Source organism: Leptodactylus fuscus, chromosome 4 (assembly GCF_031893055.1).
Source record: "Leptodactylus fuscus isolate aLepFus1 chromosome 4, aLepFus1.hap2, whole genome shotgun sequence".
Lineage (NCBI taxonomy): Eukaryota > Metazoa > Chordata > Amphibia > Anura > Leptodactylidae > Leptodactylus > Leptodactylus fuscus.
The window spans coordinates 164729608-164843267 of NC_134268.1; the positions used below are offsets into that span (position 1 = coordinate 164729608).

Here is a 113660-nt window from a genome sequence, read left to right on the forward strand (position 1 = left end):
CTGTGCGTAACCCCTGTATGGCGGGATGTACTTTGTCATGCTTTGATAGACATTAGTGCGCTTCCTTAGGACGAGCACTCTGACAGCTGCCATACACACTTGTCAGATCTTCAGTAACCACAATGATTTGCATGGAAATTTTTTAAATATTCATGATATTGGCGACTCCGAGCTGTACATACTGGTTGCTATAGCTAATTCCCATTGATTTTAGGGTATTCTGAGTTGCTTGTCTTAAATTGAAGGATCTTTTTTCCAGCACATTACTGGTCCTTTATCAGCTGCCTGTTCCGCATTCATTTAAGGGGAAGTACAGTGAAGGAAATAGTCAGTGGGCAAACTTACAAAATCAGCAAGGGATCAAAGACATGAACAGGTTTTATAATTTTAAGAGTAGATTAATTTTAACAGTGTAATTTTCTGGATTTTATTTTTGATTCTAATTATATCTTTAATTGTATAAATGTTATAAATTTACACTTTGCGTAGAGAAATAAGTATTTGATCCCTCTGGCAAACAAGTCTTAATAATTAGTGGCAAAAACCCTTGTTGGCGCGCACAGTAGTCACATTTATTTGTAGTTGATGAGGTTTGCCCACATGTCAGGAGGAATTTTGGTCCACTTCTCTTTGCAGATCATCTCTAAACTATTAAGATTTTGAGGCTGTCACTTGGCAACTCGGAGCTTCAGCTCCCTTTAAGTTTTCTATGGGATTAAGGTCTGGAGACTGGCTAGGCCACTCCATGACCTTACTGTGCTTCTTTTTGAGCCTCTCCTTTGTTGTCTTGGCCGTATGTTTTGGGTCATTGTCATGGTGGAAGACTCAGCCACGACCCATTTTTAATGCTCTGGCGGAGGGAAGGAAGTTGTCACTCAGGATTTTACGGTACATGGCTCCACCCGTTCTCCCATTGATGTGGCGAAGTAGTCCTGTGCCCTTAGCAGAGAAACACCCCTAGAACATAATGTTTCCACCTCCATGCTTGTCAGTGGGGACGGTGTTCTTTGGGTCATAGGCAGCATTTCTCTTCCTCCAAACATGGTGAGTTGAGTTAATGCCAAACAGCTAAATTGTCTCATCTGTATGATTCTGAGAGTGATTGGCAGAAGCTGTTGTGGTCAGATGAGACAAAAATTGAGCTCTTTGGCATTAAAGCAACTCTCCGTGTTTGGAGGAAGATAAATTCTGCCTATGACCCAAAGAACACCATCCTCACTGCCAAGCATGGAGGTGGAAACATAATGTTTTGGGGTTGTTTCTCTGCTAGGTGCACAGAACTACTTCACAGCATCAATAGGAGAATGGATGAAGCCATGTACCGTAAAATCCTGAGTGACAACCTCCTTCCCTCCCCCAGAACATTAAAAATGGGTTGTAGCTGGGTCTTCCAGCAGGACAATGACCCAAAACATACAGCCAAGACAACAAAGGAGAGGCTCAAAAAGAAGCACAGTAAGGTCATGGAGTGGCCTAGCCAGTCTCCAGACCTTAATCCCATAGAAAACTTATGGAGGGAGCTGAAGCTCCGAGTTGCCAAGCGACGGCCTAAAAATCTTAATGATTTAGAGATGATCTGCAGAGAGGAGTCGACCAAAATTCCTCCTGACATGTGCGCAAACCTCATCATCATCTACAAAAAAATGTCTGCTGTGCGTGCCAACAAGGGTTTTACCACCAAGTATTAAGTCTTGTTTGCCAGAGGGATCAAATACTTATTTCTCTATGTAAAATGTAAATACATTTATAAAATTTATACATTGATTTTATTTTTGATATTTTATCTCTGGGTTAAAATTAACCTACTCTTAAAGTTATAGACTGTTCATGTCCTTGTCAGTGGGCAAACTTACAATATCAGCGAGGGATCAAATACTTATTTCCATCACGGTTTCTGTTTTGAGAACTATTGCTTTTAGTATATTGTGAATTGCGTTCTCTGAATTTGAATGACTGAAAAGGTTTTAAACTAGAATGAAGAATCATTGAAGGTACAGTGATCCCTTGACTTTCACGGGGGATACGTTCCAAGGCCGCCCGTGAAAGTCAAATTTCTGCGTAGTGGAGATGCGGTGTTTAATCTCATGTTAGGGGATGTCCTGCAATACTGTTCATATCCAAAATAGTCTACGTACAGTACAGTATATGAGATGATATGGGTACTCACCATTGAAGAAGATACACAAAACTTTTCTGATATTGTTGAGCGGCCGTGGGAAAACCCGTGGTGTTCAAAAAAAAAACCAAAAAAAACAACGGACTAGCCTTCCATTAATATTCATATTAAAACCCGTGGTATAGCCCTTCCACGAAGGTCGGACCTGCGAACGTCAAGGGACCACTGTACTTTGTTTTGTTTTTTTTTGTTTTTTTTTAATAAAATGCTTTTGGCGTCTGTCAGTATATGGATCACATTGGCAGCATTTGACCTGTAGTTTGTGCTCGTGTATTTTGATAAGCACTGATACTTCTCCTTTAATGATGTGCATTGTGTTCTGGTAAGCTACATAAGGAAATGATGTTGCCATAATTTTATTGCTTTGTTTTTAAACTTGGTGTGTTTATTTGTTTTGGTTTTTTTTTTTTCAATTGTGAAATGTATTTTTTGATTTGTTTTACTCTGTGGGTGTTTATAAAGTACAAACCAGGATCCCAGTAAGGGACGTTACAAAAATGACGACTCTAAGCAATCCACACTGCTTTGTGGTCTTTCATCTGCTGCACCTTGATAAGGTTAAGAACTTTTCTTGAATGTTTTTCATTGTTTTGGGTCTGCCACTCGGGGATGATGGTTTTTGGATGACAGTGTATGCCAGTAATACATTGCAAAGCGATACCCTACGGGCACCACTGCATCACGAGTGGCCGGCTCACAATCAAGCTGTTTGCACAGAACTCCCACACTGTATGTAGGAAGAGCATGACTGAATGTGTGACTCTGTTCCAAAGGGCAAAGGTTAAACAATGTTCCGATGGAAATTCCTGAATGTACTGTCCGCAATGGTCCATAGAGAAGGCTGTCTGATGTAGCAAAGGGATAAAATATCAGCTACAGGGCACCTTTAAATGGTCACCATCTCTGTGGACCTTAAATTGTTCCTATGCAGTTTACTTTTGTTTGCTTAAATAAATGTTTTATGTTCAAAAGTCCTCTGTCTGTGTATTTATTTTACTAATTTGATGCAAAATAAACACTTTGTAATGTTTCTGAAATTTAAATGTATCTTTAAACATTACATACAAAGACTAAAAAAAGTGCACAAGAAAGCTATCCAATATTTACTCTCCATTCAGGTCAATAGAGAAGAAATGGCAGATACTGGAATGTTGAACTTAAGACTCTATTCACACTACCATTATTAATGTCCACTGCTGTCATCCGTCACTGTAACAGAGTAACTGCACAGGCTGAGCCCCCCCCCCCAAAAAAAAAAAAAAAAAAAAAAATCTGTGTTCTGTCCCACTGACTCGTATGTAAACATGACTGTAGACAGCGTCCCTCACATTTGTTTACTTTAGTAATGGAAGAAAAATTCCTGTATACAAGTCATGTTGGTTTGTTTTGTTTTTTTTTTAACAAACTGATGCTAGGTTCACACTATTATTCGTATCTCTATCATTTGGGTCCTAATGGGGACCTGAATGGACTGAGCCTGAAAAAAAAAAAAAAAAACACTGTTGCCTGCAGACCCCTTAGACTATAATGTCTAAAGTTCTCTGTGCAGTCTTCTCCGTCGATTTTAGGCAGAATCTGCAGCAGTCTCTCCTACAGGGGCAACTGGCATTAAGTAACAGCAGTGTGAACCTAGGCTAATCCTCTACCTGCGGCACACCTACACATTACATACCAACAAACACCACAAAATAGACATGTTTAGCTCCATAAACACTTGAACTATTGAAAGCTCACTTCAGTTACCTACAATTATGTGATGGGTAAAATTGAAGAATAAAGGTATTACTGTCTGCTGATGCCACTATAGGGCTGTCTAGGAGATATCAGAGGTTCGTAGGGCTTTTTATGATGGTTGCCTATCACAAAATGGTTTTTCCAAACTTTGGGCTAGCTTATTTAAAATTATAGTAAATTATCTGTCTGCTTTATAGTTCTTATTTGGGTGGAAATGGTCAGAAATAGGAAAAAAAACTAAAAACCACCCAGTGCTGCTGCTGTATGTAGAATCATGCTGTGATATTACACTCACTGCATAAATACCGGGGTGCAGGGATCAATCCTTTAGCGGTTTATTAACATGTGGTCATGAAGGGGGTTAAGGAAAACACTAAACTTTAATGGGTACAAATATTAATGCTCCTGATCAATACAAGAAGATCAGCGTGTTGGATAGGACTGTAGAGAACTACTCCGGCTTTACCAAAACCTAGTACTCATGAATTTACAAAGTTGCAGCTCTACAGAAACTGCCCCTGTTATAATGTGAATCTGCTCTTAATATAACCTCAAAACCAAGGCCCAGACAGTGCACAGAAAACAAGCTTTCTATGATCCGCTCCCTCAGAATGCACCATGTATTAGTGAGCAGGCATCTCCTTGCCATCGGCATTCTTCTTAGCTTTCAATGTGGGCCTCTATTTCTGGGAAACCTATGAGCCCTGGAGTTGTTTTTGTTCTCTCTTGTGCACAGACACACAAAGCACTGCCTGCAGGAGGTGGAAAAGCAAGGAGTAATATTAACATATTTGCATGTGAATGCCCGGCGTTCCTGAGAGGGGATGAAGAGTGAAGCAGAGAACATAACCATTCCTTCTCAGGAGCTGGGACCACACAATTGCACGCTATAGCTGAAGATGGATCTAGCTGCAGGAAAACAGGCAGAATAAATGAGCGGAGCGCCCAGTTCTCTGCAACAGGAAGGACTTAATGCATTTAACAGATTGTTGTAGCCAGAGCCGACATCAAAAGAACCTTCACCTGAGAGGATCTACCACCGGGGGTGATTGATGGACGCTGAGGGCCACGAGTCATTCATCTATGCTATGGCCTGAAAAGATTTCCTCAATACACCTCACAAATGAAACGATCTAAATAAATCCATATGCACTGGGATCACTGCTACGAATAAGTTACTAGTACTAATACATGGTATTTATAGGAACAAATATGATGGGGTGCTGGGAAGCCCAAAGTAGAAAAACAAACAAGAAAAAAAATTATTTCTGAATGACACTCATGTATGACATTGTACAGTAGTGAGAAAATTGCAAATTTGTGATTTGCAATATAGAAACTTTGTGGCCTAGATCGTGTTGCAGAATATTGTGTTATAAACCTGGCTATGCACTTCAAATAGCTGTTAGCCGAGCGACTGGTATTTCTCCCATCCTTAGCCATTCTTGCTCATATACTAGTGCATAAGAATATCAAAGTGTTTTTTTTTTTTTAGTAATTGAATTGAAAAAGTGAACCCCATATAATATATTGAGTCATTACAATCAGAGAGAACTTTTCCAAGTGTTTCATTCTGTTAATATTGATAATTATGGCTTACAGCCAAGGAAAGCCCAAACGTCATTAGCTCAGAAAATTAGAATATTATATAAGACCAATGGTAAAAAAAAATATTTAATACAGAAATATTGGCCAAATGAAGAGTGTGTCCAGTAAATGCCCTCAATACTTGGTGGAGGCTTCTTTTGTATGAATGACAGCATCAATGCGGCAATGTGGCATGGAGGCAATCAGCCTGGGGCACTGCAGAGGTGTTATAGAAGCCCAGGTTGTATGATAGCAGCCTTCAGCTTGTCAGCATTGTTGGGTCTGGGGTCTCTCCTCTTCCTCTTGACTATAGAGAATCTATGGGGTTAAGGTCAGGTGAGTTTGCTGGCCAATCAAGCACAGTGATACTAGGCCTTCGTACTTTTGGCAGTGTGGACAGGGGCCAAGTCCTGTTGAGAAATGAAAATTGTATCTCCAAAAAGCTTGTGGGCAGAGGGAAGCATGAAGTGCTCTAGAATTTCCTGGTAGACGGTTACGCTGACTTTGGTCTTGATAAAACCCAGTAGACCTACACCAGCAGATGACATCACTGATGTGGAAACTTCACACTAGACCTCAAGCTGCTTGGATTGTGTACAGCGGCCTCTCCGCTCTTCCTCCAGACTCTAGGACCTTCCAAATGAAATGCACAATTTACTTTCATCTGAAAACACCTCTGGCCACTGAGCAACAGTCCATAACAATCCAGTATGCATGTGCATAGATTTATTCACACTATACTTGAATACTATTAATCAGGTTGTCCAGAATAAACAAAATATTAACCCCTAAACTAAACTCCCCCCCCCCCCACCTAACTTCTAATTTACGTCCATTAAAAAAATAAATATATATATATATATGTATGTATGTATATATATATATATATTTACCCATATAATAGGTATAGTGGGTGTACGTCTTAACCCATTACTAGCACTATCACATCTGTATTAAAAGAAAAAAAAAATCTGCCCAGAAAACCCCTTTAACTGATGAATATACATGGGAAGCCAGTCTAGATTGACTTTTAAATTTCTAAAAGTCTTTGTTTCCAATAAAACGAATAGAGGAGGAACTTCACATTAAAAAAAATAAATAAATAATAAAATAATAATTTTGTAGTATTATTATATAGAACTTGAAAGCATATTTTAGTTAGATTTAATTAATTTTAGACAGATACAGAAGCAAAGTAATTGTAGTAGCAGAGAAGCCCTGCACTGTCCTGTGACTGGTGCCCATTGTGTTACACATACTGTCACTTACGTAAATGTATTTTATTGAGATTTTAAGTGATAACCAACACAAACTAGCAGATAATTGGGAATTGAAAGGAAAATGATACACGTTTTTTAAAATTATCAAACAAAAATCTGAAAAGTTTGACCTGCAAAAGTATTCAGCCCCCCTTCCGCCCCGTACTCTGATACCCCTAAATAAAATCCAGTGCAATCAATTGCCTTCAGAAGTCACTTAAAGGGGTTTTCCCATCCCCTTGTTTCAGCAGCTTTGCCTGCTGACTTTTCTTCTTCTCATGTCCTGTATTCTTCCCTTACCCCTCCCCCCAGCTTGCTGAATGACACTATTAAGTATCACAATACTTATTATGATTACTAGAAATCTACCGTATTTTTCAGACCATAAGGCACACCCGATTTCTGAGAAAATCATTGGATTTTATGTGCGCCTTATAATCCAAAATATACAGTAATATAAGTGCAGATGAATATTATGCACATTGGTCTAAAGAAGGACTCCGTGCTATCTGTGTGTTTACATAGAGAGATAACAGACATGCAAAGATGCACAATCAGCAAACTGCAATTAGCAGGGCTGTAGATCATGGTGAGAGCAGTGAGTGATGTCATCTGTCATATCTTATCTCACAGGACTATGGAAACGCTGTGTAAACAATTTGAGGGATAATTTCACATAGCAGGAAAACAATGCGGCATTGCTAAAGCAATATATTTAGAAAAACGTTTCAATTTACATAAGCTAGCAGTATAGATCGGATTCTTGATATTGGAATACTCCTTTAATTAGTTAATTAGAGTCCAGTCTAGTTTAGTCTCAGTATAAATACACCTGTTCTATGTTCTAAGTGGTTTGTTAGAGAACACTAGTGAATAAACAGCATCATAAAGACCAAGGAACTCACCAGACAGGTCAGAGATAAAATCGTCGAGAAGTTTTAAGCAGGGTTAGGTGTTAAAAACATATTCCAAGCTTCGAGCATCCCAAAGAGCACTGTTCAATTCATCATCCAAATATGGAAAAATATTCAAGAACTGCAAAACTACCAAGACACGACTCTAACCAAACATAAAATATACCTAAAATGGATAAACTTAAAATATTTTTTGAATTTATTTTTTTGTTTATTAACCCTTAAAGCATTTCACAGGACTTAAAACAACTTGGAGGTGAAATGTAGACATTTTTTCAATAATATCCTAAAATTTACACATTCATAAGGGATTAATGGAGAAAATGTATACGAAAACTTGTTATACAATTTCATCCAAGTACAGCAATACCCCTCATGTGGTTGTAAACTACTGCTTATGGCACATGAGAGCGCACCAAAGGAAAGTAGCCAAAGTGTTTCACAAGGGATTAAAAGAGAAAGTGAAATTTAGAACTCAATTTCTCCTGAGTGCGCAAATACCCCAGATGTAGCTAAAAACTGCTGTTTAGGCAAACACCAAGGCCAGCAGTGCGAATAGTGGCTTAGAGAGCAAAACAGGTTTCAGATGCCCGGATACATTTTTTCAGATGCTCCAAGATGATTGGGCAAAAAAATATTCTGAAGGGATAAAGTGATTTAAAAAAAAAAAAAAAAAAAAAAACCACAAAAGGTTTGTTTCAAATTTTTCTTATAACACAAAGAACAGGCAAACAAGGCATCAACAATAAAGGGTGTAGATGGAGGAGGGAAGGTCAGGGGACAGAGGCGAGGCTAGGTAGAACAAGAAACGGCAGGTAAGGAGTAGGGAGAAACATAGGGGGAAAAGAGAAACAATAGCTCCGTCACAGAAGACTCAGGTACTTCATTCAAGAATGAACACAATGGTAAACATACCTAATGGCATGTCGGAATGGAAGAAAGAGAGGTAAGAAGTGGAGGGCGCAAAAAGGAGAAATCAAGAGGACAGGGAAGGCAGACTGAAATTCAGTGGACTAGTAGAAATGGTTCCACAGAAGCCACGTTTGCTGATGGGCTCTTTCGTCATGTGAGCAAATTTTCCATGTTGCGTATGCTTAAGACCTTCTGAAGCCAAGACCGTAGAGAAGGGTGCTGTGGAAGATGCAATACAATCAAATGTAGGAAAGAAGGTGGCGTCGGGGATTTCCACAATCTAGGGATAACATATCTCTCCACTACTAACAGCGTTCTTTACATCGTCTTCACAGTATCTATGGGGATATGTTTACGGTGGCCAATATCTACACCCCTCAACAATGGTCAAGTACCTTTTCTCCTCTACACTTTCACAATGCTACAGTCCTTTGTATGGGGTCGCATCCTCCTCTGTCGATACTTTACCCTTGCCTAAAACCCCCTCATAGACACCTCATCTGACAATAAGGCTCTTAATAAACTATGTAAACTCTTACACTCCAACTCCATGCTAATCTGCGATGCCTGGCACTTTCTACACCCAAATATGAAGGATTACTTTTTTGACTCACATGCCTCCCACTCCAGATTGAACTACATTTTCATTCTCCACACTTTATTGTCACAATTAACCATAGCAACTTTAGGTATACTATTCCTCTCTGACTATGCTTCCATCTCTTGCACCCTCATACTCCACCCTCTAACTCACTATGTCATGGAAACTTACTGTGTAAGCTCTTGTGTGATGCTCAATGATTGATGAGTCTTAAACTACCCGTTACCAACTTTGTACGTGATCATCTACATGATAAGTCCTCCCCACCCATGCAGTAGCGGGCACTGAAATGCGTCTCCCAAGGGGTCCTGATAAAACATGAAGCTAGACTCAAATGTGAGGCAAGCACGAAATTTCAATCTCTCTTTCAAACCCTCCAATGGCTTTGACGAGGACCTAAAGAGAGGCTCATGACAACACTCTGAAGGCCTTCTCTGCTATTCACTACGCACAAAGCTCATAAACACCCATGAGGATACTCTCCTTCAACATGGAGCAGGCCTTCAATAGGGTGGTTTGGGGTTTCCTTGAAGGCAACTTACGACAGGTAAGCTTAGGCTCTACTATATTCTCATGCATTAAAGCGTTATATAGCGCCCCGCAAACACAAATACAGGTTAATGGCATCCACTCACCCCCTTTGACCATTAACAACAGCACCCGCCAAGGCTGCCCCCTCTCCCCAGTCCTCTATGCTCTCATCTCTATCTAACACAACCCAGACATACAAGATCTACGAGCTGTACACTTGCTTTCTAAAATCCCGGCGTTCACAGACGACATTCTTCTTTTTATCATTCAACCTCTCACAACATCCTTCCATCCTATGTGAAATTAACAATTATAGTTTTTTCAGTAATTATATCAACCTCTCAAAAAACAAGGTGCTTCTCTGCCAGTCCACTCACTCCGTTCTGCCTTCCCCTTCACGTGGTCCACCAGGCTCATTAAATAAATTGGGTGTCCACCTTCCTAGCTCCCTTTCCGCTACCTACACTCTAAGCCTCCTCCCACTACTGAGTATTGTAGCCAAATATTTATGGTCAAAGACTACAGCTCAAACTGATCTTCTGTTATAAGGTTTCAGTGCTGGGCCCTCTGTTATATAGTGGTGTACCCCAGGGTTCAGTGCTGGGTCCTCTGTTATATAGTGGTATACCCCAGGGTTCAGTGCTGTGTCCTCTGTTATATAGTGGTATACCCCAGGGTTCAGTGCTGGGTCCTCTGTTATATAGTGGTATACCCCAGGGTTCAGTGCTAGGTCCTCTGTTATATAGTGGTGTACCCCAGGGTTCAGTGCTAGGTCCTCTGTTATATAGTGGTGTGCCCCAGTGTTCAGTGCTGGGTCCTCTGTTATATAGTGGTATACCCTAGGGTTCAGTGCTAGGTCCTCTGTTATATAGTGGTGTGCCCCAGTGTTCAGTGCTGAGTCCTCTGATATACATTGGTGTACCCAGTGTTCAGTGCTGGGTCCTCTGTTATATAGTGGTGTACCCCAGGGTTCAGTGCTGGGTCCTCTGTTATACAGTGGTGTACCCAGTGTTCAGTGCTGGGTCTTCTGTTATATAGTGGTATACCCCAGGGTTCAGTGCTGGGTCCTCTGTTATATAGTGGTGTACCCCAGGGTTCAGTGCTGGGTCCTCTGTTATATAGTGGTGTACCCAGTGTTCAGTGCTGGGTCCTCTGTTATATAGTGGTGTACCCCAGTGTTCAGTGCTGGGTCTTCTGTTATATAGTGGTATACCCCAGGGTTCAGTGCTTATTTATTAATGATATAGAAGATGGGATTAATAGCAATGTCTCTATTTTTGAATATGACACCAAGCTATGTAGTACAGTGCAGTCTATGGAGGATGTACGTAGGTTACAAGCAGACTTGGACAGACAGTGTTCCAGCATCCATGTGGCACAAGATTCAATGCATAGAATCAATAAAAAATACCCATCAAGCATGCACGTCTTATCCCTCACTGCTTTTTTATGTAAGCTACTGGCATCATATTGTCCAGATAGATACTCATATGATGTCCTGATCCTGCCGTCTTGACCTTCTTCAGAGTGAACCAAATTGCGCAAAGTTCTTTGTAGTTTGAGGATAAACCTGCAATCTCCAGATCCCACTGAACCTGTAGGAAGTGGAAGCCGACATTAGTCCCCAAACTCCAAGGGTTTACATCAGTTGTAATGATGAGCAGACCCACGGTTCCCCTTAAGAGATATTCTGTCTGTGTGTCTACAATAGGAGGGAGATCTTGGCCATAGTGGTTAGCACTAGAGATGAGCGAACAGTGTTCTATCGAACTCATGTTCGATCGGATATTAGGCTGTTCGGCATGTTCGAATCGAATCGAACACCGCGTGGTAAAGTGCGCCATTACTCGATTCCCCTCCCACCTTCCCTGGCGCCTTTTTTGCTCCAATAACAGCGCTGGGTAGGTGGGACAGGAACTACGACACCGGTGACGTTGAAAAAAGTAGGCAAAACCCATTGGCTGCCGAAAACATGTGACCTCTAATTTAAAAGAACAGCGACGCCCAGCTTCGCGTCATTCTGAGCTTGCAATTCACCGAGGACGGAGGTTTCCGTCCAACTAGCTAGGGCTTAGATTCTGGGTAGGCAGGGACAGGCTAGGATAGGAAGGAGAAGACAACCAACAGCTCTTGTAAGAGCTAAATTCCAGGGAGAAGCTTGTCAGTGTAACGTGGCACTGACGGGCTCAATCGCCGCAACCCAGCTTTCCCAGGATCCTGAATGGAATACACTGTCAGTGTATTCCCGTATACCCGATATATACCCCGATACCCGTTCCAACGGTGTGCCCCCCCACCTTCACCCCAGAAATACCCTGCAAGTCCCCTAGCAATAGAATTGGGGCTATATACACCCACAATTTTTACTACTGGTATACAGTGCCATTGTCTGACTGGGAATTCAAAGAATATATTGGGAATACAAATACCCTCATTTCTTGCTACTGCCATATAGTGCCAGTTTCTGACTGGTAATTCAAAGAATATATTGGGGTTACGTGCACCCACAATTTTTACTACTGGTATACAGTGCCATTGTCTGACTGGGAATTCAAAGAATATATTGGGAATACAAATACCCTCATTTCTTGCTACTGCCATATAGTGCCAGTGTCTGACTGGGAATTCAAAGAATATATTGGGGTTACGTGCACCCACAATTTTTACTACTGGTATACAGTGCCATTGTCTGACTGGGAATTCAAAGAGTATATTGGGAATACAAATACCCTCATTTCTTGCTACTGCCATATAGTGCCAGTTTCTGACTGGGAATTCAAAGAATATATTGGGGTTACGTGCACCCACAATTTTTACTACTGGTATACAGTGCCATTGTCTGACTGGGAATTCAAAGAGTATATTGGGAATACAAATACCCTCATTTCTTGCTACTGCCATATAGTGCCAGTTTCTGACTGGGAATTCAAAGAATATATTGGGGTTACGTGCACCCACAATTTTTACTACTGGTATACAGTGCCATTGTCTGACTGGGAATTCAAAGAGTATATTGGGAATACAAATACCCTCATTTCTTGCTACTGCCATATAGTGCCAGTTTCTGACTGGGAATTCAAAGAATATATTGGGGTTACGTGCACCCACAATTTTTACTACTGGTATACAGTGCCATTGTCTGACTGGGAATTCAAAGAATATATTGGGGTTATAAATACCCTCATTTCTTGCTACTGCCATATAGTGCCAGTTTCTGACTGGTAATTCAAAGAATATATTGGGGTTACGTGCACCCACAATTTTTACTACTGGTATACAGTGCCATTGTCTGACTGGGAATTCAAAGAGTATATTGGGAATACAAATACCCTCATTTCTTGCTACTGCCATATAGTGCCAGTTTCTGACTGGGAATTCAAAGACTATATTGGGGTTACGTGCACCCACAATTTTTACTACTGGTATACAGTGCCATTGTCTGACTGGGAATTCAAAGAGTATATTGGGAATACAAATACCCTCATTTCTTGCTACTGCCATATAGTGCCAGTTTCTGACTGGGAATTCAAAGAATATATTGGGGTTACGTGCACCCACAATTTTTACTACTGGTATACAGTGCCATTGTCTGACTGGGAATTCAAAGAATATATTGGGGTTATAAATACCCTCATTTCTTGCTACTGCCATATAGTGCCAGTTTCTGACTGGTAATTCAAAGAATATATTGGGGTTACGTGCACCCACAATTTTTACTACTGGTATACAGTGCCATTGTCTGACTGGGAATTCAAAGAGTATATTGGGAATACAAATACCCTCATTTCTTGCTACTGCCATATAGTGCCAGTTTCTGACTGGGAATTCAAAGAATATATTGGGGTTACGTGCACCCACAATTTTTACTACTGGTATACAGTGCCATTGTCTGACTGGGAATTCAAAGAATATATTGGGGTTATAAATACCCTCATTTCTTGCTACTGCCATATAGTGCCAGTTTCTGACTGGGAATTCAAAGAATATATTGGGGTTACGTGCACCCACAATTTTTACTACTGGTATACAGTGCCATTGTCTGACTGGGAATTCAAAGAGTATATTGGGAATACAAATACCCTCATTTCTTGCTACTGCCATATAGTGCCAGTTTCTGACTGGGAATTCAAAGAATATATTGGGGTTACGTGCACCCACAATTTTTACTACTGGTATACAGTGCCATTGTCTGACTGGGAATTCAAAGAATATATTGGGGTTATAAATACCCTCATTTCTTGCTACTGCCATATAGTGCCAGTTTCTGACTGGGAATTCAAAGAATATATTGGGGTTACGTGCACCCACAATTTTTACTACTGGTATACAGTGCCATTGTCTGACTGGGAATTCAAAGAGTATATTGGGAATACAAATACCCTCATTTCTTGCTACTGCCATATAGTGCCAGTTTCTGACTGGGAATTCAAAGAATATATTGGGGTTACGTGCACCCACAATTTTTACTACTGGTATACAGTGCCATTGTCTGACTGGGAATTCAAAGAATATATTGGGGTTATAAATACCCTCATTTCTTGCTACTGCCATATAGTGCCAGTTTCTGACTGGTAATTCAAAGAATATATTGGGGTTACGTGCACCCACAATTTTTACTACTGGTATACAGTGCCATTGTCTGACTGGGAATTCAAAGAATATATTGGGGTTATAAATACCCTCATTTCTTGCTACTGCCATATAGTGCCAGTTTCTGACTGGTAATTCAAAGAATATATTGGGGTTACGTGCACCCACAATTTTTACTACTGGTATACAGTGCCATTGTCTGACTGGGAATTCAAAGAATATATTGGGGTTATAAATACCCTCATTTCTTGCTACTGCCATATAGTGCCAGTTTCTGACTGGTAATTCAAAGAATATATTGGGGTTACGTGCACCCACAATTTTTACTACTGGTATACAGTGCCATTGTCTGACTGGGAATTCAAAGAATATATTGGGAATACAAATACCCTCATTTCTTGCTACTGCCATATAGTGCCAGTGTCTGACTGGGAATTCAAAGAATATATTGGGGTTACGTGCACCCACAATTTTTACTACTGGTATACAGTGCCATTGTCTGACTGGGAATTCAAAGAGTATATTGGGAATACAAATACCCTCATTTCTTGCTACTGCCATATAGTGCCAGTTTCTGACTGGGAATTCAAAGAATATATTGGGGTTACGTGCACCCACAATTTTTACTACTGGTATACAGTGCCATTGTCTGACTGGGAATTCAAAGAATATATTGGGGTTATAAATACCCTCATTTCTTGCTACTGCCATATAGTGCCAGTTTCTGACTGGTAATTCAAAGAATATATTGGGGTTACGTGCACCCACAATTTTTACTACTGGTATACAGTGCCATTGTCTGACTGGGAATTCAAAGAGTATATTGGGAATACAAATACCCTCATTTCTTGCTACTGCCATATAGTGCCAGTTTCTGACTGGGAATTCAAAGAATATATTGGGGTTACGTGCACCCACAATTTTTACTACTGGTATACAGTGCCATTGTCTGACTGGGAATTCAAAGAGTATATTGGGAATACAAATACCCTCATTTCTTGCTACTGCCATATAGTGCCAGTTTCTGACTGGGAATTCAAAGAATATATTGGGGTTACGTGCACCCACAATTTTTACTACTGGTATACAGTGCCAATTTCTAACTAGGAATTCAAAATGCGCAAGGCTCCCGGAAAGGGACGTGGACGAGGCCGTGGGCGAGGTCGGGGGAATGGTTCTGGGGAGCAAGGTAGCAGTGAAGCCACAGGGCGTCCCGTGCCTACTCCTGTGGGGCAGCAAGCATTGCGCCACTCCACAGTGCCAGGGTTGCTTGCCACATTAACTAAACTGCAGGGTACAAACCTTAGTAGGCCCGAGAACCAGGAACAGGTCTTGCAATGGCTGTCAGAGAACGCTTACAGCACATTGTCCAGCAGCCAGTCAGACTCTGCCTCCTCTCCTCCTATTACCCAACAGTCTTGTCTTCCTTCCTCCCAAAATTCCGAAGCTTTACAGAACAATATCCCAAACTGTCCCTGCTCCCCAGAGCTGTTCTCCGCTCCTTTCATTGTCCCTCAACCTGCCTCTCCACGTCACGATTCCACGAACCTAACAGAGGAGCATCTGTATCCAGATGCTCAAACACTAGAGTCTCCTCCATCTCCGTTCGATTTGGTGGTGGATGACCAGCAACCCACCCTCATCGACGATGATGTGACGCAGTTGCCGTCAGGGCATCCAGTTGACCGGCGCATTGTGCGGGAGGAGGAGATGAGACAGGAGTTGGAAGAGGAAGTGGTGGATGATGAGGACACTGACCCGACCTGGACAGGGGGGATGTCAAGCGGGGAAAGTAGTGTGGATGTTGAGGCAGGTGCAGCACCAAAAAGGGTAGCTAGAGGCAGAGGCAGAGGTCAGCAGCTTAGGCGAAGCCAGGCCACACCCGGAATCTCCCAAGATGTTCCAGTTCGTACCCAGCCCCGAAAAACTCCCACCTCGAGGGCACGTTTCTCGAAGGTGTGGAGTTTTTTCAAGGAATGCGCCGAGGACAGATATAGTGTTGTCTGCACAATTTGCCTCTCGAAATTGATTAGGGGCTCTGAGAAGAGCAACCTGTCCACCACTTCAATGCGCCGTCATTTGGAATCCAAGCACTGGAATCAGTGGCAGGCAGCAACGGCAGGACAAAGGCCGACTGCCGTTCACGCCACTGCCACTGCCTCTGCCTCTGCCACTGCCACTGCTGACTGTGCTGGCGATGCACTCCAGAGGACGAGCCAGGACACCACTTCATCTGCCTCCGCCACTTTGTTGACTTCTACCTCATCCTCCCCTGGTCCTGTCTTATCTCCTTCTCCTGCACCATCAAAGGCACCATCAGGCGTTTCTTTACAACAACCCACCATCTCTCAGACATTGGAGCGGCGGCAGAAATACACTGCTAACCACCCACACGCGCAAGCCTTGAACGCCAACATCGCTAAACTGCTGGCCCAGGAGATGTTGGCGTTCCGGCTTGTTGAAACTCCCGCCTTCCTGGACCTGATGGCAACTGCGGCACCTCGCTATGCCGTCCCTAGCCGTCACTACTTCTCCCGGTGTGCCGTCCCCGCCTTGCACCAGCACGTGTCACTCAACATCAGGCGGGCCCTTAGTTCCGCGCTTTGCACAAAGGTCCACTTGACCACCGACGCGTGGACAAGTGCATGCGGACAGGGACGCTACATTTCACTGACGGCACACTGGGTGAATGTAGTTGAGGCTGGGACTGCTTCCCAAACTGGCCCGGTGTACCTCGTCTCCCCGCCTAACATTCCTGGCAGGGACACGAGAAGAACACCCCCCTCCTCCTCCTCCTCTACCGCCTCCTCCTCCGCCACCGCCTCCTCCTCCGCCTCCTCCTCCGCTGTTAGATTGACCCCAGCTACGAGTTGGAAACGTTGCAGCACTGGCGTTGGTAGACGTCAGCAGGCTGTGCTGAAGCTGATCAGCTTGGGGGACAGACAGCACACTGCCTCCGAGGTGAGGGATGCCCTCCTCGATGAGACGGCAATATGGTTTGAGCCGCTGCACCTGGGCCCAGGCATGGTCGTTTGTGATAACGGCCGGAACCTGGTAGCAGCTCTGGAGCTTGCCGGACTCCAACATGTTCCATGCCTGGCCCACGTCTTCAACCTAGTGGTGCAACGTTTCCTAAAGAGCTACCCCAATGTTCCAGAGCTACTGGTGAAAGTGCGGCGCATGTGCGCCCACTTTCGCAAGTCGACAGTAGCCGCTGCTAGCTTAAAATCTCTCCAGCAACGCCTGCATGTGCCACAACACCGGCTTTTGTGCGACGTCCCCACACGCTGGAACTCAACGTTTCAGATGTTGAATAGAGTGGTTGAGCAGCAGAGACCTTTGATGGAATACCAGCTACAAAACCCTAGGGTGCCACAAAGTCAGCTGCCTCAGTTTCACATCCATGAGTGGCCATGGATGAGAGACCTTTGTGACATCCTACGGGTCTTTGAGGAGTCCACAAGGAGGGTGAGCTCTGAGGATGCGATGGTGAGCCTTACAATCCCGCTCTTGTGTGTTCTGAGAGAATCCCTGATTGACATCAGGGATAACTCAGATCACACAGAGGAGTTAGGGATAGCATCCGATCCGTCACAGCTGGAGAGTAGGTCCACACATCTGTCCGCTTCACTGCGTTTAATGGAGGAGGAGGAGGAGGAAGAAGAGTTGTCCGATGATGTGATGGTGATACAGGAGGCTTCCGGGCAACTTCGAATCGTCCCATTGTTGCAGCGCGGATGGGTAGACATGGAGGATGAGGAGGAAATGGAGATTGAACTTTCCGGTGGGGCCAGAGGAGTCATGCCAACTAACACTGTGGCAGACATGGCTGAGTTCATGTTGGGGTGCTTTACAACCGACAAGCGTATTGTCAAAATCATGGAGGACAACCAGTACTGGATCTTTGCTATCCTTGACCCCCGGTATAAAAACAACATCTCGTCTTTTATTCCGGTAGAGGGGAGGGCCAATCGCATCAATGCTTGCCACAGGCAATTGGTGCAGAATATGATGGAGATGTTTCCAGCATGTGACGTTGGCGGCAGGGAGGGCAGTTCCTCCAGTAGGCAACCAAGTTCTCACCGGTCCACACAAACGAGGGGCACACTGTCTAAGGTCTGGGACACCTTGATGGCACCCCCTCGCCAAAGTGCCGCCACGGAGGGTCCTAGTGTCACCAGGCGTGAGAAGTATAGGCGCATGTTGCGGGAATACCTTTCCGACCACAGCCCTGTCCTCTCCGACCCCTCTGCGCCCTACACGTATTGGGTGTCGAAGTTGGACCTGTGGCTTGAACTTGCCCTATATGCCTTGGAGGTGCTGTCCTGTCCTGCCGCCAGCGTCCTATCTGAGAGGGTGTTCAGTGCAGCCGGTGGCATCATCACTGACAAGCGCACCCGTCTGTCAGCTGAGAGTGCCGACCGGCTCACTTTGATAAAAATGAACCACCACTGGGTAGAGCCGTCATTTTTGTGCCCACCTGTGTAAAGCACCCCAACATGAAACTCCATGTCTGTACTCAACCTCTCCAATTCCTCCGCATCCTCATACTCATCCACCATAAGCGTTGCACAATTCTGCTAATACTAGGCTCCCTCCACCCTGATTTCCCCCAACTCTGCTGGTTAGAGGCTCCCTCCACCCTGATTTCCACCAACTCTGCTGGTTAGAGGCTCCCTCCACCATGAATTTGCCCAAACTGGGCTGTTTAGAGGCTCCCTCCACCATGAATTGGTCCAAACTGGGGTGGTTAGAGGCTCCCTCCACCATGAATTGGTCCAAACTGGGGTGGTTAGAGGCTCCCTCCACCATTAATTGGTCCAAACTGGGCTGGTTAGAGGCTCCCTCCACAATTAATTGGTCCAAACTGGGCTAATTAGAGGCTCCCTCCACCATGAATTGGTCCAAACTGGGTTTTTTAGAGGCTCCCTCCACCATTAATTGGTCCAAACTGGGCTGGTTAGAGGCTCCCTCCACAATTAATTGGTCCAAACTGGGCTAATTAGAGGCTCCCTCCACCATGAATTGGTCCAAACTGGGTTTTTTAGAGGCTCCCTCCACCATGAATTTGCCCAAACTGGGCTGTTTAGAGGCTCCCTCCACCATGAATTGGTCCAAACTGGGCTGGTTAGAGGCTCCCTCCACCATGAATTTCCCAAAACTGGGCTGGTTAGAGGCTCCCTCCACCATGAATTTGCCCAAACTGGGCTGTTTAGAGGCTCCCTCCACCATGAATTGGTCCAAACTGGGGTGGTTAGAGGCTCCCTCCACCATGAATTGGTCCAAACTGGGGTGGTTAGAGGCTCCCTCCACCATTAATTGGTCCAAACTGGGCTGGTTAGAGGCTCCCTCCACAATTAATTGGTCCAAACTGGGCTAATTAGAGGCTCCCTCCACCATGAATTGGTCCAAACTGGGTTTTTTAGAGGCTCCCTCCACCATTAATTGGTCCAAACTGGGCTGGTTAGAGGCTCCCTCCACAATTAATTGGTCCAAACTGGGCTAATTAGAGGCTCCCTCCACCATGAATTGGTCCAAACTGGGTTTTTTAGAGGCTCCCTCCACCATGAATTTGCCCAAACTGGGCTGTTTAGAGGCTCCCTCCACCATGAATTGGTCCAAACTGGGCTGGTTAGAGGCTCCCTCCACCATGAATTTCCCAAAACTTGGCTGTTTAGAGGCTCCCTCCACCATTAATTGGTCCAAACTGGGCTGGTTAGAGGCTCCCTCCACCATTAATTGGTCCAAACTGGGCTGGTTAGAGGCTCCCTCCACCATTAATTGGTCCAAACTGGGCTGGTTAGAGGCTCCCTCCACCATGAATTTCCCAAAACTTGGCTGTTTAGAGGCTCCCTCCACCATTAATTGGTCCAAACTGGGCTGGTTAGAGGCTCCCTCCACCATGAATTTGCCCAAACTGGGCTGTTTAGAGGCTCCCTCCACCATGAATTTGCCCAAACTGGGCTGTTTAGAGGCTCCCTCCACCATGAATTGGTCCAAACTGGGCTGGTTAGAGGCTCCCTCCACCATGAATTTCCCAAAACTTGGCTGTTTAGAGGCTCCCTCCACCATTAATTGGTCCAAACTGGGCTGGTTAGAGGCTCCCTCCACAATTAATTGGTCCAAACTGGGCTAATTAGAGGCTCCCTCCACCATGAATTGGTCCAAACTGGGTTTTTTAGAGGCTCCCTCCACCATGAATTTCCCAAAACTTGGCTGTTTAGAGGCTCCCTCCACCATGAATTGGTCCAAACTGGGCTGGTTAGAGGCTCCCTCCACCATGAATTTCCCAAAACTTGGCTGTTTAGAGGCTCCCTCCACCATTAATTGGTCCAAACTGGGCTGGTTAGAGGCTCCCTCCACCATGAATTTGCCCAAACTGGGCTGTTTAGAGGCTCCCTCCACCATGAATTGGTCCAAACTGGGCTGGTTAGAGGCTCCCTCCACCATGAATTTCCCAAAACTTGGCTGTTTAGAGGCTCCCTCCACCATTAATTGGTCCAAACTGGGCTGGTTAGAGGCTCCCTCCACCATGAATTGGTCCAAACTGGGGTGGTTAGAGGCTCCCTCCACCATTAATTGGTCCAAACTGGGCTGGTTAGAGGCTCCCTCCACAATTAATTGGTCCAAACTGGGCTAATTAGAGGCTCCCTCCACCATGAATTGGTCCAAACTGGGGTTTTTAGAGGCTCCCTCCACCATGAATTTGCCCAAACTCTGCTGGTTAGAGGCTCAATCCACCCTGATTTTCAAAACAAATGTTGGTGCCAACCTCAACTTACTACAAGGGCCAAATTCACTGCTGGTGACAAGCTCTCCTCACTGCAAGTGCCAAATACACATGTTTCAAGGTGTTTTCCTACTGTCAGAGAGGTGGTATTGAGTGTGTAAAGTGTGTAGTTGTTAGGCTGTGATGTTGGGGTAATAGAGGGTCTTTGGTGTGTTAGATGCCCCCAGACATGCTTCCCCTGCTGTCCCAGTGTCATTCCAGAGGTGTTGGCATCATTTCCTGGGGTGTCATAGTGGACTTGGTGACCCTCCAGACACGGATTTGGGTTTCCCCCTTAACGAGTATCTGTTCCCCATAGACTATAATGGGGTTCGAAACCCGTTCGAACACACGAACATTGAGCGGCTGTTCGAATCGAATTTCGAACCTCGAACATTTTAGTGTTCGCTCATCTCTAGTTAGCACTGCAGCCTTGCAGCACTGGACTCCTGGGTTCAAGTCCCGCTAGGAATTACATCTGCAAGGAGTTTGTATGTTCTCCCTGTGTTTGCTTGGATTTCCTCCCATACTACAAAGACATACTGATAGGGGGAAGAATATATGGGGCTCACAATCTACATTAAAAAAAAAAAAAAAAAAAAAAAATCTGGCTGATGAGCTCCTATTTGGGGGTAGGTAGGAAGGACTTGAACTGTTGATTCTACTAAAAGTCTGAAAAGTAGACGGTACCTGGAAGATGGCAGATTAGATTTTTTCTGATTGACTTTCCACCTCAAATAGGCCAGTACGGCTAAAAGCTAATCTGCAGTTGACATTCTAACTCCATAGCTGATCTTGTGACCACCAGAAAGTCGTCCAGATGTGACACTAGAAGGATGTCCTTGGTTGTAATAAAGGACGTCATTTGTGCCACTATTTTTGTGAAAGCCCTTGGAACCTGAGAAATCTTGAAAGGAAGGGCCCTGTATTAGAAATGCCTGTGAAGTCCTTCCATGTAAATTAATCCATCCAATAAATTTAACAACTGAATACTAAAAACATCGTGCTATAGAGTCCTTTGTTTCCAGGACACTTGGAGGAGAAGTATGGTTGACACCCAGGTTGTTCACAGACTTTTACAGTGTGACACCAGTTTTAACGTTAAAAGGCTCCTGTAAGGTAAAAACTCTGGCTTTTACTTAGTTACACCTCCTACCCCCCTGCATGCCTGAGTGCCCTTCTCCCCTTTTCCCGCATTTTGCGGAGCTGGAAAATGGCTGGTTTCATCTGTTCTTTGGAAAGAAGAATACTCCAAGAAACGGCCATGAGGTTACTGTCCGGTCACACACTCTTATTTATGCCTGACTGGGTTGGATACCTTAGGAACATTTTCACCCAACATTACTTGTATACACACATACCAATGCAATATTCTGACCAGTGGCGTAACTAGGAATGGCGGGGCCCCCCCCAACCAAGACCGATGTCGAAGACCTCGACCGACCCCCTCCTCCCTCCGCACTCTATTATTTCCCTTAGTAAGCCCTGCACACAGTATTATGTCCATTAGTGTCCCCTGCACACAGTATTATACCCCATAGTGGCCCCCTGCACACAGTATTATCCCCCATAGTGGCCCCCTGCACACAGTATTATCCCCCATAGTGGCCCCCTGCACACAGTATTATCCCCCATAGTGGCCCCTGCACACAGTATTATCCCCCATAGTGGCCCCTGCACACAGTATTATCCCCCATAGTGGCCCCTGCACACAGTATTATCTCCCATAGTGGACACCCATAAACAATTATTATACTCTGGGGTCTTTTCAGACCCCATAGAGTATAATAATTGGAGACCCGGGGGAATAAAAACATAAAAAATTACTGTTTCTTTCCTGTCCCCGGCTCCTACGCTGTCTTCTCCACTGGCATCCTTATGAAATGTCAGACGTCACATGACCCGGGACGCAGGCCGGGTTCATGTGACGTCAGAAAGGAGGCCTGGCAGGATCGTGGAGAGGTAAGTAACACTGTTTGTTATGTTCCCTTACCTCTCCTGATCTGCCGATGATTATACTCGGGGGTCTGCAAAACGACAGTTTTGTGGGGCCCGTGGTGTCACTTACCGATCCCGGCCCAGCCAGGATCCGCAAGTGAATAAGGCCCGTAACGGCCTATTTATTATAATAATAATTAAAAAAAAAGCAGCGGTAGCGGCTGTCACCGGGCCCCCTAATGGCCCGAGCCCTGTGTCAGCTGCCTCCGCTGCCTCTATGGTAGTTACTCCCCTGATACTGACAACTCAAGGATAAACATTATATTCACTAAGGATACACACACGAACAATATAATTCAGAAACAATACACAGCCAAGTAGGTTTCTATCAACACACTCCACTATTTTGTGTATGTTTTTTTTTTTTTTTTAAAATAAGAAGGGGGCTCCTGAAGTAAAGTAGAGCTCTGACAATTCGGATTTGCAATTCCATGGTTCGTTGTTTTACTGAGTCGCTTACAGATCAAGTTGGGAGGAATCTGTCTCTTGGAATGGACTCAAATTCTAGACGCAGATCCTCAGTGATAGCAGAGAGGATCTATGTCCTTGCAGATATCCTTTTCCAGGCATGAAGACAGATGACTCCCCCCTGCTAGACTCCCATGGCATCATTGTGGGTAGTCTTTATTATTTTAGGGGTGCTCTGTATTTTTTTTTTTTTTGGAACCCAGGCCAGGTATTCTGGGCTGAAAGAACAACCTAGGCCTTTACAGCACAAGGAAGCCCCTTAGTCACGTGGATTTTTTTTTTTTTTTTTTAGAACCTTGTCTAACAGGGAATCAAAAAAGGAATTCACCAGAGCAAGGAAAGGCACAAAATTTACCCTTTACCCACATTCCACTTTCCAATGCTTGATCCACGAGACCCTGTGGGCAGAAGTGAACAGGACATCCATCCTAGCTACCAGTTTAGGGGCCTCAACAGAAGCATCAGAGTGGAAGTCAATAGCTTTGGATGGACCACAAAAGGAAGAGAATCTGCTCCCTAGGAGATTTATCCCTAATGTTAGATACTAACTGGGTCAACCAGAACCAAAAACACATTTTGCAGCAATGGCAGGTCTGAACCCCACAATAGAAGCCTTCCAAGATCTCAGAGTAGATCTGACTTACAGTTCAGAGGATCTAGTTCGGAGCCTAGATCATCAAAAAGGAAGCGCATTTTTTGTAAAACATTGTAGCCTCGGTATCATCCAATTTAGGGGCCCTAAACCAGTTGCTTTATGCTTCCTCATCAAAGCAGTGCTTCCTTTTAATGACTCTGCAAACAGAAAATTTCCTATCAGAGTTCCATTCTTTTTTTGACTACTGCTTTGATGTTTTTTTTTCTGAAAGGGAATTCTTTTACACCCAAGACCTCCAAAGTTGGTGTCAGATGTCAGACCAGATTCTCTAGCCTTCTTCATCTGGATACTTTAACAAGGGAGTGTTTTCTGGGGGGGGCAGAAACAATCCTACCCTCGTAATCAAGAAAATCAAAGGAAGTATCAAAATACTCATAACCGCCACTACTAAAAATAAGGAGACAGCGAGTAATGTAGGGCATGTACTCAATGCCAAGAGCGGTGTGCTGCAGCTGTGGGGGGTCCCGAAAGTAACGACAAACTTAAATTCTGCAAAGTGAACAAAAAAAGAGGATTTTTTTTTTTTTGACGGATTTCACCATGCTGATCCTGACCCATCTATCCATGGGGGGCTGGGTTGAAATGCCATTTTCAGGTGACAGATTCAAGCAAAAACAAAACAACTAGCTTTGTAAGCGTAAAAACTTTAATGGCTTTTTTCCTGTGATGAGCTGTACTTTAATTCCATTTTTGGTACGGAGGTGACCAAAACCAACATTTCTAATGTTTCTCGGGGTGAGATAAAGAATGCTTTATGGTACGGGTTGTTACAGACGTAGAGATACCAAATATGTATTGTTAGATATTACATTCTAACGTACTACAGTGAACTATAGTTTTCGACTTAAAAGGGGCAGCCAATGTCCTGCCTCAGTGTGTGCAATGCAGTGGATTTATCTGGCAGGAACCTCTTTAAGGCTCTGTTCCCACGGAGTAATGCGCCGCGCATTCAGACACTTATACATGTGTCAGAGTGTGAGCGCTCAAAACAGATCCCATGCACTTCAACGTGTGCCAGCTCATCCGTGCTACACATTGAAATCAATGGGAGGCTTTTTAACCCATTGATTTAAATGTGTAGTGTCCGTAAGCCGGCACCCATTGAAGTGAATGGGATCTGTTTTGAGCGCTCACACTCTAACACATGTATAAGTGTCTGACTGTGCGGCACGTTACTCCGTGGGAACGGAGCCTAACACTTTAGATGCCACAGTCATTACCACCCACAACTCGAGTTAATCCAGTGGCAAGTAGCATCACGGTAGGATGCCTCTGACACCCACTGCCAATGGCACTGGCTCAGCTCCTGTATAAATGCCATATTTATATGTCATGATGTACTAACCTGCTGCCTGCCATGTCTTACTATAAAGTTATGCGTGGAAAGAGAGTTAGCTTTATGGGAAACTTGGTGACTTGGGTATTAACACCATTGCCTTGGAGCAAAGAGTTCCCAGGGCAACTCCTGCATCAAATTGTATGTTCTATCTGTTTTACATGGGTTTGAAAGAACCATTAAGGACTGGTGGTAAGTTGTAACAATGAGTTTATGACTCTTTAGATTACGTTCGTACTATATATGAAACAAAAAAAATAATTTAGACTATAGTTGAACTCAGATAAAATATGAGGCAAATTAATATTCCTGAGCAAGAAATATTTATTTCCCTAATATCAGACTCGCTGTTATTCCACCTGCTTTATAAAACCTTTACTTTTTTCTAGTTACAGCATTTACAGGGAAGAGGCTCCAGCCCGATGTCTTAGAGATCACATTCTTGGTGCAGACATCTTGTGTTAGGTTCTTTTATTGCCACGACTGATAAGTTACTCAATGTAGATCTGGGGCCTTTTGGGCTTAGTAAGGATTAAATCCTTTACTTTCAAGATTATTTCTGTTACAAATATATGTATAAAAAAAGCCAAGATATGCCATGAAAAAGTCCAATGTGCCATTTATTGATGGACTGGTAAAGGTTTGTAGCATTTCGTCTGACAGTCCCATGAAAGGCATACATCATTTCCTTTGTACAGTGGTGAATGCTGGCATCTGAATGGGTTGCATTGGCTGATGGATGGGCTGGAATAATGGTTTCTTTCGAAGATCCGACATCATTTTAACAGATGGCAGAAGTTGGTTTCTTTTGATGATCTGCAAAGCCAGCTGGGTATTGCCTAGAAGAGACGAGAGTGGTAAGAATGGTTTGTGCACCATTTAGTTGAAGAGCAAATAATGTAATATATCTTATTGTAGTTATCTGATCTCAAGTCTACTGAACAAATGTAATGAAATTAGAAATTTTGGGAAAATCTAAGCATCAGAATTAATGCAATGCCATCATGCAAGTTGCTGTGTTGAATGTAACTCTTTGTAGCCATTCAGCTCTAGGTAATAGCCAACCATGAGTCAGGCTAGAGCAAAGTCAGTTTTATAAGCTAAACATCAGCTTTATCCACTAAACTTATAGAAATTTTACCCAGTTAACCTCACTGTACTTGACTTTAAGAATAAGGCAATATTACAGCTTAGTTATTCGTTTTTGAGACATTGGCATCAAGAATAATTCACCAGATCAGACTGTAGACGTGAACCAATTTTTCCCTAAAATGCTGAAAACTGGCTTCAGCCTATTGTCCTGCTATGTTGATCCAGAGGAAGGTCAAATTACAAAAAAACAAAACACACACCCCAAAAACCAAACCAGAACTGGATGGACTTCTAGTAACGTAGTTTGTAAGGCTGAGAAAGCTCGATCTTGTAAGTTTTAGGAACTGTAAAGTTCGGATAGTACATATTTAATGGCAGATCTAGTCTTGCGCCTGTTTCAGTTTTCATCTATTGTCAGTCTTTAAAGGGAGTCAATCATTCGAAATACATAATTTCAAAACTAATGGTACATTGGAATAGCCTTTAAAAAGGCTATTCTACTCCTACCTTGCCTTCTTTACTTCTATCTGCCGTTTCGGCTAAATTCTATTTCTTCTCTTATGCAAATTAGGAACACCGGGGGAGTTCACCAAGTGCTCCGAGCACCCCCTCCCCCCGTGTCATAACTCTCAACCTCCCATTTTATACTTCTGATCACTCCCATCCTCGCCAGCACTTCCACCTTTTCACAGGCATCAGATGCAGCACTGTACATATATTAAACTTCAAGCATTGGCAATCAGCTCTGTCACTTTGGGTTTGGGCAGAGCCGACTGCGCATGTCCGAGTGGCCATTTTCTGGTGGTCTGCTACAAAAGCATATTGGTAGAGCAGATTGCGCATGCGTGAGGTTTAATATACGTACAGCACTGCGTCTAGTACCTGTGAAAGGTAGAAGTCCTGGGAAGAGGAGGAGGGGAGTGATCAGATGCATAAAAGGGGGCAGTGGAGAGTTATGATGCAGGGGGTGCCCGAAGCACTGGGGGGACGCTCATTGGTACTCTGTGATCCTAACCTGCATAAGAGAAGAAAAGGAATTTTACAGTGGAGAAGCTTAGAATGAAGAGGAGGAGTAGAAGAGCCTTTTTAAAGGCTATTCCAATGTGCCATTAGTTAAAAGTGTGTTTTTGGAATGATAGACTCCCTGGATTGTCCATAGACTATATATGACTGGAGAGTCTACTAGGATGTATCTACACATCCTTGCAGAATTAATCAGCTGCACAAAAAGCATGGAGCTGCAGAAAAGGGAAGCTGGCTTTTACAACAGCCAAACATCCTATAGAGAAGGCAAAGAAGCTTTATTAACATGTCTGCCCTCCCAGGTACTGTGTACACATCTATGGTAGCTGCATCTACACTTCTGGCCTGGTAGTGACATGACTGCAGGGATCAGGAATTACATGTTCTGCAAGGAAATTAAATCAAAGCCCTAGGTGTCTGGAAAAAAAAAAGAAAAAGAAAAGAAAAATTTGAAAACGTGTTGCACCTCCCTCAACAAGGAGACATGACTTAACTGGGAAGGAGTACTGAGAATGTACTAAACAGATTGTTGGTGTACATTAAAGAAAGTGGTCTGAAAATGTCCAAGGTGTCAAAAAAATGATCATCCAACATCAGCCAGTTTAATAAGTTTAGTACATCTTCAGACAGTCTACTCTAAATTTAGTCTGGTTTAAGTTACAGGTCTGCACTAATGTGATTATGTGATTGTGAGAAATACCACCAATATCTTCTAGACCCATATTGGTGAGAATCTGAGAGCAGGGACCTCAAATTAGAAACCGTCGCTAGAAATATGTTAGACAAAGTTCTTAAACTGCTTCTAAAGATCCACAAGTTGGAAAGCTAATGGAAATCTCCAAAAGGCTCCATAGAGGTTTGTCTGCTTGATAGCGAACCATGTGCCCTTTGTTTGAGGAACTAGCAGGGAGTCCATTGCACAGATCACCCCTGGGGTTTTAGATAGATGCATGGCATGAAGAACTGTCAGGCTGGTCTTACACGGCCCTAATGATTTTACGGTCAGCAAGTTGCTGATCATCAACATAGACACCGCAGACGCCCGTGAACTGCCACACTGGGCGAGTCCGTGCAGTGCTGTGAATTCACGGCCTTTGCGGACATGCTCTATAAAGTGCGGACCACGGTTGCGGCCCAGCACAACACTGATAAAATATCCGGTGGTGTATGAGGGTTTTCAATTGTGGACACATATTCAATACGGCCTCTATTGCGGACTTACGTTACAGTCGTGTAAGACCAGCCTCAGTAATAAGTTTTAGGCAGGTTTATAGTTTAGGAAGAGTGTATACCCAAGGGCATTGCACTCTGGCAAACATATGCATACAAAAATTTTTTTATATATATATATATATATATATATATATATATATATATACACATATACATATATACACACACACACGCACATATATATATACAAAAAAGCAAATTGTGGAAGGAGTCAAAAAATCTTGGAAATGAAGAAAAAAACCCTACAATGAGAAGAGTAATATTAACTAGGGTAAAGTTTGTCAGTTACCACAGCAAACTGCTATGGACCTACTCTTATACCCCAGTAAAACATGAAACCAGTGTATGGAAGTCACAAAGCTACTGAAAGCCCAAGACTAGGCACTTAGATATTAGGAAGTGATGCTTTAAGTAAGCTATACTGAATGCAAGTGGAACTACAAGTTTACTGTTACATATAGATTAAAGGGATTTTCCCCATATACCAAGCCTCTGGGACCTGCAGCAATCTCTAAAATACAGATCTATGACCCTGGTCCCCGCCAATGAATTGATTCAACAGATCTGTGATCAGGTGTGTGACTATTGGCTTAGAGTTGGAATCTATATATTTCTATTCTAGAATTCTGCCGTGCAGCACTTAATTCTTCCTTAGATGGCAAAGACGATGAGCTGTGTACATTATCGGGGCAATGTAACTTTGCTAATGGGGACATAGAAACTGTGGGGGCATATCACACAAGGTGCTTATAGTGATCAGATATGTATTGTATTGAAGAAGAGTGCACATCCAAACCCTCAACACCTCCTGCTGTCTACAACTCAAATCAAATCTGCTCCTTCCTCACCCTTGAAACTACAAAGATGCCCTCTTAATCTCCCGCTTAGATTACTGTAACATCCTTCTCCATGGACTCCCAGCAAATACTCTTGCCACCCTCCAGTCCACCTTAAACTGTGCCGCGTGCTTCATACACTCCCCCCCCCTCATTAGTCATCGGCTGCTCCCCTCTGCCACTCCCTTTACTAGCTACCCATAGGTCAGCGAATAGAGTTCAAGTTACTAACACACACATACAAAGCCATCCACAACCTGTCCCCTCCATATATCTCTAACCTAATCTCCCGCTACCTGCCCACACGTAACCTCAGATCCTCCAATGACCTCCTATTCCGCTCTGCCCTCATCCGCTCCTCACACAACCGTCTCCAAGATTTCTCTTGTGCATCCCCCATACTCTGGAACTCCTTACCAAGACACATAAGACTGACCCCCACAATCACAAGCTTTAAGAAGGCCCTGAAGACTCATCTATTCAGGAAGGCCTACAACCTCCAATAACACTATCACCTCACCACCATCTGTACAGTTTCTCCACTCACCTTCTGTCTATCCGTCTTCCCGCAGATTCTAAGCCTTACCAGGCAGGGCCCTCTACCCCACTGCGCCAGTTAGTCACTATTAGTATTATATTGCGTACCGTACATAAACCCTCAAATGTACAGCACCATGGAATTAATGGTGCTATATAAAATAAGCTGACATGTTACTGTACCTAATGGAGGTTAGCTCCTACTTGTTGCCAACTATGTCACTCATCAGATTGGGGTGATGGTCTGCCTTTTAATTAAACTGGGATAGGTCAGTTCTTACAGCATTGGACTTGTTCCACACTGTTAGCCATTTGGCCAATTACAAAATCGGGTAGTTGGCAAGTTCAAATATTTGGGAGTGATTGTGACTGCCAAATTATGAGGCCTTGACCCTCTGATGTGCTTTGCTTCTAAAATTAACTCCTGGGACAACCTCCCTAGGTCAGTGGTAGGTCAGGGAATTCTTAATAAAATGATACGATAAATAAAAAAAATGGTTTCGCGGCGGAGAGCATAAAACGCTCACCGCCGCACAGCTTTCTCACCCATTCAAATGAATGGGTGAGAGACTCCTGCAGGTTTCCGTCTCCTGCCTCTGTTTTGTGCAGGAAATGGAAACCTGCAGAACGGAGACCGGGCGCAGACGTAAACGAGCCCCGACTTCTGCAAGGAACCAAGATCCTTTTACCACCATCTTCATCCTATGCCTATTATGACCAATCGAGAGCCATCAGTGACCTGGTTACATCAGATACCATACTGCCTGCAGAAGTCAAGGGACTTGGAGAACTTATTTACATTGTGTATCAAGACTAAATGAGACAGAGGTTGGACCTATACCAGAAGAGCAATGGTACGATAATCTGGAGCTCATTCCAAAATTTTCTTTTGTGATGCACAGAGATGGTCCCATCTGTACTTACTACATATCGTACCTAGTGCACCTTTTAAGATTGGGCTACACCCAGATGCCTTATGCCCTAGATGTGGTTATGAGGATTCCCATTTGCTCCATATGATCTGGGAGTGTAATGCTATTGGATCTTCTTACTGGAGACATGAATCAGCTCTCATTGATAGAGTCTGGTATACAACTGTGGGTGGATCCAAAGGTTTATTTATTGATTCTGTTTGGAGGGGGGGGCACAGCCCAACAAATATTGGTCCAAGCTTGGAAGCCATTTGCAATAGATGGAGGTGTGGAATGCCGCGTTTATAGATGGATAATTTATTTTCTCCTTATGTGGTACTTCTATTAACCCTTATCCACTGCAGGCATTTTTCAGTTATACCGATCAGGTGGCTGTGGCCATGACTCCTGAGATGCCGCCATATTTAAATATCTGACATCCACCATACTATTACAGCAGGTGTTCGGAGTGAGTTAGAAGATGCTCTGCTTGATACATAGGATTCCCTTCTACAGCCCTCATTAGATAAATGTGACACAGCGTGGTACTGCCCGCTCTAGGGACACTGTTCCTGACCATAGTATTTATGCCTCTCCCCACTATGTCCCAGGGCCTTTGTAGCTGACACCTATTTGGGCTATAGAACATTGTATATGTTTACTATGCATAAAGGGGTACTGCGTGCACTACCATTTTTCAGTTTATACATTTCAACACCACTGTAATGCTTTAAGTTAGGTTCAACTAACTGAAACCCTGCTACCCGCAGCAACAGAATTGTTGTAGCTTGTCCTCACATTATATATGTTTTCTCCTTGTAAAATGTTCTGATGTATGATGATTTTAACAGAAAACAAACATACAAGTTTCCAATTAAAAAAAAAAAAAAAAAAAAAAAAGCGACTGGTTCCCAAGTCAGGAACAAAAGCAGCTTGCATCTGACATGGACTTTAGTTTCAAGAGAATTTATTGAATTAAAAACATACATTAGCAGCACAGGGTATCAAAATAGACCGTTACTCAGTACAAAAGAATAAATAGTAACATTATAAAATTACAAAAAGTAGTCTATACTCCAGCAGAGACTCCAGTGTATGTGATGCCGTTACCTGTTGAATATACAGGTAAAGAATAAAATTAAACACCAATTCAGATATGACAGAGAAGGGGGAAAAAAAAACCCAACTGAAACAATGAACTGAAGTGGGGAATGTTAAACCAAATTTACTCATTCTAGGGGATTGTAATGTAAGAAATATGACAGCCAGGAGCATGTGACCTTATCGAAATGTGTTTAACTCTATCGTAACCAATACTCAAACTGCATAAATGTGTAAACTCGCCTTATGACCTCTGACAACAGGAGGGGTCAGTTCACCATTTTGATGCTATATGAAGTCTATCAGACATCAAAATATATTGATTAAGGAGCCCGGTGGTCTGAGGCCCAATTATATTTTAGCACCAAGTCATCCTGAGTGACTGAGAAACATGTCAGATGAGAGGGCAAGTCTACTAAATATGGAGTGTATCCATTCTCCTGAGCCTCTAAAACAACAATATGAAAGAGGTTAGGAGACGTGTAGTTAGATATTACAGTATAGCTAAGTTACAAAGATTCCAAGCCTGTGACTTGCCAACTGCCTTGGACTTGAGCTCAATGGCAGGATAGCTGTAATTTTACTAGCATAGTGATCCCCAGGTCAGTCTCCCAGGCAGTCAGAAAGTCCAGTGCTACATTAGGGGTGGCATTCAACTCCTTATAAATAAATGTGAAACCATCTGCAGTTCTATAAAGGGTCTCTTGAAATTAGTAATTTGAATAAGAGTCATGATAAGAGCTTGAGCTTGCAAAAAGTGAAATATCTGGTAAGTTTTGAAGACCCCAGATTGGGGAGGAGGCGTATGGGTGAAATACTCTGACAATCACTCGCTTGCCAGAAGGAAAGAATCTTTAATCTGGCATGTCTCCACCATGCGAAGTCCTCCGGAGAAAGTCCAGGAGGGAAAAGACAGCCATGAAAAAGCAGGGATAGGGGCGATACGGGGTTCTGTAGTCCATACTGAAATCTTGTTTTCTGCCTCAAGTGCAGCATATAGCTGATGACCGGGACAATGGGTGGAAGTGATTGCATGGGTGACTGAGGGGACCATAGCAATGCTTGTAATAAAGCAGTGTCACCAGGGCACTTCTAAGGAGACACACAGACAGTCTATAGATATGTGGAACATTGGTGATAGTCTAGTCATAACAGTACTTCTAAAGGTTAGGGATGGATATAGATATTTATACGCTGACTGGTTCTGTGTTCAATGTCCTGTATCTGATTTAATCGGATGCTGGATAAAAGGAATCCTTCTTAACCAAAATCCAAAACACATCGGAATTCGTACCATTTTGTAGCTCTAGGTAGACAGCCAGCAGTATCGCCTCTGGTGGGACTTCCTTGGGATGGATCATAGATGCAGCCTTGAAAATGAAAAACAACAAGTCATACTAAGGAAATAAAAAAGTCAAAGCAATTACCTAATGAATTAGAAAGTAAGAGGCTAATCTCCAGATACATCTTCTAAATGTACAGCTGAAAGGATCCAGGCAAGGCCCGTCTTGAGATGTAATACTACGTCTTTTAGTTCTAATAGCCATGACGACTCCCTGTGGGCTCAACACCATCAGATAGCGTCTCCATCATCCCTTCACAGCACTTATAGTTCTGGCTGAATGTTTCAGCCAAGAAGGGCTAACACGCAAGAAACACCCCACAGAGAAATCCATGTACGAGAGATAAATCAGAAGTACACGCAGTAACGCTTCATTAACTGAGCATTAATTTGCATGGATAATTACAAGGCAGGCGAGTGACAACAGTCCGATGCCCTGTAATTGTTGATAGCTTTGTGTCTGCCAACAACTGTCTACATACAAGTGTTGTGTTTTTCTACAAAAGAAATCCCATATAGGTTTATACCATAAGAAAAACAAAAACCAAGAGTTAGCACGTAACCCAAATGAAAGTCAGCATGGAAGATTATTTTAGTCAACACAATTGAGTGAGGAATTTATAAAGTTAGGGTCTTGGAAATTAAAAAAATAAATTTTTATTAAGGGCTGACTTTGGGGGACATGAGGCTTAGATCTCCTTTAGAACTTTGATGGACAAAAAAAAAAAAAAAAATTTAAAGTTTTGGTGTGTGTCTTTATATTAACGTCTTAATGACACAGGGTAGTTTGTACGTTAATGTGCAGTGACTTTTCATATTTTCTCTCCCAGTCTTTAGTAACTTTTTACGTTTAGTGGGTCCCTGTAATAACACAATTCTATCAATTTTTTGCATTTTGCGGTCACGGCATTCACTCTGCGAATAAAAAAAAAAACCAAAAAAAAAACCGACATGGCAGCTATGTCCGGTAGGTCACTAGGATTGCAGCAATACCATATTTATATTTGCTTTATTACGTTTACTGCTTTTACAAATAAAATGTCGTTTTTTTTTTTTAAATTAAAGATTTTGCTGGGGAAAGGATCACTCCCTGGGTGCTGTGTTCAGGGCCGGCGTCAGCGCACGGCATAGTCTGGCAAGTGCCGGGGCCCACAGAGCCTCTGGGGGCCCCCCGGCACTTGCCTGTCACAATTTCAGCTCATCGGCGTCCGTCCGCCGATGAGCTGAAATACATACGCGATGCAGGAGCTGTGAGATCAGCTCCTGCTTTAAAGCTCCGGCCCCGGCTTGCGTGTGTAGGCGCGATGACGTCATCGCATCACGCCTACACACGCAAGCCGGTCCGGAGCTAAGCAGGAGCTGATCTCACAGCTCCTGCATCGCGTATGTGACTAGAGAGGAGCATCGGGGGAACGAGGGAAGGTGAGTGATGTAAGTGTTTGTTTTGTATTACATTACATATTAAGGTGAAACATAATGAAGGAGGCCCATGAAACTGGGGGGCAAATGAAGGGGAGGGGGGGAACGGCATGACACTGAGGAAGATGAATGGGATGGGGAGAGAACGGCATGAAACTGGGGACAGAGATGGAGGGGGCCCAAAGAAACTGGGGGGCAAATGAAGGGGAGGGGGGGAACAGCATGACACTGGGGCAGATGGAGGGGGGGGGGGGAGAACAGCATGACACTGGGGCAGATGGAGGGGGGGGGGGGGAGAACAGCATGACACTGGGGCAGATGGAGGGGGTGGGGAGAGAACGGCATGGAACTGGGGACAGAGATGGAGGGGGCCCAAAGAAACTGGGGGGCAAATGAAGGGGAGGGGGGGAACAGCATGACACTGGGGCAGATGGAGGGGGGGGGGAGAACAGCATGACACTGGGGCAGATGGAGGGGGTGGGGAGAGAACGGCATGGAACTGGGGACAGAGATGGAGGGGGCCCAATGAAACTGAGGGGGCAAATGAAGGGGGGGGGGAGAACGTGATGAAACTGGGGACAGAGATGGAGGGGGGACATGAAACTGGGGGAAGGAAGGGTGTATATGAAACTGGGGGAGAGATGGAGGGGGGGCATATAATTTACGGGTGACTGTAGGAGGATTATACTGTGTGGGAGCACATAATAAATGAATGAGAATGGGTGGAATCAACATAAAAGTGGGTGGAACTAAATTTGCCGCGGCGCGCAGAGCGCGCCGCACGTTTTGCCCCTCTTTCTACTCTTTAAAAGATTGGGAGGTATGGCGTTGGTGACGCCACACTCCTGCATGACGTCACTCGCTTCATCTGCAACGCACAGTGTCTCGACTCCCCCACCTCCTTTACAAGAGGGCCCACTGAGGCTCTGTCGCACAAGGGCCCATAAAAACCTGGAGCCGGCCCTGGCTGTGTTAACTATTTATCACGGCTTCCAGGGGATTAATCCACCAGAGTTGAAGTATCTTCCGACTCCGAAGGCTGGTTCCGCCGCTCGGCTGTGTAATACAGCCGAGAGCAGAATGTAATGCCGCAGGTACAGCTCCTGTGCCCCATGGCATTATAGCATCATAATAGTACTGAGTGGAGCGTCAATATATAAATGTCACAATGTACTATTACAGCACAGAGCAGGAAAGGGGTAAAAATAACGAAAAAGTTTGCATAAAGCAAAGTGTTATGTTGTGTGGGGAATCGCTCAGGTAGATGCTTGTAGCAGTGCAGGAAACAGGGACACAACGACTGGATTGCACACAAGTTCAGGCTTTATTCACTTGTAGCAAAACGTAACAAAACGAAACAAAACCCTTCTCGGCTGAGAAACTAATTTAAACAGAAGGAAACTTTTCCCTGACTATACAGGAGAATGGCTACCAGTCTCCCACCTTGGCATTAACAATGGGTGGCACAGTACCCGCTTTGGAGGTCCAGTCTGGACAGTTCAACTCTGTCAGTGTGGTGCCACCCTGCTAGTCTTCACACTCAGACTGTTATTAGGACCTGATTAGTCAGCTGACCTCCCTGGTGGGGGTCTCACCACACACCCCTTAGGTGTCTGGCTGGAATATACTTGTCTTCCCAGACTACACCCTTCACTCTCTCACAGTTGGTATAAGGTTGTACCACAGCCTAAAGGGGTACACTGACAGACTTAGGGGGCCTTCGGCTGCCATGCAACTGTATCAGCACCTGCAATCAAGGTCGCTGGTGTAGCAAAGTAACAAAATCAGTCACTATTGACTGCTGCATCCAAAATTGTTAAATACTACCAATTCAGAGCATGAAGAGCAGGTGCCCAGCTACGGGTACACATCTGACCACCAGCGTCACCTAGCACAGGCTTTATGGTGTATGTATTGAAGTCTGGTAAGAGACTTCTGTGCCATGCTCAATACACTTTAAAAAGGCATACTTATTAAATAAGGCTCCTTAGTGACGGCTAACAACTTTAAATTTTTAACCCCTTTGAGACCACTAATCATCATTAAGAAATATTTAGTTAAGGCTTGTAACAAACTGCTGGCAGGAGCATTTAAGAAGCCTACAATAATTAAATTTATACATGCCTAGGATATGGTTTATTTCAGGAATGTAAAAAAAATAAACGTAAAAACCTTAACACAATCCATGTAATCCATTCCCTTTGACTAAAATGGAAAAAAAAAAAAAAAAACTTTGCAAATAGAGTATTGGGTATTATCAAAAATAAAAAAGGTGCCGTACCTGGTGAAGACATTTTCTTGCTTTGTCATATTCGCTCCGTAAACAGTATGCACTGCCGAGGTTAAAGAGCATCATGGTCCTAGCTGAAGTGACTGAACTGGGATAGCACTGGGGAATTTGCTTTCCTACTGAAATAAACACACATTACAATGATCAGCACAAAATACTGCCATAAACCCATCTGACATCAGCAAGTTTTATTTCTGAGAGGTAACAAGTATGTGCATATGGATATAGATGTTTGATTTGGATTTAACCCCTGGCGCACTACAAAACTTTAGCACTTATTTACACATCTTACTCTTTACCAATATGTCTAGTTTTACCCAAAAGTTTTTTTTTTTTGTTTTTTTTTAAACCATAATGTGTCCATATACTAACTTCCTGTCCGCCATGAGTATAGCACGAGTGTGCTCTAATGGGGAATATTGCCAGGTATTCAGGAGGTTCAGCAATGTACTACCTTGCTCATTCATGGTTTATATCACAAAGCCACAGGGAATACACGGTAGGCTCACTGCTCTACCACTGTATGCTGTGATCAGCATTAACTGTGGCATACAACAGGACAAATGGATCAGACATTTCTACAACACAGCAGCAATGCCCGCCCAAGTCAGCATTAGAAGTGGCAACTGTGTGTACACGTCATCAGTCACAAACCTGTAGAAGGGACATTACCAGCATACGGTGTGTATGCCATTGTAGTTTGGGCAGATGTGGACGATGCCTAATTTAGGTTTGTTTTTCTCTGTGATCCTAGGAAGGTGGGGACCCACTTGGGAAAAAAAAAATTGCAATATTTGTATTGTAGTCTATGGGAGAAGCCAACTAATGACTGCAGCTCAAGCAGTCTATGAATGAGTCTTGGTATAACTATAGGGGACTCTAATCGTGGGCATTAGCACTGGGTCTCAGCGGTTATGGGCCTTGATGGGGTGTCATATTTAATGTGCCAAAATGCATATAGATGTTAGCAAAGGGTTAAACAGAAGAGCAAAGCTTAATCGCTCAAATGCTAGGAAAAGTCATTTGTATTGATAGGCATGAGACTAGGAGAAAATGCTTTTACAGGCGTTATTGTGACCTCTGTTTTTGACTCCCACAACATATGCCATCTCTTTATATAGTACTAGTTGGCTATAACTACACAGCTATTAGAACTTTGGATTTTGGATACTTAGTCCCAATTTATGGTATTTGAAATACTTCCATGTAGGAAGGTTGAGCTCATTGAACATTATTGTAGATATATTAATTCTGCTTTAAGAGCTTTGATTGGAGTCTTTGGTGTATTTTTTTTCTATTCATCAATAACTGTGTACATCTTTCTGGTCCGAGAGAAAGGCTGGAACACATTCATGGACACGTTACAATGGAGTGCACATCTGACTAACGATGCTTACCGGATTCCATAGGTTCATTTTCTCCTTTATCAGAGGCTGCAAATTAATAAGATACTTGTTAAGATAACAAGGGCCAGTCAGAGGAAAGTTATTCAAATAAACCCAAGTTTTATTCTGCCAAAGGAAGTTAGAGCACCTATGAGGAATACAGGTAGTATTAAAACTCAGCCATAGTGTTGTGCTGTTCTGAACACTTAATGGCCAATTAAAAGGGTTCCTTTGACAACTCGCTTTGACTTTCACCAACCTGACTTGACATCTGTGTCAAACAGAACCAACACCTATGTACAGAAAAATCATGGGGCACGGTACAAAGGTTCTTACATTCACTTTGAGCTGGGCAAATGAAAAATAACCAAAAATCAGCCAGGATAACATGCTTTTGTTCATGTCTTGTTTGGACCAAACCTGCTATTATACTGGGCGCCGTTACAGCTACCCATGTAAAAACACCAAGTGACGCCGAAGCCCAATTACAGGCTTTAGCAGTTCTTAAGGTCAGTCAGAAGCCCTGAAGACAGCAGGAAGACAAGCCAGAGCCCAGGAGAGGATTTGACCACCTACTCTGGACCTCTGCTGATACTCTGGGGTTTGAAGGTTGGCCCAACACTTAGTCATACTGTAAAAGGTGGTTTTTGCTGCCCTGTGAGGGATAAAAGCTGTGTAAGCTCGGTTTATAGGAGTTGGAGTACAATATTTTTTGAAATAGGCAGGCAGTGTGTTTATAAGATTCTAAACCAGGAGTTGGCTCAAAGCAGAAAATTTTTCCATTATAGTTCTCAGTGGGGGCTCCATTGCTCTGAATATTAGTTTGCTGGATTTCAGTTCATAGATTGTAAGCTCTTGTGAGCAGGGCCCTAGTTCCCGTTGTGTGAAGTGACCATTTCTTTTGTAATGTATCTTTTTGTCTGTACTTGAACCCTACAAATTATACAGTGCTGAGGAATATGTTGGCGCTATATAAATTGTATTCCTATCAAAAATATTGAAAGTAAATCCTGACAGGACCAAGGTTTTACCCCTAGTTCACATCTGCGTTGATATTCCATCTAGGGGAGTCCCCCCTCGAACAGAATACCAAACGCACTTGCAAGCGCTGTGCAGTAAAAGCTCATGGACCCCATAGACTATAATAGGGTCCATGTGCTTGCCACCAATTCTCCACACAACATGCGGACAAGAAAGTAGTTCACAGTCTACTTTCCTTTTTGCATGATTTGTGCAGGCAGCGCGTGGAAAGCACATGGACCCCATTATAGTCTATGGGGTCCATGTGCTTTTACTGCACAGCACTTGCGTTTGGTATTCCATTCTGGGGGTCTCGATGTGGACTTCCCCGGCTGGAATACCAACGCAGATGTGAACAAGGGGTAACTGTGTATGCTGCTCCTCTCACCCACATACAGCAATTAACAGCTACTTGCATCTATGTGTACTGGTGTGGTACCCCAGACTCTCTCCTAGGAGTCCAATATGATTTACTCTCCCTTCACATTCTGCTCTCAGATAGGGCAGCAGAAACCACTGAAAAGGTTCACTTTAAAACACCTCACTGTAGTAAATATAGTTACATGTTGAAAACAGATATTGGGAACACCAACACTGATATGAATGATGCTTTTTAACAATTAATACAAAGCTTTGAATACCCATACATCAAGAGAATGAAACCTTAATTGGCAAGTAGATAATCATAGGCCAAGAAAGCCAACCATCACGTACATCACCCCCTCCCCTACACTATATTATACATTATGCTTCAACGTCATGCAAAAAGTACCAGTTAATCTGCAGTGTTCTCCAAGCAGCGCATAATGAGAAAATCATTACAAAGGTTATGCTACAAATAAAGGAGTCACTGCATTAAGTATTCACAGACTGTCTGAACATACTACGCAAATAAATTATGAAGCAGTGGGCTTGGAAATGCATGTGTGTATGAGCATGTGTGCATTACAGTCTGCATCAGAGAAGCAGATAAAAGCATGATCTTAGTCAAGTGTGGTTTCATTAACCTTGCTCCTGTTCATTCGATGAAACCCCGAGGGACACATCTGTGACGTTCTCTGGGTTCAAATGAGTGATGGCATCAGAGATCCGGTCCAGGGAGATAAGTGCTTCAGCGGCATACAAATGCCCCAAGAACCTGTAATAAAAAGGGTAAAATAAAAAAACAAATAAAAAAAAAAAAAAGTCCTTAAAACTAGTAAGACACAGGCAGGAAGCCAAATGTAACCAATGTGCTGCCCCTTACCTACTTTAGTGTTAGGTCAGACAAATACAGAAGATTCATACCAATACTAGGGAACAAGGAAATTTAACAATACTAATATTTCAAAGTGTGTGTCTTATTCTCAAATAAAAAAAAAACAAAACAAAAAAACAACCACAACTACATATTTTTGGCAGGAAGAGTGAAGTTACAAAATAACCTAAGGAAGACTACGCAGGAGGCCATTACCTTGAAAACATTTTTTGGAATGTTTTATCCATATTCCTATTCCCCTTCCAGTCATAGCCAAATTCTAGTTTTGTTTTTTTTTTCTTTTTTTTTTTTTTTTTAAAAGAGCACTCAGTTGGGCAAGGACAGTGTACAATGCTCAGAAAAGGTTCATACATCATATGGTTAGTAAATATGAATAGGATGTCAAAGATTCTTTTCTATCTTGTCAGCTTCTACGAGTACCAATGGCATGGTCACATATGACAGTAACTGTAGTATTAAAACAATCACAAGAACAGATTTCCTACCAGTTACAGTGTTTTCTGCAAGTAAGGCCATTTCTCTGCTGCTAAGTGTATACGTATATAATGTATACTAACTCTGAAATGTCAGGAGTGGTGATAGGTCCTCTGTAGTAAACACTTTGCCATAAACATTTGTTGGGGTTCTATTAATCCCCCAAAAGTTATAAATAAAATTGACAACTGGGAGTTCGTGCAGGACTCTGCAAGGTCACACACCAGCTTCTGACTGGTCAGTGCCAGGCTGCAAGGAGACCCCCTTTAACAAGGGAAAGGTTGACAACTGGGTGGTAACTTCTAAACCTCCATGAGGAATAGTACAGTGTAGATCAAGGATTGTTATTTTATGGGAAATAAAAGTATTTAGCAGAACATATGCCAGGAGAACTGAGACTTCATCTTTTTTTAAAAGACCAACAACCAAAGAAGTGGCAAGGGGCAAAATGTGCAGCAGGGCTGAGGTGGAGGCAATGGCGATATTTGGAATCACTATATGGGATTGTTTTGCACTGCACAATATTGTATTAGCACTCCTGTGGTATTTATTGGAAGGAGATTTTTAGATCATCATTAAGTCAATGGTGCTGCACGATTGAGATAGGATAGAGGATATCAGCTGAAAGGATCCAGTGAGCCAGGTAGTTAAGTAGTCCATTAAGGCAGTGGTAGGTATATGACAGCTACTTGGAGGGTGAGTAAATGAGAACAGAGTGGACTTCAAAAGACTGGAGGGTAAGAGCGCATAACACTGGGGTTGGGGGTGAAGAAGCAGTTCTCAGACAGGAAGAGGCCAACAATAGAACCAGTTTATTGGGGCAAGGAGTGTGAAAACTGGAGACAGCTGTCCGAGTGCAATCCCTTCATACCAAGTTTCTGGTGTAATGCCATTATACTGTAGTGCACATTTGGCACAAAGCCCTTTCTTGGATTAAACGTGCCATACACCCTGCATTGTGCAAATTTGTGTGGAGTGGGGTGCAGACCAGGAATGGGATGCCTCAGTGGGACACATTTATTGGTTCTGTAATTAAAATTGGCATAGGATATAATGTTTCTACCAGATTAGTATAGAATTGGCAATTTTCTGTGTAATCGAGGTACTAAATTAACATTACTTGTTTTCCTTAATTTTAATAATTTTTCAACGAGGTTAATCCTACCATAATGAAAGAAAGGGGAAGGGACTGCCACAGATTTTAAGTGATGCTTAGTAGTGGCCACTAGTGGGACCAAAACTGGCTGTAGTTAATGTACCGATTCATTAGTGTCATTCTTTGCATTTCCATTCATGCATTTTGGGGACTTTTTCGTTACCACATTGGGATTTATATTTTTTGTGAACTCCTTTAAGTATACAATTACCATTGTGGATTCTTCCTGTAAGTGGAGGTGTCTATCCTTAAAAAGAGCTGACCTTGGAGACTACAGCTTACAGACAGACTTAACATCCATAACACCCTGCAATACTCATTCAGAAAACCAGTCTGGAAGCGGCATAAGCATAGAAATCAATGTATGTACTGTGTCCAGCTACACTGACGAATGTCAGTCAAGCGGATGTACACAAACTCTGTAAGAAGCGGTCTCCAATATCTGCTCTTGGGAGCTTTTAAACTAAGTATATTACCAAAGCAGGGCAAGAGATCTGTTCTGCTAGTGCAGGCTGCAGCATAAGTGGGCTGTAAACTTTACTGCAAAGAGTCAATTGAAGAAAAAAAAATAAAAATATATCAAGTTTTATCCCATAGAAATGTAGCATTTAACCAAAGCAGTTTGTGAAATCCACGCATTATGGTATTAATTGCCGCTGTAGTCCTATGACAAACTCTGTCCTCCAAGCAGAAACAAAACAATCATTCGGTAACAAGGCTGTCACTGTGGGACAGTCATAAAAACAAGCGAGGAAATTACCAGTTATGGTTCAACACTTCACACTTAAGGGTCACTCTTTGCCAGCTCTTGACACCCCCCTCCCCCTGATCCCTTAACTCTTTCAGTAACCAAGCTGTCTCCCCTGAACGGCCTTATTTAGAACAACAGCTTCCCTTCCTGGGGATTAAATTGACCTGCACTGAAAATAAAAGCATAAAGAGGTAAAAATTTAATAAAAATACAGAAGGCAGACTCAAACAGGGCTGCCTACTAAAATAAATGGAAGAGTAGATGGAAATATTAAGCCACAACATGATTGTGTTCATTTCAGCCCTGGTCTTAAAGTTGCATGGGCAGCTAGAAACTAAACAAAGTCATCACCTATTGCAAAAGATGGATCCAGTATCACAGGATATAGGAGTTACCTTTCATAGTAATCTGGTTTTATAAAAGGGCTACAAAAAAAAAAAAAAAAAAAAGCGCAAAAAACTACAACTGCACCCAGTACAGGGACAGCACGTAAACCCGATATATCTGACAGCAAGTTAGATGCATGGAAATACGCCACAGGAAAGAAAGGGGCACAAGCTGAAGAGGGAGACAAAGTTGCCTGCTAAGAATAATGGAAAGTGTAGTAATACATGTAAGGTGCAAACCATAAGCAGCATGAAAACAATGACTCATAGGGCTGGACAATGAAACACTACTGGGTTTACTCCATGGCAGTTTCTTTTGATGAGCATTGAGACACATGGATAATTCTCAGTATTTTTGGCAAGTTTCGAAACTTTTTTTTTGTTATAAGAAGGTCCACATGAAAACCACACATACCACCAACCAATAATAGTGAAGTGGGGGAAGAAACTTACTTCAAAGATCCCGACAATCTAGGCTGCTGAAGGAGCTTTTCTGCATGATTTAAGGCCATAAGGTTGTCTCCTAAAGCCAAAGCAACATAGGCGCTACACGCAAGTACAGAACACCTGTGGAAGAAAAGGAAAAAAAACTCAACAGATTAAAAAGATAGAACAAAACTGCCTGCTAATGGGATCTTTCACCACCTCCACCGATTTAGGATCATAGCATCTGTTAATGGGAGCCACTCCAATTCCAATGCAATTGTAATTCTCTAGCCCCCACCTTCCAAGGAACAAGTGCTTTTCGTTTGGTTCCACATGGGCTATTTAAGCTGTGTAATGTCAGAATGGCAGTGTCAGGCAGGGGGTGTGACTCAGCTCCAATCAGAGGCAGCCAGTGTCACAGCTCCGAATCACACGCCTTGTCTGTACTGTCAGGAGGGCGGTGTCAGGCAAGAGCAGAGTCTACATCAGGGGTGCTCACACTTTTTCAGCGTGTGAGCTACTTTATTAGCTGACCAAGGCAAAAGATCTACTAGGGCGGGGCAGGGGTGGACCTATGGGCGGGGCCAGGCAGATCGTGACAGCAGGAGGCAGCGGCGTTCTGTGGCTGCCCAGGGATCCCCGGTGTCTGCTGCTTCACAGCGCAGGCTGAGAGTTATCTCTGGACACTGGTAGGCTGGGGCTGCGGCAGCCCCGCCTGCCAGTGTCCGAAGATGACTCTCAGCCTGCACTGTGAACAAGCAGACACCGGGGATCCCTGCATCCCGCGATCGATCCATACGTCCTTTGCGATCTACCAGTAGATTGTGATCGACGTATTGGGCACCCCTGGTCTACATAGTATATCAGACACCAAAACAGCATTGATTAATCAGGAACAGTGAAGGGGGAGGGGCTAGAGAAAAAATATCCAACTGTGCGAGAATTGGTGCAGTGACAACTATTAAATGATAAGAACTGGACTCGTTGGAGTAGAGACTAAACTAAGATGCCACAGACATGAAGTTTGCAGCAAATTTTTGCCATAGCATGGAAATCCCACAGCAGAAGCTCTCCCATAAGATCACTTCTATCTTTTTAAAGCAGATGGCAAAACAGAATGCAAGTCATCAGCATGGGAAAGATTTTCTTTCATTGGAGGTTATGAATGAGGTACAACCCTCAATCATATGGGTACATCTTTATAGTAATAGACAACAAACCCTGTGTAGCCGGATCCAAGTCATGCTCCCTCATCTGTCCCCTATTTTTCTGCTACCGTTTCAAAAGAACGTGACGGAGACAAGAACAGACTATGCAGGATCAGGATACACCAAGTAAATGTATTGTCTGTATATACTCCACTTGAAATATTCTACAGCACCAAATCTGATGTACACGTCACGAAAAGTCACTGGATCTTTTGTTTGAGATGTGTACATAATAAAAGTTATTATGAACATTTACACAGGATTAAACAGTAGAATAAAATATAATCTGTGTATCAAATTGTGAAAGCTTCACCAATTTAGGTCAATTGGCAAATTCTGTCAAACAAATAAGCCTCAATGATGTGGCAGACAAAGGCTAAGCTATTTTACACTTTTTCCTTTGCTACATGGTATTTGCAAACAAAGTGTCAAAGGTTCTCAAGAGTAAGCAGGAATTTTGCACATTAGTATAGAAAATCGAATCCATTATGTATCATGACTAAATGAATTGCAGAATGTAAAGCAAAGGGCTAAATAACCAAAATAAAAAGAGGTTCAATAGTTCTACGCAATGGATATTACATTCCTTCATTGGTTTAGTATAGCAGGGATGCTTGAACTATTGCAGGTTTCCATAAGCTCCCATCCTCGCCCAGCTGTGTTAACCCTTACAAGATCTAGCACCTCATTCACATGAGCATTTTTTTATTTTACGCAGTTGTAGTAACAAAGAAGGTGTTTTCAGACTGTCTGGCTAGAATCACACTAAAGTTGTTCAATGAATACAAGTACACAGAATTTTACTATGGGAAGATATCTCTCAAGGAAAACAAATTGCATCTAGTTTCTAGGATAAATCTGTTCCATTTAGTATACAAGACCTATTCAGGCCCTGTTAGTACTAGAATGGTTGTCCAGAGAAGACACATACTGCAGTGTAGATGGTCCTTCCTGCCAATATACATACTGCGCCCTCATTGTACCAAATAGGAGCACTCTAGCACTGCCTGGGGCAAAGTATTCTATTTATGCTCCACAATGGATCATGTAACCAAACACAAGCAGGACGAGTAGAATGGAGTTCATCACAGAGCAAGACTAAAATCCTTCTGGCCCCCAGGCAATGGTAGAAAATGCAAGCACTTTCATTCTAGTCTATGGAGTATATTATACAATGGATGGCCATCGCTTGAGGAATGTTGGAGGGATTAAAGAAGTTGCGACTTGTGATAAATTTATATTAATAAACCCATTCTGTCTCTTTCAAGAGAACTAAAAACCCAAGCAGCACTGCAGTTAATGCTTACATGCTGGTGACCGTGTACAACACTGCCACATAATGGATGAACATTGGCCAAACCCTTCCAATTAAGCGCACACGTACTTAGGACAGTTGCTAAAGTGTACGGCCATAGAGGGTGTCCTTTATATTAAGGGGGAATTCACACGGAGTAAAGTGGAGCGCGATCTGGTACGTATACGGCGTGTCAGAGTTTGTGTGCTCAAAGAGATCCCATTGATTTCAATGGGGGTTACGAGCGCATACGCTGCGTAGTTTTGCGGCTGCAAAATTACGGGCGCAAAATTATGTTGGGTATACGCTCGTAACCCTCATTGAAATCAATGGGATCTTTTTGAGCGCGCAAACTCTGACACGCCATATACGTGCCAGATCGCGCTCCACTTTACTCCGTGTGAATTTCCCCTAAGAGACACTTTGCAGGATCCAAGTCTCTATTATAATTATGCAGTTGATAAGGAAGTCATAATCCAGAGGAAGCAGTCCATGATCCTTGGTACCTTAGGTAGGTAGGATTATGAAGGACACTGGTGTTGACTGTTTAAAGCAGCAATATAAGAAATCCAGCGACAGTCAGACCATTTAGTAACTCCCTACTAATGAAAACTAGTGTCAATCTGTGGTCTCCCACTGGGACGCAGGAAGCCGAGGTGTAACCAAACTGAAGTGTGGAGTTTACTTTAGAAAGAGGCTGTTCAAAGGGCCACCAGTAAGCAGAAGCCCTTACATGTGTTGTGGTAGATTACTCACCACTAAGTCTATATACACGACTGCTCTTCCCTCTAAATACTACTTTTATGTAAATACATTTCTCATTCATACCACACAACCCTACACACTACATTCAGAAAGTCTGCATGCTTGCCCCTTGCTCCCACAATGTTCTGCTATGGCGTATGTTGGCACCTAATAAATAAATTGTTTTGTAAGCGCACTGCTGACTTAGGAACATGCGAGAAACAAATGCCTTGTGCAGAGCCCAAGGTGATAAGACCTGAGATTTACCACGTCCTCTTCCTGGATCACACAGAAAACATTCCTGCTAGGAAATCCGAGCCACACATTTACCCCCTTCAAACAATCACACAACAGGATATGAGCATATTAAGTTAAGCCACTGCCTTGTGCACTGGGCTCGCCCAACAGGCGGCCTTTCATTTACTGGATTCTGCACTAATTGAAGGACTGTGATTCATTTAAGAGGCTGATTCCAGTTTGTAAGGCTTGCATTTTTAGGGAAAAACAAAAAAACCCACACACCCACCTGAAGAATTTCTCAGGGTTGATCAACAAGGCCTGACTAGATATTCTAATGCTGTGTCTGATCTGAGAGTGGCTAAGGCAAGTAAGCCCTTTTAGACAATGCAAGAACCCAGTAGAAAAATATTCCTTCAGCACAAGAGGTCTATAGTAAAACATGACTTTTATTGGAAAAATATATGTCTGTCTTCAACCATACATGCATACTTGGAATTGACCATGTAAGTTTTTCTACATCTTTTTTCCCTATGTCTGGTACCTATTTTTTTATATTTTTCCAATAAAAGTCAAGTTTTACTATAGACCTCTTGTGCTGAAGGAATATTTTTCTACTGGGTTCTTGCATTGTTCCACCCCAGCCGGGGGTGTATTTTTTCATGCACTCTTGGTCTAGCTGATTCTCTTTAAGATTTACGGTGAGCTGTGGACTGTGTTTTTTCTTGTGCTTTTAGACAATGGGTTATTTCTGAGATGGATATTGATGAGCTGTCCTAAGGACGGCTGGTCTGTGGGGGTTCAGGAGATAGGTGATCACTATCATATTGGTGGGGTTCTAATTGTAGGAGCTGCAGCATTTGTCCAAGTGTTGTGACCTCTTCGCTACTTAACAAGTACAGTACATTGTATAGCGGATGTGTCTGTATTTGAGTAGAGCCCAGCTGCAGTATTTTCATGTGCCCAATGGACATGAAGTCACTGGCTTGAGAAGGAGATTAGCACTTACAAGCTCCTCAAACAGCCGATAGTATGGCTCCAACAAACCCTACCAAGAATTACTATATAAATTTTAACCACAGGGTCTGATTTCTGTTAGTGACAATTCCTAAGATTCTTCCACATGCTCCTTCTGTTTCTTACCTGGAACCATTTTTCTGCTAATTTTTTTCTAAGAATGGCATGACACAAGTATTTTGAAAGCTGTCCTGTAGCTTTACCTAACCAGGACCATTGCAAACTGTCTAGGTATAACGTCAATGATTCTATATATTACATGCACTTTGCGTTTCCACTACTGCTCTGTGTCCTGCTCAAGTCTTTCCACGGATTCAGCTGCAGGCACAGATTGATTTGCCCCATGGTGTCTGGGGATAGTCTACAAAGAAAGCTGCAGCAGGATGCACAGGACTGGAATTTGGAGAGGAATCAGAGTCAGAAGGCTGCCTCAAATTCCTCTCCATATTCCATCATATACAGCTGCTACCAGAGACTGGCTGAGCGCCAATTCCTCGGGAAGTAGAGACAGGGCAGCGTCAGAATGGGAATATAGAGGTGCAATACAGTTCTTGGAAGCCCTACTTTAAACCTCCATTGACTACAGGTAATTGAAGACTTAAGTGGAAAATAAGCACAGCAGTCAGACTTTACTATACCAAACAGTTCCCATTTCTTTCCATGCTTTTTACATGGAAATTTTTATTTTGGAAAAAAGAAGAGATGCGCTCATTCAGGCCGAATCCGAAGGCGAATCAGCCTGCGGACACTCCCTCCTCCTGACTAGGACCAATAATTGGGCCTAATCCATAGCAGAGTGCACTGCACCAGCATCCAGTCACAGCTACCTGTATTTGGTCCGGAACCTGAGGCCTCGCCTCAGGTTTTATACCAAAACCCCCCCGTGTGAATATACCCTAAAAAGGGAGTCCGTCAGCAATGAATGTTCTAAACCTAATCCCAGTACCTTGTTGAAGCAATCCTATAGTTTCCAAATAAGTCTTGTTTAACATTTTCATGTAAAGTCCTGATTTATTCAAATGCAAATAAGTTCTTGGCAGGGGCGGTCCTTAGCCTGACTAGACTTTGGTCTTGATCTAGATTCCTTAGAAAAAGACCACTCATTTGCATATAAACAATGGTTTACATGAAAATGGGGCTCCAAAACTGAACAGATCTGGACTCTACAAGGTACCAGGATTAGGTTTGTAACATTTACTCCTGAGTTGCAATACAAGGACAGGAGAGTTTCTTTGAGTAACAAACCTCTTTAAACAAGAAAAAAAAAAAAAAAATAAATATATATATATATATATATATATATATATATATAGGCTTTGGACTGAAATCTGAGGCTGTGAAGGTGACTTGGGAAGCTGAAGGGGATCATGTTTTGTAGGCTTCATGTGGAGCTGGCCAGGAGAGTCGTGAGAACACTGAACATGACTCTCCTGAAAGTAGGTGGGCTATTACAGCTGCAACCTTCTGGTAACTGTCAAGCCCACTCTAGGTCTAGCAGTAAGTCATATATTTCATGGCATAGCCCGGGGCGTCTTTATTCCTCCATTCCCAGGAGGCACACACTTTAATTATGCTCCAAAACAGGTCCTGAAGCCCATTCGTGCAAGTACTGTTGTGTCCCTTCCCAGATGTCACATCCAATCTGAACACACACAAAAGCTTCTCAGTAATGAAGCAAGTTCATTCCAGTCCTGCTAGCTGTGAAGGAGAAGATGGCAGCAACCCTACCTGCATGCTATACAAAAACGCATGTGCTTCAAATGTCCTTGCAACTTATAGAACATTTATTGCTGGCTTTCTTATTGACTTGATATTGTAAGCAATGCTTTAACGTAAAAATAAGTAAAAAAAATAAAAATACCTGCGAATTCCAAATATAGCACTAGACCAGTTGTCAGTGAGCAACAAAGTATGACATTTGGTTTTAGTAACTATAACATGCATTATCAGGTCTAAACAGCTTGTATTTTGTGCCATGCAATGCCCCAACAATATGTGGTTATGCCTTGCTTTTGTAGGACCACACAGAGCTACAGAAAACTCTTTACAAGAGTCCGTGCCACGTGTCTGAGGGAGATCGGTGTTAAGTCTAACTAACAGCATTCTCCAAGATGAAGTGTCAGATCAGTTAAGTGTTTGCTTAACCAAGATAGACAGATTTCTGGAGCAGAAGAATCCAGAGCACAAGCAACACTGACAAATCGCTTAATCCTAAATCTTCAACTGCCTGGGACTTTGTAGGACAAGTAATAAAAAAAACTTATGCATTAATTTTAGTGCTAAAAAACATGTGAAAAATCCAGCACCAAAGCTTTATAATGTGGCCATGTTAAACACGTAGCTCTTGCAATATGACCACTTTCTTCCAGAAACTGTGCCACACCTGCTTAGGGTTTGTGTCCACTATTACACTTATTTCCAAGAATGGGACTATGCCAAAAGTGTCCACAGGTGGTATGGCAGCACAGTTTCTGGAAAAGGGGGGGGGGGGGGGGGGAGGAGAACAAAAAAAAACATTTTTTTAAAATCCTGTACAGAACCTTTAAGAGGGCAAAAAAATTATTATATATATATATATATATATATATATATATATATATATATATATATATATATAAAGTCACATGTACCCCAAAACAGTACCAATAGAAAGCACAGATCGTCCCACAAAAAATAACCCACAACCAAAAAAAAAAAAAAAAAAAAAAAAGCTACACATCTCAGAAGATGGCGATGCAAAAATAATTGATTTTTCCCCAAATTGTTTTTTGTGCTGCAAAACTACCGTATTTTACGGACTATAAGGCGCACTGGACTATAAGGCGCATTGCCCATGAGCGCCTTATAGTCCGTCTCGGTTCATATATAAGGCACACCGGACTATAAGCCGCAGTCCGGTGCGCATTATATGTTATTGAAAGCGGCGGCACGCAGACTTTGCCAGCGGCCGCTTAACCCCCCGCGTGCCAGCCGCTTCTATTGGAAGCGCTCGGCAGGCGAGGAGGGGCTCTATCAGCAAAATCATGCTGATAGAGCCCAACCGTAAAAGTTATATTAAACTACCCCCCCGTTTTAACATAAAACCCTGAAACAGAATGTGAAACTTACCGAGCGGTGCAGGGTGGGCGGGCATTCAGGCCTCCTCTTCCTCCGATGTTCCGTCCTCCTCCTCCGGCGCTCGCGAACTGATAATGGCCTGGGCGCATGCGCAGTAGCCGTAGTAGAAGCATTATGATATTGCGCATGCGCCCAGGCCATTATCAGTTAGCGAGCGCCGGAGGAAGTGGTCAGGACATCGGAGGAAGAGGAGGCCTGAATGCCCGCCCGCCTACCCTGCGCCGCTCGGTAAGTTTCACGCCGGCGTGACAGCAGGGCTGCCGGACACTTCCCATTCATTTCTATGGGAGCCGGCATGCGAGCGCTCCCCATAGAAATGAATGGCCTGCTTTTTTCCATTCATTTCTATGGGGAGCGCTCGCATGCCGGCTCCCATAGAAATGAATGGGAAGTGTCCGGCAGCCCTGCTGTCACGCCGGCGGGTACGGCTGTGATACACGCTGGCGTTCCGTAGTGTGAATGCACCCTTACGGTGCCTTTTATGTATGTATGGAAGCGGAACGCAGACTTTGCCGCCGCTTCCATCCATATATAAGGCGCACCGGACTATAAGGCGCACCGGACTATAAGGCGCACTTACGATTTCTGAGGAAATCGTAGGTTTTTATGTGCACCTTATAGTCCGGAAAATACGGTAGTAACGCATTAAAAAAACCAAAACAATATAGATGAGGTATCGCCGTAATCGTACTGACCTGCAGAATAAAGGTCACGTTACTTATATGCTACACTGGGTGGAAAAAAAAAAATTAAACGTTTAAACGTTAAAGGACTACCAGAATTGCTGGGGAGGTTTTTAATCTACCAAGAAAGAATTAATAAAATTTATTCGATAATTTATAGGCCCCCAGAAATGTCACTACAAAATGTATCTCATCCTGCAAACAAGCCCTTATATGGCCATATCGGGGGGGAATAGCATCTAGTAATGTGAAGACAAAAAAAAATAAATAAAAAAATAAATAAATCGCCAAATCATTAGAATACAACTGGCTGCAGCAGGAAGGGAATGTATAAACTGTGCGAGCATATATCAGCAGACACCCCAGATTTAGAACACTATGCTAAAAAAGCGCACTGCCACAGAAAATGTTTAGCAAAAAATATATAAAGCTTTATTTAAATACATTTTAAAACATATATAAGACAGAAATAATAAATGGGGTGATACAACCAAACAGAACACTGAAGGCCCAAGATGGAATACTAATGGTTGATTATGAATAAATTACACTTACATTACATATATATAAGGATATGTGAAACATCCATGGTTTCTAAAGTGCATATATAACATAGTTTTTTAAAATGCAAATATTCTGTGAAATAACATGATACCAAGTGGTAAATTACCTATGGGTGGACCTTCATGCGGGGCGCGTTCACTACATGAAGGTCCACCCATAGGTAATTTACCACTTGGTATCATGTTATTTCACAGAATATTTGCACTTTAAAAAACTATATGTTATATATGCACTTTAGAAACCATGGATGTTTCACATATCCTTATATATATGTAATGTAAGTGTCATTTATTCATCATCAACCATTAGTATTCCATCTTGGGCCTTCATTGTTCTGTTTGGTTGTATCACCCCATTTATTATTTCTGTCTTATATATGTTTTAAAATGTATTTAAATAAAGCTTTATATATTTTTTGCTAAACATTTTCTGTGGCAGTGCGCTTTTTTAGCATCGTGTTCTATTTATATTGCTTTGCCAATTTTTTGCCCTATATTTAGTTGTGTATACTTACCCCAGATTTAGAGCTTACGAGGGAAAATATACCAGAACTGACCCCCCCAATCTTAAGAGCTACTGGGATATAGTGGGGAATTGGGTGTTCCCAATGCACTCTGCACAGCTTATATATTCACACGCCACCATCTGCTGTGCAGTCATGTCTGGGATACTAATGCTCATTAGACCCCTGATAAATATTTTGAAGGGTGCAGTTTACAAAATCTTTTAACTCCTTGTGAAAGTGAAAACTTTGGGGATAGTGCCATTTTAGTAATTTTTCATTTACACATCCAAATGTTTATAAAATCTGTGAAAAGGCTGTGGGGTCTAAATGATCACTATAACCCCCTTAATGAATTCTGTGAGGGGTCTAGTTTCCAAAATGGGGCCCTTTTTGGGGTGTTTCCTTTATATTGGTACTCTAAGGGCTCTGCAAATGAGACATGGTGCCTGAAAATGATTCCAGCAAAATCTGCTTTTCAAACACCCAGTGTCGCTCCTTCCCTTCCATTGGCTGCCGTGTACCCAAAAATCAGTTTACACCCACATGTGGGGTATTTCTGTGCTCTGGAGAAATTGCATAACAAAATGTGAGATCCATTTTTTCCTTTAACCCTTTGTGAATGTGATAATTTTAGGGCTATATGAATGTATTCTAGAAAAAAAAATGAAATTTATAAATTTTGCCTCCATATTGTTTTAATTTCCGTGAAATACTTAAAGAGTTAAACTTCCCAAATGCTGTTTTGAATTATTTGAGGGGTTTAGTTTTGAAAATGGGGTGATTTATGGGGGTTTCTATTATACAGGCCTTTATAATGCCTTTCAGAACTGAAGTCGTTCCTAAAAAAATTAGTTTGGGAAATTTTCTTGCAAGTTTGGAAAATCGCTGTTACACTTGTAAGCCTTGTAACGTCCAAAATAAATTAAAATTCACATTCACATCAGGCTTTTAACATCCATTTATCAGATCAAGCTAGAATGAAATGCAAAAGTCCTTCCTTTACATTCATGAGGCTTTTAAAGCCATTTTTTTTTCTTGGTTCAAAATGGTACATCAAAAATTTTAATTGTATTCTTCCACAAAAACCACCCATACGTTGGGGCAACAACGTCAACATGTGTTTAGTAAAAGTGCTGAAATGGAAACTTGTGAGTAGTAACAAACTCCCTATGTGGGACCACCCCCCAGCTTTCAACCTTCTGTACTGCAGAGGTAATAAGGTAATGTCTCCCAAGTAAAGACTGTGAGGCATCATGGGATTGAAAGCAGATTACAGAGGAAGAGAAAGCGGGAAGTGTGAAAATATAATGAAGGAGAAAGTCAGACTAAGAGGCACTGCAAGAATCACATAAAAAGGAAACAATTCAGTAGGGGGTGTAAGAGCATAAAGTGGTCTCTACCGGAGGTCTTCAAAAAGAGTACCTACAGTTACAAAACACGTCAGATTAACAAGTCATTTAAACAAGTCTACTTCACAAATCTTGAGCATACAGCCAGGGCACTTGTACCCAGATGTGGGAGACTGACGTTTTAGGTCAATTGTGGCGACATAATGCAATGTGTTGGTATAAGGCACATTAGTGACGGTATATAAAGACAACATAGCGGAACAAATTCTCAGGCACAACTCAGCAAAGTAGTGGAAAATACAAATATGCTCCTCCCTAAAATAAGTAGATGGGGAAACTCCTCATTTTCCACAGGTAAAGTTAAAATACAGCTTTTCTGCAGCGAGTGAATGGGATTAAAACTCACTTTGGCCGAGTTCACAGGAAACTGACCCAAATTCCTCCTTCTAAAAAAAAGTCTCACCATAGGACTGTATGGTGAGGCATTTTTTGGAGGAGGAATTTGAGTCAGTTTCCTGACCAAAAACTTTGCTGGTCTTTTTATTTGTAGCTTTTCCTCCCACTGTTTCTGCAATACGTGGCCTTAGGGATTTTACTATAAACATTATGCAATTGTCCATTATCTTGTGGATAGTGAGAAGTCATGGAGGATCTGACTTCTGGGACAGTGATGCGGAGGGTCCCCATGTCCTTTGTGGAAATAAAGCAGCATAGCGCATGCACAGTCATGGAGAGTCGAGCTGTACTCTGGCAGCTGCACTACTGGTCCATTCAAACTGGGGATAAAGCTGCAGACACTTAACCCTCATCCAGTGAATAAGTGATCAATGCTGTCCATAGTAAAACATTTTTTTACTCCTTTCTTGCCAATATTGAAGAGTGGACAATATTTACTCAGACATCTGCATTGGGCCCTATGGTAGTGAGGGCCCCTGCAGCCAACCCAGAGAGTAGGGCAGTTCCTCATTTTGACTATTAACCCAAGTGACAGGTAGCGATGTTACCCATCTGCATCCTAAAGGCATAAATAAAACTGAATACAATGGTGGAGCAGAAAACCCATCAGCTCTGCGCTCTACACTTCAGGCCACGGCTGAGGTCTACGGCAGGAAGGCAAAATAAGCAGACTGCTCCATGGGGAACAGGGTAACTTACTTTGCATGTAATGCCCCTGAGAGGGCAGAAGTGTTTATGTGGGCCAATTGAAGAGTCATGAAGTTATATGGTGGGAGTCCAGTTTGGAAAACTTTGAACTGGGTGCAACAATCCTGATTTACTGAACGTGGCATAACTTGGCAATATTCCCCAATTCTATTAACAAAACCTATTTAAAGTGAGAAATTGAAATCTGTGCCTGCTATATATTTAATTTTGCGCCATGTCTTGTCAGTTTTAGAGGCATGATCCTTCCAATAATTTAAGCTAGGTTCACACTAGTGTTTGGAAATTCCATGCCCCATTCTGCTTATAATAAGTGAACCCCATTATAGTCTTTAAGTGGATGGGGTTTCCATTTTCCAGGTCCCCAAGTGGACTCAAAGAACAGAAACCCAAATCCTAGTGTGAACCTAGTGTTAGACAGAATTTACCCCAACATCTAAGAATGGGATATGAAACTGGGCACTTAAGGTGGTTATTTGTCTTTGCAAAGTTAATGGCCTAAAGCTTTAGAGGGTTTTGACTGTCAGTACCCCAGCAAGTCAGCATTATGGACATGTTGGGCACTGATCACTAAACCCATCTTTAGTAGCTGTGGTTATTGGTACTGTACCATGTCTAACATACGGGGGAAGGGGGGGGGGGGGGACGGAAAAAAAACCCCCCAAAAAAACAAACAGCTGATCTGCAGGGGTCCTGACAGTCAGAACGCCCACTGATGATTAATATACACATATATATATATATATATATGATACGAGTCCCAAAGAAACATTCAGGAAGGGTGCAAAGGGAAAGGTTTGTGTCACCATAAAAAACAAGGAGTTTATTACATGCAAACTGGGTCCCTGAATTAGAGCTATCCATGGAGGGGGAAAAAAAAAAAAAAAAAAAAAAAAAGCATACGTTCAGAATGAGCGAGCGTAAACTCTGTGTGTAGGCTCCCTAAGTCGGGAAGTGCCAGTCACTGAAAATTTATGAGCCAGAGAGGAACGGGAAAGCACACAGCAGACTCCGGCATGCGTTTGATGTAAATACGTATTAATTCCATGTTCGAGGAAAGAGCAATACCACTTCCAGAGATTTTTTTTTTTTTTTTTTAAGTATTGTGAATACGGATTTGGATCTGAATTGAATGTAATTGTTCATGCAGATTTCTATTCAGTATCCAGTTTTCTTAATGATAGTGGGGGAGTTAACAGGCAAATCAGAGGATGAAAAAAAAAAAAAAATGTGAATGAGTAAAAAGGAAAAAAAAAAAAATTCCACTTGAGGTATCAAAAGGGAAAATACTCTGAATGTTCAGCAGCCACTCTACTCCTGCTGACATGCCAGAGAGAGAATGCAGGGTTTTATGTAGTGCTGCTAGGTTACACTAGACTGGCCAGCAAACAGAAAAAAAAACAAGCCTTCCATTATACTGTAGGCAGATTATAAAGCACAACTCCTGCAATACACAGACACCGCTCCATGCATATATGGTGCCAGGGTTAGATTCCTCAGAACTGCCAGTCATTAAGGCAAAGGTCGTTAAATATTCCAACCATTACTAACATCCCTGAGACATCTGGACATCCCTGGGATGGAGAACAGTCATAGCTGCTGCAAGCGCTCAACAAGCTTAGAGAAGATACCAAGAAGTCCTTCAAAATAAATTGACATTCTTAAATGAAACAGTGTACCGATCCCATGACAAAACTGAAATATCCAAAATATGTGCTCTCTCTCCCTTATGAAAGGGTTGGCTTGTTACAATGCTACACCATTCATCTCCATACACAACCACCAAGCTATCCCCAGCAGTCTTGTGAATGTGGAACCCGCCATACCATTCACACAGTTAAAGTGGGACTCCAATTCTTATGATCATTGTAGGTGACAATCACCATACCTCCAACGAGAAGCTTACTCCTTACCCAATGGATAGAAGAAATCATAAAATACTCCTTTAAAGTCATGTACAATCTATACCAGTGTATATGCTGTAGTAGACTTCTTGCTTTGCATTCGAGCTGTGGCACAGACGAGACGTGGCACATCTACTAGTGAATTCAATGTGACCTGCTTAGAGGACCTTTCATCAGATTGGGCACAGGCAGTTCTATATACTGCTGGAAAGCTGACAGTGCACTGAATTCAGTGCACTGTCGGCTTTCCCGATCTGTGCCCCGGGTAAAGCGCTATCGGTCCCGGTACTGTAGCGCTTTACAGTCAGAAGGGCATTTCTGACAGTTAGCCAGGGACGCCCTTCTGCCCAGCAGCGCCTATAGCGCTGTACAGTGTGAGCGGGGAGAAATAAAGATGCTAAAAGTGGCGGTATGACCCTGATCTAGAAAGAGGACATTTCAAGTTATAACACAATAGCCAAGAGTCCTTATCCAAGACAACTGAGAATAAGGGATAGAGCCTGCATAAGGGAAGACTTCTGAAAATGCAGGCCATAGTTCATATAAAAGGGGACGTTTATGAATAACACGGTTCTGAATAGTAGAAAATTAAAAAAAAAATACAATTGTGTGTAGGAAGGGATGAAGGGAATGCAACATTCAATATGGGCAGCATGTTATAGAGCAGGAAGAACGGAGCAGACTGGCCTCATTCTTAGGAGTCCTGTGGGTGGTTCTACTAACAACCATTGATCTACACACTGTCAATCATTACACAGGACCCCCACTGGGATAGGAGTTACAATTAAATTTTTTTTAATTTATATTTTTTCTCTCAAAATTCTGTTCGGCTACTCCTGCTCTGTACCATGCTGCTGGCAAGTCAGACACCATGTCCATGTTGACAGGCTCCCTCTAAAATGTAGTGAACTGCCTATCCCAGTCTCCTTCACGTCAAGTGGGCATTAAAGAGCTACAAAAACATGAGTTGATATATTATTTTAAATAGGCTTCCTGAATGTAAAACATCTGGAAATGCAAAGGGTTTTCAAGTAGATTTAGACTTCCAGACAAAGCAGCGTGCTGATCTTCTCAAAACCATGGAAGAGAATTTCTATCTTTGAAAGAGCAATTTCCCCACCAGGAGCCTACAGCTTATGTGTAAATCTGCAGTGCACTACAGGCCTCCCAGGCAAGAAAGGGATTACACTGAACTTCCACTTGCAAACAAAATAGACTTGTATTCCCCCCCCTTCATCGCCCCATGGCTGCCATGATCAGATCACTTGGTCATGACCTATTCAAACAAGACTTGCTTGTTCTCACACTTTAAAACGTATGGAATCTGAAAGTGCAGCCAGGTGATGCAAAGACTTATTGAACCGTTGTCCAAGAGGAATGGAAAAGTTCTAGCAGCTACTGAGGCGGGGACAGTCCATGTGGGAATATTTCCTTGCTCCTGCACTTGGGCCCCCACAGCTACTGGCAGCGCAGACACAAATGTAGGAATGATTACCAGACAAACCCACAGGCCTCGCACTGGAATGATACATTGATGGAGGTATGAGGAACACACTGCTAAATCTAAAGCATCTTAGGTCAAATTCAGTGCGTGTGTAGTAACCCTTACTAACAGCGACAAGTCTCACTGCTACTGCCCAGTACAGCAGGGCCAGTATTTCTGCACTCCTAGGAGAAAAACAGATTGTTATTGTGCCCATTCTGCAAATACAGAATTGATAACATTATTGTAATGCATAAAGACCGCCTCAAATGGAGGATCCTCAGACCGCAAACTGCAATGCGCTCGTAAGAGATGAAGTTCTGCTGTACTTTCAGCAAGCTGGCAAAATTATTGTTCTGATGTGAGCTTCTCCATCCAGAAATAAACTGACCTGACAAATATGAAGTCTCACCAGCTCAGGTACTAGAAGATACATATTGGCAAGATGCAACTGGAAGAGATTTTCTTGTTGAAAGACTTAAAGGGCAGGGATGTTAAGGACACTTGCCCCTACCCACAAGGCTGAGTATGACCAAGGGAATGACCACCCAGTTTCCAGTGATCAGGAAAATTAAAGCCCCCTCAAAATCACCTTGTGTATGGAGCGCCAATCCCTTGTATGAGCAGAGCTCCATTCACTTGAATTTTGCCACTGGAGGGGGGGGGATTATATATAAACACCCTGTACAAAGAACTGTAATGCATCCATGAGCTCTTATAGCAGTTTACCCCCACAATAGACAATTCATCCATCATTTGGGTGCAGGATAAGTGTGTGATCAGCAATTGGGACCACTGTCAATCTCAAAGACTTTCTGGGTGAATGTGGGCACAGACGAAAGGCATGCAGTGGATGTTCTTATCGCTATAGCACTACCATAGCTAGTCAAGCACCGTCACTAAGCCATCTCTGGCAATCCCTAGATGCAGCTGTCACTTCTTGGGCCTACATGCTTCTCTGTGAGGTGGGTTGCCCAAGTCCTACCTACTTATTCTATTCTTGCCGTTGTCGCTGAGATTATAGTAACAGCTGTGTAACTGTAGCATCCATTCCCATCTACGGAAATTATGGAAGCCAAATATCCAAGCAAGGCTGTTTAGCCACCACTGCAAGCCTGGTACATATACTTAGCTATAAAGAAAGGTGTTGGTACTGGTATTAGATTAATGTGGTACCCTGTGAATATGACATGTCTAAAATGTAAATACCCCTTTAAGAGTTATTGGAGGGCAATTTTTAAATTAGTTTTGCTGTGTCAGCATGGCAACAAGTTTATCAAGTGTCCTGCAACATCTAAAATGTTGCATGGTTAAAGGGGTTGGCCACTTTCAGACCAATATTGAGAGACTAATGCTATTGTTTGTATAATAAGTTGTACAATTTTCCAATATACTTTCTGTATCAATTCCTCACGGTTTTCTAGATCTCTGCTTGCTGTCATTCATTCTGTTACTTTTAGTGGATTGTGGGGATAACGTCCATCCTTAGGGAGAGACCACCTTCTCAGGTGTGTGGAGACTTATAGCCATAGTTGCTCCACTGCAAAGGAACATGGGAAGAATATGCGAATCTGTCTCCCAAGATGTAAACAGCGAGACTGTGCCTCTGTTATGCTGCCCTCTATAGCAAGCAACCCTGAACAACATGCCCGACTTCCCAGAAGCCTTTGCTGCATGTTGCGAGGTTGTAACCAAATCATAACCTCGCATCATGCAGCAAAGGCTTCTGGGAAGTCGGGCATGTTGTTCAGGGTTGCTTGCTATAGAGGGCAGCATAACAGAGGCACTGTCTCGCTGTTTACATCTTGGGAGACAGATTCGCATATTCTTATGTTCTAGTCAATAAAACTGACCATGGTCATGTGATTTACGGTCCATGGTCATGTGATTTACGGTCCATGGTCATGTGATGAGCACACAGGTGCCGCTCGTTACAGTCACAGCACAGTAATCAGACATCTGCCTGGTAATCACCTGTGCACTCATCACATGACCCTGGACCGTAAATCACATGACCCTGGTCAGAGTTTTATCCACTGGAAGTAAGCAGAATGAATGACAACAAGCAGAGATCTAGAAAACCAAGAGGAATTAATACAGAAAGTATATTGGAAAATTGTACAACTTTTTATTGTACAAACAATAATATTTGTTTCTCAATATTGGTCTGAAAATGGCCAACCCCTTTAAGCCTAAGGATTAATTCACAAATATTCAGTCTCAATGTCTATTTTGAGTATTCACATGTACTTTGTCCATTTTGGATTGACTCTTCTGTCAAATCACAAATATACAACTTGTCTGCGTTTTTACCAGTACACAGACCCAACAGAAGCCAATTTGTCTGTTTAACAGACTGAAATCTGAGTTACACCCCAGTGGGCCAGTGAGTTGGGAAAAATAAAATGATATTAATCTTCCCACTGTTCAATATAGGGGGGGGGGGAGAGAAAAAAAAAAAAAAATAAAAAAAAAATGGATGACTCCTCATAAATGGCAGAGATGACACAGTCATTAAACAGATTTCTCAATTTTTCATGCCAGAGTTGTGTGAATAAGGCCTATCACTTCACTTAAAAAAAATTACTGCACACTTTACTGGAGTGAAATTTGGGCTTGTACACCCCAGGCATCAATGGTTTTCCAGCCCCTTTTCTATGCGGTTGGCATCACACAACTGTAAATGGATACATAATTACAGTGCATGTGCATATAACTACTAGAAGGCAATAATTGTTACATCCCAGACCCATTTCTATACCAAGGGAAACCTGGGATTACCCATTTTGTCTTAGGACATTTATAACATTAATATTTTATTTGTAAACATGAATTGTAAGTGGTTATACAGTTATATTGTATATGAAGTTACCTGCTTATTAATAGTTCAGGCAAAACTAGTTGTTTTGCATTCTGGCTTCATTTTTATATAGAGCACGACTAGCAATTTTTCCCTCTGGTCATATTCACAGATATAATATTGGCATGTTAAATATGAATTGATGCACCTCTTTAAGCACCTAGCCATTTTTTCATTTTCGCCTCTCTACATTTCAAGAGCCTTTCAATTTTAAAGAAAAAAAATCGAGTCATATAATGGCTTATTGTATTGTACTTTGTAAAGGGACCAAAAAAAAAAAAAAAAAAAAAAAAGCATTTGCGTTAATTTCATATAGGTTTAATTTTTAAGGCGTTCACTGTTTAGTAAAAGTTTTGCTACCTGTATTCTGCTGGTCAGTACATACACTGCAATAGCAAATTTATGTAGTATTTGTAGTATTTTGATACAAAAAGATAAAATAAAAAATTTGCAAAACAGAAAATTTGGCCATTTTGAATTTTTTTTGCTGCTACTGCATAAATATTTTAATATTTCAGGCATTGTGGAGCACAGCGATATCTAATGTGTACATATACTTTTGTTTACTTACTATTATATCTGATCTAGGGAAAGGGGAGAGATTTTAATTTTCTTCTCCTCTTTTCCCCATATTACAAACATTTTTTGATTTTCCTTTGAGTGATCAGAGCCCCTAGGTTTCAAGATGCCTAGGGGGTCCAATCATAAATCTATTAACTGCAATACTACTGTATTGCAATGAATTGCAAAATGCCTTCACTCCTATTAGATGTTGCCTCTGGCAGCTTGTAATAGATCTAATACATTGACAAAACCTTGGAGTCTTCAATAGGCTCCTTGCTGTCATGGTGACCAATTGCTACCTTCTAGTCATGTTCTGCAGGGTGGAGACTGGTGAAAAATGGCAGAGCCTGCGCAATTTAGACGCTGCAATAGCATTTGATCGTGGCATCTAAAGGGTTAAACATTCGCAATTCAGTGCAGGAACCGATTGCTGCAGTTAGCGGCAGGGGCTTGCTATATTATACAGCCGGCATCCGCCCTGTATGAAGAGAGATCAGCTTCTGAGCTCTCGCAATACATCCCCATGCGTCACAGGATGTAAGATTATGCCTTGTGTACTAAGGTGTTAATACACCAATGATTCAGATATATTAGTCATATATTGCTCTATACTTATGAGATTGTGTTTTACTGTGCTTAAGGGGGTGACCAGGTAAACTGGAAGTTCCAGGAAGTCCAGAAGTCCCAGCCACATGTGACCACTGAGGGCAATCAGCAGCTTAGCAAGAAGGGTTTTGTGGCGCCACAAACAGCAAGAAGTTTCACTATGAGAAGCCGCTGGATAAGCTTACTGGACTGCCAGGAACAGGAGAGTGATTTCACGCCCTCATCTACCCCAGCCTATATAAAAATTACATTTAGCCTGGACAAGCTATTTAAAGGGGATACCTGTGGACATACGATATCTTGTCCAGACACTGGGAGGAGTGGGTCCAAACCCAACATTGTTTTAAATGTCTATTAACCAAAAAAGGACGAAAATAAAATACATTTTTGTACATTTCCTGATGTGCGTATTTTCTTAAAGTCACTCTTTGTGGGTCTATATGTTACAACTTAGACTTTTACACTGCACTCAAGTTAAATTCTTAAGTTAAAGTGTAAGAAATCCATTAAAGTACTGAAGTGACAAATTTCACTTTTTATATTTTAGAGTCACATTTGATGAAACCTTGTTAGCATCGACAGACAAACTGTGTCCACCTTCCTAATCACCCTAATAGCAGGGGGAAGATCGGGCCAAATTAAAGTTCTGAACAAGTCAACTGAAAAATTCATCCCCCCCCCCATTATGCATTGTTTGATGCAGTGTTGTCATGCAGGCCTGTATTAGTTTTCCCCTCACATGTGAAGAGGTCTGCTTGTAGTTAAGGGCTGGAACCATTCACACAATCTGGTTTTTCTCATACAGCAGATTTGTTACTTAAAAGTGTGTTGATGACAATGTAGAGGAAATCTATTCCATAATCCATATCAATTCTTAGACATTTTAACAGGCTGCACCTATGCTAAGCAAGTCAGGACTACTGCGGATGGCTATGAGCCAGCTATGGGGCAGTTTTGTCAACTCCGCACACCAGTTTTCTGACATACAAGGAATGAAAGTGGCCATTGCACAGGTCGATTTATTTGAACAAAATATTGTGACTTTCCTGGTTTTATGATGTCCTCGCTGCTTTCCTGAAATATAAGTTATACCTGAAGTCTGTACCAGCTATGAGCCACTACAGTACCACTGAGGAAAGTAATGGGGGTGAGCACTGACAGTAAGAGGAGAGTTATAGAGAAGCAAGAAGCATACAGTGTCCCCCTTTAAAGTTATAAGTGTCAAGTTAGAAGTTACCTTAGATTTTCAAGTTCTTGTCGTTTCAGTGGTGAAGATGGAGGAGCAGGAAGGAATTTGTCACCTTCGTGGTTTTTGCTGCTGAAATATTAAAACAAAAAAAAAAATAAAAAAATGAATTACTAATTTAGAATTTTAAAGGGTTTCATAGTTCGTCTTGTGACAGTATACTACACTGTATACCATGGTTTATTTATTTATTTTTAATTGAAAAGCTTGTCAGCACTAAGTACAAGGCACCACATAGAAAGCAGCAAAAGCGCTTTTCACAAAGTTTGCAGTTTTCCCCTACAGAATTTATACCTATATGGAACCCACCAGAGTTTGTAGTACGAACCTTTTTCCATCTTCGACCTCCAAATTGCCCCTTACTCCATGGTCCTAGCATATAGCATGCTCAATCTCATGTTAATATCAATTTTCACAGCAAAATCCACATTTTACAATGAATTGTGGAAATACTTGGAAAGTCAACAAAATCTGCATTGCAGATTTGCTGAATGACCAGCTGTGAGAAATAAATGCAAGATCAGCCAAGACAAGTGTTCGAGTTACTTACCTGCATGCCTCTGTGCTCTCCCCACTAGAGTCAGTGGTGCCCATTTGACTGTTATTCTTTGCACCATTTTCTTTGCTTCCATCTTGCTGGTCCTCGGGCAACAGAAGCAAAGCATTTCTTAAGCAAATAGCAGCAAATTCCATACTGGCTACAGGAATGGCAGAAGATTCACCATCACTGGGACAAAAGAAAAAAAAAATATATATATCTGGGTAAATTTGCGGTAACAGTTTGCAAACTATTGTATTTAGACGCACAGAACTCCAGTTCTAGATCAAAGGTGGTAGTCTAGCCTCTTACATTTTGCTTGGAGGCATTGATTTAAGCAATTTTCTGAATTTTAAAGGGGCTCTATCATTGGGAAAAGTCATTTTTAACTAATAGCTAACTAATTAATTAACTACTATTAAATATTATTAAATATTAACTAATAGCATAACCGTTAGAAGGGCTATTCCACACCTACCTTTTGTATGTAAATTGCCTCAATGGTTTTTGAATAAATCTGTTTATTCATATGGTAATTAGCCTTTTGGTGCATCCCGGAAATCTCATCCTGCACCCTCTGCTATTCTTTCCTATGTGTCTGTACAGCACAAGCTGCTGCTCCTGACTCGGCTTCCTGCTTGCACACACAGATAGAGACGAGTGTTGCTGGGAACTTCCTGTGCTGGCTTGAAGCTAATTAGCATATGAATAAAAACTGGTTCATTCAAAAACCACAGAGGCAATTTACATACAAAAGGTAGGTGTGGAATAGCCTTTCTAAAGCCTATGCAAGGATGTACATAGTTGAAAATTACTTTTCCCAATGAGAGAGCTCCTTTAACATCTTTCGATAGTGAACAGTGACTGTACTGAATTAATGTTTGTGCGGTCTAGCAGGATCTTGTCAGGTCCATATACCAAACAGAACAAGGGACAGCTTCTTGCTTGTCTTTTGCAGTCTATACAGTACTCATGTACAATAGGTCTGCACTGAACCGATCACGATCCCTGGGTGACCATAGCACATCCAATGGATCAGCTCTGTTTATGACTACCGTGTTTCCCCCGAAAGTAGGTCAACCCCCAAAAGTAAGGCATGTGGGAGGGGGGGGGGGTTATGGAATTGCCTAATATAAAGGCACGCCCCCTGAAAATAAGGCATCCCCAAAAATCATTGCAGCCAGCTGAACACTGTGCGCGATGTTCCATGCGCACAGGTATGCCGGCTGCTGCCTCTGCTGTTGTATCCATTGTTTTGGCTGCTGTAGGATGAGCTGGGAGATGCCCGCTGTGCATATGCTGTGGGGAGTTCACTCTCCCAGCTCATCCAAGAGGCAGAGGCAGCAGCCGGCTTTCCTGTGCACACGGAGCACAGTATCCAGCCGGCTGCAATGCCAGTGAAGTGAGGCTCTCCGGCGCAACCGCCGGAAGCCTCGCTGAGCCCCGCCCACCGCTGCCAGGACGTTTGCAGAACCAGCGCTGCTACGAAGATGGGGAAGGAAAGTAGGATACCTCCCCTAACTACCTAAAACCGGCAGTCAAGCCGGGGCTCCGCTAAGGAAGTGCCGGCATGAATGCCAATCATCAGCATAATAAGACATCCCCTGAAAATAAGACAGGTCCTATACTTAGGATGACAATTTAATATAAGCCACAGTCTTATTTTCAGGGAAACACGGTAGTGTACTGAAAATACTGTAGTGTGCTTTTTTAAATTATATACACAATCACCACATTTGTTTTCTTGCCTTTCAGATTTTGGTCAAGTCAATAATTTGGCTATGTTCACACCTGTTTGGATTTCAACTAATTAAAATTTGATTTGAAAGTGTTTTACCACTGATTTCAGGGTTACGTTTATAGGAGTTAAACTTACTTGTACAAGAGATTCTGAACGGATTGTGAAGCTAGGACTATTTTCCGATGATACCCCTGGCCCACTACAGATTGTACTATGCCTTTTTTGCTTGGAAGACCTTTTGTTTCCTGTTCAGGTGTCTAAAAAAGAAAACCAGTGATATTGATAAATAGATACAATTGTTTCTTCAGAACTCTACATATATGGGAATATATGACTTTACTTTGTTACATCAATTATAGTCTACAGAGATTGTGTAACTTTCATGTATTACTAGGAGTTTGCTTGAACCTAGGAATTATAATTATATAAACAGATATGTCTTGCAGCCATTGCTGGCAGTTTGCACATTACATGTAGACTTCAAGCTAACGCTGAGTAAAATTAGTTTTTCACACTGCAGAGGTACAGTGCGCTACAAAACTTGAGACCTGCAACATGACGGAGGGGGAAGGGATAAACACACGATCACTTTCCCTTGTATTAAACTGCTTTATTGAACAATAAGTCAGGTCTTAAATGGTCAAAAGATTGTCCTAGGTGTTAGACTGTGACCATCTAGTGAGTGGTAGGCAGTCTTTTTCAAACTGGACAGCAACTTATAGGAGTTTCTGATGAGCGCTCAATTATTGCACAGCACAACTCCTAAATAAGTTATAATGGGACTTATGGCTATAGTGCACAGTGTACATTAGGCCATCCACTGAACATATGAACACCACACTAGGCCAGGGTCACAAAGCTGTGTTTCTGTCCAAAGCATCCATTTTCTGTTAAACTGTGTGTTAAATGAAAGCACATCCCTATAGAGCACCACATCTCTCCATAACTTATTCCATAAGTGTATATGAAATAAGGGGATGCAGCTGTGCTTTGAGAGGAATGAAGAGGCGCAAGCTGCAGCAATCCTGTGCAAAGAAGGTAGTATAGGCTTCTGGTGGCACCAAACTGAAAATCTGACGCCTTCCTGACAGCAGATTCTGCAGGAAAGCCAATTTCAAAACGCCTAAACAGTTCTCACATCATCCATATCACTTCCAGAGGTGTCAGGAAGAAGCTTATGCCTCTCACCATTGGGAATATATGTACACTTAGCCAATCTGATTGAGTATGTGTATTACGGATAGGTGGCATAGCTATCGGCTGAGCAAGCATATAGCTGAGAGCTGGATATGATTACTAAGGATGAGAAGTATATACATTCATACTCTGCTCAACATATCAGAATCCTGTGTCTAGTGTAAGGCAATGGCAATTTAGAAGTTCTGGAATGGTAAAGGCTTTCTAGTACAGCTGGTCATACACATGGAACATACCCATTAACCTGGTCACTGCCAAGGTAAGGTTTATTACATCATGAATGTTGGGGCCAGAGCTCAGACACTTTCATACACCAGGCTCCATATTCTAAGTGAAGTACAACCTAGTGAGGTTTGTCTGCATTAGACAAATAGTTCTGTGAGTTAGCCACAGCAAATCACAGGTTAACCCATTGTAGTGGCTTTCCGCTCCAGATAAGGTCCAAATGAATGGGCCTAGTCCGGAGAGAGGTGTTGCAAGGTGGACACCACAACTGAATTAGCTGCAGAATCCCACGGAAGAAAGGGCAGCTCACTTCTGGGAAATGAACGGCTCCCATTGATTTCAATGGGAGGCGGCAGGATTTTCACTCAGATTACACGGCAAAATCCTAGCCACTTTGCCCCGTGAAAGTTACAGCACAAACCGGATTCTCGGAGCCTGCACATGGAGTTTACGCTCCGCTCAGACACAAACACGTGTCAAAGTGACCTCTATAAAACACAATCCCATAGATTTCAACGTGTACCGGTCTGACGCATGCGACACATTGAAATCAATGGGAGGCTTTTAAACCCACTGATTTCAATGTGTAGCACGTGTCAGAGCAGCACATATTGAAGTCTATGGGATTGTGTTTTACAGCGGTCACTGACATGTTTACGTGTCTGAATGAGTGGAGCATAAACTCTGTGTGAAGGCTCCCTCTGATTGCTTTATGTTGCAGGCGGCCGCAGATCTTTACTAGTGTTGAGCGAGTAGTATTCAATCAAATACCTCACCAGCATAGGAATGTGTATAATCGGCCGAACACCAATGGGTTAAAGGGGCTCTATCATTGGGAAAGTCATTTTTAACTAATCACATCCTTGCATAGGCTTTAGAAAGTCTATTCCACACCTACCTTTAGTATATAGATTGCCTCAGTGGTTTCTGAATAAGTCCGTTTTCATTCACATGCCAATTACACTGGTTCATGATACATCGTGCACCCCCTTTTGCTATTGTTTCCTATGAACAGGCTGCTGCGTATGATGATGATGACTCAGCTTACTGTTTGCACACACACACATAGGAGATAATAGGAGAGAGGAGGCTGCTGGGAACTTCCTGTGCTGGCTAGAAGCTTATTAGCATATCAAAAACTGGTTTCTTCAGAAACCACTGAGGCAATATACATACTAAAGGTAGGTGTGGAATAGACTTTCTAAAGGCTATGCAAGGATGTGATTAGTTAAAAATGACTTTTCCCAGTGATAGAGTCCCTTTAAACGCTTCAACTATTCAATGCGTTTAACCCCTTGGTGTTCGGCCAATTACAAGCATTCCTATGCCAGCGAGGTATTCGATCAAATACTACTCGCTCAACACTAATCTTTACATATAGCTAATGAAAAACCATCCATTCTGTTAGATTTTTAGCTGTCACTTTTCATAGTGCTATGTACATGATTACTGCCAACTCTGGGATATCTCTGCATGTATATATGTATGCATGTCTCTACTTTCTTCTTAGAGGAAGTTTACATGTTTGACAAACTTTTGAACTATGAATACTTATTAAGTCTCCTTCATACACCCACCAGACACCGAACACTTATGTTAATTACTTTGAATACTTAAAGGGATATTTCCACGAACATAATCATATCTATATTTGTAGATAATGAAAACTAACAATTTTTGCAAATAAGAGTAGTTAAAACCTGCAGATATTTAAAGATTTTCTCTAACCAACTCGATGATATTCTGCTGTCTTGATAAGTGGTCAATGGCCAAGACCACGACCACAAACGCAGCAGCTTTGTATGGTCTGGGGCTTGTCTGGAGCTCAGTCATGATTTTCTTATTGTAGCTGGGTTATGATTAAAGGACACTACATGTATCAGTAGATCTCTCAGCCACATAAGGAAATCATGGTTGGTTTTCTGACCTTAGAAAGGTCCTACATTCATGGTTGTATCCTCTTGGCAACTGATCAAGACAATAGCTTGTGACCACAAAATATTTAGAGAAAATCTTAACTGAAAAATATATAATTACGTTTGCAAAAATGTTTAGCGTTTAATTATATAGATAATTATCTACAAATTTAAAAATGATTATGTTCGTGGGAATACCCCTTCAATATTCAGCTCCCAACAGTAACAGCACAGCAGATGTGTAAGCCTCAGACTTCTGTCACATCCTTTAGAGAAAGGAAAAAACCCACACACCATAGGTAAACCCTGAACATGTGAACTTAGTCAAAACAGGGATGCTTCTAAGTTCAAAATGGTGTTTCCTAAACCAATTTGATCACTATCATTGATCATAGCCATTACTATAGAAATTAAGTGGAAAGTAAGGCTGAGGCCCCACATTGCAGAAGATCTGCTTCTTTTATGGCAGATCATGAATACAATATATATATATATATATATATATATATATATATATATATATATATATATATATATATATATATATACACACACACACATACACACACACACACACACACACACACACACACATACACACACACTATTATAGGAATCGCCTATATTTCTCCCATCGGCTAATTTCAGTGGCTCAAAACACACGAAGTCTGCTGCAACAGAACAGAAACTACAGAGCATTGATAGAGAACAGTCCTGCACAGAGGACCACTACCACTGTTGGCTTGGAAACGGTGGACCCCATTATAAATCAGTGCGGTCCGTCTGTCTACCAAAAAAAAAAAAAAAACCAGACAACTTTTTGAATATCATTCAGCCTTTTGAAAATGTACTGGAGTTTGACTGACAAAGACACTCCCCCTACTGGTTGTCAGTGGAGAAGCAACTCCGAAGTATTTGTAAACCTAGAGTAAAAAAAAAACAAAACCCAAAAAGCTTTTGATCAGTTTATGCCGTTTTCAAATCAGCTGTATGGTACGAATAACTTAAGGTAGGCAAATGGTTCTCAAAGTGTTTGACTACTGCACAAAAACAGGCTAAAGACAATTCTTTCCAAAGAACGCCAAGACAGTCACTACTGCTATTTTGTAGCGAGGTAATCCTTGGGAGACCAAGTTCACCATGAAATGCCTCTTGTCATCAATGGAAAAACCACCGGTCCTGGGAACAACACACAAAGAAGACTGTCCTCTTAACCTCACAGAGAGAATAAAGTTCATGTGGGGATAGGAGGTGACAGCACACATGAATAGCACAGACTGAAGCAGGCTCAATTTATGAGGTCCGGAAAACAGAAAGGGGGCTAGAGAAAGACATTCTCTTGCATGTTTAGGAGTGGAGGGATCCAACAGGGAAGAGGGGGGGGGGGGGGAGATTCCTAAGCATCTGGGTGCTCTATATTGCTTCAAGATCCCAGAGCAGAGATTTGGAATAGACAAAACACATATAAAAAGGAATGACTTATTTACTTACCCCTTTATTTGCAGCTATGCAACACTCCGCTAACCGTAGCCAGAGCCGAGGATTGGAGTGATACACCTGAACCGCTTCTATCAGACATTCAAAGGCTGCCAGTGGTCTGCCAATGTGCAAAAGCTGAATGCCACAGTTATACAGCAGCTCATAACGCTTGTTGGTCAGCAGTGTACACATCGGCCTACCTGAAAACTTCTTCCCTGTAAAATGCAACAAATGCTTTCTGAAATACTGGTAGAACAGACTAAAGTACAGGTATATGAGGAGGGGGAAAAAAGCCAATAAAAAACCCTGGATATTTGACTACGACCACATAATTTTATTGCATTAAGGTTTGGCATTAGAAGGATCCCTGTGCCAAGGCCAATCTATGAAGGATGAACAAATGCTGCAGATTTTCAGTAAACAGATCAGAATAGATATATTGTTAAAGTTAGTTAAAACCTAAAAATTTTTAGAACCATGTGCAAGACAGAAAAGGAAATATAGTTTCAGTATTAGGCCTGTGTGTATAGCCAGAGTGTTAGTAAATGATCTGATTAATAATGTTGCCTGTGTGCTAGCCATGAATCTCTGCTGCCTTGGCATGCAAGAACACCTTGATGTACTAAGACTCTAGATGTACTTTTATATTAAAAGGTGAAGGGGTTAATTTAATTTCATCTTATTCTAAAATGAGAACAGGATAAATGCTCCTTGTTATAAACGTCAATGGATAGAAAATCCTGTCTGGGTCCCTTTATGCTGCTCAAATATATGGAAAGACTGAGCCTTTGAGCACAAAAAACACAGAAAAACAATTGATGAATATAGGAGAGCTTACCTTGATCTGTTGAGGATGCTAATTGTGCACATGAGTTATCATTTTCTTGTATAGCCTTTTTGAAATAGAAGAGTCCTAAATTGTGCTTTCCCATAGCAAAATGAATGCACCCCAGATTGTTCCAAAACATACAACGAAAGCATTCACCTAAAACAGGAAAGACCGAAAATGAGAACTGTAGCTACAGACAAACGAGGAAGGTCTTGAGGACTAGGGACAGACTGCCAGGCAGACCTGACCTTGAAGGAGGGCTTTCTGGAGTAGGAGTCTCAGGAAGAAAGCCCTCTAGAGGTGCAAAAACATGGAGAGCAGCTAGATAAGGATGTCGAGCTCTAAGAACATCACTTTTGCCTGGTAGGTTCAGAGACTGGCATCAATACCTTTTCCATGGAAAGAGGCCTGCCCTGTTAATCCCAGAAGAAGGGAAAGGCCATGACCACTAGAGATGCTAGAGATGGATTGGGGGGGGGGGGGGGGGGGTTTAAAGCTGGCTAGACTATAGTCAGGAGAGAAAAGCCCAGAGGCTGAGCCTGCTTTGTTATTCCGCACATCAGCTTCCTAGAGGTGAGGTCAATACCCATGGGGCTGTGTCCCCAAATGAAATAAGCATGACCAGAATGTTGGCTTGACCCTTACCATGCAATATAGTAAAGTATACCCCCCAAGTTATTAACAAAATTTCAAAAATGAATGGTGCATTTAAAGAAAACCTTTCAACATGTCCATGACTTTATACTATGTAATAGGTGTTGCGCCACTGATCTGGTACAGCTGGGATTTCTCTAGCCCACATTGTTCCCAAGCAATCAGTGCAGTTAATATTGGTGTCATATGTCATTTAGGCGCTGTATATCAGGAGGGTGGTGTCAGGCAAGGAGCAGACAAGATGGGAATCTGAGCTCTGACAATGGCTGCCTCTAGCTGGAGCTCCAAATCACACCCCTGGCCAATTCCATCCTCCTGACAGAGATTAAAGGGGTATTCCCACGTCGCATACTCACTAGTCTTCACTTCTGTAAATTCTTCTGTCTTCCGGCTTTGTTGCGTCATTGGTGGGCGGGGTGCAAAGCCAGTGGCAAGAAGACGTCGCTTCTATGCCGCTGGCCCTGTGTACACTGTCGATGCAGCTAGGCATCGGGCGTACAGCCTTCACAATGTAATACAGACCCGGCATCAGCTGTAAGAGGCTATTCCGCTCCTCCGCCCCCCCTCCCCTCTGGAATATCAGCATCACTCCTGCCACTGCTGGCTTCATGCAGGGCAGGAGCGTAGCGATGTTGCAGGCACCTGTGCCGGCATCTACACTCCCCGGCATCCGCCTCTATTACAGCGGATGCCTGGTCTGTATTGGCAGCGCCCCCAAGTGTAAACTACCCCACCCCCCACCTCCAGGCTCGCTCCCGTGCACTTAGCCCCTCCTCCCTCCCCCTCAGAGCAGCAGATACATCACTTGACTTGACCAGACAAGTCAAGGGATGTGTCAACAGAGAAATGAATAAAGTAATCTGGTGGACAAACAAAGCAGTTTTGCTGAAGCAATGGATTTAGGAAAAGTCTTACATTCACATTAACAAGCAGTATAGATAGGATCCTTGTGATGACCCCTTTAAATGGCACCAAAACTAGCCACACTTGTTCAGGAATGGTGGAGGCTAGAGAAAAGATTCCAACTGCACTGGAATCAGTGGAGTGAAGAACTAACAGATGTTAAGAACTTGATTTGGAGAAGGTTGTGAAAGGTTGTCTTTAAATATAAGAGAAACATTTTAAGGGGATGTTTCCTTCACCACTTAAACTGTTCTTTATCCTCAATCTCACTGATGTGTTTATATTAAACCCATCTCTTGCCTTTAAGCTCTATGGAGCACAGAGGGTCCGAGTAGGATTTGCCTGGTTACTCATTCGGTGATAGCAGCCTCTCCGCTACCTAGTGATGTAACAATATACATTTCCATGCCCCCTTCATTAACCAATAGAGAGTTTTGTAATACAAAGTTTATTTTTGCCAGTACTAAATAGTTTATAACTGGAGGTACTTTAACCCATTCCCGACATCCACCGTAGTAGTACAGAGCATGCCGGGTGTTTAACTATGTCGGTCGCCCGGGATTCGGGCGGCTGCCACAGCCGTCGGGTGTCTACTGTTTTATACAGTAGGCAACCAGCAGTAATGTCCCCGGTCGGTACCCACACTAATCGGGGACATTAACCCTTCCAGCGCCTCAGTCAAAGCTAACTGAGGCGCCATTTACCCGGCAGTGCGTGGGCGCCGCCATTTTCCTTGTGATCACCGGCACCCAAAGTAAGCTCCGGCGCCACGTTGCTATGACAGCCGGGAGCCTTGTGAAGGCAACCCGGCCTGTCATTCTTTTGCTTCTATTGCAGGCTATACTAGATAGCTTGCAATAGAAGCACCGGTATTTTGCAATGTATTAGCATTGTAATGCATTGCATTAGTGATTAGACTCCCTGGGGTTCAAGACCCCTAGGGGGGGTCTAACAAATGCAAAAAAAAAATAAAAAAAATAAAAAAGTTCAAATCAACCCCCTTTCCCTAGAACACATATAAAAGTAGTTAAATACTGTGAAACACATACATGTTAGGTATCCCTGAGTCTGAAATCACCCAAACTACAAATCTATAAAAATATATTTCATGTACGGTAAACGCTGTAGCGGGAAAAAAAATTCAAAAGTACCAAACTGCCGTTTTTTTCACTGCTTTGCTTCTAATAATTTTAATAACAAGTGATCAAAGCAATAGCATTTCCCCAAAATGATAGAACTGAAAAGTACACCCCAGCCCCACAAAAAGAGACGCCCTATGCATATGCGTACACGGATGTATAAAAAAGGTACAGATGTCAGAATATGGCGTCTTTTAGAAAAAAAAAAAATTTAACACAGTTTTGGATTTTTTTTAAGGGGTTAAAATGTAAATAAAACCATATAAATTTGGTATCCCTGGAATCATACTGAAACATTGCATCCAAAATGACATGTCATCTGTATTCTAAGTGAACGCCGTAAAACCGAAGCCCGAAAGAAAGTCGAAGAAGTGCTTTTTTTTCTTCAAATCCACCCCATTCAGAATTTTTTTCCAGCTTCCCAGTACATTGTACAAAATAATTAATGGCGGCATCATGAAGAACAATTTGTCCCGCAAAGAATAAGACCTCATATGGCTCAGAGCGGAGAAATAAAAAAGTTATGGGGTTTAAATGAAGGGAGTCAAAAATGAAAATCGAAATATGCCATTGGTGGGAAGGAGTTAAAAAAAACAAACAAAAAAAAAAAACACCAAAACTGATAAACATTTAGACATTGCTGATTCTTCAGTCAGAACACATAAGCAGCAGCACCGCCTCAGGAAACATTGGAATTTGCTTAGTATTTTCCTTGTAATGGCAGTGAACAGAAATTAATGCTGTGGAAGTGTTACTTTTAACAAAGTAAATAGCAGCTTGTTCAACTCATATCACACAGAATAATGTTAGCTGAAGGCAACCCAGGTATTGATCCCAAAAGAATATGAATAGAAACTGATAAGTGGTATGAAAAACCATGCTGTCTTAAAGAACCAGTCACACTTACATGACTGACTGTAAATTGCACTTTAAAACACAGGAAACAGTTCACATAATTTAACATAAGTTTGGAAAAAGCCATATTTAGAGGACGTTTGTGCGGTTTTATATACCGCTAGAAACACAGCCACTCCAAAAAACGTAAAGGGGGTTTCCAGGGGGTGAAACTGTGTAGTGAAATTGGAACAGGCATATACTGTATATATTTTATACTGTATATAACTAAAATAATTTTTTTTTTTTTTTTTTTCCACACACACACACACACACACACACACACACTTACCAGTTTTTAAAAATCCTGGATGTTCTGCGATATTTGAAGAGTTGAGCAATTTCACAGCTTTCCTGTAGTTACCTCTGAGATACTCAAAATTACTTTTTAAAAACAGTGAGGGGGCAGACTACAAAAAGAAAAAAAAAAATTCATATTCAAAATAAACTCAAATATACAACATCTGTGACTGCAAGTGCTTAGTAATCATTAGTCATCAATATCAGATTGCTGAGTGTCCAACAACCTGAACCCTTAGAGACTGCATTGGAAGTGAGCACTGCATCCTCCTCACTGAATACTAGGAACAGAATTGCACAGGGGCTCTGTTTCATTCACATCCTTAAATACGCACTACTCTGGGGATTTGAATGCAGTTGGAATCTCTAGCCCTCGTCATTCTTGAGCAATCAGTGCTGTCTGTTTTAAGGCATGATGGGCCAATTAGGATCTGTCGTGCAGGCAGTCCTTGGAGTGGCAAATAATCTAACACCATTCACCTAACAGCACTTAATTAGCATATTGAGTGCTGAAGTCAGAAGACTGTATGACCAGGGGAATAAGGGAGAGAGGATGCCATCTTTCCTAGTTATACCCCCCCCCCCCAAAAAAAAAAAAAAAAAAAAAAATACAGTAGCAGCAGATGAGCTATAGTTGTCTTTGGATGTGTAGGAAGGAGGGACAACTGCAGACCCTTCCTCTGTCACTACTGTATTGTAACAGTGTAAAAGGAACAGTGGCTAGGAAGGAGATCATTCTCCAGACCAATATCATTGTGAAGGTGCTGGGAGGCAGGGGACAAGACCGCTGGCAGTGAGGAACAGGTTGGACTGTGGGCCACCAATTGAGTAACCCTAGTCTGTGCAAAAGTTAAAGTTAGATAGCATTAGTTTAGCTTAATCTTTGTAAGAACCCACTTACATTTCCAGACGTATTCATAACGGACTTTATCTCCCTTTTGCAAGCTTTCAATGACTTCATCTGAATGTATGCTCTGACTTTGTACTGAAGAGGGAAAAAAAAAAAAAAAAAAAAAAAAAAGTCAAAAGCAAACCCAAGTTATAGTATCAACCCCAGTTGGCAGCAAAAACACAAATCTATATATTTTCTGCCATATGTATTTGTGTGTTTGAATACCCCATGCCACAGCTTCTGATACACATATTTACCTGATGAATTTTGGACTTCGCCACTTCTAACTGGACACCTCCTTCAGCCTTTGAGTTCAGAGCTTCTTTGTTGTTACTGTTTGCCTGTAAACGTGAGAAACAGAATCTAAAAGTTAACCACTTCAGTACCGGGCCAATTTGTGGTCCAGGACCAGACACATTTTAGGTTTATTTAGTATGTGCGGTTTTGAGGTCTAACATTTTTCCCGTATGTCTCAGTCAACTAATTTGTGTGTCTTTTTTCGGGGACACATAGGGCTTTATTTTTATGTTGTTTTTATTTTCAAATGTGTTTTAATTTTTTTTTATCTCAGAGAAAATATAAACAAAATAGGAGGGAAATTGTGTCTGGTTTTCAATTTATTATTATTTTTTTTATTGTTTAAGTGTCACTGAAAAACTTTATAATATAGTTTTTCCTCTCCGTTACGGTAATTTTTATTTTGTATGGTGTCGTCGGGGGTGGGGTTATAATCTTTAATAACGGCATTTTATTAGCGTATTATTTTTCAGATTGTGTCCCCATAAGGTAATAAGAGACCTTTGGGGACATCTGATCACTTTATTTTTTGTACTAGAGGCTGATTTCTCCTATAACTGGGGCTGCTACATTTAACCCCAGATGCAGGAGGAATACAGCCTTCTGCACGCTGTATACACAGTATGCAGAGCTGATCTGGGTTCTGTAGGACCCAACAGCTCTTGCAAGACTCTGCTCCCGGCAGATCACATGACCGCCGGGTCAGAGGGCAGCTGATTTATGGCAGCGTCCATAGCCGTGTATACAGTGCTCATTGAGCGCTGTATACACAGCGACCGAGAAGGCAGGGGAGGTAATAAATCTTCCCTGCCATCTCTGTGGGAACTCTGGCTGAAGTTACAGCCGACTCCCAGCTTCAGTAGCTACACGATCTCTGTGCAGCTACTGTGTTCTGACTGGACGTACAGGTACGTCCTGTCAGAACTAGGCAACCACTATCCGGACGTATATAGTCTATGGGCGGTCCGGAAGTGGTTAAACATGCACAACAATATACACAAGCATTTGGCCCCCACATTGAGGTTTGTGTGGCAGGTTTCAGTTCAATGACTTACCTCATTTTTACCATTTTTATTGTTGTTGCCCTGCAAGATCATTTTTTCGAGTACCACCAAAAGGTGTAAGGCTTTTTCAGTTTGGTAAGTTAGAAGGTACAGGTCAACCAGCAAGAAGCATACAGCATGTGCAAATTTTTCCTCTGAAAAACAAAAAAGAAATTGTTCAGCAGATGAAGTTACGTGAAATATTTAAAGCAGCAGATTTTAACTTTTCACCTATTCTGTGGATTGGTGATTATAGTCTAGTCCTTGGGGCCAAGACCACCAGTGAAATCACAGAAAGGGGATCCCATGTCCACCACCTATGAGTGGAGCAGTCAGGAATATGTGCTGCAGTTTCCCTGAAGGCTATAGGGTTGATGGATATCTGAATAGTGTACTTTACTTCTCTAGCAGTCCTACACAGATAAACGGAAAGACTGCCTGTTAACTGCTGCTCCATTCATACAGGGGAAAGTGATCACTATTTTCAGTTTAGTGATGGTTGGATACCCATCAGATACAAAACAGAATTCTACAAGTTCCAGGAGTTAAGCCATTTCCCTAGTTCCCACTCACAACTTTGTCTTTAGTAGTCGAGTAGCTACAGCAGGAGCTTCACCCACTACGATTAACAGTAGAAAAATCATGCTAAATGATGCCCCCTCACATTGGTCAAACAAAAATGGAAGAGTCCGGATGACAATTACAGGTTTCTGGCCCCAGCAATTTTGATCCCATGATCATCTACATGATCGTACATGAGCACAGCAGTATCTTCCAGCACCCAAAGGTAGGCAAATCTGCTGATGAGTGTGGGGTCTGAATGTTAAACCCCCAGCATTTAGATACAAATAGCCTATCCTGTGGCTAGGTCATTGTTATAAACATGATGGCGGCTAGAAAAAAATAAACCTATGCATATATTGTACAGACTGTTGCACAACCAAGCAGAAAAGGCTGCAGACTGAAGTATGGCCATGAATTTGCTGTTTACGCTTTGTAAACTTTTCAGACAACCTAGCCTCAGTAATGCACCATTTAAAAAGGTTTATATTTTTCTCCTGGAAAAACACTCTACAGAGTTGCTACCACTAGAGGTCACACTAGAGGGGGTGTTCACACTTGATCCCAAGTCCGCTTTGTGTCACTCCGCCAGGTTTCAGACCTCAGCCCTGAAAAAACTGGACAGTGGACGACTTCCTGGTTGTCAGTTTTAAAACCCATTCATTTGATGCCTCTCCACAGGGAAACCATTTTTTTTTTTTTCAGCCAGTCACAAAGTCGGACATGCAAGACTTTGTGTCTGGCAAAAAACCAAAACAGGCGGACACCAGTGGTTTGCTTTTAAAACCCATTCAACTGAACGGGTTTTTAAAACTGACCACCAGGAAGCCGTCCCCTATGCAGTTTTCCCAGGGAATAGGACGGAGACCTGGCAGGCGGAATGACACAGGTGCAAGTGTTAACACCCACCGCCAGTTTGCTGTTCACTCCCATTTACTAGCTAACGTCTGTCCAAAAATACCATACACAGGTTTACAGTGTGCAGGAGAGATGTGCATGGCTTTCTTCACAGTAAACTGAGGAACAGATTCCACAGCTCAAATTTCTCACAGGGATGTGCCATTTTTGATGGGGACAGCCCGTAAACAGTTTTGTTGTGTTTATCTTTGAGTCATGGATCTTAGATTTCTCATACCCTGCATTTTCAGGCCAGGGTCCTTGAAACAACTATTTGAGATTTTACATTTATGCCTGGCAGAACTACATGCAGAAAACAGCTACTACCAGTAGTCCTAATGGATAGGGATGAGGGCAGACTAAGACTGGGGACATGTACAATAAGGAAAAAGTGTGCTTCAGCTCCAATGAGGCTAATAGCAGTAGAAAAACTGATAGGAACCCATGTATGAAGGCTTAGAAAGCTGGAGAACAGACTGCCCAGCAAGACCCCGCACAGATTGCTCATGAAAACTCAAGTACACTTTAATGTACAGGCCTAATTGTACAATAATCTTCAGAATACAAATCTAAGCCATTTCCATTACAGCTAAGGTGTGAGCAACAACTGCATGGAGTCAGATGGTCATTTACTACAAAATATTATACAATGTAAGAGCCAAAAGCAGTCATTTACTTGTGCAGCAAATATTCCTCCATATGCACAGTGAAGAAGCTTCCATGTGGTACTTCATGCCCCTGCCAAGAGTCAATCATACTGTATACACTTGGAGAGAGGAGAAGGGGGGGGGGGGACAAAACAAAAAGAAACCAACCTACTAGAGTTGCCCATTTGTGTTATATTTGAAATACCAGTTTCTGGTTATTTTGCACTGACATATTAGGTCAACAAGAGATCAAGCTTGAATTCAAAGTTCAAGAATAGAGGGGCAAAACTCCTATGGGAGCCATCTTTTCTTCACACTGTTAAAATATATTATGGAAACCCCAATGCAGCAACAAGTCTCTTGGACGAAGACCCGATGGGAGCGCGAGAGAAGAAGCCGTCGCTGGACAGTTTTTGGACGGTCCACGGGACAACCCCAGTGGATGGAACAAACAGTGGTGTGGATCAGAATAATAAAAGGTAAGAGAAGAATAGCCTCTTAATGATATTCCTACATATATTTAGTTAAAAACTGTATTCTAATGATGGAATCCCTTTTAGACCTTCATAAAAGAAATCAGCCTCTATGCCTGAACAAAATTTCCCATGACAAGATATTAGCAATTAAATATTTTGGAAACAGTTAACATGCAAGTCTTGGTCATATTGCAAAGAAAATTATTTCCCATTGGATCTGTAACAGCATGCGATCCTGATTTGTTTCCAGTTTCCACTGGACCTTAAAGGGGGAGAAAAATAAATAAATACAAAACATCAAAGCTTAAAATTAGTTAGAGTCTTCACCTCGTCTGCATGGCGTACATGGTCCTTTAGAGCTTTGGGGCGAAGTTCTGGGTATTTTCAGAGGCCTACCTAAAATATTAGTGGTAGAAAAGCAAGATGGAAAATAGGGTGTTTTGATGTTATGATATACGGTCTTCACAGGAAATTTCACAAAAAAAAACACCCAAAAAATATTTCCAGTAATGTAAGAATTGGTATTTGTGTTACTCAGCTTAGAGATCCTACCACAAGTGTCAAAGCTTGCTGTATCGCTATTGCTGGGTTCACACCAGCGTTCGATCTCCGTTCTCAGGCTCCCATTCAGAAGACGGAAACCTGTCATGCTGAGTCCTGCCTTCAGCGTTTTGAGCTCTCCGTGGCGAAACAGTTTTTTTTTTTTTTTTTTTTTTTTTTAAACCGGACACAGAGTACTGCATGTCCGACTCCGTGTACGGTTAAAAAAAAAAAAAAAAAACTTTCGCCGCGGAGAGCATAAAACGCTCACGGCCGGAGACTTTTCAATCCCATTCAAATGAATGGGTTTGAAAGATGCCTGCAGGTTTCCGTCTCCTGCCCAGTTTTGTGCAGGAAACAAACCTGCAGAACAGAGTCCTGGGCGCAGATGTGAACGAGCCCTATGTTCTTTTAATATATTGCTATAACGTCACTGCAACCTTATGCTGAAATTCACAAAGAATTCCTTTAACAGTTTAGAAGTTAAAAACGCCCAGGGAACATGGTTGAGACTTATTGTAAAAATAACTCAATAGGCCAAAAAAAAAAAAACATCTATATAAGCACACTAGCCACATTACCTTGAAGTTCTCATGTTCCTGAGTACAGTCGGTCATTCTTGCTGAGGAGGGTGGGGGTCTGGGAATGGAGGGAATTTTGACAAAGGAAGAGGAAGACTAGCGGCAATGCTCAGCCACTGAACCCCCTCCCAATACCCTTCATAGTTAGCATAAATATAAAGCAGATTTACAGCAAAGCGAAACAATTTGCCAAAATAACTTAGGCAGTGTGCTCAGGGCCATGATAGCTGAAAGTTACTGTAGCTTGCTAGCTAGTGTTTTTTCCTTCTGAGACTCCCTTTAAAGCAAGGGTTTCCTCTGAAAACACAATGTTACAATGATGGTATAAGAAAGTCTGCCGCCATTTTATACTGGCTGTGGTTCGCGTAGCATAAACCTACTGAATTTATTCATTCTTTATCCTCCATATACCCGTCTAAATCAATGGAACTAAATCCATGGTGAAAATCAGTTGCATTTTAACAATATGGGCATGCAGCATATTTTGAAAACCTCAGCATGTTCTCTTGATAAGGAATTTCTTCTAGAAATTTATAACATAAAACTCCCATCCACGTTGCAGTGTAGCTACTAATGGCTTTTGTGGTTCAGAAATCTGCAGCATATTCATCACAGCAAGAGTTATCCATAAACACGGAAATCAAGAAAATATACTAAACTGTCTGGAAGACAGACAAAACCCAACAAGCCAGATGCCAACTCTTGTGACACGGTTGATTTCTAATATCCATGGAAGCAGCCAACAGCAGACATTTTATTAGTTTATGTAGATGGATGTGAATGGAGGAAAAGGCTTCAGTATCTGAGGACTGCATGCACAAGATCTCAATACACAAAGAAAAATTGACAAAGATTAGCATCAGCATGTATATATAAAAAAAAAAAAAAAAAAGATACTCTTGTGGAATAAACCACAAGGCATAACAATCATACAGCTGGGAGGACAATGAACCATGACCCAACCTAACATTCCATATGAGTAACAGGAATATGATCATGAAAGAAGGATCAATCTATTGATTTACACAGCCCAAGAATGTAGTGATGGAAACACAAAGGGAAAGAGTAGCAAGCCTACAGATGACTCAAGTATGTTACTGACAGGAAGGAGACATGAACTCACCAAAGGGCTCAATGAACTGATAAAGCTTTTCTCCAATGGCAATGGCTTCCATGTGCTGGCGCAGATAATACAGGATGACTGCCTGGTTATAGTAAAGCATGCTGTTTTCCACATCATCTAAGCTGTCCATCTCATCAACAGCCGAATGGACCTAGAGGTAACAGTTAATGCTTATTTACCAGGCAGACCGTTGTATATAAAATAATCATGCTAATATTCAGAATTACAATAATTATAGCACAACAACTAATACTAAAGGATGCCACAGCTTTGCTACCTCTGGCAGTCTCAGATGAGTGCAACAGACATTTGCAGCCATCACTGAATAGACACTTCTGCCATGTGGATATACGACAGAGGCAACAATACACAGCTCTGATGACACAAAGCAATCCCAGATATTTGCTTCTATCAAGTTCAGTGAAGGGGGATCCACCGATTTTTTTTTTTTATTTTTTTAAAGCATTATATTATATGTCCTATAAAATAGAGAAAACTAAAGAACTGAAAGGAATACTAAACATAAATGGAAAATTTACTTTATTAACAACATAAAAACAGGGAAGAGAAGTAGCCAACAGACAAAAAGGGTCACCTAAACACTGGAAACCGGGTAAGTGTAAAATGACATACAAAATCATGAAATAAATAGAAGACTAGATAAATGACTGACAGCATAAATACCAGGATATAATAGTAAATAGCCGGCTGATCGGGGCAACCATAAGTACCAAATGGAACAGAACGAGTGTACCAGTATATATACTGAAAGTATATAAAAAAAAAAATATATAGTGTGACAGTCTAAGTATATAATACAAATACAAAAGTTGATATAACAGCGGAAAAATCAGTACAATGGCCCAAAATAAGGGTTAAATCAGCATGGTAGCAAGTGAACAGCCAGCTAACAATATCAGGTATAGCAAGCCTGTGATGGGGGGGGGGGGGGGGAAGGCTGTATACAGTAATCAGTAAAGGTAAGTACAGTCCTATGAAAAAGTTTGGGCACCCCTATTAATCTTAATCATTTTTAGTTCTAAATATTTTGGTGTTTGCAGCAGCCATTTCAGTTTGATATATCTAATAACTGATGGACACAGTAATATTTCAGGATTGAAATGAGATTTATTGTACTAACAGAAAATGTGCAATATGCATTAAACCAAAATTTGACCAGTGCAAAAGTATGGGCACCTCAACAGAAAAGTGACATTAATATTTAGTAGATCCTCCTTTTGCAAAGATAACAGCCTCTAGTCGCTTCCTGTAGCTTTTAATCAGTTCCTGGATGAAGGTATTTTGGACCATTCCTCTTTACAAAACAATTCAGGTTCAGTTAAGTTTGATGGTTGCCGAGCATGGACAGCCCGCTCTCAAATGATCTGAAAACAAAGATTGTTCAACATAGTTGTTCAGGGGAAGGATACAAAAAGTTGTCTGAGAGATTTAACCTGTCAGTTTCCACTGTGAGGAACATAGTAAGGAAATGGAAGACCACAGGGACAGTTCTTGTTAAGCCCAAAAGTGGCAGGCCAAGAAAATATCAGAAAGGCAGAGAAGAAGAATGGTAAGAACAGTCAAGGACAATCCACAGACCACCTCCAAAGAGCTGCATCATCATCTTGCTGCAGATGGTGTCACTGTGCATCAGTCAGCAATACAGCGCACTTTGCACAAGGAGAAGCTGTATGGGAGAGTGATGAGAAGGAAGCAGTTTCTGCAAGCATGCCACAAACAGAGTCGCCTGAGGTATGCAAAAGCACATTTGGACAAGTCAGCTTCATTTTGGAAGAAGGTCTTGTGGACTGATGAAGCAAAGATTGAGTTGTTTGGTCATACAAAAAGGCTTTATGCATAGCGTCCAAGAAAACCAGCATTCCAAGAAAAACACTTGCTACCCACTGTAAAATTTGGTGGAGGTTCCATCATGCTTTGGGGCTGTGTGGCCAATGCCGACACCGGGAATCTTGTTAAAGTTGAGGGTCGCATGGATTCCACTCAGCATCCGCAGATTCTTGAGAATAATGTTCAAGAATCAGTGATGAAGTTGAAGTTAAGCCGGGGATGGATATTTCAGCAAGACAATGATCCAAAACACTGCTCCAAATCGACTCAGGCATTCATGCAGAGGAACAATTACAATGTTCTGGAATGGCCATCCCAGTCCCCAGACCTGAATATCACTGAACATCTGTGGGATGATTTGAAGCGGGCTGTCCATGCTCAGCCATCATCAAACTTAACTGAACTTGAATTGTTTTGTAAAGAGGAATGGTCCAAAATCCCTTCATCCACGATCCAGGAACTGATTAAAAGCTACAGGAAGCGACTAGAGGCTGTTATCTTTGCAAAAGGAGGATCTACTAAATATTAATGTCACTTTTCTGTTGAGGTGCCCATACTTTTGCACTGGTCAAATTTTGGTTTAATGCATATTACACATTTTCTGTTAGTACAATAAACCTCATTTCAATCCTGAAATATTACTGTGTCCATCAGTTATTAGATATATCAAACTGAAATGGCTGCTGCAAACACCAAAATATTTAGAACTAAAAATGATTAAGATTAATAGGGGTGCCCAAACTTTTTCATAGGACTGTATATATAGACTTACTGGGTAGATAGCAGTATATAAAGTGAAACAAAGCCACAGGCTGAGGTATAAATTAAGGTTTTATAGTCAGGTCAGTAAGGTGGAGCTGGGTAAAAACAATTACACATACCCGTGGACGACATAATCAGAGACCAGTGAGGGGAGACCCTACCCCAACGCACGTTTCCAGGAAGGAGGCATCGCCAAAACGTGCGTTGGGGTAGGGTCTCCTCTCACTGGTCTCTGATTATGTCGTCCACAGGTATGTGTAATTGTTTGTTACCCAGCTCTACCTCACTTTAAAACTTTAATTTATACCTCAGCCTGTGGCTTTGTTTCACTTTATACACTGCTATCTACCCAGTAAGTCTATATACTATTACTCACTGTTATTTACCGTTACTGCTTACTGTATACAAGCCCCCCCCCCCCCCCCCATCACAGGCTTGCTATACCTGATATTGTTAGCTGGCTGTTCACTTGCTACCATGCCGACTTAACCCTTATTTTGGGCCACTGTACTTATGTGTACTGATTTTTTCCACTGTTATAGCAACTTTTGTATTATATACTTAGATTGTCACACTATTTTTTTTTTTATACTTTTAGTATATATACTGGTACACTCATTCTGTTCCATTTGGTACTTATGGTTGCCCCAATCAGCCGGCTATTTACTATTATATCCTGGTATTTATGCTGTCAGTCATTTATCTAGTCTTCTATTTATTTCATGATTTTGTATGTCATTTTACACTTACCCGGTTTCCAGTGTTTAGGTGACCCTTTTTGTCTGTTGGCTACTTCTCTTCCCTGTTTTTATATGTTATTAATAAAGTAAATTCCTTCAGTTCTTTAGTTTTCTCTAGTTGATCCTGTATAGGAATACACTGGTCATTATGTGACCCATACAGAGGGAACATGGTATGCTGTATGATTTTTCTGTTTCCTTGATGTCATGTTTGTCTTACATGTCCTATAAAATAGGTTTGGTTGCATTATCTTATATGCTGGTCCATTAATATTCCTACTGAAAACGTAATCAAGAGTTAAGAGGAATAGTAACACCCAGCTGTCATTCAGTTCAGCCATTCCCTGGAGGAGTAAATGAAAGCGCAGATTACGAGGAATGGTCAGGAGCGCAGACTGTTCCTCTTAAGTAAGGGTCATCAACCTTCAGCACTCCCGATGCTGTGAAACTACAACTCTCAACATGCTCCATTTGCTTTCATGCGAGTTCAAACAGCAGGCACGGAGCAAGTGAGCATGCTGGGAGTTGTAGTTTTCCCACAGCAGGAGTGCAAAGGTTGATTATATAATATTTACTGGATCCTGGAAAGAGATGTTTAAGCTTTGTCAAACTTTATAACAGAAAGGTGTATAGGAATTCCATGAAAGCCAGAACTGCAATAAAATGGGATAATTTGCATGTTGAATAAGATATTACTTACCTCATTTCTTAGCCGATTTAGTGTCTGCTTTAAGTGGTCTGTTGAACTCTGGTCACTTTTATAAAACTCAGTCACTGCCATATTCAGCATTACTTTGTAGTCATCTTTGTTAATTTCTTTGAGCTCGCTAAGATGTAGAAGACAGGCTTCATAGTTTCCAGCCTAATATACATAAAATACTTCAATTACAAAACAGAAGTCACATACATATGCTTAAGGCCGGGGCCCCACGGACCAGAAATGCCGCAATTTGCCCGCAGCGGACACGCTGTGGAAAAAAGAAAAATAATTGCAGCATTGTACAGTGCAGGCAAAGTGGATGTGATTCAAACGAATCCCATCCCCACTTTGTGGAGAAGATCGCAACGCGGACACTATGCGATTTGCAAAGCCGTTGCAGCTTTGCAAATCGCAGCATGACAATTACTGTATTTTTCGGACTATAAGACGCACCCAGGTTTTAGAGGAGGAAAATAGGGAAAAAAATTTTTGAAGCAAAAACTGGTAAAATATTTAATATATGGGAGTTGTAGTTTTGCAACAGCTGCAAGGCCACATTGACAGGTGACCCTGCAGCTGTACGGGGATGCATAGAGTGGTTTTTTTTGCGGGTCCAGAAGTACTTTTTAGTTATACCATTTTGGGGAATATCTATTGCTTAGATCACCTTTTATTGAAAAAAAAAAAACCCGGTGGTTTATTATATATGATTTTCTACTTTTATATATATATTCTAGGGACAGGAGGTGATTTATAACTTATTTCATATTTTTATTATATATTTTTAAAGCTTTTTTTTTTTTTTTTTTTAAACTATTTTATTCCCCCCCCCCCCGGGGCTTGAACCTGCGGTCACTTGATTGCAAGTCCCATAGACGGCAATACAAGTGTATTGCCGTCTATGGGACATTCTGTGTATTAGTATTACGGCTGGTCATAGAGACCAGCCGCAATACTAATATAGCAGTGACAGGCCTGGGAGCCTCATTAGGCTCCCAGCTGTCACCCGAACAGGTCGGCTCCTGCGATATCGCCGCGCAGGAGCTGGCCTGCAACTTTACAGGTACGGGGCCGGTGGGGACCGGCCCCGGGGGAGAAGAGGCCGCTGATACAGACTGCAGACCCGGCATCCGCTGTACTAGAGAGGCGGATGCCGGGGAGGGATAGACGCCGGGGCCTGAGACATCGCTGCCCTGCCCTGCATGAAGCCAGCGGCGGGGGGACGGAGGAGCAGCTGCATGAAGCCAGCGGCGGGGGGACGGAGGAGCTGCTGCTGGCTTCATGCAGGGCAGAGGAGCGCAGCGATGTCGCAGGCCCCGGCACCTGTAATGGCGTCTATCACTTGCCAGCTTCCGCCTCTCTATTACAGCGGATGCCAGGCGCCACATTCGGCCTATAAGACGCACCCTTCTTTTCCCCCCAAATTTGGGGGGAAAAAGTGCGTCTTATAGTCCGAAAAATACGGTATTTCTACGGAAACGCTGGCGGCTTTCCCGTAGATATGTTAAAAGAAAGTCAGCAGAGAAAAACTCTGAACTTTCTCTTAAAAGCGCTGCAGATTGAACCAAAATGCGTTCACGCAGCAGTTCTTCCCGCAGCGCTTTAGTGCTGCGGATACGGCCCGTGGGGCCTTAGCCTAAAGGGGTTTTCTGGCACCACATTTAAAATATTAATGACCCATCTACAGGATAGGCCATTCATTTCTGTTCTGTATGAGTTGAACACTGCAACAATCATCTAGATAAGGTATTGATGTACAAAAGATTAGCTTGTATTAACTGTATATAGGTGAGAGTACATAAGTTACCATGAATGCCTGGAAAGAACACCTGGACAGCTCCTTTTCTTGGTCAGAGATGCCAGAGCAATTAGCAGAGCCCTCATTTTTTTCTGTGCCTTGTTCTAAAGTTGGATCAGAAAAAATGCAAATATATTTAGTATTTTCATTAGATTTTTATTATGATAGGTTCACGTTAGCATTGTTTGCCTCAGTTCTAAACAGGTAGGCAGACCACTGAAGCAGTAGTAACAGCCCAATGAACCCCATTGACTAGCATGTGTCCATAGTTATAAAACTGAAACAAGCAGGGGAAAGTCCTCCGTGAGGAACTTTCCTCAGCTGGTTTTCAAGCAGATATTGCAATGGAGACTGGCACTGATGAGAACTTGCCCCTATTGACTCGTATATTTTTGAGGAATGAAAATAAATATATATATATATATATATATATATATATATATATATATATATATATATATATATTACACACATGCATGATTGCATGATTTTCACAACACACTACAGCAGATGTGGGGACTAACGTGTAAAATTACAACACAAGGGTCTGCACTTTTATTTACATGACAAAACTTAACCAGCATGACTATATCCTATATAGCTAAAAATGTGTAAAAGGTGTTCAGAGAGCCATTTCTAGGCCCAGATTGGTCTTGGCTGGCCTACAGAGTAGCTGGAATCGCTCCAACTAATTGGTCAGTGGGGCTGGTCTATTTTTAATAAGCGACCATCAGAACAGGGAACATTAGGTGGACTGTATTAAGAAAAATCAAAACTGCATGACAATCAAGAGAAATGGACATTTCTAAACTATACCAAATTTTAGTTGTTTCCATACATAACGTTAGAGGAACACTAACTTACCTCCTGCTTTATCCGCAGCCATTCTTCACCAATTCCAGATTATCAGCTTGTATATGATCCCAAGCTCTGTATTATGCCTAGCACAAGATTAGGTCTTTTTACCCCTGAAAATAGAAGAAAATATTAGTAACACTTACATTACACCATGCTTCATTTCACTACAAAACTAGAATCCTGCAGATAAATTCCAGAGATTTTTGAAGTTTGTTAGAAATACTGTAGTTTGGATGTAGCACATCATTTCAGTGTACACATGTAGGAGTCTCCTCGACTCTGCAGGTATTATAACTCACCGGAGGTTAGCCACAAGCAAGTCATCTACAAATGATACCGTGTACATACCACCTAGAGTCTGCCAGGTATGAAGTCAATGGTCATGCAATGCATAAATAAATTCTAATAATGGTTTTCCGCATCTTAAAAGACTTCTGCTTGCTGTCAGTAGTTGGAAACATTCTTGTCTGTATCAAGATGCTGAAAATGACTTGGCCCCACTCACAGCTGAGTGGGGGATGCAAAATTGGTAGCAAAAGCGGTTTTGTCATTATGGACACAGGAATAAGTGTACGATCATAAGTCACCCTGTGAATGGAGTGTCAATGCACTTGTGTGACCAATTGTCCATTTACTCCCATTGGGCTGTGGGCGCTGCCTGAGGTTACAGTTCCAGGAGCCCCCCCAAAAAAAATTGAATGGAGAGCCTGTAACATAAGTTAACTGGCACTACATTGATAAGGTAGCTTTAGGAAAACCTTCAGCTGCATGCTCCTGATCAATGAAAGACCCAACGATCAAGCCCCAAATGATACAACACTTATCCCCTACCCACAAGACAGAAGATAAGGGTCCATAACGGAACAACCCGTATAAGCCTTGGCAGTCAACTGTAAATTGCAAAGTTTAGGCTACATGCACAACCATGCACTGGTGAAAAACTGGACAGCACATAGATGGTAGCCATGTACAACTCATTTTTCACAGACTTCGTCATTTGAGTGTAGAAGGCCGAGTGACAAACCAGTTGGGAATAGGGCCTGCATAGAGTTTTGAGGTTTGGCCCTGCAACCTCACATGGACCATTGAACATCATAGTCATGTACATGAGGGCCTAAAAATGAATGGGTCAGTAACCTAACAAAAAACAAAACAACCTTAAACATAATTAAGAGTCAGATACATACATTTATATATAAGTGCATGTTAAGAATTTCTCTGCAGTTTTCTATTCACAGAGAGTTAATGTAAAGTGATAAGAAAAAGCAACACATGATAAAAACTACATAATGATTAAAGGGGTTTCACCATGAACTTCATCCTCTACCCACAGAATGGATAATGGATGAGGATCTTATCAGCAAACCCATCAGTAAGAGTTACCTTCACACGTGACCTCCGCAGTAGCAAATAAGATCTATCTGCTCCATACACTTCTATTGGGCTGACACAGCCTCTCAATCCAACAGAAAGAAATGGAGGTGGTCACAACCTCATCATTTACATAGGGGACCCCAATGTCCTGACGTGTGACAGCCCCAGAGATCAGACACTTCTCCCCAGTCACAGGGGCTCATAGGAATACAATAAGCATTATACAGAATTAGAGAACCTTTATAGGGGACCTAAGGAGTAAGAGCCAGCCTTTAAGATTCCCAACCATAACACAACCCACAAGAGCTAACACTCTACAGCTCTCACAGTAGGGGCACATGTCCTGAGCCATGGAGGACAATCTCTATAGCCTTGCCAGGCAATACCTCCTCAGTGTGGCGCTGCTGTCACCTACAACAGGACACTCACTGAGCACGCACACCACCATAACAGCATGGACACCGGACAACACAGCCTAGGAGAGCCGCTGACATAACACACTGGCCATAAGCACATAACAAACCGCTGTCACCCACCACACGTCGTTATAGCTGCCCTCACAGAACATAGCGCCTCTACCCAGCCTCCCGCCTGCACACACCCGCGTGTCGGCTCCGCTCTTACCCGAATACTACAAACACTGGTCACTTACTGACATACCCAACCGAGAATGTGCCCAGAACCTACCAGTGAGACAACCCGCCGAGCGGCCCCACAGCTGTGACTCCGCGCCTGCGCTCTGCTTCCCCGCTGCCTCACGTCACTATCCTGCGTTTCCGTCGCGAGAGCCTCACTTCCGTGCGCCGGCCACTTACATTATGCGTCACCTTATAGAAGATGGGGGTGTGGCTACTTACCAAAACCTATTAGCCAATCGGCATATAAACCAAAAGTAGCCAATCGGCATATAAGAGACCACGGGCTAGTGATGTCACACCCTTGTTACCACAACAGTGCTTATACACTGTCTACCAATAAGGATATGGACACCAATGCTAATGCAGATATCTGGTCATTATGTACATCACGCATTCGAGCAGTTAAATATCATGTAGGTAACAGCATTGGCGTTAGTCACATGCAAGATGCCACGAAGTGCAGAGTTGGCCGATTTTGAGAAAGGGTTAATTGTTGAGTACTACAGAAATGGTCGATCCTTAACCCCTTCCCGCCGATGGCATTTTTTGATTTTCGTTTTTCGTTTTTGACTCCCCTCCTTCTAAACCCCATAACTTTTTTATTTCTCCGCTCCCAGACTCATATGAGGTCTTAATTTTTGCAGGACAATTTTTTCTTCATGATGCCACCATTAATTATTCTATATAATGTACTGGGAAGCAGGAAAAAAATTCAGAATGGGGTGGATTTGAAGAAAAAATGCATTTCTGCGACTTTCTTACGGGCTTTGGTTTTACGGCGTTCACTGTGCAGCCAAAATGACCTGTCCCCTGTATTCTGTGTTTCGGTACGGTTCCAGGGATACCAAATTTATATGGTTTTATTTACATTTTGACCCCTAAAAAAAATTCGAAAACGGTGTTAAAAAAATTTTTTTCTAAAAGTCGCCATATTCCGACGGCCGTAACTTTTTTATACATAGGTATACGGGGATGCATAGGGCGTCTTTTTTTGCGGGGCCGGGTGTACTTTTTAGTTCTACCATTTTCGGGAAATGTTATTGCTTTGATCACTTTTTATTCAAATTTTTAGCAGAATTAAAACAGTGAAAAAACGGCGGTTTGGCACTTTTGACTATTTTTCCTGCTACGGCGTTTACCGAACAGGAAAAATATTTGTATAGATTTGTAGAGCGGGCGATTTCGGACGCGGGGATACCTAACATGTATATGTTTCACAGTTTTTAACTACTTTTATATCTGTTCTAGGGAAAGGGGGGTGATTTGAACTTTTAATACTTTTTATATTTTTTTATATTTTTTTTACTCCCGGGCGGTCGCCATAGTTACAGACCCGACACGCGCCGTACTATTACGGCGCATGTCGGGAAGGGGTTAAGGGACATAGCAAGCGAACTGAATTTCCCAAAATCAACAGTGGCCTATGTGGTTACGAAGTGGAAGGTGAACGGTGATTGTCGGAATGTGCCCCAAGTCGGCAGACCCCCAAAACTGGGAGATAGAGACCAATGAGTGCTGGCCAGAGAAACCGCACCCAACCGATGGCTCACATACACCAGGAGTTTCACCAGGCATCCGGGATTATTGTGTCGATCAATACCATCCGTAAGGAAGCACATCTGTTGGGTTTGATGGTCGTGCCACTGCCCATAAGCCTTTGATCACAAAGTCCAACCGCAGTGCTCGGTTAAGATGGTGCAAAGAACATCGACAGTGGACCGTAGACCACTGGAAACGGGTTCTCTGGAGCGACAAATCCAGGTTCACCCTCTACCATTCGGATGGTAGGATCTGGGTTTGGCGTCTGCCTGGAGAACACCTTCTGCCAGAATGCATTGCGCCCACAGTAAATTTCGGTGGAGATGGAGTTATGGTCTGGGGGTGTTTCTCCTGGTATGGACTGGGACCCTTGGTCCCAGTGCATGGTAGACTCAATGCTGACTCCTATTGCACTATTTTAGATAACAGTGCGCTTCCTACATTATGGCAGTTCTATGGGTCAGACCAATGTTACTTCCAGGATGACAACGCCAGCTGTCATGTAGCGAGGTCTACCATGGCTTGGTACAGTGACAATCAGGTTAACCGACTGGACTGGCCTGCCCAGAGCCCAGACTTGAACCCTATTGAGCACCTCTGGGACAAGTTGGTCCTCCGAACTAAGGGGTGCAGCAGCCGACCAAAATCGGCAGAGGAACTTACCTGTCTTCTCCAAGCTGAATGGAATAAAATATCACTAGCCGTCATACAAGGACTTGTGGAAAGCATGCCCCGGAGGGTTGAGGCTGTAATTGCCACTGGTGGAGGCTCTACCAACTATTGACTATAATGTTGGTTTTCTATTCTACCACAGGTGTCCAAATACTTATTGGTAGACAGTGTAGGCTGCGATAGGGAGTTCACAATGAATAGTCGGATAGAAGGGTATAAAGGGAAGTCCCTCTAGTCCTCTGTATGGTATTGGAGCTATCTGTGCATTTAATAAATAATGTTATTATTTCACTTACTTGTACTTATCTAAATTACGTGGTCCTTGGACCGGTGGTTGGGGATCCCTGCTGTAGGGGACCAGAAAAATGTAAACCCACTTGGCTTAAAAAGCGGTTACATGTGGAAATCCATGGACCCTATAAACTATAACGGGGTCCACCGGGTTTCCACCCGAATAATGTGGAGAGATATGTCCTATTTGCAGGACTTTTCTCTCTGTGGTTTTCAAGGGGATTCAGTGATGGAATCGCCAAATGGAGTGCGAGTGATGGTGTGAATCCAACCTTACTATGATTTCAATAGCTTTGCCTTTTCTGATTTGTTACAGGGTCAAGGTTGGTTTATTCTCACTATATTGTCTGTTGCAGCTGAAGCCTCAATTCACTACTTCTGTACACATGATTTTCTGTCAGCCTTGTTTCTTTTTCCATCATTGTAGCAGCATCTTAGGCCAAATTCAGGCCAGGAAATCTGGCTCATATGAATTTACATGATGTACTCCGTTCAGTTGAGCTGCATGTGGGAAGGTAAGTCTGACCAGGGGCGTAGCTATAGCTGCTGCAGTTGCAGCATTTGCTACTGGATCCTGAGGGGGTTCCAAAAGGTAGATCTGACATAAAACATGCCACTATTGTAAATAGAACAAGGTAGGTAGGGGCCTCATTATAGATTCTGCATTGGAACCCAGGAGCTCTAAGTTACACCTCTGAATCTATTCAATACATGGACAAAGTTTCTGAGACCAAATTTGGATATGTGAAACCAGCCTTAGGAGTATTCCCATTAAAGTGTATCTAAACTTTCTAACATCTTTTGATTTTCTGGCAGTATTTATGACATTAATACATGTTGTTATATACTTTATTAATACATATTAGCTCCTTTATGTGAAATCCTGCACTTCTTTATCCTTTTCTCCATTTTCTAAGCTGAATCTGTATATTTCTGGTCACTGGTATACAGATGGGTGGGCTCTTGTATAATGCACGAAAGCTGAAGCTGGGAGGATGACTTCATATAGTTTCATAGTATTACTAAAAGATGGAACAATGCCTTCAATGTCATATGAAAGATGAGATTCTTATCGGCTTATGAACATGCCAATCCCAACTGTGCTTTGCACAGTGGAGTTGCCTGCTCCGGCATTTTGGCAGCTCGCAAGCTATCCTGCTGCTGACCTTGTTCCTCACACTGTGCCTGTGAATGTTCCGGCATCTCAGCAGCTCGCTGGGACGCCATATAATGAGCATGTTGTTGGTGTTGATGATCCGCCTGCTCCGGCGTTTCGACAGCTGTCAATCTGGCCTGCTGCTGAACTTGTTCCTCGCGCTGTGCCCGGGATTGTTCCAGTATCTCAGCAACTCTCTGGGACGCCATATAATGAGTGTGTTGTTGGCGTTGATGATCCGCATGCTCCGGCGTTTTGGCAGCTCTCAAGCTGACCTGTTGCTGAACTTGTTTCTTGCACTGAGCCTGTGATTGTTCCAGCATCTCAGCACTTTGCTGGAATGTTATATAATGAGCGTGTTGTTAGTCTTGATGATCTGCCTGCTGCGGCGTTTCGGCAGCTGTCAAGCTGGCGCGCCGCTGAACTCATTCCTTGAGCTGTGCCTGTGATCGTTCTGGTATCTCAGCAGCTCACTGGGACACCATATAATGAGTGTGTTGTTGGCGTCGATGATCCCCCTCAGCTCCGCTTGAGAACTCCGTGACTTCTGGCTACCTTCATAGCTCTCGCTGTTTGCAACAAATTAGATTTTCTTTTTCCAGGCATGTTGAAAATTGGCAAACTGCCAATTTGGATTAAAGGTGTTTTCCCATCCAGTGTGTCAGCAGTGCCTGAAGCAGATCTATAATATTCAAATGCGTGAACACTGAGGGTTAGAGTGTGTTTACACAGAGAGCTAACAGCCCTGGCTTTCTCAGAAGCTGAGATAAGAGTAGTGTAATATAGTGTGTGAACAAAAATTCATAACATTCGTGAAGCCATGTCATTTACCTGGATCAAAAAGTAGCCTATGTGTTAAGGGAGGTTACAATCTATCTATGTGCCGAATTTCATCCAAATCCGTTCCGCCATTTTTAGTGATTGAGAAACAAACACACAAACATCCAAACTTTACATTTATAGGATATGATGTAGAGTTCTTAGCAGGGCGTGCGTAGCCTAATAAGTCCCTGTACCAGTCTCCTCCTTATTTGAGATATTACCCCTTCTCTCCACACATCACAGTCATTGGTTTATTACTCCATCATATAAGGCCTCTACACATGACTCTTCAGGGTGTTTTCACACACAATATTTTTTTAAACACCACTGTGGTTTTTCATGCATTGTTTTGGGCTAGATCCAGGATTTTCTAAGGAATGAGACTTATACTTTTTGGTGGATTCAATTTGGCTTTATGCTAAACTATAGTGGTGTTAAAACAAACTGTGTGTGACACCACCCTCGTGTTTTTTCCTGCAGCCTTAGACGTATTACCCATGGGTGATTCCCACTTTCTACCTACATATTTAGACATGGTTAGGTTTTCCGCTCTCTGGTGGTTCCCAACATGTGAGCAGAAAGGAAGAATAAGCAGTCCAATGCAGCATGTCTACACACCATAAGCAGCAGTAACTTGGCAGGCTCTCTGCTGATGCTGCCATAAAGCCCCAAGGTGGATTTTTACAATTGTAGTTCTGCTCTGTGGGTGGTGAAGAGTTATTACCCACCATACTATCAGGTTGTATTTTGTTAGATGAGTTTAAGGTTCCTGTGAGTTGCAAGAATGTAGAAGAGCCTCCGTAGATGGTGTCGGAAGAAATGATTCCTAAATCAACATATTTGTCGAATATTCTAGTAGCCAACTGACAGAAAATGTCTTGAAAAGCCAGAGAGGCTCACCTACCTAGAAGGCATTAAAGAAGTTAGAACTAAGGTATAGAAATGACAGCCTGAGGATGCTACACCAGAATGATAAATAAATTATGTTTTTTTCCAGTGCGGAACATGGGCAAAGGCTCACCCATTAGGCTCCTAATACAAGCAATACAACCAGGGATTACTGAATTTACATGCTATAGTCAGGTCAAGTCTGACAGCATGAAACCTCAGTGTTCCTTGTCAACAGGCTCAAGGGGTAATCCAGGTACTGTGATCATCGTGTAACAATTCTACTGACAAGGTCTATGCATAAAATTCCTTCAGCAAGGTTTCCAGAAAGGACAGTGGCTAAATATCTACATTTATAAGTCACATTGGTGTTTATTTGATTACACTTGTTTTCCAATGCTTTAAAGAGGACCTTTCACCAAGTACAAAATAGTAAATGCCATACATTGATTCTCGCTGTGCTCCTGAACAAGTTGGTGTCTTTTGTCTTTTTCGTCCACCCATTCAAAGGATATGGTTCCTGGAAGGTTACTCATGAACTAGACTCTGACTCATCGAGAGGGCTGGAACCGGGATGCTTTTTCTCAGAGGAATACAGAAGATTCCCAACTATGTGGAGAATCAGATCTGGTTCACGGATAACCTTCCAAGGACCATATCTTTTGAATGGGTAGACATTTTAAAAAAATGAAGAACATCAAATTGATCAGGAGCAGAGACACAATGAAATGATGTAGGGCGTTTAGCATTTTGTACTTAGTGACCGGTCCTCTTTAAAGGGGTTGTCCAGACAAAAATGGACAACCCTTTTAACTTTTAAATCAGCCGGGGGAATCGAAAAAAATAAAAAAAAATTCATACTCACCTGTCCCCAATGTTCCGGCTTCCTCCCAGCGCCTCCCAGTTATTCTGCTGAACAGGTCTCTTCTGGAGTTCCGCTGAAGCCACTGATTGGCCTCAGTGGTCACATGACTACTGAGGCCAATTGGCGGCTTCCGCAGAACAAAGGAAGAGACCTGGGAGAAGACGGTGTAATTTTAAAAAAAAAAATTTCAATGCCCCGGCTGATTTAAAAGTTAAAAGGGTTGTATATTTAAACATATAGCGGCCGCTATATGTAAACATTTACTCTTACGGCAGAAGGGATTAAATAATAAAATTATGAGTTGGAAGATCCCTTTAATTCAATAGATCTTCACTAATAAATAAATGCCAATCTTTTTATTACTATGTGATAGACTACATTAGTTTTACTGTGGCAATACATGTCAACAAAGTCAAAGTCCTAAATGGACAAGTGGAACAAAGTGCATTAAGAATGATACACGTTTATGGTTTGTCAGATACTTTTTCTTTCAATACAATTGTTGGTTTACTAGAATGACATTTTTCAGTTTTACATGCAGACTATTACTTTAAAAGTTAGAAATGGCCCGGAATACTAGGTGAAATCAATGTTGTTTTTGCACTGGATACAAATATAATAGGCAAAACATTTAGAAATTACCTGGAACACGAGGTGAAATCATTATATACAAATGTAGGCAAAAATCACAGTAATGTAACACACAAAAATTGTCAAACTGTTCCACTCTAAGTATAATAGAGGAGATGAATCAACATTTGTACCAAAGCAAATCAATTAGATCTGTTCATTTCCAAAAGGACCCCTTTATAAAACAAGAAAAGAATCCCTAAAAAAAAAGGCAGTCTGTCACCAGATTCCTTTTCAAGCTAAATGCACAGTCATATAGCTGGGGTTCACCTGAATAAAACGCTTTTCTTTGATGCCCACTCAATTGCTCTGCTGTGTTCGTGAGCGGTCAGCTTTTTACCTGGTATGCTGAGGCAGAGTTCACACGGAGATTTTTGGTCAGGATTTTGAGGCCGTATCTGCCTCAAAATCCTGACCAAAAACACGGCTCACATTGAAATCAATGGGAGCCACTCAGGCTCCCGGAAAAAAGAAGCGAGGTGCTCATTCTTTAGGCCGAGTCGCTTTGCGATTCGGCCTGAAGATACTCTTCTCCTTCGGACCAAGTCCATTCATTGGGCCCTTTTCCGGAGCGGAGTGCGCGACTGGACGCCGATGCAGTGCCCCAGCTTTCAGTCGCAGCTACCCGGTTTTTGGTGGCTTCCCCCTCAGGTTCCAGACCAAAAAACCCCATCTGAACTTACCCTAATGAGCTGTTTGGCACAAAAAGGGTGTTACCATTGGTTTCATAGAACAAAGGGATTCCTCTATACTATGCCTGGCAGGACTAGCAGGGAGGTATGGAGGGCCTGGCACTGGAAGCATAGCTTTTTGGTGCAATAGAAGCATTGGTGATGCCCTCGTTACACCAAATAGCTCATTTGCACATAGGAAAAAAGTTAAGATCTCAGCAAGGGAAGCGCCAATTGTTTTATTTACATGAATCATGGCTGACTGTGACAGACTCCTTTAAGAGGTATGTAGGACTGCATGGTCAGTAAGACAGGAAGTGATGTCATTTGATTAGCAGATGGTGACAAAAATACATCATTTGGAGCAGAAGGAGACATCATACCAGAAAATCTCTTTGTATGCATTGTACTTTATTGCACACAGGCGACAACCACTACTGCTGTGTTTTTTTAAAATAGGCTGTTACTAGCTGGAGTTACTCCAGCTGGTAACCGGCCCCATTTACTTACCTCTCCGGGCAGGTTTCGAACCTACTAGGGTGACGTTTCTGATGTCACATGACCGGGGCCTGCATCCCTATGCGTCGCGACGCAGGCCCTGGTCATGTGATGTCCCATACGTCATTGAAGATGGCCGACATCATCGGGGAGTGCAGCGGAGCCAGGGAGGGGTAACAGTGCTTTTTATTTTTGTGTGTCCCCCCCCCTTGGGTCTCCAATTATTATACTTTGAGGTCTGAAAAGTTGTTCATGGTTGTCCACAATCGGACATAATACTGTGTGATGGAGCCACTATGGGGCATAATAGTGTGTGCGGGGGGGGGGGGGGGGGGATCAGTCGGGGGGCCTCCATGTCAAAAGCTAGCCATTCCTAGTTACGCCACTGAATACATTGCGTCCACAGCAGATAATGCTTTTTTGTTTTCTTGACATAAGATTTAGGTTTATTTTTTTTTGCTCGGTGTACTATAATGATTTGTTTTACCACTGAACATCCTCTTTATACTGGTAATTGGTGTTTGTGTGAAGCTCCTGGTCAGAGCTGCTGAATTTGTCAGGATGAAGATTCCCTCAGTCTTTGGGATTTGGACGACACTCATTTCAACTAAATCTTCCCGCACATTACTGCAAAGGCGACTAATCTATTACAATGGCTTAGCAGAGATTACTGCTAAATGGATAAAATCTGGCACTTAGTTTGACATTAGTCATGCCTGGCACAGCATGTAACCTACTAATTCTACCTACATACTTCTCTATTGGAGGTCTACTTAGAATATCAATATTTTAAAGAAAAAACTGTGATAACAAAAGTAAAAGAAACCCACAAATTATTTCTCAAGCATGTTTACTTTATAATGAGTTTATTATGCAATAAAGGTTACACAATCATATATTTTAAAATTTGAAAAAAAAAAATTATAAAAGTTAATTATGCAAGTGTAAATCCGTTACTTTACCATTGGCATTTATTTTGCCCTTTTTTGGCCAAAGAAATTCCTTATTTTAGGATAACAAAGTCATAAATGCAAAATAGTAAAAGCAAAAAAGTGTGCTGCTGTATAAAAATATGGTTACGTTCAAACAGAGGAATTTGATGCAGATTTGAGGGCAGATTCTGCCCCTGAATCTGTTGCTGATTCCACCCAGTCTGCCTCCCATTGTTGGTAGGCAGAGGTCACAGCAAGATACTAAATAAATAAGCATCCTGCTCAATCTTGCCATGGATTCCGCAGCTTGAGACTCCCTGCTGATAAGGCTAGTTGCGATTGAATAGTAGCTAAGTTGCGATGGAATGCCAATGCCCCATATCAGCATCCTGACGCGAGTATCCCGCAGGCGGAAAATGGTGGTGGAAAATGAAGAGTTAAAGTGTGAACATTACCTTAATAGGTTCAAGAAGGGTGGTGCAAAAAAAAAAAGGAGGGAACTAGGGGGCAGCACAGTGGCTCAGTGATTAGCCTTGCAGCAGTGGAGTCCTGTGTTTGAATCCCGCCAGGAACAACATCTGCAAGGAGTTTGTATGTTCTCCCCGTGTTTGCATGGATTTCCTCCCATTCTACAAAGACATACCGATAGGAAAAAAAAATGTACATTGTGATCCCTATATGGGGCTCACAATCTACATTTAAAAAAAAAAAAGCATGGAACTTAAAAGGGAGTCTATTACCTCCCCCAAGCATATTCAACTGTCACCTAAATATGACAGACCACATCACAGTGATAGAGAACATACCTGTGTTATAAAATGCCGGTTTTTGGAGAAAAGCAACTTCGAACTATTATTATTAACTATTAACAATTATTCAAATTAGGCAGTTGGTGCACTTGGGGCCTCTCAGAGCATCTCCTGCCTATGACAGTTGGCATTGATCCTCCCCCATCCTACTACAAAAACAGTGCTCTCAAGGGGCCACCAACTGTCTCATTTGGATAAGACTTCTGTGTTTAGTTTTTGTTCAAATCTACTAAAGTAACGAACATAACATAAGGTTTGTTGTTTATCACTCTAATGTGTTCTGTAACACAGTGGAAGCAGCTGAATATTCTTAGGGGAGGTGGCAGATTTTCTTTACCTTATAGGGCTTAAAGGGATTATCCAGATCTGAAAAATTATCTGAAATTACATGCATCGCAATGTTAAATACTCACTGTTTTCTTGTGCAAACTTTTCTTGGCTTTAATTTACTTGAGACTCCTTGTGTCACTGCTATTTTCATGCAGTGACTCTATGGACAAACTACATTTACCAGGATTTATCTGCCTGCTCTCACTCTCTGTGTATCCCCCGACCTTCTCCTGCAATGAAATCACAGTGTTAGGAGTTGGGCCAGAACCTACACGGTGGTATGCAGAGGTTGCCGGCCCTCTCCTCTCTCTGTCCGTGGCCCACTTCTTCCGGGTGGTTAAGGCGGTGGGCCAGGAGTTGCCGACCCCCCTCCTGAACCGGACCATGGACTTCTGGCCTGCCAGAGCCTATACGGGTTTGGCTTCTGCTCTGGCTCGCAGCTGGCTATACAGTTTACCCTGGAAGTTAGCTCCCACTGCCTGTGTCTCTGCCTTGATCTCCTGCTTTGCTTTCTTGACTCTGCTTTTGCCTCCCAATTTTGTACTCTACTCCCTCCTGTTGACTACCCCAGCTTGCCTTTAGTCTAGTGCTCCTTCAACCTGATTTTGTACCGCTGTGCTCTCCTGTTACCAACCTGGCCTGCTTGACCTCTCTTCTGGATTACTCTGTTGACCTCACGTTGACGCAGATTAGATGACTACTCTTTGGTGTACTGCTGCCATCCACTGGCTACTGCCAACTGCTGCCCTCTGATTCTTCAGAACTTCAGCTCAACTCTGAAAACCTTCTGGTAAGCGATATCAGTTTCTGGGTCTGCTGTGGCTAGTGGTGCGCTGTGCATCCGGCTCTCCCTGACCCGTACCACCCTGCCTGATGGTAGCCTCCAAATTCAATACCAACATTAGTGGCTCTGCTGAACATCTCTGGAGGGTTGGTGCGGGCCGTGGTCAGCAGGACGCTCAGCAATGTATTGTGCCATTTTGATCAGTGTGTCTAGAACTGGTACTCACTATTGTTCAGTGCTGCATCACCTGATGCTGTGAAGTTTTGTTTAAGCTCACTCCCCCCTATGAGCAGCAAACACACAGATTGAGAGCAGGCAGATGCATCATGGGAAACAAAGTTTCTTAACAGATTCACTGCATGTGAATAAGGGCTCGTTCACATCTGCGCCGGCACTCCGTACTTCAGGTTTCCGTTTCCTGCCTAAAACAGAAGCAGGAGACGGAAACCTGCAGGAGACTTTCTCACCCATTCATTTGAATGGGTGAGAAAGCTGTCCGGCCGTGAGCGGCAGTGAGCGTTTTGCGCTCTCCGCCGCAAAACCGGGTTTTATAATCCGGACACAGAGTCGGACATGCAGTACTCTGTGTCCGGATTAAAAAATACGGTTTCGCTGCTGGCAATCTCACTGGCTTGTTCCAATAACTCTCCTATGTGCCTGCTCCCTGTAGACGCCGAAAAAGCGTTTGGGTACACTGTGGTTTCTGCGTGCGACGATTCAGCAGGAGGGTGTGGGTCCTGTTTTCTTGAGCATGCTGTTTTCCCTTTATGTTGACGCAACAGTTTGAGCCAATGGAATCCTTTTGGACTCTTTCCCGGTCCAGAATGGCACTCGGCAAGGCTGCCCTGTTGCCGCTGCTGTATGCCCTGATTATGGAGCACATGGCAGTGGCAATACAGCAGTGTCTGGACATTCATGGCCTTCAGATGGGCAGTCGTCAGGTTTAGGTGGCGATGTATGCTGACTATCTCCTTCTTTATGTTTCTCAACCATGTGTGTCCTTCCCGTTTATTGTATGTGAGTTTGGTCGCTTCGGTCACCTAAGTAACTTTAAAGTAAATCTTTCCAAAAGCGAGGCCTTCAACATCATGTTACCCCATGCAGAAGTTGCTCATCTTGCAGACAACTTCCCGTTTAAGTGGCAGAACACCTCTCTCTAATACCTCGGAATTCAAATCCCTCCAATCCTTACCACTTGTTTCGTCTTAATTAGCACCCATTGCTTGAGGCACACAAGACGGACCTGCGGAAATATGGTACATATGCCCTTACCTGGTTTGGCTGTATTCATACCCTCAAGATGCATGTGGTCCCTCAGCTATTGTATCTGTTCCAGGCACTTCCATTCACCATCTTTTTCACTAGAGTTCAGTCCCTGTTTGGGAGATTTGCATGGGGTGTGGCACAGAGTAGGATCAAATATCAGACATTACCCTGCCACAAGGACCAGTGGAGCAAGGGGTGGATGGTTGCGGGCCTCCCGGATCCTGGATTTTATTACCGCTCCACGGTTCTGCTTTGTCTTTTTGACGCTACTGTAGCATCAATAAAACAAAGGGTTTCTATCAAGGCTGACTTGCTCTCGGTTCCTCTCTCCTCATTGCTGTGGATTCTGGGTCATTTCCACCCAGGATCCTTCAGGCGCTCATTCCTCTCTTCCAACTTCCTTAAGATCTGGGATTCGGTGTGCTCCAGTCGGAGAGTGGGTAGAGTTCCTGGCCCCCTCAGTCCTCTCTTTTGTAACTCTACGTTCCCCCCAGGTTGTTCCGCAGATAGATTCCCTTGTTGGTGAAGCAGCAACAATGTTAGACTTAGGCAGGTCGCTAGGGATCCCCTTGTTCCCCCGCTGGTCCAGCTGCGCGCTTCTAATCCGGACCTTTGCATATCCTGGCTGGAGTATGGTCAATTTATGTAATTTTTGCGGAAATTATTTTTGTTCCCTCTTCTTTCCTCCACTATGACTAACCTGGAGTCCGTCTTCTCTCGCCCTGACTCTTGACCGTGTGCACTCTCGGTCTTCTGCAGCATTCTTCTCCATGACGCCACTCCTGGGCCCAGGGGTAAACCTAGCCTCTTTGTTGCCTAAGACGGACTATAAAAAGACACCTCCCCCCTCCACCACCAAAAAAGTTTACATGCTACTAGCTTCACACGCTATTGACGCACAATAAACATAAACAATATACAAATTTATAAAATAGTTTTTAACAATTCTTCTTAGGGTATGTTCACATGGGGAAAAAGGTGGTGGAAACCTTTTCCGCCTTGTAAACTTTCAGCGCGGCTAGCCGCAACGGGATGCCTATGCAGCATTGGCATCCAGCTACTGATTAGGCCGAATGAATGGGCCTGAACAGGAGGGTGTATCGAACTGTGGAATCCGCGGCAACATAGGTCATGCGCTTCTTTTTTCCACTACTAGCTAGTGCAAAAAAAAAAAAAAGAGAGAGTGGTTCCCACTGAAGTCCATGGGAGCCATTTTTGCAGGCGGATTCCGCGTCAAAATCCGCTTGCAAAAAACTGTGTGAACTAGCCCTTACTGTATTACTTCAGTATCAGATGAACAACACGGCATTAACAATGAAAATAACTTCACAGATCTTCTGCTTAGAGGATGGATGAGCCCATGTGGCCCCCATACTATACTTCGGCTATCTTTGGCACTCCCATTGAGGCAGATGGGAGCCACATGGGTTCGTCCATCCACCAAGCAACGTGCCTATATTCAACCTGGCTGTATTCTTTCACCTTTCCCGGTCTCATTAAAAAAGTGATTATCCTGAACAACCCCTTGAATTAATTCCCTCCTTACATTATGCCCCTGATTCTCCCTGTTAGAAATACTGCTCCCGTAACGACCCTTAACCACTTCAGTACCGGGCCAATTTGTGGTCCAGGACCAGACACATTTTAGGTTTATTATGTATGTTCGGTTTTGAGGTCTGTAAAATTTTTCTTGTATGTCTTAGTCAACTAATTTTTGCGTCTTTTTTTCGGGGACACATAGGGCTTTATTTTTATGTTATTTTTATTTTCAAATGTGTTTTAATTTTTTTTATATCCAGGAAAATATAAACAAAATAGGAGGGAAATTGTGTCTGGTTTTCAATTTATAATTTTTTTTAAATTTAATAACACAAAGTGTCACTGAAAAACTTTATAAAATAGTTTTTCCTCTCCGTTACGGTAATTTTTATTTTGTATGGTGTCGTCGGGGGCGGGGCTATAACCTTTAATAACGGCGTTTTATTAGCGTATTATTTATTTATTTTTTATTATTATTTTATTTACATTTTTTAAAAACTTTTTTATTATATTTTTATTTTTTTTCCAGATTGTGTCCCCATAAGGTGATAAGAGACCTTTGGGGACATCTGATCACTTTTTTTTTTGTACTTGAGGCTGATTTCTCCTATAACTGGGGCTGGTACATTTAACCTCAGTTACAGGAGGAATACAGACTCCTGCACACTGTATACACAGTATGCAGAACTGATCTGAGTCCTGTAGGACCCAGCAACTCTGGCAGGACACTGCTCCCGGCAGATCACGTGTCTGCCAGGTCAGAGGGAAGCTGATTTATGGCAGCGTCCATAGCTGTGTATACAGCGCTCATTGAGCGCTGTATACACAGCGATCGAGAAGGCAGGGGAGGTAATAAATCTGCCCTGTCTTCTCTGTAGGAGCTCCGGCTGAAGTTACAGCCGGCTCCTATTGAAAGCAGCTACACGATCTCCGTGCAGCTGCTGTGTTCTGGTGGACGTACAGGTACGTCCTGGCAGAACTAGACAACCACTTCCCAGACGTATATAGTCTATGGGCGGTCCGGAAGTGGTTAATATAATTGATGCCCCCTTCTATTCATAAAGTCTCCTAAAGAACCCTTGTATAAATAACCCCCCTTATATTAATAATGCCCCTAATACCCCTTATATAAATAACCTCTTAATATAAAAAGTGCCCCCTCTTAACGAGCCCTTAAAATACCCACAACTCTGCTAAAAAAAATAAATGTTATACTCACCTATCTGCGATCCCTTGATACAGTTGCCGTCTCCTCTTCTTCAACCAGGATAACCACACACAGGACATCTGCGTCACAGTGTCACTTGAATGGGTTTGCAAAGTGATTGCCCATGTGCATCTTCTGTATGTCCGTGGCAAAACTGTTTTTTTTTAGCCAAACACAAAGTCTACTTTGGAGCAATCACAATGACTTCTGCCTTGTCCTCCAGAGTCTTCTTCAGGGCTCTTGGAATCATACAGAGAGGATGGAAGGCAAAACCCAGACCTAATCCCCAGTTCTAACTGAACGCATCCACCCCCATGGGTATGTCTAAGTATAGGAAAAAAATATAAAAATTCTGCCTGCCTTCAGGGAGTTTCCTAAAGGGTGCAAATCTGGCTAAATACTTCTTTCTGCAGACTCTATTCCAATTGAAAAATTAGAGATCTGCCAAAAAAAATCTGCTTTTATGTTTTCCACCCTGTTTAGGTGAACTGCGGACAGATTTAGGAGGTGATTTTTTCCCACCCGAGAATAGAAGCTGACAGAGACAGGAGGACCAAGTCCCCCTTCCGCAACGGTTTACATTGGAGACTGCTGTGGATTTGTCTCAAATAACTTTGTGACATCTATACCCTCTACCTTCTCTTGAGCTTCCAGGAGGCCTTTCTGGATGGCCAGGAGTTCTTTAAAGAGGACCTTTCACCACTTTTGGGCACAGGCAGTGTTATATACTGCCAGAAAGCTGACAGTGCGCTGAATTCAGCGCACTGTCGGCTTTCCCGATCTGTGCCCGGTGTGAAGAGCTTACGGCCCGGTACCGTAGCTCTTCTATGGTCAGAAGGGCGTTTCTGACCATTAGCCAGGAACGTCCTTCTGCCTCGCGGCGCCAATCGCGCTGTGCTGTGGAGCCGGGAGGAACTCCCCCCTCCCTCTGCTCACACAGCTTGTCCGTAGACGAGCATTATCAGGAGAGGGAGGGGGCGTTCCTCCCGGCTCCACAGCACAGCGCGATTGGCGCCGCGAGGCAGAACGTTCCTGGCTAATGGTCAGAAACGCCCTTCTGACTGTAAAGCGCTACGGTACCGGGACCGATAGCGCTTTACACCGGGCACGGATCGGGAAAGCCGACAGTGCGCTGAATTCAGCGCACTGTCAGCTTTCTGGCAGTATATAACACTGCATGTGCCCAGATATGGTGAAAGGTCCTCTTTAAAGTTTGAGGATAAACTCCTTCTTCTTATCGGCCATCTCCCTGCCAAAAATCCTCTCCAATGTGGGCATCCCATCCCCAAGGGCTAGCATCTGTGTATGTCTGGTCCTGGGTGGGTTTTGAGTAGGCCTCAGCCCCATGTGTGGGTCCTGGGTCCAATTCTGGATTCACCAAGGTGATCAAGATCTGAGGTGATCCAGGTTCAGCCACCACAGGAGCGAAACCTAGCCTGAGAAGAGAGATGGAAAGTTGAATCCAGGAGCAAACAAGATCTGTCCCATAGAACCAAAATCTCCTGTTGAAGAGGGAGAGAGGGAAACATGGCCCATTTCACTGCTGGGATGGAAGAATTCATAGTTCCCAGGATGGACATTGCTTACCTTATAGAGCACCTGTGAGATAAGAATAGCTCCACGATTGAATTCCTCAAGGCAATGACCTTTTCTGGGGGAAGAAAAGACCTCTGGCTAGCTGAATTTAACTTAATGTCTGAAAAGGTTCTCATAAAGGCCACAGACATAGTAGAATTTTACAGCATCTGTTATGAAGTCAATATGTCAAAATTGGATGAAATAAGGTGTCACTGATAATGGTTAAAGGTGTATTCCCACGTCGCATACTCACCAGTCTTCGCTGCTGTAATATCTTCTGTCTTCCTGATTTGTTGCGTCATTGGTGGGCGGGGTTACATATGCAAAGCCAGCGGCGAGATGCCGATGGCACTGCGTGCGCGCTCATAGATGGTGAGACCAGTCAGTTCTCCAGCCTTCACAATGCCAGTACAGACCCGGCATCCGCTGTAATAGAGAGGCGGATGCCGGGGAGGGTTAGACGCCAACACAGGTGCCTACAACATCGCTACGCTCCTGCCCTGCATGAAGCCAGCAGCGGCAGGAGCGGAATAGCAGCATTGCTCCTGCCGCTGCTGGCTTCATGCAGGGCAGGAGCGTAGCGATGTCGCAGGCACCTGTGCTGGCGTCTAACCCTCCCCGGCATCCGCCTCTCTATTACAGCGGATGCCGGGTCTGTATTGGCGGCCCCTTCCCCCAAAGTGTAAACTACCCCCCCCCCCCTCCAGGCTCGCTCCCGTGCACTTAGCCCCTCCTCCCTCCCCCCTGAGAGCAGGCAGATACATCACTTAACAAAAATGAATAAAGTAAGATAGTGGACAAACAAAGCAGTTTTGCTGAAGCAATGTATTTAGGAAAAGTCTTACATTTACATTAACAAGCAGTATAGATAGGATCCTTGTGATGGGAAAACTCCTTTAATGATGGCATTTTTTTTGGCTGTTGTCATGTAGAGTGGTCTGTATATACACTATCTACCAATAAGTATTTGGACACCCATGCAAACGAAGATATCTGTGGTCCTGATGTACGTCATCCCTTGCTTCCAGTGCATGGTAAACTCAACGCCGATGCCTATTGCACTATTTTAGATAACAGTGCGCTTCCTACATTATGGTGATGCTATGGCTCGGACCAATGTTACTTCCAGGGTGACAATGCCAGCTGTCATGTAGCGAGGTCTACCATGGCTTGGTATAGTGACAATCAGTATAACTGACTGGACTGACCTGTCCAGAGCCCAGACTTGAACCCTATCGAGTTGGATCACCAAATTAAGGGGTGCAACAGCCATCCAAAATCGGTGAAAGAACTTACCTGTCTTCTCCAAGCGGAATGGAATAAAATACCACTAGCTGTCATACAAGGACTTGTGGAAAACATGCCCCGGAGGGTTGAGGCTGTAATAGCCGCTTTTGGAGGCTCTATCAACTTTTGAATATGAATAAATGTTGTTTTTCTATTCTACTGCAGGTGTCTAAATACTTATTGGTAGACAGTGTATAAGTAGCGTTTACACATTTTAAAACAAACCATGATACTAAACTTTTTAACAGCTTAAAGGGGTTGTCCAGCACAGGGTCACGCTAAGGCCAATCAGCGGCTTCAACACAAGTCCGGAAGAGACTCAGGAGACATTGCCAGGGCAGGAGAACCTAGATCAGTGATGGCGAACCTATGGCACGCGTGCCAGAGAGGGCACGCAGATCCCCCTCTGCTGGCACGCGTGCTGTCGCCCTGATCGCTCACTAACGGCGAATCCGATGCAAGATTCCCCGTTAGTGAGCGATCGCTGCCTTCAGCTGGTTGTGCAAATGCGCATCCAGCTGAAAGCTGTCAGTGTCGCTCAGTGTAGGCCACGCGTACTACGCGGCCTACACTGACTACAGAGTGTGACCTCTGAACAAGCGCGGGCGTGATGACGTAAGTCATCAGCGCGCGCAGTGAACAGAAGAAAGAACACCCGGCAGCTCTTCAGGTAACTATATTGTGTTTGTTTGCACTGTCAGGGGAGGGGGGCAACGGTAGACATTTCATGTTGTGTAGGAGGGGGCTACTGTAGACTTTCATGCTGTGTGGGTAGGGGGCTACTGTGGACCATTTTATGCTGTATGGGAGGGGGCTACTGTGGACCTTTCATGTTGTGTGGGAGGGGGCTACTGTAGACTTTCATGCTGTGCGGGTAGGGGGCTACTGTGGACCATTTTATGCTGCTACTGTGGATCTTTCATGCTCTGTGGGAGGGGGCTACTGTGGACCAGTTCATGTTGTGTGGGAGGGGGCTACTCTGGACCATTTCATGCTGTGTGGGAGGGGGCTACTGTGGACCATTTCATGTTGTGTGGGAGGGGGCTACTGTGGACCAGTTCATGTTGTGTGGGAGGGGGCTACTCTGGACCATTTCATGCTGTGTGGGAGGGGGCTACTGTGGACCATTTCATGTTGTGTGGGAGGGGGCTACTGTGGACCATTTCATGTTGTGTAGGAGGGGGCTACTGTGGACCATTTCATGCTCTGTGGGAGGGGGCTACTGTGGACCATTTCATGTTGTGTGGGTGGGGGCTATTGTGGACCATTTCATGTTGTGTGGGAGGGGGCTACTGTGGACCAGTTCATGTTGTGTGGGAGGGGGCTACTGTGGACCAGTTCATGTTGTGTGGGAGGGGGCTACTGTGGACCAGTTCATGCTGTGTGGGAGGGGGCTACTGTGGACCAGTTCATGCTGTGTGGGAGGGGCTACTGTGGACCAGTTCATGCTGTGTGGGAGGGGGCTACTGTGGAGTATACAGGTATAATCCTGTGTGGGGGCCACTGTGGGCCAGATTGTACTGTGTGGGGGGCCACTGAGGGGCAGATTGTACTGTGTGGGGGGGCCACTGAGGGGCAGATTGTACTGTGTGGGGTCCCCTCACTATGTATATCACACAGTATTTGTTTTATAGCAGACGTGAAATTAGTACAGGATGTAATAACATTGCACGGTAACTATAAAACAGATCCTGTGCGATGTAAATAGTGAAAATTAATTGTTTAAAAGTACAGAATGCAGAGACCTTTACCTTTCAGTACAAGATCTGTAAAGCCCCAGTCACATGACTGTAATTTGTGGGTCCGCAATTGTGGACCCACAGAGTTTTAAGGTTAAATTGCCGTGTTGGCACTCCGTGATAATTTATTTGGTTTTGGGTTGCAGTTTAGGCACTCGGTCTCAAAAAGGTTCGCCATCACTGACCTACATGCATAGGAACAACGGGGACAGTTGAGTGTGCTTTTTTTTCCCACTACCTCCAGATGATTTAAATGTTAAGAGTTGTCCATTTTTGCCTGGACAACCCCTTTAAGGGCTGCCTACCAGGTTCTTGAATCTATTTTTAGTAGGCAGTCAAAACTCCATATCCTAGAACATCAAAGGTAGAATGTGCCACGACTTTACCCACTTCTACTTTCTTGCCTATATTGTTTATTGCGCACTGTGTAAAGAGCACACCGCTCTCTCGCATTACAAAGCGACTGTTAGGGCTCCTGCAGATTGACCAGCGCATGCAGCTCCCAGTATTGGTTACATGGCGGGCACTGTGCGGTTCACTAACCAGATTCTCAATGATGGCGGTTGTGTATACTATAATTGGAACCCTGATACCACTGCAGAACCCAAAACCGCCATTATCAAGAATATGTGGTAAGAAGGGGTAAGGAGTCCAGGTCAAAGTTTGCCCCGGGGGCTACAAGACTTTAGTTGCGCCACTGCTGGGGGTCATGTAACTGATCCTGTTATCACAGGGATGCTGGTGCCAGAAAGCTGTTGATGGATCTAACTAGAACCATCCTAGCTCTAGTACAGTCATCAGGATTTTCATGGCGTCCTTTACCCCTATAAATATCCCAGCAAGCTGTAAATGTCACCAATATATTTCACAGGATATTCAAGAGGCTCCAATAAGTCTGAACGGTGCCATATACCATATAATATTATACCATATAGTAGTGTATATTATACCATATAGTAATGTATATTATACCATATAGTAATGTATAGTATACCATATAGTAATGTACATAATACCATATAGTAATGTATATTATACCATATAGTAATGTATAGTATACCATATAGTAGTGTATAGTATACCATATAGTAATGTATAGTATACCATATAGTAGTGTATAGTATACCATATAGTAGTGTATATTATACCATATAGTAATGTATAGTATACCATATAGTAATGTATATTATACCATATAGTAGTGTATAGTATACCATATAGTAGTGTATAGTATACCATATAGTAATGTATAGTATACCATATAGTAGTGTATAGTATACCATATAGTAGTGTATATTATACCATATAGTAATGTATAGTATACCATATAGTAGTGTATAGTATACCATATAGTAATGTATAGTATACCATATAGTAGTGTATAGTATACCATATAGTAGTGTATATTATACCATATAGTAATGTATAGTATACCATATAGTAATGTATATTATACCATATAGTAGTGTATAGTATACCATATAGTAGTGTATAGTATACCATATAGTAATGTATATTATACCATATAGTAGTGTATAGTATACCATATAGTAATGTATAGTATACCATATAGTAATGTATAGTATACCATATAGTAATGTATATCATACCATATAGTAATGTATATCATACCATATAGTAGTGTATATTATACCATATAGTAGTGTATATTATACCATATAGTAGTGTATATTATACCATATAGTAGTGTATATTATACCATATAGTAGTGTACATTATACCATATAGTAATGTACATTATACCATATAGTAATGTATAGTATACCATATAGTAGTGTATAGTATACCATATAGTAGTGTATAGTATACCATATAGTAGTGTATAGTATACCAT

The 113660-nt window shown here is 42.6% G+C and overlaps 1 protein-coding gene across 2 annotated transcripts; it reads right to left on the reverse strand.

Moving 5' to 3' along the window:
* Positions 1-25619: 25619 nt before the first annotated feature.
* On the reverse strand, positions 25620-92426 carry CNOT10 (CCR4-NOT transcription complex subunit 10). 2 transcript variants are annotated; one of them, XM_075271319.1, is made up of 20 exons: positions 92352-92426; positions 90297-90400; positions 89442-89536; positions 87635-87796; positions 83585-83735; positions 78772-78914; positions 77677-77760; positions 77429-77512; positions 76520-76637; positions 72647-72793; positions 71821-72023; positions 67127-67248; positions 65263-65439; positions 64704-64781; positions 44198-44311; positions 40727-40857; positions 38712-38747; positions 37306-37433; positions 33558-33633; positions 25620-26369 (listed from the first exon to the last, which is right to left on the reverse strand). In XM_075271319.1, exons 2-20 carry the CDS (start codon positions 90316-90318, stop codon positions 26212-26214), a joined length of 2229 nt encoding a protein of 742 aa, XP_075127420.1. In that variant the 5' UTR covers positions 90319-90400; positions 92352-92426; the 3' UTR covers positions 25620-26211. The 2 variants fall into 2 exon arrangements, with proteins under 2 accessions (XP_075127420.1, XP_075127419.1); XM_075271318.1 differs by having other exon boundaries at positions 64704-64784.
* Between the last annotated feature and the right edge of the window lie 21234 nt (positions 92427-113660).

Coding starts and splice junctions, on each gene's coding strand:
- CNOT10 (XM_075271318.1), bottom strand. CDS start 90,318: ATGGCTGCGGATAAAGCAGGAG. Junction 89,537..90,296: donor GGCTGCGGATAAAGCAGGAG/GTAAGTTAGTGT, acceptor ATCCAACTTTAG/AACAAGGCACAGAAAAAAAT. Junction 77,761..78,771: donor ATAAAAATGGTAAAAATGAG/GTAAGTCATTGA, acceptor TCACGTTTACAG/GCAAACAGTAACAACAAAGA.